Genomic DNA, 144,179 nt, shown 5'->3' with positions numbered 1-144,179 from the left:
TGGTGTGTCTATGATCCGTCCGCTGTAAACTCTGATAGCGCAACACTGGACATATTTGACTTGTTCCTTCATTCTTAAGCTGGGCTGTTGGTAGTAGACTAATGGAAAATAAGAATTACGGTTGCTGCAGCCTCATATACGAGCTTGGACCGCACCGATGAGCATGTTACGAAGTTGAAAGGAATAGGCCTACCAACATGAACTGGTGGGCGAGTTGGTCTGACATATCTAGTGAAGCAGCGCAACGGCACAAGGCCAAGGGAAGAAGAGGACAAACACAGCGCTGAACTGACAACAAATGTTTATTCCGGATGCAATCAGCATATATATACTTCAGCACCTTCGAAAAAAACAACAAAAGAAAGAGAGAGGAGCGGAAGGTTTCATCCCAGTCACTATGAGCATGCAGCTGTATCGCGTGTACATTGATCATATGACATCAGATAGTTGTGCTCTTTCAACGAAATGGCTACGGATGGGGTGCTGATACAATTCTCACCCAGCTTCATGATTTCAGATGCCTCGATTATCTCTCTAGTAAGTTTATCTTTGTGTTTGGTAACTACATGGCTGTTTTTGAATTTCGGATATTCAAAAACAGCCATGTAGTTACCAAACACAAAGATAAACTTACTAGAGAGATAATCGAGGCATCTGAAATCATGAAGCTGGGTGAGAATTGTATCAGCACCCCATCCGTAGCCATTTCGTTGAAAGAGCACAACTATCTGATGTCATATGACCAATGTACACGCGATACAGCTGCATGCGCATAGTGACTGGGATGAAACCTTCCGCTCCTCTATCTTTCTTTTGTTGTTTTTTTTTTCGAAGGTGCTGTAGTATATATATGCTGATTGCATCCGGAATACACATTTGTTGTCAGTTCAGCGCTGTGTTTGTCCTCTTCTTTCCTTGGCCTTGTGCCGTTGCGCTGCTTCAGACATCAACATCACTGTGGGTGAAGGTCATTCTTGTTGGCAATATGCACCGCGAGCACAGAAGGAGCTACTACCGTATGCTTCGGCCCAGTCAAAAACTGTGAAACGCGCCATTGCCAAGCTTTGCCTGGAATCGGCTCTCATGAAATCGTGTTGTCATTCCATGCAAGCGAGCTATGACAAGCAGGTGGAAAGATTACGTTCGGCAGATTTCCGGGCACAATCATCACAGCGGTTGCTGAAGCCCTGTTGAAAAAGATGAAAGCCGTCAAGATGCAGCAGCCATGTTACAACAGGAAAGCGGCTGTGAAACCTGAAGTAGTGCCATATGTGCACAAGGTAGCCCACCACTTGAAAAAAGTGGCCAACAAACATGGCGTACCGGTTGTTTTCTCGGCCCCACGCAAGCTGTCACAGCTCTGCGCGCGCATCGCGAGCAAAGACAAGAGTGGGTGCCGCATCAGACATGCAAAGAAGTTCGTGAATTGCTGCATCGGGGTGGTGTACGAAATACCGCTGTCATGCGGGAAGGCCTATGTGGGCCAAACAGGGCGGTGCATTAATGAAAGGGCAGGTGAGCACGCCCGGTCAGTGAAAGACGTAAGTGGTGCACACCTTTCTCAGCACTGCGCTGAGTGTTATGAATGCCCTCGAGCGGCAGAACATCTGCCACAGGCAAGATGCAAGTACTGCAGAAAGTGCCAACCACGGTTTCATGAGATAAAGATTTTAGGTAAAAGCAAAGACACAAGGGCGAGGGAACTATTGGAAGCATATCATATAAGGAAGAGAGGTGTATCGTGTGTTAGCGATACGTCAGTGAACCTCTACAAATCGGAGATGGCGTATCTTGAACGGTTCAGTAGATAGTGTGGTGTGGAAACTGGTATCTGTCGGCACGTATCCTGGTTTTTCCTTATATTTGCTGCGCTGTTAGTGAATAAAGTTAGATGAAGTTTAGCGCTAGTCCTGTGTGGTCCTCTCTTGTGTTCGTCTTGATTGCGCTACTGTTCTTTTTCTTACAACATGCACCATCTAGCCCAACAAAAAGTTCTTCTAAACCACTAGATAGGCCTACCAAGACTTCAAAAAAAAAAAAAGATCAGTGTTCAGCTGTCATTCACCCCATTATATGGTCTAATTACAATAGGTCTCGCACAGCCTTCCGAGAGCGTCATATTACTGAAAGTGCACACGACAGCACCAGGCGGTGCTCGCTTGGTTCGCACAGGTGCCCAACTGCGGTTTGCACTAGCGACGGGGATGTGATCAACTGATACTGTAAGATCTTGCCTTTACCGATATTCGGTGCTTCGTTCTACCACGAACCTTTCCACCGAGTGGCCATGGTCCTACTGTGTTATAATTTGGGATCGTCCTGGACCCAGTTTTGCAGGTTTTTCCATGTTACCCGTATTTTGTTAATTTCCTGATCTTCTTAGTCTTCATTTCTTGTTTTTCAAGAGAGAATCACAGTGCCTAAAACGAAAGCCAGTCTAATTACAAGAGGACGCAGGACAAACGTTATATTACTTGTCCAGCGTCCTCTCAACATTTCTCCCGTTTTCACTTTGTGGGCTATGATTTAGTTTTGAAAATGTATCACCAAGTCGTTCAAACTTGTCTCCCCTTTTTATCCTTTCCATCTGCTTTGCATAGGCAAAACTACCATCACATTATGTTCAGAGATTATTCCTTCTGTTCCTCTATATAAGGGCAAGCGTGTAACGAGAACGAAAGGACATATTTATGGCACGGACTCGAGGAATATTTACTTTCAGAGGGTGACATTCTGGAGCATAGAATAAAGGCGCCGTTTAGGCATTGAATTGTAACGAATGGCGGAAACGAAAAATTCTACGTCGTGAAAGAAAGTACGTAAACCTCTAAGGCATACATTCTTGCATAAATGCAAAGTTTGTGGAGTTTCTGGTGTTTAACGTCCCAAAGCGGCTCAGGCTATGAGGTAGGCTCCGCGTAATTTCCACCACCAGGGGTTCATTAAGGTGTACTGATATTGCTGGGTGCACGGGCATCTCGCATTTCACCTCCATCGAAATGCGACCGCCGCGGCCGGGATCGAAACAACATCTTTCGAGTCAGCAGCCGGGTACGATAGCCACTGAGCCACCGCGACGTCATCTTGCATAAATGCATTACATCGCGAATTGAAGTTGTTTCTTGAAGGAATGTTGCCGAAGGCAAGGAATGTTGCCGAAGGCAGCTAAAGCGAGCTTTCGCCTGTTCCCGCGAGCTGGAAAAAAGCAGCAGCCGAGGCGCCAGTTGACGTACGATTAGCTCACCTGTCGTAGAACTTAACTGATCAGCTGATGCCTGGTCTGTACCTTTCGTTACGCTGCACGGTGTTGCTGAGAAGCCTTGCGTACTTAAGGCAAGCACAAGGCAAATGGCCTTTGGGACAATACGAAATACCAAAAAACAACTTGCAACAAAATTTGGATTGCCACATTTTTCGCGCGAAAGGTTAGCGTTCTCCGTCGGTGTCGCAAGAAAAGAAGCCGTTACAGCGAACGCCACCTGTACGGAGAGCAACGAAGACAATAATGTGCGAGCGAATTCGAGAAGAAGGTGCCGACGGCTGCGCATGCTGTTGAACAATTACTCCTGAACATTCCTTGCAGAGAAGAAAAAAAAAATAAAAGTAAATCAAAGTACGTCGACTAGGAGTTGTGACGTCGGGCATTATTCTGATTTTTTATTGTTGCGATAGCAGTCATGCGTCTTTTTCAGGCTTTATTTTTCCTTCTCTGTGGAACAGTTCACAAAAGTTTCCAGACGTCTAGCAACGCCACTTCATGGTTGAATTTGTCGCCGAATTCTTCGGAGAAAACAATGTAGCTTCGAAAGAAACAAAAAGGGCATATATCATATCCTAGCTGTTCTATGCAGCTGACTTTGCGTTGTGGGTTTTCCTTCGCACTTAGCAGAAGAAAGTGGCCTTCGTAGCCACGACTGTGGACAACCGTTGTGATGCAATCTGGTTTATCGGCTCTTAGTGCACCCCTTTTCGCTACACTGTTCGTCCTTCATGGTAAGAAGCTTCAAACCTGCAGTGGTTTACTGTGTTGTGTTCTAGCGCGCAGATTTAGCGCACAAAACTTGTATGCTGGGAAGTGGCCCTCGAAGTGCATGAAACTACACCAAATGTCAAGCGCTCCTTTGGAAGCTGCTCGCTTTCAGTGTAATATCAATTCCTATTTAGAGATTACTGAAAGTTAGCGCATGCTACTTCATTGGTACCAGCTCGTGGCGATCTTCCCTACAAGGGCCCAAAAGGATCGCGCAGCGTTGCTCATCGTAATGCATTGTTCTCGACCATCATAAAAGAGCTGATCGCCTGCTGCAACGCCCTCTCACAACGTATACGGAGAGCGACAGCTCTCTTTTATAGACATTAAACTATGGAATACCCTTCCTAGCACATCCATTAAATATGCTCAAAATTTTGCTCCTACAGCAAAAAACTATTTCAGCTCCGCATGAATACTCTTAGTTAAGCTTATTATATACCTACTGTGTGCGTGCGATTCTACAGTAAAACTTAGCATGTATGAACTTTCTTGAATTTATGCAATTGTTTCTGGTGATGTTGATTTCTTTTACACTTGTGTAGATGTATGCCTCTCCCCGCTCTTCCAAGTTAACATCGTGTATATGTCCCATAATTACCCCCAGTGCAGTGTTTGCACGATTGTATTTGACTTTTGGACCCATTATCATAGGCTACAGCTATGGGTCGAGACAGTGTTGAACAAATCTTTACGGGGGTTTCAAGATTACATAAATAATTAAAATTTTGAAGTTAAGTATTCTGCAGTCACGGCAGAGGCAATAGCAGTTGTGCAGAAATGTTGCGCTACATGAATTTTTCAGCTGAATACTTAGTCAGAGTCTGCAACTGTATAAGACATTAGTGTAAGAAGTTGGCTTGTGTTAGATGGCCTCAGCTAAGCAAATTTAATTTTACCTCAGTGTTCTATTTTATTTTTTCGAACTGAACTAAAACAGGTTCATAATGCATGTATGCTACTGCTTTTATCTGCCGGCCTGAGAGACTAATGGCTCACAAGGGCTCGGTGTCGTTTCCAGTTCACGCTGTACCGCTGTTATAGTTTATTTTTCATTTCGCCCCGATCAAAATGGGGCCTGCTATTGATCCTACAAACTCACGCTTGATAGCACAGAGCAATAGCTGCTAATCTAACTTGGGTGGTTTGGCATTTTTTCCAGTGCAGACGTTCCCAAAGCTCTCTTGCTTTAAACTGCCTGCTAAAAAATTGTCTTTATATCGTGTACGTAAGAAATAACACATAAGAGATGATCTACATATAAACTGCATGAGAAAAACGTGGAAACAAAATATCTCTTTCGTTTACAGTCGCGTTTAACCCTGTCAGTGGCATCTGATTACAGTCGCGTCTAACACTGTCAGCGGTAATCACTTCACATGGCCATTTTCAACAAGTTTCAAGATGCTCGTATCATGTTATCCCGCCATGCTCGTTCATGGCCTTTACCCCTCGTACCTTTGTTAGGCATCAATCCGCTTGCTCTAGTTTATGTTTTTGGACTTTGCCGAGCGCACCCTCGAGTTCCCTCATCACAGCTATCACTACACATCTACCATTTGAAATCTCTCGCTCTCTCCTGTCTTTCTTTGTCTCTGTTGTTTAGTATCCTAGTATCTCTGAACAGAGAAAGGTTAATCGACAGACTCGCGTCCGAGGCCTTTGGCCGCGATGGTGGTGGTTGTTATGAACGTCACTTCCACCGTGGTGGGCACCTCTTTGGTAGCCAGAGTTCGATGGTGCGAGTGGTGCGCGCCATCAATTGTGGGATGGACAATTGGGCTAGCCGGTAAAGGTTGGCGTCTGTGTGTTCCTTGTTTCTTTTCTGTCTTTCGTCCGTTTGCGCTGTTCCACTCAAAAAGAACTAGTTGTTGGCATCGCAGACTAGCTCGCCAACGAGTGAAGTTTTGACGGGAGTAGAGCCGCGCATTGAACATGGTGCATGTTGCCAACTCTAGGGCAAGGCTAATATTAGTGTCCGGTGTTGGGATACGCTGAGCTGTGCATACTTGACAGTGTTTGGATGGCGCTGTTGCGTGTCACGTGCGTGCTTCTTAGAAACTTGCGATATGTTGTGTTGTGTTGGGTACTCTGTTTTTGAGCGATACTATTGTCAGGGAAACGGTATCGGATTATGGGATAGAAACTGTGGTAACGCGCTGCGTCGTGGTAGAGCACCCGCTTCGGCTTCGGGAGGTGGCGGGTCCGACTCCCACCGCCGGCCGGGTACCCACCGGTTTTCTCAAAATGGGTTCAAGCTATGGCCCGGCCTGGTGCTCGGCTTCCTAGGGTTGCTGCATAGCTTGGGAAAGGAGCCGGCGCCTTCAAATCCCGTCACTGTGGGCTTGAAGTCGAGAGAGACTTCCAAAAACCCCTTTGGATGTCTCTCTCTGTTTTTTCTTGTCTGTCTTTTGACCCCCTTTTTTTTTCTAATCAAAATTTTTCAGCTCTCTGCCTGAACATTTTGCTGGCACATGGACACAGTGATGCGGTAACCGCAGAAACGACCGCTAACGCAACCGCTTCAGGAAGTTCACGAGTCACCGATGCACCCTGTACTACTTCTTCAGTTGATGTCGGTGCTAATGTAAGCTCAAGTATTTTTTTCCCCCTTTCGAACACAAGGCCTTACCCGGGAATCGGTAACATATTAGTGTGCGGCCGACCTGAAGGCGAAGATGGAAAAATGCGAAGAAGAACAAGAAATAAGACCTCTTGATGTGTTCTGCTAATGGTTAGGTCGTGGAATAATAATCAATAATTCTGCCAATAATCAAAGCTGAAATCGATAACACCAGGCCGCAGAACTTGTGCCGAGAGTATGCATCGACACCGTTTGGCGGGCTAAACAGCAATTTGGTAGACGGGACCAAGAAGAGAGAACACACAGACACAGCGCTTGTGTCTGTGTGTTCTCTCTTCTTGGTCCCGTCTAATGCGCTGTTTTTACGCAAAGAATGTACCAACTAGCCCGGCTTATTCCTCTCTTGGACTAAACAGCAAGACGCTTCTAGTTTAAACATTTGTAACAAACTCTGCTCACTCTATGAAGGGACTTAGTTCTTAATATTTCGTTCCTTGATTTCTTGGCAGAGGGTGCCCTAACAATTCTTAATTTTATTTTTTCTGGTTTCTGTTCTAGCACTATAAGTACTGGCACGGAAGTGACTCATAGAAAGGCCTATAGTACTTTACATTAATTCTGTTACTGCTTAAACTAACGACGCATATTTTCGATGAAGAGTTGACTGTGGTCTGCCGTGGTTGGACAGAATGAATACTATCGATGGTGAAAAAAAAAAAAAAAGCCGATTGCCATTTACAGCTCACCACAGACAAAGACAGAAGAACATGATATGAGCCATGTGTCCCTTTCTCTCGTCCGTGCTCGCGGTACGCCTAAAAGGAACTGCGTTACGAGCAGCCTAAACATACAGCTTGTCGGAGAAAATGTATGGTTTGGATTGTCGTGGATGCAAGCGCTCCTCCCCTTACGCGTCTTTGCTTAGACACACTGCCGCCGTGTCATGTGCGGCAGCCGAGATATTTCAGACAGTTACGGCGTCATTTCCTTTCCTTAATAACCAATTTTCATTTTCATGCTCGGTGGATCGTTTGAACGCGCTTGCATTGTCTGTTGGTGTAGATTTTGTTATAGCTCCGCCTTAAGGGTATTACACGATAGCTTCATTGGGTTAACGCCCAATAATGCGGAATTTGCCGTCCACAGATCCCTGGGAGTCCTCATACCACTCCTGGCTCAGTGGTGCAGCGGTTAAGCGATGCGCCACTTATCCTGCGCCGCTTAACAAGTTAACAGGTTAACTTGTAAGCCTGTTTGGTTGCAGTTTCAAACACTGCCACGGATGGGGCTTGTGAGACCCAGGTTTCTCTTCTCGTGTAGCCTCTTGCAACCAATCATTAATTTCACTGTCACCTGCCACGATGGGCAGTTTGCTCACAATCCGGTGGCGAATATCGAGCGCGAGCTTCATGGAGCCTTCATCATATAAACTGCAGAATTTTAGGTTGTGACGACGTCATAAGGTCACGTGCCACGCGTGACGCCGGTCGCTATTTTCGCTTGCATAAATCCAAATTATGCTAACGGATTAATAAGTCCCTTACAATATTTGATGTGGCAAGTTCATTTGCAACCTCCTACACAACGTGCACGCCGAATAATTGGATATAAAGCCACGACTCTTACAGAAGCCAGATAGAAAACTTTTCTGCCGGCTGGGACTATGCGCTATCTACTTGTTTTTCTACCCAAGATCATGTGACACAAAAATCGCTGTCCCCATCAGTTGAGGAGTTCCTAATAACGACTAAACATCTCATTTGAATATTTGTTTCTGGAGAGTGTTGCCCTGAGGCTGAGTCATCGTGCCACTAGGAAGAAGTAAGCAGGTTGATTGAAACCACGTTTATTCCACATTAGAATGCGCCGAAGGCGCTACGGTGGAAGGGGAGGGGGTACAGGAGAACGCAGGAGAAGGGGTAAGGCGGCCTCCGTTTTAATAAAACTTCCTGGAGGCAGCTAAGTGGTGGCTGCGTGCCTCTCGTGAATGTTGCGGAGCCGATCGCCGACCAGGGAAGAAGTGAGCAGGGAAGATTTCCTCAAGTCAGTCCTTGTAAAACTGAAAGTACGCAGCAGGTTTTCATATAACTCTTCTGCTGCTTTTGTCTTTATTGTTTGGCCTTTTGTTCAGTATGTCATCTTGTTGCTTATTGATGACAGGAAGCAGTAAGCCTGTTGTTTAGTGGACGAGAGCAACATTCTTTCATTTTTTCAGTCAAGAAGCGTGGTACGTCTTATTGGCGGCCCAATATTGATAGCAGGACTACACTGTACACGAATTGTATAGTCCTACACCTGAAAGTTACTCCTAGAATTTACAGCATTTATTTTTCTGGTTGTTTTGCCCAAACGAATCTGACCTCATACAGAACCACCTTCAGAGTAAAAAAAAAAACGTAAATGAAAATACTTTCCAAGTCACATTCGGCTCTGCCGAGTTTTGAACGCCTGTCGTAATCTCCGCTACTGCTGTCTTTACAAGGTGCTTATCAAGTTACACCGCATTCCTTCCCCTTCCTTGCCTCCTTTTTTTTGCCCAAAAGCTGTCGGTGGTGGACAAGTGTACCTGCCAAGAAGACATGACTGATTATGACGCCGAACCCTTCATAGTCTACACCGCCAATGGTAACGTATAACATGAACATTAGCCTTGAATAACGCACGCGGAGCCAACATGTAGCCCGCTAAACATTCCCGCAGGTTCCGGCTTCTTCGAGAGCCAGCCAACGCCCGGTAACTCCAGGAATAGGAGATCATGGGTGAACGACGGAACATTGTGCCGGGTAAGGATACCGAGATGCTTGAAAAACTAAAAAGTTTGAAGTTATCTGGCGGGCTAAGCATGTTATATAAAAAAATAGAGCCTCTGTCCGTACCGCCTTGAAGAAATAGCAAATGAAGTTACCAGATGTGCAACTAATTAGCTGTAGGGAAGTATATGTCTAGGAGCCTGACATTGAGCACATAAGTGTTGTTGCAATTGCGCTTTGAACGAAGGGCTGTATACACTGTAGGCACATAAATATGCACAGTTGTCTTCAGCGTTTGTCTCAGGATTGTACTGTTGCTCCTTTTTTGTTACACTTATCTAACTAGAACACCATAGGATCGGCGCGGACATTTAGCATTTTTAAGTCTGTATTCTGATGACGCCCTTTATTAACAGATCCTAATTCGAGCAGAAAACCATCTATGACGTCAACGTATTAATTCATTAATTAATTTACTTACTAAATAATTCTAAAAGTTCTTGCTCGCATTACATAGTGAGAGGAAGATGTCTAAGTAATGCAAGTAGTGAACAAAACAGTGATGGAAAATTAAATTAGAAAAATGAAAGTACTAGGATTGCCTTTACAGATTTCTCCAGTCTTCGCAAAAGTACCTTTGCCCAGCGTAGCCAACAGATGCGTCACAGCAGATACGATAAAGGTATCGGTATCACACCGTTGACGCCATTGATGCCGTAGCAACAAGTTTATACAACGATATGTTTATGTCCCGTGTCCTGTTGGCACTCCTGAAAATGCGATGGAGGTGTGAATAAATTTGATAACTTTAGAATACTAACATAATTTGTAATAATGACTCAATTTATAAGGCTACTGGGTTAATATGTTACTAGCACTTCGGGCAAAGAGCAAACTATGGCGATTACGTCCGTATAGTAATCATTGGTCTCATGACTACCCAGATTTCAGAGAGAGCAAGCACTGGCGGCAGAGATATAGAGGTGGGCGTCTGTCGAAGCGGAAACTGCACCAAAGAGAACAAAACCACTTACCACGTGACAACTACGCCTCCGCGTGGTAAGAGTTAAACGATATCAAATCTCGTTTCACCTTTCGCCGAACAATGAACAGGGCCCGTATGTTGTAATAATTCATTTTGTTTTCACTTTATCTGGTCGCAATGTGAGTCGTGAAGAAGCAACATGAGGTGGGAAAGCAAGCGACGAATCATATGCTCATATAGTCTGGGGGCCGAACCTGCTCTAGACACCTTTTGTGGCCGCCGTATCCAGTTCCTACATGTAACAAGGACCACGCTACATCAGTCCGCGTTTTTCACTCACGAGTTGTGGCGCCCTCTGGGGAGTGTGCGAAAATTTGTCTGTTACCCAGAAATCTTCACCATCACGGGTATCGTGAGTGTATATCTGCATCGACGAACTTGATCTATATTTCTCACGTCCAACGCCGCCGGGAGCAGCAACCAATCAGGGAGCACGAAATGAACCGACATCGAGATAAAACGTTACAACGTACGGCCGCGGGACTCCTAAAACACAGCTACGCATTTTTCTCCGCCTGGGAACTAAAGTGGGAACGAGACGGATAATTCAGGGTATTGCAATGCGCAGCCTGGCCAAGATATATTGCTATCAAAGAGGAGCAGTTTGAAGCGATGTGTTCTCATTGACTTGTTTGAACCCTCTTTATTTCTTCAGAACCTTGCCTGCAATATAACATCCCCTACGGCTGTCTTGAAGTGAATTAAATGTAGCGAGGTAATAAAGCTTGTGAAAACGGAAATTTCTATACAACAAAGTTACGGGCTTAGACACAATACTGAGCGCTGAGACTATTGCAAATTTTTTCTCTCTTTTTTTGTGGATTTCATCGCAAAGACATATACATGACTTGTAGTTCGGATAAGTTTCGAGAGGCGTCTTGTGCTGAATAATCGAAAGCACGAGCTGAGAGCAGTTCGACGAAGCACTTACATCACTCTTCGGCATTCTCTTTATAGCCTACGATCCATATCAATACCACTGCAAGGTACCCGTGTCGGCATTGAACAGCAAGGTAATCGATTTCTTGTCTCTGTGTCGGCTCAGCACTTGCATGCTGTGTCTCTTGCTCGAAAAACGATGCTGATTCTCGCGTGGGAGAAGATGAAAGCTTGCAATGAATTTTGAAAAACTGATTTTCGAAGGAACTATAGCCTGCTTGTGAGAGTAGCTCGAAACAAAACCTACTCGCTGATATACGATCTATAGGCACTGTTGACTCCAATAAAAAGAAAAGAAAGGTATCCAATCCGACGCGATGAAAAAAGGAAATCGCTTCCATAGCTTCGTATATTAACAGAGATCTACACATAAGTTTTTCAAAATATTTTTTCTGTGGGCAGTTTCTTCTGGCCGCAGCAGAAGTAAAGCACCGTTCTTAAGCAAATAAAAATTAGAATGTTATATGTTCTAGTAAGAGGCTATGAGTCTCAGAAACACAGATGTGCGTTTTCAATTAAACATTGATTTGAAATAAATCGCACGTTGATTGAGACAATGAAAGAAAAGAGGAATTGACCAAGTGCTTTTTTCTTGCTTCTTAGCTCCAGGTAGCAAGTCAATGCGCTGGGCGCTGCTTTGACTCGAAAAAGAGGACCTGGGTTGAAGCAAAACTGAACGACGGAAGGTTATGCATCGTAAGTGTCTGCCCGGCCGGATATTGCGGCTTCATTGACATAAGTACCATCTGGCACTCACATCCCGCGTGATTTCGTTCCCAGCTCGTGAAAGGAAGCGGTGATGGCCAGTACCTCAAGAGATCTGGAGTATGTCGCAATGGCAGTTGCGTCACTGCAGGTATGGGAAAAAACTGTACTTGAAGCGTATGTTGAGGAGTGAACTTTTTACAATACGTAATCCTTGCTTTTTAATGCTATAGAATTTAGATTCTCCTCACGCAGTTCCTGGTTTCTCCTTAATCAAATTACCTGATTGATTGAGAGTGGTCACGTGACTTTATGGCGTCATCACAACCTCTGTGGCACGTGGTAACCTGGCCACTAGATTGTCAGCAACCTGCCCACAATGGCCGGTGGACGCTCAAAATTAGGAAGTTGGCGCACCCCCTTAAGTTGGCTCACCTCCTAAAGTTGCCCCCCCCCCCCCCCCTAAAGTTGGTCCACCCCTTGAAGCTGGTCCACCCCCTTAAGTTGGCCCACCTCCAAAAAGTGGGGTATTAAAGTTAGAAAGAGGCTTTTGAACTCACACGCACACGTAGGAGAACGCTGAGGGGAGGCGAAATTGGATAATAGCGAGACATTACGCCAACTGAAGCTGTGATGACGCGGTGTGTAAGTAGATCCGCTTGTGATGCTAGATTTCTCGCAGGGAGACCGAGCTTTAGCTTGCCGCGAGGCGAAAACTGACTCTGCGAACTACTTTCCTTCTGTAGCTTCCACATTGCCGCACTCGCTCTCGCGTAGAAGCTACCAGCGGCACCTCCACGCCCCTCAGGACCGCCGCTAATACGAGATTCGCGCATGTGTCCGCCAAATACGCTCCTAAGAACAACTCGCGTTGTAATAAAAACAATCTTTGGGCTTTCCTTCCCAGTGTTTTTTCCCGTTCAAACTACTAAACCTTTTGTACTCTGATCGGATGGTGAACTAAATACAGACAACGTTTTCTCTTTCATGAACATGCTGTGGCTGTTGCGAAAGCAATCAACAAGAATTATGTACTGTTTTTTATTGGACCACACGAAGTAATCAATGTGATATTTGGCCTTTCAGATTGGAGACCATGGCGTCATCGTTGCAAGATAAGTTACGTGAGAAGGAATGGCCTCGTAAGTAGCACAGCGTAGATACGAGTTCCGACCCACGACAAGGCAGTTCTAGCGTAATTATATTTTAACTCATGGAGGACAATTACGTTGAGAACTAAGCCCTGCGTACTGCGTAAAGATGACGCTAGAAAGAGGCTTTCGACCTACAAAGTACAAGGAAAGCGGCTCCGAAATTTGTTTCTCTACCAACTACTCACCAGATCTGCACTAGAGCCACACGCGTGTCCGTCTCCGTTATTAACGAGACGCCCCTCACATTACCCACAGATTTCGCTGACCGCCATATTTGCAAATAACGGAGGTTGTAGCTCTGGTTGCAATGCGAAAACGTTCGCTCCCACAGTATGCCTGCAAATGCTGACTGCATTCGATGTGCTTGGATTTCTATTACAGACCTTGGCGGAAAAGTGCAGAATTCAATGCGAGAACCGCAAGAAAGCAAATGTTCGGGACGGTACACGATGCTGGGTAAGAAGTCAAGCGTTAATATACAAACTCTAATATACCCAAAAGCGTTAATATACCCGGACAAACGTTGATATGCCCAAAAGGAGCCAGATAATCAATTTTTGATGAGAACGACAGGTGGATAGAGTTTTCCTCAGTGTACTATCGGGGACAAGTTTGCGGGACGCGAGTTCTTGGAAAAATGTTTATTGTAGCCCTGCCCAGTCGCCGGATATTGTTACCAGAGGAAGGAGCATCTAGGCCTTTAATACCTACACACAATATCAGGCTACTGGGTGGTGAGGTGGAGGTAGAATAGCCGTTTTTCCAAGAACTCACTTCCAACACAACTTTCGTTCCCGATAGCACCTTTAATGGTGTAGTGGCGTATTTATGAGCGAATCTTGGAGAAATGGGCAATTCTGATGTGTGCAATGCATTTTCTAGAACTCTGTTTCGCAGTAAAAAGTGGAATAAGAGTGTTTCTACAAAAGCGTATTCCCCGCTTGGGAAAGTGTGTGCGTGTGCGGGGGGGGGGGGGGGGGGGGGGGGCAGCTTTTCTTAAATCCACCGGTCATGTTATTTGAGGCTACTTGAGAGCATGGATACTCTACTAGAAAGGACGTCAGCGTGACCACGTAATGAAGCGCAGAACGGCTGACTCTAGCCAGTTTTGTATTGGTTTAACCTGTTAGTTATTTCTCGATTACGCCATTTTTCACAAATTCATCTGCATCTTTCGGGCTTATCTAATCCTGTTTCTTGCGAATGCCGCTTGTAGCTCAAATATGAGAGGAGAGTAAGTGCCCGTGGTGTTGACGACATCATTGTAGATGGCATTTGCAAGCACGGACATTGCATCATAACCCGTGAGTAAACGCTTTTTTCTGGTTGCTGGAATATTTAGTCTTGTATATTTAATGAGAATGGGCTGATAGCCATTGTTCTGTTTCTTCGTGTCTTCCTTGCTGCAGTAATGCCCTTGCTTGACAGATAGTGTTCCTGAGCATCGTTCTTAACCTTTAATTATACTAATCAAATGTGTGTTGAAAGCCACCGCAAAGTATGCCCTACATTTAGTTTCTGCGTTTCGAGGAAACCACAGCGAAGAACTTATATCAGCTTAGTGGAGCACCATCATTGCCCCCTGAAACTACTCCAGACTTACCAACCCAGAGCGAGAATCTTGTCTTGTGCTCTTGTCTTGGGCTCTGAGCTTACCCGAGTTACTCGGGTAAGCTCGGGCTAGTTCGGAGGAGCGTCGCGCAAGCTCGGGTAAGCTCGGAAGAGCATCGCGCAAGCTGCAGCCAATGAAGGCAGGAGAAAGGGGGCAGTTAAATAATGATTGGTCGCGAGAGGCTACTCCAGAGCAGGAACATGGTTCGCACAATTCCTACCGGTGGCTGTGACAGAAGCAGTCCAGTGCAGTGGCGCATCGCTCAACCGCTGCCCCACAGCGCTGGTAGTAATATGACGACTCGCCGCAATCTATGAATGTTAAGTAGAGAATGACCAATGCTGCGTATATGCGCGTTAACTCACTAAAGCTATCACGTCATACCATTAAACTGGAGCTTAAGTGTCCGCTCCAATTAAAGAATGAACGCATGCTTTCGCACCTCTACTCAGTTTAATTACCTAAAACCGCTACCGCTTTTTTTTGCAACACAATTTTCGGTATTATTGTTTGTATTCTCGTTATTCTTAATAAAGGTGTACACTATTTTAAACTTTCGGTGTTCGAAATAATTTAAGAATTTTGCCAGAAAAGGTTCTTTTACACCTGAGCAGTGCGACGCTAAAGAAAGCGCACTGAAATGCGATGGAGTGACAAGGTTGGTCCAAAGGGCGGCGATTTTAGGTTTTGATTTCATGCTGTGTCGTCCTTAACTAACTTCAGCTTTAAGTTAAGTGTAATGTTGTTTATGCGAACCTTGCAGTATAATTGCTTTACTTTCTACTCTTCATAAAGCTCCCACCATTCCAATACTGACAGTGCAAGTTCCTGAAGAAGGGTGCAACCACTTTTTGGCGTCAATAAACTATACGGTAAGTATTGAGTTCACTAAGAAGTTCACCTGTGTAATTTTTAGAAGGCAAATTACAGTGGGGTTAATCAGGTGTTTGTGTAACTAAAGGTGGATTTGGCGAATAATGTTTTTTTGCGACAGCTGCATGCGTTGTACGTTGTGATCAAAATATACAGTTTTCAGCGCCTTGTCCATGTCCTATTTTTTGCTTTGTCGGAGGCACATAACTGCATAACAGAATTTTGAGTCTAATCTTTTGCATAGCAAAAGAGCTCAAGTACATTTCTAGTATCTTGCTTACAGTTTTAGGAGCTCTGAGTGCTCGAAGTTGAGTCGAAATAAGTGGAGGTACGCCGAAAGGAAATATTCAAAAATAATGTTGCCCACAAAAGCACATGCTTAAACTCTGTCAGATAAATTTTATAATGAGGGGTTAAATCAGATTTTGTTTCCATTAGTAATTTTCTGAATAGAAAACAATGTTTAAACAATATTTCAACCCTAATCTATATTCTCTGCCCAATCTATATTCATGCCATGGAGTATCATTGGTTCATAATCTAAATGTTCAAGAAGAAATAAAACACGAAATACATATTTGCTCCTTTATTTCATTGGATGTTCAGTTGTGCAACTTAAAGTTCACTGCCTATCGTGGAAAGATTCGGCCACAACGCAGTTATTGATTCCAGTAATGTGCCATTAGAAGTAGGTTAAGGACAGGAATGAACATTGTCACCGACAAGCTGCTGAGCGTTTAATGAAGAGCTTCATTAGGCACGACAGCCTCAGAGAACAGGCTCTCGAGGGGGAAAAGATGAAGCGGCCCAGCCTACCTGCATATCGAAGCCGGACATGGGTCGGTTAACCAGTAGGACCGCATGACGGCGCCAGTAGAGCGGCTAGCAGTGTGACGACACGCATACTTGCCCACATGTTCCTTGCACAATCATGCAACTGCTTGACATGGAATAGAATTTTACTGTATTTCCAAATGACTTGCCCAATTAGTGTTTGCCACTCCTGCCAAATTTACTACTTTAAAATATTTAGATGCCATAGCCGACACCAGTTTTTGAGCCCCTACCCACTGACAGGTTTTGTTTTAAGGAAACAGAAGGTAATTATTTTGCCGTTGAGTACCTACGCTGATCAACTTAAACACACTGTTGCAGTGATTACTACAAGGCTAGTGAGCACGATCCTAAACAAGTTCCAGCCATGCATGGTTTATATAAGTTTTCGGAGACATCTGAAAGACAATCAGTTGACTTGTTGCTGCTTTCAGTAAGAGGCTATGATATTATATCTCGTTCGTCCTTTGAAGTTTTTGTCCATCGCGCTCCCCTCTGTTCATGGATGCATTGACTTCGCGTCTGCATATCGTAGCGACCAATATTTTACATATGTGCTTAAGCAGCCGTGTAACTGCTCCGGACACAAGCACTGGTGAACGACTTAGGACTTCCTGACGTGAGCATTTCTAACGTGCGTTTTCCTTTTTGTTCCAGCACAAAGTCGAGTCGACCTGCAATGCATTTTGCACTGGCCCTGAGCGATACAAACCCCTTCAGCCTGGAACATCATGTGCGGTGAGTTCGGAGGAAGATAACAACAAGGCTTGTCTTTCAAGAAAAATGGCTGCTTTGTGGCAAAAGTAATTGGATGGCTTAGAAACCTCCACTGAAGATTGCATTTTAGACATTGACTTTAAAATTTAGTGCTTTATAGTGGCTTTGCACGATAGTGTCTTACAAAAACTATTGGTGTACCGTAATGAAGACGTCAGCCTGTGAATGACACGCTCTCCATCAGTTGTCGCACCGCCCCTACGTGCCCTTTAACAGAATGAGTAGGTGCAGGTAGCGCGAAATGTGAACGCTTTTCTCGCTTATTGTTGCGAAAGCAACACTACGCTAGTGGCCGCGCCATTTCGAAGAGCTGAGGAAAGGCCATACTGCGCATGCGCGAGGAGAAGTGACGTCACACGGCGCACAGCTGGCGCGCCGCCGCCGTCGCTGCGCGGGTGACTCAGAGGTGCCGCCGCCGCGCTCGCCAGTTGCGCACGCGCAGTAGCGGCGCATAGCTAACGTGCCAGGGCCGCCGCCGCTGCCACGCGCTCTCCATCGCCTCTCTCTCCTCGTTGCTTTAGCAATCTTCCAGTTTTTTTTTTGTATTTTTCTGTCACTTTAACAAACCTCTTGACGCCATCGCACGCACATGCCGGAGTATATGTGTATCCCCTCCTGGGCCATATTTACCGCAGTCGAGCGTCTATATGGCGTCTGTACATGCCTGAGAACTTCAAAGTAGACTCAGGAAACTGCGATAAACACCTTTGCAGCCACTGGAAATGCTTGGGGGCAGCATAATAGCATTGTGTGGACGCTATCCGCTGCATTATTGCAAGTGGTTGCTATCGAATTCTGTCATCTCCTAGATGCCTAGGAGTGCTTTTTTTAAAATACGTAATCTGCGCGTACAAGTAGTGTAACGCTGCGGTGTTTTGATGCGGATTTCTTTCTCTTACAGCTGAAAACTACCGGGCAGTGGCAAAAAGTAACAGAAGTCGGTGAATGCGTACGAGGGAGTTGCGTACCGAAAAGTACGTGAGTCTGAATTGTTAACGCACAGAAATAAATAGCTGAGACCTTGGGCTTGATAACTGAAGAAAAAACTGACGTCTTACTGAGGCGTCGGAGTACCGACTGTGGATAAAACAAGTAAAAGTAAAAGAAGTTAATAAAATATTTGCACAAAAAAAAACAAGCCAAGGATGAAAGACAAAAAGAAATGCCGAACGTAAGAGCCGCCGCGATGGCTCTGTGGTTATAGCGCTCGGCTACTGACCCGAAAGACACGGGTTCTATCTCGGCCACGCCGGTCGAATTTCGATAGAGGCAAAATTCTAGAGGCCCGTGTACTGTGCGATGTCAGTGCAGGTTAAAGAACCCCAGGTGGTCGAAATTTCCGGAGACCTTCACTACGGCGTCTCTCGTCGCCTGAGTCGCTTTGGGACGTTAAACCCCATAAACCATGAACCGCAGAACGTAAGAAAGAATAAAATGAAGAAAGGAAATAGTGAGAAAAGGCATAGTAGACAAAGAGGAAGTTAAAAAAGCGAAGAGAAATCCAGTACACCTTGATTTAACGTTAAATTTGTCAATGCGACAGCACCAGGCGGCTTCAAAACATATAAACCAATGTCGGTAACCACAATGCAGCACAGTTACACAATTTAGACAGCCAAACGTCTTTCTCGGATAGGCGATGCGATGGCGCTCTCCTATGCGATGTGAGTGTGCGATGTGTGTATGCTAGCGATGTGTGTCTTTATGCTATGTGCTGTCTCTGGGTTGTGTAAATATCCCAGTCAATTAATTATACCGCAGCGCTGAAGGTAGCTTGGCAGAGCTCGCCGTCACCGATGTACCGCTTTGTCTCTTCCTGTTAGATGATTTATATGTATATGCATCTCATTATCTCTGCGCAGATCCGATGGAAACTCCACCGCCGCATCAACAGGTAGATCGTACGTTGCAGAACTGCCGAGATAAAAACTTGGTGACCGTGCAGTCAAAACGGGTATGTGCAACATGCAATGGCTCTCGAGCATGTCTCACCGTAAACTATGCTAAAATCTTACTCGCCGAAAAATGGCACTTTGACCATTAATTGAGAACGGGGGGGGGGGGGGGGGGGGCTATGATGGTTGGTGGAGGGCACGTGATATGCACTTTTTTTTTTCTTTTCCTTAAAATTCCTGGCTATGAGGCAGTATACATAAGATGGACGGGACAGTTACAGGACGATGGCCTGGATCGCGTCCTTAAAGTGAATGGGTTTTATATGTTGTACGGCATCTAGCGGTAGATCCTTCAAGTCTGGAGATGAAAAATGGCCGGGGATGAGCGGTAGCTTTGCAGTGGGGACGTAGACGCGGTTGTGGTGGCTTATATGGCTGAAAAGATGTGATATGACTGATGCTCCTAAAGATGATTTATAACATTTACCAAGAGGCAGAATCGAAGAATTTTCCTCGCGTTTCTAGGACAGGTTGATTGGCGTTAGATTTTAAAGCAGAATATATAAAGTGTGTTGCATGATTTGGAATTTTTTTAACGCCAAAGAGAGGTTAAACTGGTTAGGGTTCCATACCGCTGACGTTCATTCTAATTTAGGAAAAACGAATGTTACGTATGCTAATCTTTTGATGGATCGTGCAGCAAATCATACATTGCTACATAAAAACCAAGGGTGCCGTAAGCGTCATTGGCAATGTTAATGACCTGGGTTGAACATGCTAGATTCTGTGTTAGAATAATGACCAAGTACTTACAGGAGGAATGACACTCCAGAACAAAAAAAAAAATATTCGGAAGAAATGCGCGACTGTCTGGGATAAAAAGCAATAAAACAAGTTTTAGTAACATAAACAGACATTAACCATAGTTTGCATCAAGTTTCTACTTCCGTAAGAGCGGGCTGAAGGATGTCTTCGTCAGCACTGTTAGCGTTATTGCCTTGTTACAATAACTGCAAAGATGTCTTTCTTGTTGCATTGATTTCCGAGACGGTGTGGACGGATGCTGCATCGTTTAGCCGTAAAACATAGCAAAGATGCATTCATTCCTGCTCAATTTTGCAGACAGGAGTTGAGAGAGAAGGGTTGAGAGATGCTATCGAAGGTGAGGGGTGACAGGTTAATCTTGTTATAAACTCGGCCTACTGTGGTAGTATAACTTAACTATGAATTGTGATGGGTGAATTTTGAAGGTGGACAATTATTATTTTTTCACACCTTTTCTCTCCACTGTTGATTCTTTGCGAACTTAGTGTAACTACTATTTCTTACCGACGAAGACATTCTTTCAGCTTCGTTCTCTTTACCCCGTTCAAAAGCCTGCGCCCAGTTTCTGAAGTATTTCTACAGTGCAGACACTAACAAAAGCCTCCAAAGTGACAATTAGATTTGCTAGCCCTAGACACGTTAACGTCTCTAGGGCTAGCAAATCTAATTGTCACTTTGGAGGCATTTGTTAGTGCCTGCGCTGTATAAATACCTCAGTCTCTAGGGCTAGCAAATCTAATTGTCACTTTGGAGGCTTTTGTTAGCGTCTGCACTGCAGAAAAACCTCAGAAGGCTGAAACCAGACGAAACTAAATTTGTGTACTCAACAGCACATCATGTACGGCATTAACAACGAAGCGCTGTTGCAGTGATCACGTCACTGTACATGACGGTTGTGCATGAGGCAGTTTCTCAATACTTGAGAGCGGCGAGAAATATTGACGCAGCTTGTTCAAAAACCGTTTCAGCTCGTCGTGGCAGCATCCTGCCAGGTTGAGTGTAGCTTCGGCAGGTTCGAGAAACGCAAGGATGGAGTCAGTTGCTTGGTGAGTGCCATGTTTTAATGCCTTGTTCTTTTCTGGGAAACATCTGCATGGCTATTTGCGAACGTCGATGGAACTGGTCAAGACTTCCGTATGTTTCACGACAAAACCGAAGAAGATGTGAGCGAAGACAAGTAAGTAAAAGGATAGCGAAAAATTCTGCTCACTTTGCTTTATTCGGACCAGTTTGATATATAGCTCTGCAGTAACGGATGCAAACATAATCGAGAGAAAAAAGAAGAGTAAAAATTTAGAGTACGATAACGCTGTGGTACACAACCATATTTTTTAATAAGGGAGTAATTACTCATTGAAATCCACCCAAGCGCAGCCATACGGCTACAAAGGAAAGCTATACAGCTTTCTCAGAAACTTCGCAGTTAAAGAAAAACTCGTCCTGGTCCGGGGTTCGAATCCGGGACCACCGCTTCACCGGAGCAGTCGCTCTACCAATCGAGCTAACCAGGACGGCAAGCTTATGCGCAGTTTCGTAGAGTTCTTTCAGGTTGGGCCACCGCTGTAGGCAGAAACTGCCATTGGCTGCCCGCCTTACATTGACGGGTGTTAGCAGGGTGCATTTATGCAGTCTTGCCCAATATTGAAATGGAAGCTTAGCTTGCTCTCAGAAAAACTTTATTTTATTACATACATTCTTTGAACCTTTCAAGGTAAAGCCAAGCTGATTCGTTGACGATACAACTACTTTGAAAACGACAAGTGGCGTGGCTCAGGTTCTCACTGATACACTAAGCGTTCGCTAGCGCTAACGCTAGAAGTAAATGTATATACATTCAAGAGAATTCTTCGAACATTTTTGCACAAATGGTTCCACAACATCTGTTCGTGACACCTGAGCACTGTGACTCCCTGAAGAGCTTAACCAAAACATGGCCATCAAAGCACATTTCTTGACCAAGGGTTAGTTACGCTGTGTTCCACACGTAGGCAGAAGATTGAAATAGTAATGTAATAAGCTGTTCTATACCACTTCTCTTAATTATTGCCCACTGGGCGTAGTTACACAAAGAGTCATTAACTAGCCCTCTAGGGTAATCAAGAGGGCGATAGAGATGCGTTTTAAAAAAACAAACTTCAGTACTGTTCTAGCTGATATTAACTGAAGTAAGCCCAATTTACAAATTTGTTTTTGCACGGGAGCCACCCCATATCTTGAGCCATAGATTTTCGCGATTACGGATGCTGTCAAGATTACATTGCACACTTGGCTCAGTCGAGGTTATTCTGATGATATAAGCATCGAAATGGTGCTATGAACAGTTTTTACATTACTATTTCTTTTCCAGCTGGAGTACAGCCATATGAAAACAGGAGAAAAGACTTACTCGGTAGGCGTGTGCAAAGCTGGCCACTGCACCCTCGGAAGACATCCGCGGAACATCACAACGCAGGACTGAAAAGGGTTGCGTGAGGAGAAAGAGAGGGAAGGAAAGAAAAAAAAAAGTGAAATGAATGATTGAAAAACTTTTTTGTAGTGAAAGGATTTCTTCCGGCGTAGGTAGGGCCCTCAGTCCAAGGCCCCAGTGACTGCCGTCTGGCGAGCTGTGTCGATCAGCTTGAGCTGTTCTTCAGGCTTCTATCAAGACAGAGCAACCTACCACGGCTCCAACGTACCAACAGCGGAGTAATAGGAGGCTGCGCTTTCAAATGCCTCTCATATGTTTTAGAGTGCAGATTTTGGGCATCCGTTTCTGCGTTTCGTGGCGTCGCCGTCGTCCCTCGTAACCAGCTGCGCAGCCGGTGCAGCGCGCTGCTCTAGCTGCGCGCGCTCCTGGCGCCATCTATCCCGCAAGCCCAAGCCAAAACGCATAGCCGCCGCCGTTCGCGTAAAAATTGAGGGCACTTACAACTGTTTACGTGCCGCGAAGGAGAAAGCATTGATGGGTCATCGTGAGTCTTCGACCTCGACGCAGGCTGCGCACTGAGAAATGAAACGTAGATGCGCCTTCGAACACTGATTCCACAAACATAGAATCCATGCACACGCCTCCAATTATTAAATAAACCCCAGGGAACTAAGAAGGGAGATCTTAGGGTATCTGTTGTTTCAGCCAACTTCTTCGCTTCGGCGGCCGCGGCTGTTGCGACGCGCGTCTCGGTCCCTGACGGGCTGATCCAAACATACCTGTGTCCCTTCTAAATAATTGTTTTCACCACCACCACCACCACTACCACCACCACCACCACCACCACCACCACCACCACCACCACCACCACCCACTCTTTCTTCTTATCTTTAAACTCTCCTCTATCTGCACGTGGCAGCGGTGGTAGCTCGGCTTGAGCCAGTCGGCAGGCCCGTGCACTTTCCTTTTCATCCTTCTCTCAGTCGCAACAACACTACAGAAGAAGCAGAAGAAATAGTCTAGCGCTTGCGCTCGGCAGCTCCGGTGAGTGATTCGAAAACAGCACTCCTAAATTATGCTAGGGGTAGGGTCCATCCTTCCACCTACCGACTACTGACCCAGAACCCACCCTCTTTCTGCAGCACTGAGCTCATGTGGGGGCCCGCGCACTCTGGAAACCCTGGCAATGGGACCGCCGATTCTTTAGCCCGATGGTCTAGAAACCGGGCACAGGCGGACCTAACGTGGATTTCTCAAAGAAGCGTGCATGTACCTTCGCTAACTCATTGCGAATGCTCATACCGAACGGCAAATATATCCCCCCCCCCCCCCCCCCCCCCCCCCCCCCCGCACTCTTCCCTCACTACCACGGGGCAACACCTATGGCGCCGTCTGCAAACGCCGGCCATACCTACCCCCTCTCTGCTATCTCACTACCGACCTATCCCATCTTCCTGCCCTCTTTGCAATGCACATAAGGAAAACCTCACTCGTATCCTCCTGGCCTGACCGGCTTCGTGGAGCCGGTGCCACTCCAAACATGGGAGGACTGGGAGATCTCACTACGCTCCACGGATCCGACAAGACAGAAGATCGTCACCAGCCGCGCTTCCAGCGCCATGGACATTTTAGGCATGAACATTTGAGCGTGGTGGGGTCGTTCGGAGACCCAGCGGTCCGAGGAGGCCCGCATTCCTCTGAAATGCAAAGTTTCTCTCTTTCTCTTACCACAAAGGTCCGAGTGAAACACTGGGGCACTCGGTTGGAATAGCTGTCGTGAGCTAGCCTCAAACCTGGCTAAAAGACGTATGGTATATGCAACGAGAAATCGTAAGACACCACCCGCAACGGTGTGCGAGGAACGGCTGCGTCACAATTTTATACGAAAATTGGTTTTTGAGGTAAGTAAATGGTACAGTAACTCTCACACATCTCGGTGGACACCTCACCCTTGCCTTAAGGGAAGAGGTAAAGAGTCCGGGAAGGCATACAATTGAAGGCGCATATGTTGTCACTTCGCCCCTGTTGTGAGCTAGCCTCCAACATGATTAGCACATGTAAGCTATATTAGCGACGAGAACCCTGAACGCTGTACGACAACGGTTGCTCACAGTTTGGCACAAATGTAGTAGGGAAAACGCCCGCATTAAGGTCGGCCAGGCGGGAGTATATAGGCGGAAGAACTTATATGCATGATCGATTGAAATAGCGGTGCTCAGCTTGCTGTGCACGTTTTACGGCCGCTTGATGACGTCACCTTATTTTTCTTGTCATCATCGGGATTTTCTGTTCCATCTTCGAGTACACACACACTAACAAACACATGCTGCCGGCTTTTCTCTGAACGGGGCTAATAAGATTTTCACCTTAAAACCTATTAAGGGACACAGCGGCGGCCAAAGCTTGGCTGAAGATTTTTCTTTGGACTTCTGGGTCTGGGTTGTGCATCAGAGCCTCCCATGAGTCTGGTGTGCGTGTGTTGTCTTTATAACGTGGGCATGTCCATATAATGTGTACCACAGTCGCACATTCGTCACAGAGCTTACATCTGGCATTGAATTGCCCTGGATATAGCACTGGATTGCCCTGGAGCATTGAATTGCTGCCGAATCTCAAGGGGTTACGGCTGACGCCTAGCGGGGCGGAAGAGGACAAAGTCCTGCGGTCCTCCGATTCACTCTGAAATGAAGTTTTTCCATCCACCCATCTCAACGGACAGGACAGGAAAGAAGTAGGCAGGACCAGCGTAGGCTCTGGGAAGGACGAGCGCGGACTAGCAACTATTAATTGGAGCAACGTCTCCTTAATTATTTACACATCAACAACAGTGCGCATTCTCGCCAAGCAGTCACGGCCTTATCAACCAAAGAAACGTGAGTTCATTTTGGTACAAGTGAACCGAAGCCTGGTTGGCACACTTTTCAGGGCTTATCTTTCAATGAGCCAGACCTCGAAAATTTAACGCGCCTTTTCGTTTTTCGCACTACTGATTATCTTAGTGTACTTGAAAATCAGTGGGCATTTTTTGTCACAGGATCGACAGTGTTTTGACAAATGCTGCGCTCACTGCGAACTCAGAGTTGCTGGGCTCTTGCAGACGCTTATTAATGCTGAGTCCCGTTTGTCTCACATAAACAATTTTTCTTATGATCTGCGGGGGACACGCTCACAAAAACGGGTGGTACCGGTGAAAAAATTTATTAGGAAGGGACAGGAGGTATGCTTGGATCAGCCCGTAAGGAACCAATCCTTACAGGCACAAGATGGTGGTCCCTTGTTTGGGACCCCAGTGGCGGTGGCCGCCGCCCTGGCGCGCCTGACTAAAACTTGTGGGGCCTGTTAAGTCGTGGCAGCCGAGCAGAATCGCCTCCCAGTCCTCCCAGGTTGGGTTGGGGATGGGGGGAATAGCCCAGTTTCAGGGGCAGGCCCACACCAGGTGATAGGTGTCCGAAGACACCTCTCTACAATGCGGGCAGCTGCCGCTATAAAGCAGCGGTCAAAATGTTTTAGTGCTGCCGGGCACAGCAATGCATTGGTGAGAAGACGGAGAAGGAGCCGCTCATCCGCCTTCTTCAGGCCTTTACAGGGGCTAGGGTAAAGGCGATGACTATCTTGATAATAGGTTGTAATATCTTTGAACGTATAGACCGGATTAAAATCGGTTTCCTGATCGGGTGGGGAGGAGAAAATAGCCCGGTGAGAGAGCGCGCGGACTGCTGCGTCTGCTGCCTCGTTTCCTGCCAACCCCTGATGAGTAGGGGTCCATATAAGGTAACGGTGTAAACCGCATCCCGTATGCAATTTTGGTAGATTCGACAGGCTAGGAAGGGAGCCTTGTTCAACGTTCTACAAAAACTGCCGAGTTCGTTCTCGGCCGCCGGGGGCATCCGAAACACGCGCTCCAAGTTTCATGTAGACATGGCATGAGTCATTTCCTCCTTACTTAGCCAGCTTCCAGCTTTTTAACGGCGAATTCGGTTACAATGACTTCAACGTCGCCACTCCGATTTCTCTGTTTCACAGTCATGTTCACAATGCGCATTCACCTTCTTATGGTCGGTCTTTGCCTTGCACTGACAGCACAGCTAGCTCGAACAATGCGCGCTGTGCGCTCGACTACAGCGGTAATTTTTTTTTCTAATGCAGAAATGCACTTTTGCGTCAGCACTGTAGTCTTACGGACGTCAGCTGAATAAGAATGCAGGTACAAGCTCCCGTGGGCAACAATAAAGAGAATCGGTGACTTCATGAGCGCGCACTGGATACATATATTCACTTATGTCGTACACTGCATAAGTGCCTGCGTAGGTAGCAGAATATGTTGCGCATGCTATTCAGTTGAGCTTGCCCGGAGGCGATGAAAAGGAAGAAGGTATAGCACAAAAAGAACAAAATAGCCTCGATAGAAGGCACGAAATTTTATGAGTAGCCGGTTAGAATAAATTTCTGCTCAAGTTGCACGCAGCGTTCAGCCTGTGTATGCGTAATTAATAGTGCGAAAACGCTACTCCAGACGTATTAACCGCGAGCATGAATTTTGTCTTGTTTTGTTCCGTGCTCCGAACTAACCCGAGCTTGCCCGATTTACTCGGGTAAGCTCGGGTTAGTTCGGAGAAGCATCACACAAGCTGCAGCCAATGGGAGGAAGCTCGGGTAAGTACGGAGGGGCGTCGCGCCACTTGTACCCAATGAAAGGCAGGGGGCAGTTAAAATGATGATTGGTCGGGAAAGGTCACTCGGGAAAAGCAACACGGGTCGCACAACCACTACTGGTGGCTGTGAGAGAAACAGCCACCTACCAGTGCAGTGGCGGATCTCAACCGCTGTGGTATAAGGAATCGCTGTGATCTGTGAATTTTGAGTAGAGGATGACCAATTCTGCACATATGGGCATTAACCAACTAAAGATTTCACGTCATACAATTAAGACGGAGATTAAGTGTTCCTCCAATTGAACAATGAACACATGCTTTCGCACGTCTACCCGGTTTAACTACGTTCAACCCCTTCCACTTCTTTTTTCATTTGGCGTCTACGCCCTCGTAGTGATGCTACACTTTTAGTGGATGTGGTCCTGAGCCACGAGGAATATTCCTGACATTAAAAAGCGCACATTGTGGGCATGGCCTGAAAGTTGCTTCAGTTTTCGTTCCGGAACGGTAAATAACATTTCGTTTTTTACGACGAGAGCCCTTCCCTTGGTCGTCGTGTAACTGAAGATCGTTGTAGTTGCATGCTTGGCTTGAATTGGCGCCAATCAAATGAAGAGGCAAGTCAGGCCGAATAGAACAGAGAAGAAAGAAGACGAGAAAAAAGAAGAGAGAGAATGGAGGGATGCTGTAATGGAGAGAGGATTGGGCATGCCGGTCCTCTTCGAATGTTTTAACTAAAGCCTAATAGTTTAGCCAGTTTCTATTTTTTAAGGAGACAAACCTAAAGTGACTGAGAGATTAAGGCAGTGAGATAAAAGGTAACGAGGAACCTGTAGTGGTGTACGGGATGGCGAAATTATTTGACTCATGTCTGAATAACGAAGCTATTCTTGGAAACTCGACGGCTAAAAGCTATGTTTTTAACAAGACATCTCTGCCAGATTAGTGGTAAATGCAAAAAAAAGAAATGTTTTTGATGGACTCAGATGAGCAGTTGCAGGCTGTAACAGGCACGTGTTTACTGCCGCGATGTGTCAGCAATATATAGACTTCGTATACGGGTTTGAATTCCGTTGCCAGATGTCATCAGAAAAGTCTACAATGCTTTGGGCGAACAACAAAAATAGTAAGTACAGGACGGCCCACGACGCTGGTTAAGAAAGAAGTCCTCTCTATTAATTTAATTTTGCAACTGCGAAAAATAATGCAAACTAAATAAAGTGAAAATGCTCCCCGTTATTCGGGTGAAAATCCGTACTTAGATACAAAGTAAAAGATATTCGAAATTCTTTCGGGTCAGTAGCCAGCCATCATAACCACTGAGCCACCGCGGCGGCTGGGAAAAGCAAGCTGTGTGCAAGGAAGCCGTAGCGCTATTTTGACACTGAGGATAATAAATCTTGTGACACTGGAGTGTGATCGGCGAGCTATTGTAGCGACAGCTACACTACGCCAGCTCTTCGAGCCGTCAGCGTGGCACCCCTTGAGCTCCGTGGCGGCGCCATTGGTCACGCCGTTGGTCACGTGGGTAGGTCACGTGGTGCGGAGCAGCTGCTGCTGCTGGCGGCGCGGCGCGCTGGCGAAACCGAGCTGCAACAGCTGTGTCCATGCACCCTGGCGAGTGTGTGGGGGAGGGGGGAGAGGGAAGCGGAGAGTGAGAGAGAGAACCACTCCAGCTCTCGCGTTACTCCAGGTTTAACCAGGGCTAAACCACAGCCATTTTTTCAGCTATGTTTCATGACCAAGCGGTTTGCCGTCAAACCATTCTCTGCATCAAGCTTGACGAGCATGTCCGTCATCAATAATCAGGACACAACGCAGCTCTTGCTCCCGTTTCGCTTGGATTTAGAACACCATTACATCCGCTAACTTCAACCTTCTTGCAGCGGTACCTTGCAGAGCTGTTCCGTGAGTGTCTTAAAAACATCGCGCTTTTTTAGTCCTTCGCCTCACTTCTTCCTTCGCCCCCCTACCTCCTCTCGGCAACGAGTGCTATGGACGAGTCCGTTTCTGACGCAACCTTTCTCTTTGTTGCGGACGTTTCGCTAAGCCTGAAAGGCACGTAGCAAGACATGAAGTCTCGTTGCAAAGCGCAACAAATGGCAGCGACGGCCTATGACTGTTTCGTTTCTCTCATTGGTGGGTTGAACTGAGGTTGTTAACTTTAGCCCTTAATGCCTTCCTCATGCCTGACCTTATTGTCATGACATTTTGCGAGATATGAAACAGATGTCGAAGCGAGTTCTCAGATCTCAGCTGTACAACACAATGTAGCAGATATCAAGTAAGGGCGTCCTACAAGCCTAACACGCAGAACCTTTATGAAACTAGAACTGGAAGCTTGTTTCTAACGAGGCCTCCTAAAGCCGGTTGCAAAGGCTGGTTGATAACCGCCAGATACAACACCCGGTTTTCTACCTCTAATACAAAATCGGGAAGATAATAGGGAGGTAGAATATTTTCATGATTTCGGTGAGTCCGCTTTGTGTTAATTAAAGCTGAAAACTAACCTAACAAATTGCTGCAGTTTGTTTATTCAAGCACCTTCTAAAGTACTTAGTAGCATGATGATACACAGATAAATGAGGGGGCATGGAAATGTGATTAAAACAAAAACGCGGTTATTTTCTTTCCTGCTTTAATAAAGAGCTAAGGGTTTCACTTCTTCCACTGATACTAATAGAGGAAAATATAAACCGCTCTCCTCTTGCGATCTTCAAAGAGGAACAATGTGGCAGGCCTTTCTCAAGTTTGCGAGAAAACAGCACTGTGGAACCTGTAGAAATTATGTCATCACACCATTGTACAGCTTGGAATATATTCAACAATGCAGTTGTTCAACAATTGTACGAAGAGAACTGCTCCAGTCAGTTTTTCTTTTCGTTGTTGAGGTGGTAACTTTAGCAGGCTGCGTTCTGCCGGCGAGACGTCGAATTATTGTGTTCAGAAGTTGTTTTTCGTATCTTGCTGTATACGCAGCAACCAAGCCAAACAACACTCACACACAACGTTCGACACTGCCTTTTTAAGTTTATCTTATTGAGAGCATTTTTTTTAACATCTTTATTTTGGTTTGCATAAAAAAACCGAGGGAGAGCAGGCAAAATGCGTATCAACACCTGACGAAGGCCTATCCACCCTGTAAAGAGACTATTTACAAAATAAATGCAAAAAGCATTGCATGATGATATACAATATAAAATATGCAAAACAATATGCAAGGTACACAACATGAAATGTGCGCAAAATATACAATGGAAAGCAGGTTATGTATAATACATATCTTAGGGAAATATAATGTACGCGACATAAGAACATATTACTCTGAGAAAAAATAAAATACACGAACGGATACTTATATGAATACAAGGCATCATTAAGAAAATATTACTCTCAGAAAAAAAGAATAAAATGCATAGAACGAACACTTATCTGAATACAAGGCATTGAAGGGACGAAGGTCTGTTTTGTTTTTTTTTTCTTTTTTAAAGGCAATTTGTCTTAAAAGAGTTTAATACACACCTTTCGGTGTGCCCGAGGGTTTAATGCAGGGGAGCAGCTAAGGAGTCGAAAAGAGTGACAGATGAAAGAAGTGAAGCTGACCGCTGAAAAAAAAAAAACAACGTTGCTACCCATATTCTCGGACGCTTAATCTGCACAGTCATTTCTATAGTTGGCACAACATGTTGAAGTACCGCGCTGCTTTCACAAGTATTGCTTGGAATTATCTTGCACGCAAAAAATCGGCTTAGTATTGTGTACTTGAAGAAATATAGAGGCACAATTTTGCTTAGGCCCTAAGTCTTGCTGCATTTCCTGATTCCATCGGATTTAGCCAGTGTTGGGCTGAACTACACTCCATAGAGCATGGTTTCGGTTTGGAGGAGAATTGGCTGACTTGTACACATAAGAAATTATAAAACATCGAAAGTTCAGCAAAACCGCATTATAAAGGACAGCAGCGAGCTCGTGATCAATTTTCTGCCTACGGCGCTCGGCTGCTGACCCGAAAGACGCGGGTTCAATCCCGGACGCGGCGGCTGAATTTCGATGAAGGCGAAATTCTAGAGGCCCGTGTACTGTGCGATGTCAATGCACGTTAAAGAACCCCAGGTGGTCGAAATTTCCGGAGCCCTTCACTACGGCGTCTCTCATAGCCTGAGTTGCTTTGGTACGTAAAAACCCCAATAAACCAACCAACCAATTTTCTGCCGTGCATGTTGTTTCTCATCTGTGAAAAGGAACGCGCCGCCTTTGTTAAAAGTAACCAGGCTTCATGGTTTGCTTCTAGCTTGTATAGTGGGAGCCCTTGTGGTTTTCCTAAAGAGCTAAAGGTATTGGAAGGTAAGAAGACCCCAGTCCTTACCTTTAACGACCATTTGAGCTTCAGGTAAGCTGTAAGGGCTCTACTGTACGAGCTGGAAGCAAACCATGAAGCCTGGATACTTTTGACGAAGACGGTACCTTACGAAGGGAGCTCGGTATATTGTAAGCCTAACATACAAGCAAGAACTATACCATGAAGACAATATCCTATTTAGGGAATTCTCCGGCACATCAGACCAAGACAATATCATTTTTCAACTGAGCACTCTCCGGACTCCCTTTTCCCCCAGTACCAACGCACCATGTTATCTGATATCTTTGATAATAACACTTTTTATGCCTCTCTGAAAGAAATGCTTTCCGAACTCCTTGAACTCACCATAATAATCATAATAAAAGCTGTGTCTTCGAAGGTGCTTCTTGAACCTCCGGAACAGGCAGAATATACAGAAGTAAAATTTCGCGAAAACGGCTGCTTGCTTGGAAAGTTCGAACACACAATTTCTCGCAACCTCATGTGCAGCGTAGAATACGCTGTGGGAAGAAAATAAATGATTGGCTGGCATTCGATGTAATCATGTTTGTTATTGATACGTTAAAATTAGAAGGGCCTGTGCAAGCGATAATGGGAACCGCCGACTCTCAGTAGCCAGTGGAAAGAAGGTTGCACACAAACTGCCACGGCACCGTGGTAGGTAGTAGTATGCTACCTCGAGGTGGCGTGCTGCCGCCTCGGATGAAACGACCTTTCGTGTGTTAACTTAGGATATATCGAACTTTAGTGTATTAACATCGGATGTACCAAACCTAAGTGTAGTACCTCGGATATTACTAACTTTTGTGTCAGGACCTCGGATATAACGAACTCTCGTGTCTGGACCTCGGATATAGCGAACTCTCGTGTCTGGACCTCGGATATAACGAATTTTAGTGCCTGGACCTCGGATATAACCGCAGCCGTGGCCTAGTGGTCTGGGCGTCCGCTTCGGCTGCGGGAGGTGGTTGGTTCGAAACCCACCGCCGGACACCCACCGGTAAATATGGGTACAAGCCACCCCCTGCCCGGCGCCCGGCTTCTTCAGGGGTGTGCATTGGAAGAGGCTCCGCTAACCCCGCTGCGCCCTTTCGGGGGCAAAGCAAGTTTCGAACACACAGTGGAGAGTTGACAGGTTCAACGGAGTGTCGGGAGCTCGACGAAGTGAGTTCGCTCTAACGTGTGAGCTCAGTGTCACTGCTCCACAGCAAAGGCCGAACCTCCACACAGAAAACACACACATCACCTCCCGCCTCGGCTTCGGGAGGTGATGGGTTCGACTCCCGCCGCCGGCCGGGTACCCACCGGTTTTCTCAAAATGGGTACAAGCTATGGCCCGGCCTGGTGCTCGGCTTCTTAGGGCTGCATTGCTTGGGAAAGGAGCCTGCGCTTTCAAATCCCGTCACTGTGGGCAGAGAGTCGTGTGGACAAAGCGAAATGCACCAATTTTTGTAAATGCACCAGGCACCGCGTGCCCGCGGATCACCAGGAGCACCTGTCGCCATCCCCCACGACTTAACCGGGGGTGCTCCGTGATGAACCGACACACGCAGTTAGCACCGGGATGGAGCAGAGTTAGCGAGCTTCCCCAAGCGTTGACTCCCACGGGGGGGGGGGGGGGGGGGGGGGGGACGCTCGTACCCATTTCCACAAGGCCGGTGGGTACCCGGGGCGGGGATCGAACCCCCATCCTCCCGAAGCAGGGCACAGCGATCAAGCCACTACGCCACGACTGCGGTGTGGCGGTTTTTTTTTTGCACCGAAGCGTGGCCTTGTGGTAGAGCATCCGCCTCGCATTCGGGAGGTGCTGGGTTCGATCCCCAGTGCCGCCGGGTACCCACCGGTTTCTTTAATGGGTACAAGATTTCCCCTGGCCTGGTGCTCGGCTCTTCTAGGCTGAGATGCTTGGGAAAAGGGTCTTAGACCAAACAGTTGCCTTGACGGATGAGTGATAAGTTCCCCTGCCAAGCAACCATAAGTCCGCCTCGTGCGGCATAAGCCCAATTTGTGGCCCTTTTTTTTTTTCACTTCTCCCAAACGTACACCCCTAAAGGAAGCCGAGCGCCAGGCCGGGGGACGCTTGTACCCTTTTGACCGGTGGGTGCCCGGCGGTGGGTTGGTTTCGAACCACCCACCTCCCGCAGCCGAGACGGGCGCTCAAACCACTAGGCCACGACTGCGGTGTATGGACGGTGTAACTTTCGTGTATGGACCTCGAATATAAGGAAATTTCTTGTCTGGACCTCGGATATAACAAAATTTTGTGTCTTTACCTCGGATATAACGAACCTAACTTCACCAGCTCGAATGTGACCAACATTTGGCTGTTAACGCATTAAAACGATCCACTCAGGATCGTTTCTGTGAAGAGTTTTTTATAGCATGTCCATTTTTTAAATATCTGTGTATTTTGGCAATAAATAATTATTCGCAATTTGATAAAAACTTGTTTCCCTCATATTTGCCGTCAGTGTTCGCTTCGAGCCCTCGTGCTGTGCTGCGGTTGCCTTGATTATGCCAGAGAGGACGTCGTAACTCGATAGAAAAACTTTACCTTTCTCGAGGCCGCTCAGCCCATTTCTACCGAACTGGTTAGCTCTAAGAAATACTGTTCCGATATCAAAATCGTGCCAAGTAGTCGCTGCTGCACTTCCGAGCCACATTGAGTTGTGCCAGGTGGCTGGAGGTCCTTTCTGTCAGAAGCTTAATATGTGCACATTTTTAATTAAGTACGTAACTGTTAGAACTCTTCCTCTTATAATGAGGCTACATGAAGGCGCGCAGGAAAAAAGCTGCGGCACAACTTTCCATCGCCGTCTTCAACATAGGCGCTGCCGCACTGGACGGAACTTAGGTCCTCGTGCTGATAACACTACATCTTGCCAGTTGGGATCATTATAACCGACAATGTGTCATAATATAGCTGGAAAGATTCCTCTGAGCCGCCACAATATAGCACAGCTGTTAAATCATGCGTTTATTGCCACTCAAAGCTTGTTTTTCTGTTCTGTGAAAAGCATAACGAAATATTTATTCTGCAGAGGTGGCTTAGCTGTATTCGCAAAATGAAGGTCTAAGAAATTGTCCGAAACGCGTGCTAGCGTCTTTTATAACAGCAGCTCGTTCAACGGCCCTACATTGCTGGCCCTTCTTCGTTGTCTGGATGGATGGATGGATGGATGGATAGGAGCGCCCCCTTTGAAACGGGGTGGTGGCAAATGCCACCATGCTCAGCTTTTCTTTCTTTATTATTTTTTTTGTTTACTGTGTTGGTAATTCTCATTAAGATTCTCCATCACCTTTGCCTACGGTTTCCTACAAATCTAACCTTATGCCACATCTCTGCTTTTCAGCCACCAATCCTCCAATCGCTTTTTGCTGACTTCCACTGCAGACTCCACTCCTGACTCCCCGCTGCGCCCCTAGCGGTCCTCTCTGTCCCCACATCAAACTTCCGCGGATCCAGTTTTGTGACCATTAAAAAGGTGTTGTATTACTCTGCGACAGCTGCAGTTGCCCCTTTCTAAATTCTCAGAAGAGGAGAAGTGAGCATTTTGTTTATGCATTGGGCTTTCACATTGAAGTTTCTCGCTTTTTTTTTTTGTCTTCGAGGAAACATCTGACCACGCTGGAAAAGAAAGGACAGCCTTGCTTTCTTGGAAAACAGCAGGAGAAGCTGCGAAAATAAAGCCATGCCTTATTCAATGATGTATGAGGTGAAATCATAGTTTGTTGACCCCTGCTCCAAACGAAAATTGTCTACCACGGCGTTTCGGCGAAGATTAAGTGGTTGCAGCGTTAAAGCAGAGTTTTTACGTGAAAACCTGGGTCTTTTGCTTTCTAAGAGCACAGATGGTGGCTGGAAACTGACAATGTCTGAGACAATAAGAATACTGTTTCTTTAAAGGTCATATGTGCCGCAGCATTGTTTTCGCAGGCAGGTATTGTCCTCCTATTTTCAGAGTTACAGAATCCCTTTTCGAATTCAAACGGATGCTACTCGGACAAGGTTCGGAAAGTACATTCACCTTTCGTGCGCCCTTGAAGCTAGTAGTTAACCAACTAGACATTATTACTAAAACGATTTGGGGACGAGAGCGCAATGTGTGTGTAAATGAATCCCCACTGCCTGTAAGTACTAGACACGTGCACACTGAAGACAAACTAACGGGGAGCCCTAACGCGTGTGGGTCGTTTGTCACTAGAGGTATAAAATTCGCGGCAATTTTGAACTGCACAAAAAACAAGGAAGGGAACAAGGAAGGAATCATTGAAAAAATATTCCAAACAAAATATGCGCACGATTTATTTCCAGGTACGCCTGGATATATTTTTACGAATTATTACGGACCTACATTCTATACTCATTGTGCTTTGGCTTTCCAAAGACTGCTGTTTGCTGAATAACCGTTAATCAGTTGATCTGCTGAGTTAGAACAAGGCGGTGTTCCAAGGATTTAATCTGACTACAGCCGCATTCGGAGCCAATCTAATGAATTAAGAACCGGGTGTATGTTGTGGAAAGCTGACAGCACGAATGATAAGAAGGAAACTGGCAAACAGTTAAGACGCTCTGTATACTTTTATGGGCTCATCTGTCGTACGATTAGCACCAGAGAACAAGTTTGACAAGGCCCTACCACAAGCAATGTACTACACCAGTGGGTCAAGTTTGTTGTTTGGAAACGATGTCAGCTTGAAGCCTTCTAGATTCGAATGCTTTCATTTGTGCAGCCATCAAGGCATTGGCTAGTTTGGCGACTCCTGAAGGTTTAATATGGCAGGATGACGAGGGAGGCAGAAAACAAACTGAGCTCATTGGGTGTATATATGTTTTACTGACCACCTGCCGCTGGACCAGCGTTGTTTGACAGCTTGGCAGTGAGAAAGAGTTGGCTATTATAATATTGTCACGTAGTGGTGACTGAAGTCCAGCGAACAGGAAAACAGCGAGAATGTCTTCGAAACGAAACTCTTTATTCGGGCTGACTTGCGCCCGCAAAGAACTGAATCACTCGGCGGCGGCTTAGCAACAAGCGTGCTCGGCGGTGGTCGAACAGAATGCCCGCCGCTGTCGGCCGTGCTCTTTTTAAAACCGATAGCGAATCTTCGAGATAAAGCTTTAGAAGTTACTAGAATATTCTGGCACAAAATAGAGTCGGCTCCGCTCGGATGCGATCCATCGAGATAATTCTAGGCGTGTCTTGCGTCACAAACGAAGCGATAAAGCGGCGTGCCGGCAACCTTGAAGCATGAACAAATAAACACAACAAACAAACGCTACAAAGACTCGCGGCAATATAGTTATACGCAATCCGTGCAACTTGAAAGCTACATGTGGGCGATCACACGTCGAAACGCTGGGTTGCTGTGATCACGCACATAACGTGTCTTTGTCTTAAATAAATTATGCTAACGATGCTACAAGAAGTTAAGAAGAATGGCGAACTGGGATAGTCGATATAGATTCAGATCGAAGAAAAACCAGCGGACAAAATGGGAAGAAGAAGAGGAGCGACACACAAAGCGCTGAACTATGTTAAGAAGTGGAAGAATAGTGTTAAGAAGAAGTTAAAAAGTCGAAATGTGCGATCAGGTACAATGAAAAACTCACGTAATTCTTCTGCATACTTTGAAATGTAGGGGAGTGGTCTGACAGAATTGATCTTTTTCTCTCTGTCAACGATGCGCTCGGCCGTTAGCGGTCATGAATTTTTCCAAAAGTGAAAACCAGGAATTCTCCAATGATTCCAGGGCCAGAAAGAACACGAAGTTTTTTTTCTGACGCAAATATTTTTCATGCATAGATGAGCAGTCACGAGGGAAGTGCTGCTGATTAAGAAACCATTTTTAAAATTTAGCGAAGTGCAGAGGCGTTCTCGTGCAGAACAGAACCTTGCAAAATTTGTAGCATTGTGTTGAGTTCTTATTGGTTGGAGCGGAAAGTAAAAGGCACAAGACGAGAACACAGCCAGCTAATACTTCGTGCCGTAGACATCAAGCAATTTTAATGAATCGGAAAGCAATCACGATGTTGTGGCTAAACCCTTAATTATTTTGCAGCTTAATCATAATATTAAACGAAGCGCACTTTTTCGTTTTTGTCTTTTCTGACACAGCCAGGCATCGCACTTTCAGTGTTGAGCAGTGTCATTGCTTATTATGTTTTTTAGAGGATACTAATTATTTCCTGCTTTTCTTCTTTTCACGTGATCGGGGGAAAAAGCAGAAAAACGATTTTTTTCCAATGTTTCATGTTTTTTTCAAGCACTTCTATCACCACTTGCCGCACGCTGTTTATTCTACGTGACAAAAAGATGTCGTCTAGTCTTCAAGAAACACTGACAGTCTTTGCACCTGCGTGCAAACTAAAGGTCAGTGGAAGAAACCCAGCGCACTTGCTGTGGGTTTCAGCGTTGAAATGATACTGCGCTTAGCGAGAGACGCGTGTATATTTTAAAATATAGCACTATACATTTAACCACTGCTGTATCCAGCGCTGTAAAGGCAGAGTTACTTGTCAGGTTGATTCCGCTTAGTTGAACCAAATCACTGGTACGGTGTGTAGCCCCAGAGTCACACGCAAGGTACTTTACGCACTGGTCAAACGGCGATATGCATTATATACCACCTGCTCGAAATGACTGATTCATGCTGGCGGCTAGGCCGAACTAAGCGAAATTTTGCTAAATAACTTCCTAGAAATTCTGTATTACGTATGTAATATAACGCATCGACCAACATCTGCCCTTTCAGTAAGTGTGTGTTATCGTCTACAAGCGCCTAATTCCGCTGGCCGCCTGCATGTACCGTTATTAACTCCCCCAGCAGGAATGTATGCAGTGTCCAGCCTTTGGAATGCGGCAAAGAATGGACACAAGCACTTGCAGGCTGTACGCGACGATCCACGAACTAGGGTATGCTTGGTCACTGTGTCTGCTAACTTGCCTTTTGCTTTATTTTCTTACAAGCATGTTTCTCACAATGCTGTTTTGGTGCCAGTTCTGGTTGAGATGGTTATAACTCTCCCTAGCCTGGGATTCTCTACGACCTCAATCTCGTCGTGTGCCGGATTTTACTCGTCGCACGCATGCTAGACAGCTTGCAACTGTGCTGGCGGACATGAGGCTTCAGATATATTCTAAACGACACATAGCTTTTTATCTGAACACTGGGATATAATGGCTCCCACCTCTAAAATTCCATCAGAGGTGTTTGGTTTCTTAACCAAAGCAAACGCACCAGAGCTGACTGGGGACCATCTTACTACCTTTGACAGGAAAGACTGCTGAGGCAATTGCTGGGAGTGTCAACGGCATCACTTCAAGACGGAGTGCTACTGCAAAAAGCACGAAGCCTGCACGCCGGAAATGAATGCTGACCTCTCACCTATTCCCGGGCCATAAATAAACGATGCTAGCTGCACAGCCGGTGGTGTACAGAAATTCAAAGAGCAAGTTGAGCGTATTCCTCTCTACGAGAACCATGCGACTCGTGCACAGAAAGTCGTGAAAAGTGGCTCCTAAGTGAATGCGAATCCTTTGCGGAAGCGGTAAGAAAACGTGACTTCTTATCACTTCGATATTTGTGTTTCATACTAAGGGTTTAAAAAGGCATGGTACGATTCCTTGGAAGCCCCCGCTGACCTGAGAAGAGCTCTACAGAACCACTGTCTATGTTGAAGTTAGACTTTTCACGGCTACCGCACGAGCGAAATTGCCCTGCCTTGCGGTATAAGCCATTCAGCGTAGCTGCTTTGTTGGTGTGGACCTGTCACGGCAGCCAGATCGCAGAGCAGGCCTTGGTATATCCGAGGTGATTCTTGAATGTTGCACAATTCGTAGCGATCTGGGTGTGGCATGCAGTCAACAGGTATGCTGCGTTTCGTGCCTTCCGAAGCGAGCACATGCCTTCGTTGAAGTTGCGAAAACCGATGTCATTTAAAGCCTTCGGTACTTAACCATAATCTTAGAGGGGAGCATAAAAAGTTGCCGTGATTTGCATACGTTCTTTGCTTGTTAGCGATGCGCCCATATTTTAACTCAGAGTAGTATCCTTGGTGATCGGACTCCGACGCAGAGGCCGCAGCTGAAGAGAAAGAAGGATAGGTGAATGGGTGAAAACTGTCAGTGGGCATGCCTTAAAGGCAAAGTGTAGGCTTCTTAGGTATATTACTGTGCCGACAGTATAAGTGCTCAAAAAGTCAAGGACGACAGAAAAAGAGAGACATACAAAGCGCTTCAAAGAGCATACAAAGCCCGCTCACTTCCATTATTCAAGTATATTACTGAAACCGGAAGATTTTCGCGTTAACGCTTTTTTTCTTTACTTTTCTCTCGAAATTAGTTTTTTTCTTTCATATGTGTCCTATCACCTGAAAATATTTAAAAATTCATTACTCAGCTTTCCTGATTTCTCCATCTTTATTTAAAAACCGTTGGAGCTAATTTTTCTTGGGTCTGCACCGAACTCTGGCCAATCCCTCACAGTTGGTATGTGCCATTCGTTCAGCGACAACAACAGCAGCAACAACAACGCTTAGAGACTCATGCATTTGTTGAGAAGGATATCGCCCTCATTTCAAAATACATGGGTGCTCTTCTGATATCCGTGTGAGCTGAGACCTGTGTTGGCGAGGTGAGCTCTCACTGAGGCCTCATGTATTACGCCGCTAGCCGCATCTGAGACGTTGGCCCGTTTTACGATTGTTGCAGCTCCCACATGTGCCCCTGCGCAAAGGATAAGCGCAGGTGCAGAACAGGGGCATGCTGACCGTCGAAGAGGTGCGCGTGCGCGCCTGATTGGATGGAGAGACGAAAATCAGCGAACATGGTAGAGCGGACAGCAGGGGATCGGACACGTGGAAGTCTATTTGTAACTGTGTAATCCGTTTCATGGTTAAAAGAAACAGACAAACATATAGGCGATGAGGAGAATGCATTTTTCTGTAATGAACAATAAAAGCAGCATGTTTCGCGTCATGATAAATCGAATAGTCTGCTAAAGTATTATGTATCGTTGATATAGTACGTTAAAAAAGGAGCTTTGGCTAGTTGGCAATCCAATGAGTAGCAAGAGCGTGAAGTGAGACTAGGACGAAAGAAAACACAAGACCGAGCCTCAATTCGCACTGTTTCTACTTAATATAGCGCGTTCCCTTAAATGATTTTGACCTCCACATCGGCGTTCTTTCAGTATGTGAAACTGTAGCGACTAACTACGTTCTTTCCTGTGCCAAGAAGTGCGGAGATAAAATAACACGTTAACAGATAAATCGGCGCCTCTCGGACACGGAATGCAACGGCGAAGCCTCTAAGAATGATGCTCATTGCAAAAGGGAACTGCCAGTTAAGTACGCTTGGCGAAGAAAGAACACATGTACTGGAAGGTTCTTTGAACGACATTTCGAAACTTTAGCTGTAAAGGGCTACCAGTCCAAGCTCCCAATGGAGTCATCATGGCCATCGTAAGATATTGTAAATGAAATTCATCCGCTTTGCATTACGAATAACATTCTGATAGGCCACGGACTGACAGCTTGCAAGAATTTTCCAACTGTAGTCTTGCACAGAGTAGTTAGTCTGCGTAGTTATAACTCCATGGTTTCACTCGTAAGCCATTTGTCCAATGACGGCAAAGGAATTTCCCCTAGATTCAATTGCAGCCAGAAGATTATAATGGAGAGGTAACACTGGTGCGACCAAAGCCATCCATGAATGAAGGATTCAAAACAGTACACCATGTACTATTTTTTTTTAAATGTGAAAGGTGACTTCGTCTTTAGGTTTCCTCCTTCAATATGCAGTGTGTATGATCAATGCTGCTCCCAGAGTCGAGACTGTTGTTGGACATTTTATGCCTACTGCAGTCCCGAGTGAGATGGTCAGGAGCTGCTTACCAGCGCTCAATCTTGTAAAAGTTGATATTTAATTTGGCACGCCAAAAGGGGATGAATATGTGCTTGGAAAGATGTTGACAGCTTTTAGCGGTGCTGTCTGTTCAACGACAACATTTCAAACACAGTTTTCTTCCTGTTTTAACTTTTAGGCTCTGATAGTGGACACAAAGAGTGATCACTGAATACCACGAAATTCATTAGTATGGGTCATACGTCAAGACAGACTAGTTCTCACTTCTTGAAGCATGACGTACTTTCGCGATGAAAAGTTTACGGGTCGCAGGTTCTCGAAAAAAAAAAGTTTATTGCAGCTTAACTTTGCGAACCAGTCGCATAGCATTGTTGCTATGCGGCTGAATTACGTGACTGGACCGAAATAATTTTTTTTTCTCAGAAAATCGCGCCTCGTAAGGGGTTAACGTCCCAAAGCGACGGAGGCTATGATTGGGTGGTTTACGGGGTTTAACGTCCCAAAGCGACTAAGGCTATGAGAGGGGGTTATGAGGGGCGCCGTAGTGAAGGGCTCCGGAAATTTCGACCACCTGGTGCTTTTTACGGTGCAATGACATCGCGCAGTACACGGGCCTTTAGAATATGGCCTCCACCGAAGTTCGACCGCCGCGTCCGGGATCGAACCCGCGTTTTTCGGATCAGCGGCCGAGCGCCGTAGCCACGGAGCCACCTTACTTTTAATGTGACGTCACAGTGTCATAAAATTTTATAGTTCACAACAGAAGTAATATGTAAAAGATAACGCATTCACAGCTTACCATATATTGCTTGATGGATATCAAAATTTAGAAGTCGAAGGACAGTAGTCTCAATAAAGAAACAGAATTCACACCAGATTTAATTACGCGCACATTACACACTTCAGTAACTAAAAAAAAAGCATGCACCTAATCTTTTTATTTCATTTTCACATGGATTACGGAAAGTGGCTTAACATTTCCAATGGTTCAGAAGTAAGTTTGGTTTAGTTTGGGAATCATTTTCTACAATACACTTATTTTGTGGTGTTCATCTCATTTACAGTTTTCAAATTATCACTGATGCAAACATGGCAAGCAGTTGTAAATGTCAATTTTCTTCTTTAGTTATGGTTACTCAGTAAGAAGGATTACATTATGTCAGCCTAAGATTTTTAGCTAGACGCGTCAAAGATTGATTACAGGCTTTATGATTTTTCTTGACTGAACTTCACTCAACGTCACTATTCCCAAGTACACTGACCTTAATAACTGAGATCTACAGCCCCGAACTGGGCTTCTAGATTTAAGTACAGTCGACTGCTGGATGCGCACATGCACTACGAAGCTTAGAAGTTCCTGGCAGCATGGTGACGGTAAGAAGTTAAAACCTCTCCACTCACTGTGCGTTCAAGGGAACACAGTTCAAGATAGCGCCCCACAGCAGTCATAACGATAACGGTACCGGTATGCACTAACAATTGCTGAGACATCCTGAAATCTGCTTAGCGTGAAATTTATCTATTTTGTCTTCGATTGTTCGATTAGGTCATCGAGTATTGGCGCTGTACTGTTTGAGCCCTAAATACTTGAAAATTGACCACCTTACCGAGGGTGTTTGACTCATGCTATTTCTCGATGCAAATTTCGTTCTTTGCGTTTTTGAGATGTAATGAGTTTTCAAAGTAGATTATTTCCCTCCTAAGCAGATGGCGTCTGATCTCGAAAGTGTGCGCGTGATACATGCCGCACTTTTGCGATGATGCATTCACAAATTCAATCTTCTCAAGCTTCCTTATCTCATCCGCCCCCTAAACTTTCCGCTGTAATGCTCCCCATCTTTTGGAATCCAGTCCCTTTAAAGGCCATCGGTTACCTTGGTTTCGAACAAGGTTATTGGATAAAAACAGCTTCAAGACTACAGCAATAGAGCAGAATAGCAATGCGTAAACAAAACAAAGGAAAAAAAAGTGACCAATGAATGATGCTATTTCAAACAATGCTCGCACGTATTATATTGGTTGGTGTAAGGAAATTTATTTAATATAATGTATGCTATTATGTCTAGAAAACAACTCGAAAACACCGTGGCACTCAGACGCGTGAATTAATGGCAAACTGCAGGGCTATGGATATGTAAGAAGCTGTATTAATTATGCAATCGGTGTAAAATTTGCGGAGTGGCTACTGAGGTTCCGCAAGAAAAACTAGAGGACATATCTTCAAAGTATACTGCACACACAAAAACAACGACGGGAAGGTACACACAACAAGCGCAGTGTTTTTTTTTATGTGTTCCTTTCACTAACTATGCGCCTGAAGAGCTTGTCATCTTTGTGAGTTTTCATAGTAAAATAACAATTCTAAACTATCGCGCTTACTGCTATTAACAGCTCTCGACAGCTTTTCCAATCCAAGGTCCTTACAGAGCTCAAAGGATTGGGTCTTTACTTTGGATACCTTCACCTTCTTCGGAATAAAGTTGTTATCGACTGCTTGAGCGGTTTTTTCCCCAAACATCCTGGAAGGCAGGACGACGAATCATCCTTTCTTATCAGCTTGTAGAAGGGCCAGGTTGTTGTCCTTGAAGAAGGACACAATTGCTTTCACTGATGTTTTCAGGCTGGCAGCTCCCGTGCTCACGGTACTCCGTAGAAGGCTGTCAACACCGTCGAGCAGACACCGCTCCTTGTCCTCGTCTGAAGCCTTACGTGCCACTTGCCGTGCGCAGGCACTCTGGGTGGTGGGGGAAAACATTTCTTTAGGGCTATTTACTGGAGAGAGTGGGGACTGGCCTTAAGGGCCAGCCCCTTACAAATTCTAGGAGAGGTCCCTAGTCTGAGACCCCTGTGGCTTCCGCTGCAGCTTGGGCCCTAGCGACGAGAGCTTTTTGGCTCTGTAACGTAGAGCAGCCGAGCAGGGCAGCCTCCCGGCTCTCTCGGGTAGGTGAGGGGAAAGGGGGGTAAGCAGGGTTAAAGGGGCATGCCCACATCATGTGGTACACGTCCGAGAACGCGAATCCACAATGCAGGCACGCCCCGTTAAGAGCCCGATTAAAATACTGTAGCACTGCCGGGCACAGTACCGTGTTGGTATACAAGCGAAGAAGCCAACGCTCTTCGCTTTTGGTCAGATCTTTCGCACGGGGATGAAAGCGTCTATGCTGTGTTTCATAAAACTGAATAATTTGTTTGTAGGAGATAGCCGGATTAGGTTCTGGTACCTCAGGCGGCGAGTGTAGAGACGATGCCTGGTGGTTGAGCGCGCGGGCTGAGGCTTCTGCAGCGTCGTTTCCCTCTAGTCCCGCATGTGCTGGGGTCCAGATGACAACACGTGTGTTCGGGTGATCCCGGTACTCGCATCTATGTAAATTTTGGGCGGCGCGTTGAGATATGCGTCCTGGTAGATTTTGACAGGCTTGCCGGGAGTCGGTAATGATAACCCGGGTATCTAGTTCTGCAGCGGCCAGTGCTATGGCGACCTCCTCCATGCTGTCACCTTTCCTTCACGTTCGTTGCCTTCACGGCCTTGTTTTTGTGCGCGCAGTATACTTTGAAGATATGTCTGACCGACTCGCCCAACAACGCACTCTTTTAGGCTAGAGGACTAGCGCTGGTGCCTATATCTATTTCCATAGCACCAGAGAGAATGACCTTCGAGATATTTTGTTTTTGTTTTTGAAGCAATATACTCTAAACGAAAAGAAGCAAATAAAAGGGAGTAAGCTGTCCTCTAGTGAACACCCTTTTATAAGAGGGTGCGGGCTAGAGGGCAGTTTATTCTCTTTTTACTCTCATATAGGCGTATTCGTGTTTAAAGTGTTGGAAAGGAAACAAGGGGGTTGGAATACTTTGCCGGCGTTGCCATCACTCTCAAGGCAGTTGTTTACACTTCGATCTTGAAAAGTTCCTCTCAAATGTCCCTACGTTGTCTCCTGTCGTGCGATGTGTCATCTGGGCGACATAGTGACTTGTGCGTGCTTGAGCCGCAGGTGTGAGCAGTTACCGCAGGTGCGCAGCTTTTCCACCACCCATTACAAGAGCGAGTGAGATGCGTGAACGCTTGGAAGCGTTTGCCACATGACACAGACGGCTGGAAGGCTTCAATACGCCCTCGTGAGTTATCGGCCAACTTCTCTAATGTCAAATGTGAATAGTACGGTATAGCGGAGCGATCTTTTGCAACGCTTCGTGCCCAAGAATGGTTCGGTATTGAGATGGCTTATAGTTATAAGTTATAACCTAGGGCACACGCTTTATGGATTGAAACCCCGAGATCCTGGTGTGACATAAATTTTTAAAGTGTTGTTATTCTGCGTTTCACCTTACTATTCACGCTCAGACTTGCATTACGTGACCTCTACACTTGGGTGGAAGTGGGAATGCGATGGAATTTCCTGTGAGGCCCAAACATACCGTTCGCTGCTGGAATAAGGCCAAACAGCGCTTGGTCCGGAGCGCTGGAGAGCTGGCGCCCATACCGACCCCACCGTAGTCGTAGTATTGGGCTGAGTGCTGCAGGAGGAGCAACCGAACTGTCCCTAGAATAGGGTACCTGGGTGGGCAAAGATCTGCGTTGTAGGTAGTGTGGTGACTTTGTGGCACGTGGGCAAGTCCAATATGTGTGCGGGTTGTCAGGGTAGGCGCCACATACCACCTGACAGCGGGGTGGCCAAAGCGCTTTGGTGTGTCGCGGTTGTACGGGTCACATGGTAAAAAATCTGTTCGCGCTTCTGTTATGAAATGAGTGAGATGTCACTGTGCCCTGTCACTGAGAAGGGCACTGTTGTTTAGCTCGAAACAAAAAGTATCAAAGTAACCTTTCTTGTGCCTGCATCAAATGTCAACGCGAGCAGAAACTTTGCCGTCAATAGGCAGTACACTGACTGTACTGCCAAAATGAACTACGAATCTAAACTATACAGCCAAAAGGCGGGGTGAAGCCTTGCATCGTTTTGACCCGCTCGTCTGGGGCCTCGGGAGCGGCTCATCGACGCATTTATGACACAATAAGAACAGTGTTTCCATTAGTGTATGCGCCCAAAATTATAGGGGAAAATTTTATATAAACTAGCTCTTTAGAAATGGCTGCAAAAGGAAACAATTAAAGCGTAGATGACACAAAAACCGTCGCCTAACGCGGCCTTTGTCATATCGGGCACTGCTCACTCAACCAATTATGAATCATGCACTGCAACTACCTCGTTGATATTATGACGTGTGCATTCGTAGCTGTTCCGCGAGTGAACAGTGACGATAACGTTGTTCAGAAACTGCAGTGATGATTATTACCAATGGCGAGAAAGAGCAGAATACGAAGCCACGGACACGGGCACCTGTGAAGAAAATACAGGTGGAAAACCACTTAATTAGCACGTGCTGCAACGAGACGTGTCTTGTCGCTTTAAATAGAGCTGCGCCATTAACCCTTCAAAGCCAACGAGGTTATTAACGTAAAGCTTAGCAATTAACTAACTCACGTGCAGCACCGGTATTTCAGATGGCATTTAACCGAACATCACTCGAATCAAATGCCGGTCTTGGGCTACTGCACGAGGTATTTCGAAGGCGTTCGTTTCAAATGCCATTCGAGTCGGCGGGAGGGAGGATGTGGGAAAGGAAGACGTTCGAGAGTTTCAAATGTCTTGGAAACATGAACACGTGTACCATCGTTGCTCTGTGCCTGGAAGCCGTCATTTGGGAAACAAAAATTAGGTATGAACAAGTACTTTTATATTGAGGGATATTAACATAAATGACGAGACAGATTACTTTATTTCTTTACTGCGGCCTATGAAGCTACACAACACGTCGGCTGCGGTGGTCAGATTTGTTCCCGTTTATTTTGATTGCTAAGTTTCGGAGTCAAAATGAAAGTGGAAGTCAAAGTTTCGGATTCAGTAGCAGCCGTCCTCAAAGGAAACTGAAAGCTTTCTTTGCGACGACTGTTTAACACTTGTTATATTCGTAAGCAGCAGATGTGATACACGCAAAAAGCAAACGAACAGTGGCAAAAAGCAGTGTTGGCCCGGAAAAGAAATGAAAGATAGGCCGCCGTAAAAAAAAAAAGAAAAGCTCAAAGAGCAAGACTTTGAACCGCAACTCGCGAGTAGTAATAAAAATAAACGCCAAATGGCATTCATAACACTTCTTTTTTATCGTTGACAATATTCTTCTCGGCGCCCAATTATATGCATAAAAGATTAAGCTGAAGTTATTGAAACTAAACTTGACGTAGAACAGCGCCACTGCAATACGGCGAGCGAATGTTGAAGCATCCGACTGCATTTGGAAATCGTTTTGGAGCACCGCCGAACTGGTAGAGTCCGAATGAAATTCGATTCAAACGGCTTTCGAAAGGGTCTGCGTAGCGCAGGTGTCATACAGATATTATTGTGCGCCGTAGCGAAGTTCCACAGGAAGAGTTGCTTTGAAAGGAATTTCTGAAAAAAAAAGGAAACTTCCACAGCCTGAAAGATATAGTGTGCAAATCGTTGTGGATGGCGACGAATATTTTGAAGAAATGTCGCATGGTATGGCATTTTATGACTACTTTCAGATCCAGACAAGAACAGAACGGTGCAGGCGGCAGGCCAGGCCGATCGGGACGGAACAAAATGGAACACGCCACAGTCGCAGTGCTTCGTAAGTGATCCATGGGTAGGAGTAGCTGTACTACTTGTCAATACTTCCTCTTTGTAAGAGCGTAACAAAGAAGCAAACAGGATGGAGGAGGAGCAGAAGAGAACAGAGTTGCTGCAGCTGCAGTGTTTCTTCGATTCTGCTTTATGTATCGTTCTGTACGCTTTTTGCAGAGACGAATTATGGACTGCGCCTTTTCTTCATTTGAAACACTGCGTTCTTATGCTACGACTGGTCGCAGAAATTCGACAACTACATCACTCTGCCACCAACAAAGGGCATGACATTATCTACCAATGGCTACCAGGGCACAGCGGCATAGCAGGCAATCACCGCGCGGATGAGGTCGCACGAACTGCTCACCACGATGGCGATTTTGTGTCGATCCCCCTTTCGAGATCAGACGCAGCGGGCAGGCTTCGCGCACTTGCGCGGGACAACACGCTTGCCGCGTGGAATTACGGTTAATTCTGCAATTCACGTCTAAAATCCTTGGACCCAGATCTGAAGCTCCGGCTTCCATCAGGCCTACCACGACGTGAAGAAACTTTACTGTGTCGCCTCTGGCTTGGTGTAGCTTTCACCAACCATTACTCTTTCTTAATTGGTATGGCTGATAGCCCTGCATGTGCCATTTGCGGGTGTGATGAAACTATAACCCACATTCTTCGTGACTGTCCTGCCTAGAGCACCGAAAGGCAATCCCTCAGTCATGCGCTGGACCGCCTAGATCCACGCCCACTGACTGAAATGAAGATTCTGGGCCACTGGCCGCGGCGATCGTCGGCGGTGAAAGCCTCCAAGGCACTGCTAACCTTCTTGTGGACTTCTGGCCTGCATGACAGGCTGTGACTTCACGAATGCTAACTTTGATGTGACTTCAGTTTTCTGTTACTCTCTTTTCTCTTTCATTTTTTTATCCCCTCATCCCCTTCCCCTCGTGTAGGGTAGCAAACCGATAATTCTTCCGGTTAACCTCCCTGCCTTTCCTCTTCTACCTCCTCCTCCTCTGCTATGACACATGATAAACACAAGAATTCCACTAAGTTTGAGCGCAGAGAAGTGTTGAACTGCAATACAAAGCATTTTTACGCAGTGTTCGCAGTCGCTGAGGCATCTTTCCAACCTTGCGGGGTATCACCTGTGAAGATCACAGCTTTGGTAAGCATACGCTTTCCTCACGAAGAAGGCTGTCTAAAGAGAAAGGTCCCGTAGCTGACGAGAGCACTGTCGGTACTCTTCTCGTAAAGTAAAAATTTGCGAGGACACTTTGGCAACTAAAGTGTTGAGAGGCGAAAGCCGAGGACACTCTGCCTTGACGACTTCCGGTGGATGTAACGTCACACCGTTCCCGTGGCTATATGCACACCCAAATTATACATATTTCGGGGATCGTAATTGTTAACTACGGTTAATTAACACATTTTTCCATCTAATTTGACACAAATCCGACGTCTTCCCGACCATTCTGTGACAATTTTCACTATGCCGTGACGACTTCCGGTGAATGTGAAGTCACACCGTTCCCTGGCTATATCGACGTCCGCGTTATTTCGACGCAATTTCGACATTTTTGCCCGCAATTAATTAACCAATTAATCTGCAGTCATAAAACTTGGCTTCTAGGTTAATTTTTTCCCCCTATATTTGAAGAAACCATTGGTTTTCTTCTATCTCTTTTAGTTCCCGAGTTAAACTCGTGTGACCCGCTTTGTTAACGAACGACAGTATGAGCCATTAAACCCTTTCGCCTTAAAACGATCCCAGGCCTCTCTCGCTTCAGGGAAAAGGCATTGACAGCGATATCGGTAATGGCCCCCTACCACTTCATCGCCGATATAGTCAGGGCGCGAACTGCATCGTTCACCAGGGTAAGGTTTTAATTGGCGATAGAGCGAGTTTTTGATGTGGAGTAATGTGCAGAGAGCGACGTCATTTATCTATACTGGAAGTCCATCGTGAACAAGTCGTTCTATGAAAAAAAAACAAACAAAAAATTATAAATTGTCAAAGTCAAAGCGACCGCTGTATTTACCGCATTAGAATTCGAGGCTTTCAATGTGCGCTTTTCCGCTTATGGGGTACTCCATCAAAAAAAAAAAAAAAATTTTTCTTTCATCGGAAAACATGTTTTGTATGTTTAGGACATAGCCTTTCAGTAGGAATAGAAATTCTTGCTGGAAAGAAAAAAATTTCTGCAGTAATATTCCCTTGCCATAGCAACATACAGTTCTTTCGTGACAATAGGCCAGTTCTAAAAACCACAGAAAAATATCTTTTTACGACCGGGAGACCACATATGTTGTGATATTTTGGTCCCGATTGTGTCATATCTCTCGACTGGGTAGGGTATGTTTGTTTTGCATTTCAAAGTACTAATGCCAATTATCAGAAAACTAGTTGACGTAAGAACAAGAAGTTTGTGTTAAAGTCCCACTAATTTTAGCAGTAGGCCTCGGCAACCATGCTAGCAACAAGCGTTCCTTGTGCAGAATGTATGGAGCCTTACATGTATATGTAAGGCTCTATACATGTAAGTTCTCGAGCCAGAATTCGTGATGTGGAAACTTTAGGTATAGACGGTGCATAACCTCTGCGGTTAAGTTCGCGGCGTAGAGTTGAAAACATATTGCAGGAACGTCCGCTCGCTTTGCGTTTCGACACACTCGAAGCGAAAGGACAGCGACGCGGTCTACAGTTTTCATTTTGTCGTCTCCGCCTACGTACCAAGATTTCTGAGAAGAAATCCCTTGCTTTAACCTTTTCGGTGATGACGCACATACTCCCGTCTGCCTTTGTGATTGCTATAACTATTGCTATAACATCTTTGCCTTTTGGAGGCAGGGAAAACTCTGAGAGTTTATGTGTAGTCGGCAAGTATCCTATGTCTCTGACTTTAATGGGCGAAGTACGCTCTTTTTGTTGCAGTAAATGTGGCCATTTATTTCGAGGGTGTTTATTATTATATTTCCACAATTACGCAGGACAATAGCACGTGCATTCCTGAGCACTTCAGAGGAACAATGAACGGCTTCATTTTTGACGAACCAAGCGACACTAAGTGCACGTCGACAGTGGTAAGGCCAGCGCCCAATGAGCATTCGATTCGCATTCTAGTCGTTTTACTGTGGATATGCACGAAAGCTAGTGTGTGTAATGCAGTTGATGGGTACATGCCGTCGACAACGCCATGTGAGCTAGGGGACTAGAAGCGTCCAAAAGCAACAATAAAAACACCATACTTCGGCATAGTAGAATATCAAAAGTAGAATAAAAAGCAAAAAAATATATCGCTGTATACCCTAATACAAGGGCCGTAATTTTTCATTTGGTACTTTGACGGGATGCGGTGCTTGCGCGAAAGAGGCATTTTTTCAATCTCTTTTTATCACTATAGTGGAATCGGGATTACTTGTACAGTGATTGCGCGACGTCCTGTATTTCAAAAGGAATTAGCGCTGGCCTGGTGGACCTTAAGGACAACGCATCGAAAGTCTGGATGGTGCGATGAACGGAGGGTCTGGGCAATAAAACAAGCCAGTATAGCACTTTATTTCCAAGCAGCATGTGAAATCGGCCCAACACTGCAAATGCACGGTTCCAGTCTGCTCCTTTATAGGACCCGCCTCTGCCAATACTTTTTCAATATCAGGTCAATTACCTTATTAATTAATCATTAATTAATTAATTAATTAATTAATTAATTAGACAACGTCACGTCAGCCTAAGTTACTCCGAATAAGAACTAAGGCGAAGGCATGTGCATATAGCGTGGAGGTGTCGGCCCTTGATCGAAATAACGTTTGACCAACGGTTTGGCGAATGTTCGAGATGGCATTTGGCACGTGCGACCCACGGCCTTCGATTCAAGAGGGTTCTCGCATGTCCCGTTTTACCCATCGCCTCGTTACCGAAGAGGCTGCGGACATGATTACTTTCGTTTCAATGTGCGGTTAGTGTGTTGTTCGTAAACAAATAGCAAGATTAGGCCATTAATGATAAGTGGTGGCTTGCTCAAAAACACTTTCTTCTGCTGCCTCGATGCGAAGTACGCTAGGCCTAGCAACAGCGAGCGATCGGCGTGCTACTAGTTCGCGACCGGCTTCCGTATAGCTGTCTTCTGTCAACCTGCGCGCCGGCGGGCAGACCGTGGCTCTACAGAAACATACCGCCAGCGTTTGTGCACCATAAACCTAATTCTTGCGTTGCATAAGAATGTTGTGGTAACGTGAAACTCAACGTGAAACTCAGTTGCTTATTGCCGACTTTCTTCTTGTCAATTATCGGCTGCGGAGTTCGGAGCTCGCACAAGTGTATAGGGTAGTTTACACAGTTACAGCAACATTAGGAAGGAACCTATTACAGAATCAGTACATATGCATTCGGCGTCTAATATTATCTTGTTAATTTTGATCAGGAATCCGAGGAAATGCCACGTAGGCTTCCATTGAATGCAATTATTTACCGTTTGCTTTCACTTCATTTCAAATATTCTGCCAGACTCCTTAGCGCTAACGGCAAAAAAAAATAAATAAAAATAAACCGTGTTTTTTTCGTTTATTGGTTGCTGTCAACGTCACACTTCGTTGTCTGTTTTGGTCGATTGTGCTGTCCGTGTGATCGACTGCACTCCTGGCGCCAACGTATACTTCTTCCGGGGTATGATATGACGTCATGGCATCTCTTTTTCTGAACTCTCGAGCGCCAAGGCCTGATAAAGAAAAAAGAAAAGGTGCCGTTGTATTCACGATTTGAATCGACTTCTTTTTATAAAAGTTGTTGATGGTTTCACAAATGATATTCCAAAAGTTTAAATCACCGCGTGCTTTGATGTGAATTGGACCTTTCAGCTCCGTTCACAATACCCAGGAATTAGAAACATGCAATATATTACACTACACGTCTTATATCTTTCTGCGACGCATTCAATTCTCTCGATAAATTTGCATTACACAGGCATTATAAACGTGGATTGCATTATACTACCCTTGTAATATGAGCCATTCAATAGAACGCACGAGCGCGAGAATGCACGAGAGTATCTCGTGCCATCCTTTTTCTCTTTTAAAGCCACTCGACTTATAAAGCCAAGTGACTCTGAAGGTTTAATGCCACCTTTATACTAGAGTACATTATACACCTAGCCAGGAAAAGGGGCTGCACTCATGCATGTCAACCCGAGATTCAGCACTCTCTTCAGTGGTGCGATACGCTTGAGGAAGGACAGTTTGAAGATGATAATAGTAATAATAATAATAAAAGCCTTATTGTCCGTAATATTTACACATTGCTTTTATGCTACACCTTAGTAACTCGGTGCTTGTGGATGGGTCTTCAGAAGTAGTGATTACCATGCAGCGGGCAGCGCAAGGCTCGAAAATAGTTTAATAAATCAACTTTATTGAGAAAAAATGAAAAAAGAAGCGAAAAAGGGAAAAGAAGAACAAAAGAAACGAACGTCACCATCCTTAAAAAGGGATACCACACTCATGCCGCTGAGTTAAAAAAACAAAAACAAAACGTAGCATTATAAATAAGCACGAAAATGAAACATCACGAAAGTGGTACCAATTTTCACACACAGTTCCGCTGAACAATACATAGTCAAAGAGGAAAAAAAAAAGGAATGTAAATCACCTTAAAATAAACTAATTCCCCTTCTAGTTTAAGTTACCAGACGTTTTTGTCTTTGTTACAGGACGTGGTGACCACTTGCAGATGCCAAAACGGAAACGGCGTGTCGGGTGGGCGGTACTGCGTGGTGAGGCATATCACCCATTAATATTTATTTTCCTTTCTCCTGTTCGCAAGAAAGCCATAGTAAACCATAACACATTGCATTGCTATCGAGAGCATAGCTTCAAGTGGGATGCGCACCTTCTTACATTGTCATGCCTTTTTTCCTTTTCTGTTGCAGCATCACATTAATAGAACAGCAGACGACAACATTGTGAACGTTACGCTCGGACTGTGCGACGTCGGTGCGAGCTGTTATCTGTACGATTTCCGCGCACACTTCGCAGTGGACGTGAGGGACGTGTATGTGGCTTGTAAGCATTTCCTTCAAATATTGGCAGGCTATTGTATACTTTTACTTTGACAGCGCTCGTTTCCTCGTTGCTTACTTTCATAACCAGCGCTGGCTGCGAGCTTTTGTAGTGTACATGACTGCGCGAATGTAAAAACAAAAAGATACAAGTTGAAAAAGCCTGGGTTGCTGCTGTAATTACTTGAAATTGCGCTTACAGACGAATAGTGGCGAATTATTTGAACAACAATGCACGCGCGCCAGACACTGTGATCCACAGCAACAACAGCCTGATAAAAAAAAAATGACTCTGAGGAAGAGGCACAAAACGAGACACTGAGAAAAAAAAAAAAGACGCAACGGTATTGCCGACTTTTACTTGATGTTAGGATATAAATATTAGTTTAAAAAGCACAGAATAATCTTGCTACCCTTCCAGTACAGTCGAGAGAAAAATAAATGAAACCGGGGTCAAATGTCCGTGATATAATGCCTATAATGCCTATATATAAGCCTATAGAATAAGATTTATGAAATAAGAAGAACTACACATGAAGTTTTATGTCAACACTGAATTAGATGCATTCCATAATGGTCTGTTCTGTATTTTTCTAGATCTTCACTTTGGGGAGCTGAGTTAGGTATTGCGTTTTGTTTTCTTTCTGCAGGCGAACATGTACGAAAATAACCTAAAAATAGTTAATATTTGTTTCTTACTTTTTTTATTGATCAACGATTGTCGGCAGTCTAATGCTTTATTTTCCACGGGGTGTAACAGAGCATACCGATAGCACAAAATCACACGCACATCCAAATTGAAACAATTAACTGTTCCAAGTTCAGTGCTTCGACATGGCCATAGAACAGCCCACAGGCAGCTAAATAAACAAAAAAAAAACAAGCAGCGTTTACAAGGTGAAGTAAACCCATGCCTGTTTGTTACTTCTGCTTTTGCGATCGTCTGGCTATCTCATGTCCAGCAATTTCGGACAAACATTTTAAAATTGAAAAATTGTAAGACACTTTTACGGATATATTGAAGATAACTGTCAATTCCTCTAATATGCAGCAATATCTTTCTTTTAAAATGTTTTCATCGATCGCATCAAACAGTTTAAGACTGCCATAGAAAAGCAATCGGAAATGGTTTTTACGATAGCAAAAACCATAATAGAAAACAAAATTCAACACTGCCACCGGGTCATCTGCGGATGTATAGACTGTTGTAGCGAAATCTTACGCTATATGAAAAAATTGCGTTTATCAAAGCTTTCCCATTCAAAAATACTTTTGTCCAGAATTTCGGGGAATGGTAGGTGGCTTTAACAGTGCGAAAACTGTGGCGCAAAACACACTGTTCTCGGGATGACCACATCTGCTCTACTTGCGCAGCAAGGCTTGCCGCTCTTTACGAAAGGCTGAGAGGAAATGTTGCACTACTCCCAATATGTCACAGTTCGCACACTGAGGTGATGAAGGACGCTTGACCTGGCTCAGTTGCTGGTTGGTTTATGGTTGGTTTATGGGGTTTAACGTGGGCTCAGTTGCGTCAACGTGCATGCAGACATGCTGTGTAAAGAGGCCATGCACGGTACCAGATTTTTGTTTTGTTTTGCGAGATTCCCTTTGTAACACAAGGAGATGAGAAGACAGCCAAGAAACCAGAAGTGGAGTGCATGCTTATTTGCGGTGCCGAAACTTTTCGCAGCAGCCGCTGACGCAGACTGAGTTACGTGGCTCTTACTGATTTCCTAGCGACCATTTTTCTTGCCCTCAGATCACCTCAAGGCGTTTCCTAGGCCTTGCATTACTGCCAACATAACGGCCACTTCAGAGGTGAGCTATATGGCTTGAATATCATATTCTTAAAGTTTTTCCCAAAGATATTCTTAAAGAATAATTGACAGGAAAGGTAAAGCAAGACTTAGATGCGCGCAGCCGTTGTTACGCGGAACCTACACTCTAAACACTAATGCACCTATATGGGAGTAAAACAAAAGTTATCTGCCCTCTAGCGCACTCCGTTTCATTAAAAAGGGTCCCCTGGAGGACAACTTACTCCCTTATTACCCCTTTATGTTTAGAGTGTATGTAACAGCAAAGCGCCACCCGCATGCCGGGCCAAGGCTCGGCTCTTGTCTCTAGTTGTCAACTGCTGTCTTTTGAAAACAGGCGTGTCATTCAACACGCAGGATCAGAGAATACAAATTCAGTTTTCATCACCTCTGCTCTTTTTTGCGCAGGCATGAAGGTTCAGGTGGCGCTGCTCTTTCAGTAGCGCTTTGCTGTACTTTCAGATAAAAGAAGATAAAAGAATAAAATTGCATCGAATTCCATTTTGAGACGAATTATTTCTTCGTTCCAGTACGCCGCCAAAAAACAAAAACGTCCAGGAAATAGTAGGAATAGATACCTTCCTTTGGCCTGGAAATTTTAGAAAGTTGAAGGAGAAAGCGGGAGTTTGAAAAAGCGTAAGATGAGAGTGTTCTTGCCAATAGAAGCCAGCAGGTTTAGTCAGGAAAGTTTGTAATTTTTGGTTGAGGAGAGTTTCAGCTACGCACTTGTGAAGGTCTTAACGCGGTTCATCATGTTACTTTCATTGTTTCAGCTGAGCGTTGTCGCCGGCTGCGAGTACTTCTGCTACAAACGGACTAACAAAGACATCAACGATGGTCGAGCCTGCGTCGTGAGTAGCTCGTTAAACGTGCATAACAGCATTGATTACGGAAAAGTAGACAAACACTTGTTCCCTGAGGTTGGTTATCACAACACCTGAAAGTTCTTTCAGTGACTTGTTCAGTTATTGGCACACTGTCCCCCATATGCAAATGGGAGTGCACAATATAACAGAGCCTCGTAGAGACCGTTCTATGCATGATAACAACTGCAACAAGAACGAAGAAGCTGAGTATTAACTGCTAATTAAGTGACCAATTGAATTAAATTTCAACAGTATATAGGTCAGATTGCAGTCAAAAGCCAAAAAATGCCAAAAAATGAACATATTCTAAAGAAGCTAACATTCTGCTCATTGTGGGCACATGGTGGTACCCAGAAAACATAAAAAATGGTCGTAGGCACAAAAAATTTACTTTTCCTCGTATCTGAAATCCAAAAACAACCCCGGCAGCGGCTAACAAATTTGCATTGAAAGCGTCCGGAATGATTTCTCGGTCAGCTACAAGTACGTTTGTGAATGTAAGTAGGTTTGTTTGCCCCAACACATTTGAAAGAAAAAGTTTTTCTTATCACGTAACAGGAGCGGAGGAATTAAAAATATAACTCACTGAGATCCGATTTACACAGAGATGGAAGGGCTTATCTTCACACAGGTCTAACAGAAGCATTCATAAGCACGCGGTCCTTACACGTCAAGCATTTCGAAAACGGTGAAATTTTTATCGGTGAACTTGCCCTATGTGCAAAGCAGCATTCTCGCAAACAGCGATACGACTACTAAGATCTTTTTGTCATCGTTCGCAGTTGGAGTGGTACCCAACGCTCCTTACGAAAGAGCCGGTAGTCACACTGACGGGATCCTGCTGGAACGGCATCTGCAGGCATTCGGGTAACAGTATTAGGATTGTGTTGCGTTCTTATACGAAATCAAGCCCTGAAATCTAAATTACAGAAATCTCTTGCAGGAAACTTCTCGATGCGGACAGTTGACACGTGCCCGGATCGTGAACGTTACATGAATCTTGGTGTAAGAATTTCTTGAACACTTTTACACGCCGCTACCATTTCGTGCTGTGTTTCAAGCGACACCTGAGTAAATTTCAATTCGATGTGTACTGAACCCAAATATAGATTTCATTTAGGAGAAACCAATGCGTTCCGATTGCTCCTAGAAGGGGTAAGTGTGGGCTACCTAGAGTAGCATATCACTTCGGTATGCTACCTAGGGTAGCATCCGAAGCCTAACCGCTGCACCACGGCGCCAGGAGTGGTATAGGAGGGCTTCCACTAGTCTATGAATATAAAGTCAAGAATGAACAATTCCGCAGATATAGGCGTCAACCAACTAAAGCTATCGGGTCATACCCTTCAGGTGGAGCTTCGACATCCCCTCCAATTTTTTGCTTTGGAAAGCTGGCAAACATACGAAAGTGCTAGAGAATACAAAATAGTAGCAACGAATAAACATCACTTCACTGCTTTTTTTCCCCTCAGAAGACGGTTAACGAATGTTCATACAGATGTCTCAACGGAAGACAGCGCAATCGACCTGATGGCCTTACGTGCGTGGTGAGTTCAATGCGCCATAAAGGAATGCTGGGGCATTTTTATTAGTCACCCTAGCAAGCCTACATTCCTCTGTGCCCTTCCTTCCCAGTTAAAAAAGAAGTGGTACGCCAGAGATACGATGGGAGTATGCAACAGAGGCGTTTGTTTGGCTGCTCGTAAGTACCGTAAACTGTACTCTTCATTAGTCATTTACCTGCTGAAAAGTACACAGAAAAAATTTTATTCAAAGATGACAGGCTCTGAACTTATTGGGTCGCATGTGTCGGATGAGAGTAGAAAAAAAAACAAGATGCCTTGCAACAACTGACGGAAAACTTTTACTTATTTGTTCTTATGCGCTGAATTACAGGCGAAGTTGAATGCACGAAGATGAGTCAAAAGGCAAGAACGTCTGCGGCCATTCCCGTGCCGGTTTCTCAATATTCGTTTCCGACTACGCTGTACATCGTACGTATTGTGAACCAATCAGTAAAAAAAAAACGACAAAAAAGGTGCATGTGGTGAGGTTGCAAATGAAAGAAAGTAACTGGTGTTCCCTAGATTAGGAAGAGAATTTTCTCGCTTTATCCTTGCCTTGCTACACTCTATGGATAGATAATTTTTTAAATCCGCTGCAGATAGACACAAAAGGTGTTCAATAAAAAGCGACACTGTCAGTGCAGGTTTATGGACAACTCCTAGAAGGAGTGGTCTGAATGAGCTATGCATTTTTGAATTTTATTAAAAAGAAAAAAGAGGGGAGCGGTTTGTGCGGTTGTTTAATAATAAATGTTCCGCCCACAATGGAAGGGGGAGGCAGCAGCCGCTCCCTTCCCGTTCGTTTCCACTCTTTTTATAAATCCGCCCCCTGATGCTATCTCAGAAGCTACTCCATCAGGCGCAGTTTCCGTGTAGGTAGCATTACTTTGAAAATCTTTGTGTGATCAGAGTAAAATGCGGGAACTTAGAAATTTTCGTAACAGGATCATCTAATTTGAACATTTTGCGACTGGCTTCAATGTTCAAATCAGACTTCCATTTAGGGTTCAGTGTACTCCTTTGCCAAAAGTAACCTAGCAGCAGGATTTCGCTTCTGAACAGTATAACTAAGCCTTTACGGCACCCATAAATGCTGAAAGGTGTCAAAATGAGAGGACAAGGGTTCACCTTACTTTATACAGATTCAAAACATAAGGGCTTTCATAAGTGCTTCGTTACGTGGCTAAGAAAGGAACCAAAGTTGCCCGGTTACTTTTGCAAAGGCTGTACCTAGCGGTACTTGCACTGTAACTTCGGTGAGAACGCCATTTTAGAAACTCTAAATACTGGAGTAGACTGTTAGAAACAGCGCAAAGAAGACGTGGGTGACAAAAATGAACACTTGGAGACAAGACAGCTCCCGTCCTGTCTAAGTGGTCCTTTTCGTCGTCAAGGTATTCTTTGAGCTAATTTTAGCAGTTCAAACATGAACCAATTAGCCCGAACGAGAAACTTTAATTACTGGTATGGATATCGGCAAAGGAGAGCGACCAATCTCATGGTAAATGAGGAGTCTGGCCGCAATAGTTTTATAGTTGACTATCAAAATTATTTAGCTAACTTATTGATCAACACGTCTAAGCTGTTGGTTCGTCGCCACTAGCGGTGACAGTACTGCAGCGAAGAAAACGCTATTTTACTCCAAACAGGTATATTTAGGATGCACTAACAGTCTTAAGTGACACACCCTTCCAAGAAACTCTGGTGCTCACTTATCCTGTGCATAAGCACATCCTGTGACTGCTCATGCTTTTCGGACAGTATGAACCCTTGGGTTTTTAACTGATGCACATGATGCCATCTAAGATGAAGTTTTTCTTCTTTTTTATTTTGTTGCTTTTATAGGTCCCTGTCGCTAAGAGTTGCCAGTGCCGAGCGACACGTGCGATGACCACTCTAGTTAATGATACTCTCTGTGTGGTAAGTCTGGAAGCGGAAATTTGGTCCGATCATGGATAGAGAGACATTTTAATGGTCGCATAATGTAACATGCCAGGTCTGTTGGCGGGAACAAACATGAACTACTCTTCTTTCATTTTTCTTGTTGTTTTAAATTAATAACCTATAGGACTCACAGCGCTTTGATATGAGCCATTTATTATTACTTCTTTAGCTCACAGATTTTAAATGAACTTTAGTGGGAAATTTGTAAATACTTTTTAGTTCGGGCTGAAAACAGTTTTGCGGCTTTTCTGCTTTTCAGCTGTCGCGCTCTTTGGGCGTCACCGGCCGCAAGTTGCAAGAAGTTGGATTGTGCATTGGAGGAGAATGCAAGCGTCGACGTATGTTCATATTTTACGTTTTTTAAGCAACCCTTTTTGCGCCGGTCAAAATATTTAGGCGCATTTAAAAGAGCCTTTAACAAGCATGGACACGATATCAGCACACACTGTATTTAACCTTGCGGTATACTGTACAGCTTTCTCAAAGTGAAAACAAAAAACAAGGGGACGATCAAAACGTTAACAACCTCAAGCGCTGCAGCCAAGTTACCTTCATCCGAAAGAGGTGTTTATGCACTAGGCACCAAAGTAAGAAAAAGTTGCAATAAGCTTTGCTGATAAACTAGTCTTGAGAGTCACTTTACGATCAGATGGGCGGTGTTCTCATTGCAGGACTTCAGTGGCCCGTGCTTCTTCACGAACTTGGCAGATGAGCTTTAGCTGATCTTCCAAGGATACGATAGTCAGTTGCTGGTCGTTAAGGGTATCAGAGTGGGTTCCAAGAGAAGGCAAGCGTAGCAGGGGGTGGCAGGAAGTTAGTTGGGTGTATGAGATTAAGCAGTTCGCTGGAATACGGTGGCCGCAGCTGGCAAAGAACAGGGTTAACGGGAGAGACATGGAAGAGGCCCTTACCCTGCAGTGGGCGTAGTCATCCGGTTGTTGTTGATGATGATGATGACGTCGAAGCTCAAAAATTAACATGCCATAGAGACAGGGTATGTATATCTTATCTTCCCTTTATAAACCACGTCCCGTTTGTTTCTGTTCGAAGAATATGTCTCGTCAACAGACTTCTTCGACGCGTCGAGACTGGTTCTGCGGATTCTGGTTTTGGCCGAAATCCATGCAAGCTGCTATTGTTTCTAATCGCTTCGTTGTTTCAAATCTTAATGGTTCGTCCCATACACTGTGATATGGGATTTTAGCATGAAACAGCAATATAGCATCATCATGAAGAACTTCTTCCTCAGTGATCTTAGTCTTTCGATTTCTACGCCTGCACACAAATAGTATACGCTCATCATTAGCCATGCAAAAGATACAACATTGCTTTTATCGATAAGTCCCTGTTCTGTGGAGACAGCAAAGCCATGGCTGTTGGAAGTCCTGCTATTAGCGCGCTGCAAACCAAATATTCCTTCTCTTACAGATAAGGAGGACATACGAACTTCTATATCTTCTTGCGCAGTCTCAAAACTGCGGCAGCGTGATATCTACTGGTTATGCCTCGCTTGTTAACATCAAAACCTACAATTTGGCTAGCGAAACTATATACTCATGTTAATAAAGAGAATTTAGAAGCACGTCTTTGACAACAGTAATAAGGAAACATGGTTTGCGTCTCAGGTTTTTATTGGAGTCTTTACGGAACTCATAAAGATCAAAAGGTCTTGAGAGTTGAGAACAATGGCTCTCTTTACTTTACACATATTTATAACCTTTAAAAGGTGCCATACGTTCTTCGTTCAGAGCTAAGAAAAAAACCACACAGCCTTGTTACTTTTGGCGAACACGGTACCTCTACTATTTGCAGCAACGAAGAAAAATCTAATGAAGAATAGTGCTGGTCAAGGATTACCCATCTTTTATACTTCCTTCCCTGCAGCACCCGACCGGCCGGCCCCTCACGAGTTTAAAAAAAAGGAGTGCAAAACCTCTGACGTGAAAGTGACATCTGAGGTTCGTTGTTTCCTTTCATACAATATTCAGCATGTAGAATTGAATATTTGGTAAAACGAGATAAGCTACAGAGAACGAACCGACTTCATAATATCTAAGTGTATATGAAAGACAAAGTAGGCAGTGGTGGCCGAAAATCAGATGCACAGAGGAGGTTAGGGAGGTCTGAAACGAAAACCTGGAAGTGGCCGTCTGTCGTTGACCAGCATACAACAGCGCAGAACAAAACTTGCCATACTTATGGGCTCGAGCAGGATTCGAGCCTGTGGCTTCGTGAGCAGGTCAGCCTCACTGGCTGCTACTTTAGACCACTCTGCCATCGACGCAATCATTCAACACGCGTGTTATACCGCCTTAATATCGCGCGGTGCTTTGGCAAGCCTCGTCTTATCAACAGTCATCCGCTTCCAAACGCTAGAGCAGGCGACCATTTGCAGGAAATTTGAACCACTAGTGCCATCTCACGAGCATTGAGCAAGTCACACGGACCGGCAGGAGATGTGAACCACCGCAGCAGGGCAACAAAGGGATGATTTAAGGTCGTCAGTACAAAGCGCTCACGAAATCTTTGCGTAGTAGCGCATTCCGTACGAATCAATCGAACTGATCGCCCGTGATTTTTTTTTTAAGGGAGAGATGGGAAGGTGTGAACGATTACCAGGCTGAAATTTAGAAAAGCTATGACGACTAAAACTCAACAAAACTTCCAGTTCTGGTAATGTGGCCAGTGCCCGAAAACTGAAATACGTTTTAGCTAGACAGAACTGAACTGTTTTGCGGCCAATAGGTTATGGTGGTTTTCGGTTTTGTAGGAGCTCAGGTTATACAGTTAGTGGGAGGTCCAAGAATGCGCATTTATGTTCACGGGCCCGTTCATTAGGGCACAGCAGCAGCTGAATTCTCAGTATGAGTAAACGAAGCTGACACAGGCAGAGTATTAGCAGGAAAGTTCGAATGGGCGAATATTCGAATTTTTCGAATAGTGAATCGAATATCCTTCTATTCGATTCGCAGAACGCTTCAAATATTCTATTTTCAGAATTATATTCGACTTGAACAAAAGTGTTCTCTAGTTACCGAATAGTTTCTGTGTAATTGGCATAAAAACACCGAAGTTTCTTCAACGACTATTTCAATAACAGGGCCCACTCCGACGTCGCACAATATGGTGCCGCTATCAGGATGCGCGGGGCGAAGGGTTCTTTGCCGCGACAGAGACCATTCGTGTGGCGGCGTTCACAATTCTCCTAAATGCCTACAAGGTTGAACTGCGTGAAAAGGTTCAGCCAGGTTTAGCAAACCCTATCGTGATGCCCGATCTCAGAATCCATGGCTCATAGCCCACGCCTGTCTAAGCTGTTGACATATTGACATACTCGCTACTTCATTCGCAGTCACCATCAGTAACAAAAATCAGTTTCCCACTGCGTACGACATGACGGTCTCAGAGTTATAATCACTCAGAGGTGTCTCCCTCTAGTGGGGATCAGTGCTGGTTTTTTTTGACAGCCATAGCTATAACCCCATAAGATATAGCGCCGTACCGCAGCGCTTCGCTGGTTTCACTTCCACACCACAAATAGCGAATGTTTGCGCAAGTATTCGCGCCGTCTTCGATTCGGTTCTTTCACTATACTATTCGTATTCGATCCGATTTTTAGCTACACTCTTGGTATTTGATTCAGCTCTGAAAGAGCACTTTTCGCACAACTCTACAAAAAATACTAACACTATAATAGCAACAGAAGAACAAAGCAGAAGCTGCACGTTTTGCAGTGAACAAGAAACCAGCTACAAGAATTATAAAATCCATTCTTTTACTTACTCTGTATATGTTACGAAACAAAGAAGTCAGACATTACTGTTTTTTTTTTTTTCAAAACTCCTATTCAAGACCATACATTGTTAAGGAAGTTAATATTCGGCTTGTGTTAATCAGTGCATTACCCCTTGCGTAGTCATAGTTTGTCTTCCTGGGTTCGATTGTCCGCTATCCTTCAGTATTGTTATTGTTTCCATCGTATACGCATTTTGTCTTGAGGGCCAAGGTTTTTTCTTTCATTTTTTATTTTCGTTTCTACGTGCATGTTGTTCGCTGTTAGCCGTGTTTGATCACTTCATATGATAACCTCGTCTAGAGCCGATTGTACGTCGTTTGTCCTCAGGTAGGCAAATGAACCACTGTTCTACTAGATTTATATTGGCATGTGTTCTTGCCGCATTGTGAAATTTCCTTGTGTTGTGTGATGTAGTTCTTGCCTCAGTGTTACTGTTGTGTATGCCCACCTGCTAGGGCCCCGTAGAGGAACCTGCAGTATTGAAAATAAATAAATAAAATACAACATTTATGCTCACGAGTTCGCTTCAACATGCACGTTGTGCTTCTGTTCACAGTAATACCGATTGCGGACTTCAGCTAAGAAGGCTTTTTTTTTTCGCCTGCATGAATTATTACGAAAGTAACTTCTAAGAGCCGTAAGACGTCAGAACTGAACCAATTCAGGATAAATTTTTAAGGCGTGAGCCTTAATTGCCGCATTGAGCGAAAACCCCTCTTCGTGTATGTTAACATCGATGACACTCATAAAATATGGCGCCCTCCTGCAACAAGGCAGCGGGCGCTTAAATTCATGATTAGACGCGCGAGTTTGTTCGGGAAGAGCAACCTGTATCGCACAAATCCCACCGGTGACCGTACCTGCCATCGCAGGGCAGTGGCGCACGTACTTAACTGCTGCACCACTGCGCCAGGATTGGTACGAGGACTCCCAGGGAATTACTAATGCAAAGTCGAGAAGGACCCCATGCATACGGTCGGCGCATGCGAATGCAACTTGATGCCATCAGCTGGCGGGGAAGGGAGTGACTGCCTTCACGAAGTTAGCGCGCAGATCAGAACGCCGTTAAAAAAAAAAATTATGCAGTTTTTAGACTGCTCGTAGACTCTCTACAGACAAACCCTAGAGAAGAGTATATAGGCAATAAAAATGCTATATACAGCCTTTAGACAATCTATAGATTTATGGCCAAAGACTTCAAGTAGATTTTTGTCTATAGACAGTCTATGAGCTATGGACCGACAAAAAGAAATAACCATAGGAAGGCAATGCAGTCTACAAGAAGTCTATAGACTGTCTATAGACCATTTTTTTAAGGGCGGGTACGGCGGAGTCGTGGCGGCAGCTACGTAGAGTCATGCAGAGGTAGAATTTGCAGCTGTGTGGCATCGGGTTACAACGAAGTGAGCAGGCGGGCTTACGCCTTCTCACACGTGAGAAGTCTTTAGTGTCTCTGCCGAGTTTTTGTGTTATGTTTTGAAAGTCATTACAATATCAACTTCTGGTTGTATTGCAGCTCATTGTTGCGGCTTCTTGTAAAGCTGTTTGTAGATACTACAAGACCGAACCTCGCCCCAATGGAACATTGTGTCTCGTGAGTGTCAATTTCGTAGTATAGTATATTTATGGCGTCTTTTCCGACGAAAAATGTTGCCTGTTCGACTCACACAGAGTTTACTCAGGCTTAAATTTTTAGAGCATGACTTCAAATTGCGTCTAGTGACATCGCAGATTGTGGGACGCTATTTCCGCGAGTTTTCTCATTCGAAAGCACATGATCGGTGTTTGCTTCTGTTATTTGATAACGATGGAGGTGCTGGACCCGAGGAAAAATCGTGGAAGAAAAATTACGTCCTTAACTTTGCTACTGATAAAAAAAAACAAACACAGTCTAAACGACGTTTATCATTAAAATTGTGGTGAGATGGACAGTAGGGCACGTCTCGATTCATCACTGTAGCTTCGTCGCAATGGGTAAGGCTTGAACAAATTGTTAGTATGTGTGGTTTTCCTAGGAATGGGTAGTTCAACACCGAGGGGATGTTGCAGCGATGCGAAGTAAAATCCGGCAAGTTTCTTTGTATGGTGTGTGTGTGGATTAACGGTCCCGAAGCGGCACATGTGGGCCATGAGGATTCGGTCCTGCGACCTTGGGATCAGTAGCCACCGTGGAAGGTCGGTCGGCAAGTTTTTGTCCGTTTCGCTATACACTCCTTAAAGAAGCATAAAAAACTTTTTGGACGACGAGGTTAGCGCACCATTCTTGACGCTTACACATAAAAATGAAGCAACATTTAGTATGAACACAGAAAAAAAAATCTTAAAAAAGAACCTGAACAACGCGCTCAGGCCGCCCAACTTCAGTGCTTTAACGCAACTGTAGTAATTGCCTAGACTACGGTTGGTTGATTGGTTTATGAGGTTTAACGTCCCAAAGCGACTAAGGCTATGAGAGACGCCGTAGTGGAGGGCTCCGGTAATTTCGACCACCTGGGGTTCTTTAACGTGCACTGACATCGCACAGCACACGGGCCTCTAGAATTTCACCTCCAAAGAAATTCAACCGCCGCGGTCGGGATCGAACCCGCGTCTTTCGGGTCAGCAGCCGAGCACCATAACCACTGAGCCACCGCGGCGGCTGCTTAGATTACGTTTAACTCCATTATTTATGTTACACACAAGGAAACGTGTACATTCAAAGCGAGTTCATGGAAAAAAACTTAATCTTGGCAGCAGTATGCTAGGTGTTGGTGCAGTGTAGAGTATATTTGTGATAACTGACTAATTACTAAATAGCATCCACCCAAGTGCAGGCATACGGCTACAAAGGAAAGCTAAACAGCTTTCACACAGACTTCGCACATGAAGAAAAATTAGTCCTGGTCAGGGGTTCGAACCCGGGACCGCCGCCTACCCAGAACAGTCGGCTTACCATACATCGAACTCTAAATTAACTCTGAACATTTTAATACCATTTCCCATTAGCGCTGTTCATTCGTTAGCCTCCTTTTTGTAGCAAATGCTAAAAGCATTTTGCGGTATTCGGCGTCTCATATGTGCATGCAACTCACCCGTCACAGGTGGAGTACAGACGCGAAAGCAGGCTGATAGGATCTGCCAAAAAGACGTACACCATCGGCGAATGCTTTAAGGGGACATGCGTGCGAACACACTACAGCTGGGATATCAAGTTCTAAGTCTGTCATTTTTGATGCCGAATAAAATGTAACAAATTCAACGAAAGATAAATAAAACGACATAGAGATACAGCTTGTGTCCATGTTGTTTTCTTTATTTGCTTCCGAGTGGCACGCCAAGCGCATCTCATCCGTCCCTGTCCCTTTAATACATGCAGGCGGGCTTCCCTGTTGTTGACCGCAGCTTGATCTTTTGGCTGGAAAATATCGTAAAAGCTTTAATCTGCTGTGTATGCAACGGTGGCAATAGATGAAGAAATGGGAATCCGTTTCTAGGTACATGTAGAGCCATGGTAAAAAGTTTGCGTGATACGGAGCACTGTAGATCGTCAGTTACACGTTCTTGGAAAGCAGATAATGAAGCATGGCGCCGATGTCATAGGGTAAGTCATTCCAGTCTCTAGCTGCTCGAAATGAGAACGAAAGAAAAATTAGCACGCGATGGCGGGAGCGCACTTTGTAGTGGATAAATGGTGCGATGAGATACGTGTGTTGCTGCTGTGGTGTACGGTGCTTGATTAAAAGAAGAATAAAAAAATTGCGAGGACACTTTGGCAGCTAAAGTGTTGAGAGGCGAAAGCCGAGGACACTTTGCCGTGACGACTTCCGGTGGATTTGACGTCACACCGTTCCTGTGGCTATATCAATACCAAAATTATACATCTTTCGGGGATCTTAAGTGTTAATTACGTTTAGACGCATTTTTTCATCTAATTTGACACAAATCCGACGTTTTCCCGACCATTCTGTGATAATTTTCACTATGCCTTGACGATTTCCGGCGGATGTGGCGTCACACCGTTCCCGTGGCTATATCGACGTCCGCGCTATTTCAACGCAATTTCGACATTTTTGGCTATAATTAATTACCTAATTAATCTACAGTCATCAAACTTGGCTTCTAGGTTTATTCTTTCCCCCTCTATTTGAAGCAGCCATTGCTTTGCTTCTATCCTTTTTTGTTCCCGAGTTAAAGGCGTGTGACACGTTTTGTTAACGGTCGACAGCAGGAGCCATTAAAGAAAGGCCTTAAAAAAAAAAAACTTGAGGTAAAGGAGGAGGCTGGCAATGCGGCGACGTAAAGGGAGGGGTGGACGCCCAGATTTTGCTTTCAAAGATGAAACACTGACATCCCGTGAATACGCGGAATGAATTAATCGGGCGCTATGATTTTGTGCAGCTTCCAACAGTGATTAGAAAAGCTTGATGTGGGTTCCAGATGGCAGATGCATGTTCTAATATGCATCAATATGAAAAGGCTGGAGGTGCGCCGACTCCAGCGTTCGCTCGAGTCGGCTGTTGTCAGTGTGACATTTAGGAGCCTGCAAGAAGATATATTTAACCCGCCACTTGCTGTGCACGTGCGTCATTCTAGTACGCGCATTGTGTGATCGCTGCGCGTTTGATACGAGGTCAGCTGTCGAGGAGTAGGGTAACAGACAGACGGGCGAGGTGCTCAGTCATGTGGTGAGCATGATAGAAAACCCATCATAGCGCCACGTGTTTCAAGCATGCGCGCACGCTAAGACTTGCCGGGAGAGTCAGTAGGGGCAGTGCTGATAGCAGCAGCACCCGCTCGTTTCAATGTTCACTAAAGTTGCGAATGTCACATTGTTTATACATGCGCGCCAGCTCTGTAATGAGCACCCGGGGAGCGTTTAATTGCACAGAGTCGAAGGAGCGTAATGCGTTGAGGTGTCGCCAGTCAGGTCTGCATTTATGTTTCGACACTGCAACTGTCCGAGAATTTTCTTTCTTTCTTTCTTTCGTACAGAGGACAGAGGCAATGTGCAATGCGTTTGTGTCGTCTCCTTTTGAAAACCGTTTCGCTTGTTCTTATTTCTTTCTTTTTAACAGCTGCGCACACATCTGCAGTGGCGCTTAACTCTCGCCCTCCCACAGGCAGGCTTTAAATCAGCTGCTGTTCGGCGGCACTTCGCGAACAGGTTGGAAGAGTCGCTCGCGGCCGTGGTGGAGCGGCGGGAACATCAAAAGCGCTTAATCTCACAGTACGAGCCTCTTAAAATGCGGCGCACTGCGAATCGATAATCGGACGGTAAGTGATCAGGCGTCTTGAAGCATTCCGTTCGATCCACTAATAGAAAGGAGACAGCGGTCATAAGCGCTATTGGAGTTTTGAACTCGCTCAAGCATGGATGACTTGGTGGATTCTTTAAAGGCTACTAGACTGTATTTTGATCATGTGTGCATGTCGTAAAGATAATTTAAGACGACGCAAAACAATCTACGCATGCGTAGAAGCTTTCGTTTAATACAGGACGCTGAAATGGAGAATGTCTTCTTCCAGTCCTCTAAGTGGTTGTTGTGGAATGATACATATTGCACGGCAATTTAGTCCTGTTAGCTTGAGTTTGCTAGCTTGACCAGCTAGCTGTCGATGCCGCTGACGGAGCCGTCATTGAGTCAGCCATGCTAAACGAACGCCTTCCATTTCAAGAAATTCATTCATTACTTGGCTGCTTTGGGGTTTACACCAAAGCTTTTTTTTTTTTTTTTTGTGAGTGCGTGCGCCACCAAACAATGAACTTCGTTTCTAAGCTGCGGCAAGGCTTAACAGAAGATTGCTCGGCCATAGCCTGACCATATATAAAGCGGACCTTCGTATGCGGTACCTCACTCATAAGTCAAGCAGCCCCGGAACCGCACACCAAGAAAAGGGCGCGCGCAATGCGCATTTTGAACAGCAAGAAACACGGTCGCTTGTTAGTCCACACTGACTTGTGTTTTTCCGCGGGAAACGGGCACAATGCGCACTTTGTATTGCGTAACCATTCTTCCGCGTTGGCACGAGCTAAAGGAAATATATGACGTGGAGGCCGAGCGTGTTCGCAGAGCTAAAAGTCAAGGTGGGCGCGCACTGTCTCACATTTACGCGAATCTTTGGATGAGTAGAAATTGAACTGGTTTACAAACGCACACTCATCGAAAAAAGATGATCCACCGATAACAAAAAATTGTGATGGATGTTTTTGTTCACTGACACAAAAGCGTGGCTATGAAAATTACCAGCAGCAACAAAAAAAAAGTCAATGCAGGCTTACAGCCTACAGCTCTATGTCTATGCAGCTACAAAATGGACTCAACGAGGATTAAGCCGTGCCTTTGCAGTGTACACCAATTCTCGCAAGTTGTAGCGTATCCTGACACTCTCGCACATTCAAGTTCGACCATTGTAAATCGGCTGCCAGAACCTCAATGTTATAGTATAGCGTTGCCTAATACAATCCGCCAGCATTAATCCAGTAATTGACCTATAGAAGCAACTATTACAAGTCGAATTGGAGGCCAGATCGCCGACTTTTAAATTTTGAGATTGGTGCGTTACTGAATGGGCTTAGAGACCACTAGCAGCGAACCCGCTTTCATGCGCTTATCATGTTGTTGTGCTCAATGATTTATCCTACATGAGCCCACAAGAGTGGCAGTACTTTTTCTTTTACTGCAAACTTAATAAGGATTTTGTGGTATCGGTATTTATCACACCCGATTAGCTCCTTCTCTTTGCCCTATTCGCCTCAGAAAATATCTGAAGGAAAATCAGTATAGGCAGTTCTCTTCTGCTTCCAGAACAGTGGTCGAAATTAAGCTCACGAAGTGCGTTACTGCCCGACACTGTGCTCTAGCCATAACTGTGACCTTCTTCGGCTAACTTTCACTACGCCGTCCCTCATAGCCGGAGTCGCTTTTGGACGTTAAGCCCCAGTAAACCAAACATAAACCTTTTTCTGCTAAAGCCTTGTGTTAGTTTTGAGTACTCCGCAGTCGCATTACTACGCCGAACACCAGAAGATGTTTCATGCTACCCTGATGTTGTATCTAAGACGGAGTTTCGTAAGTACGCAGAAGCTTATCAGATGACATGCGCTTTCCCGGTTCACAAAGTTCAGCCAACATGCGTCCCTGCTCTTCTAGGAACTGCGGAACGAGGAAAAGAAGTATGACGGCATTCCAGGGGCAGAATTGATGTCAGCACTTGTGATGTCAGCCTCCGTACGTCACTGACATGGATGGGTTCATTTAAAGATATTGTGGCTTTGCTGAAGGCTCACTCTGCTTTAAGGTTGTGCGAGGTCGAGGGCAATTAAGCTAAGCGATGAAATAAAAAAGAATGCATGGTATTTCTCATTTGAAACTGAGGGCCGTTAACCACTGAGCGATGACTGCTTAACATTGCTATTGTCATTTCCACCCGCTAGGGATGATTCTTCTCTTTTCTTAAACAATCATACGAGCTCTTCTCTGGGACCTCTCTTAACTAATCCCCCGTGCAGAATAGCTGTTATTTACTTGCTTTTTAACTGATGGCTCCTTAGACGCACTCTACTTCGTCGCCTGATCGACACTGTATGACACGTAATACTGAATCGCAATTTGCTCCGTTTTAATTCGGCCTTGCCACACAGCACAGCTTAAGTAAGTGTCGTTAACTTCGCGAAACTTCCGAGTTTGAAAGTAGTTTTGGCGTGCAGTGTTTCTTTCCTGCTGAATTCTATTTTTGATCCGTCAAGAATAACGAGGTCTCCTTGCAGTCATCAACTCACGCGAACACAAAATCAAAAAGACACCGTTGACCTTTCGTCTATTGAGCAAGGATGTCAACAACAGCGATGAAGCACGATTTATTTTATGCGAAGGCGGATATGTGAGCCTGTAGGCAACGCCGAAGCAGCCGCCAGAGACGAGCATGATCGCGGCGTTCAATGACTTTTGCTCTCGCGCGCATTCGCATCGACCCTAAAACGACAGTGGTGCTCGGAGTCATTGTTTCCGTGACCACTTTTAAAAGTTCACAAAATACAAGACATGTAGGTCACCGCTGCTCTCTTTAGCGTCCGCGATTTGGGAAAGGGACCGGTCAGCGGGCTTACCCATGTAGCCAATGCATGCAGCCGTTGTTACGGATCCTCCAAAAAAGGTAACAATAGCGTTGGCCTTGCTTAGAAAACACCTTGCGCGCTCACCATTGCGATCAGCATACGGATTACGCCTGCTGCAGGTCAATGACCTCTTACATTGTTCTCCAGTTACCTTAGTCCTGCTCCAGCCAGGACAACATCTTTCATCCTTTTCTTAGCTGACAATCTGCCGCCTCTGGATGCGTTTCCTCCTCCCCCCCTAGAGTCGGCTTTGTTATCCTAACACACAATGAAGCACAGCAGCGCACTGGGCAGGAACGTTCGCTAATTATGAGGCGTAAATAAGAGGATTAAATAAGTCCCAGCGTTACGTCGCATTGAGGAACTACGGTTGGAACCTTACGCACACGAGGCTGATAGGCATGACCATCATATTGAACTTCAAGGGACGAGCAGAACAGTAAAAGTAAGGATTTGAAATTCCGGCTTGACTCTAAACCGTTAAAACGACAGAATGACCGTTACCAACCATAAAATGCATCCGATATCTTCCTGTCATAGTTCGAGTCTTTACAGCTTCTTTGGGAAGAAGATCCCTGTACAAGAGTTGAAACACAGAAATGCCTTATTGGCTAAGCTAGCAGCTAAATCCTTAATCACTATAAGCCTGTGCTGAGTACTACCGCGACAAGCGTGAAAGCCGTTTTGCCTCATGCTACCACTGGTAAGGAAAGTTAATTCTATAGTAACATATTCGTTGCGATATGTTCGCGCTCGATTTACTCACTATGAGTGAAGCACTGCTTCGTGCCGTCTCCATCACACCCACCGCAGAGACAACAGCCTTACCCTTGGAGCATGTTACTGGGGACAGCGCCCCGTCGTAATCAGAAACTTCACCCTGTTTCTGGTTATGCGCTTAAGCCTAAAATAATCACGTAGAGCAGTTAGATCGGACAAGGCGCATTACCGCTCTACGCCAGTGCTTTGTATCCTCGAAAGCTGTTATGACGGAACTAAGTGGTCAGGGATACGGTACATGCCTCTGCCTATCGGCCTGAGACACAGGGCTCAGAGGCGTACCGCATCAGAGACATCGGCTCTGTAAGAGACCATAAACTTGCCATATTTATGGCTCCGTGCCGATGTCTGCCAGCCAGCTCAAAACGCTGCAATTAACTGAAATAATGCTTTCATCGATCACGACAAGGATAAAAACGACACTTTTCGGTGCGCTGAGGCTGGTGATTGTGTTTCTACAGCAATTGCGTATATCCCTACAGCATCGGTATTGCCAACTGCTCATGCGCTTGTTATAGCACTGCAAGCATATGAAGTTCAGTGGCAGAGGCTTCGGGACGGAGAGTCAAGTGCTGCATTTCGGGACGATGATGATGATGAGCGAGCTGTATCAAGGGCAAAATGCGTAGAAGGACAAGTGCAGAACTTGTTTGATTTTTCGAGGAAAACAAGGAGTTGCATTTGATCGAACCAAAGGAATCGAGGTCGCCCTCGATGTGGGCGCTGGCACCGTGCCAAACATTGCTTTCGTGGTTTCTGGCTTGAAAACAATTACCTCAAGAGAACCAATTCATTTGGCGACCTGTCATATACTTTTTTAAATAAAGACCCTCACTTCTTCGTTATTTGGCGTCTCTGCGTTCATTACGGAGATGGGAAAGCACTTTAAGTATTTTTGCTTCCTTTGTTATTTTGGCGACATGTTCGTATGAGACGTAATTCCGCTGTTCTGGTTTTTGTTTTCATTGTTTTTGCCCTTGCGGCATGTTTGCACTTTTATTGTTTTGTTTCTTGGAATTGTATACCCTGACATTATCTATTGCGTTGTGAAGCCCATTACTCTGCTGTAATGGCTTGGCTCTGCAGGGTACAGTGTAAATAAATAAAAAATAAATACCATTATTTATCACTTTTCACAGGAGCGGAATCCAACAAGCTGCGGCCCTGGATTACCTTCTCAACGGACTCAACTGCATCCTTATGCTTTCTGCATTCAAGCACACAACGAAGGCTTAAGGTGATCTCCGTAGCACGGCAGGTTCATCTGGAAAAGCGGATGAGGCGGACAGCTCTATTAGCGTTCAGTAAGTGTCTGCAATAGAGGACAGTGCTTTATTAGCTCTCCCTGTATCTTCCCGGTGGATACTAGTGCTTCACTGTGAGGCCCTAGGGTCAGTTTTTCGCTCTGACTCATCTTCGAGACGAAAATGTAACAATGCACTTTGTTCTCCTGTGCAGTGTTTGCGGTGGGTGTGGCAACCTACGTGCATGTGCCATGCGGACAATATCCGACAAAAATTACGTCCTTGGTGAGTTCAGTTTAAAAATTATTGTTCTTGCTTCCACTTGTACTACTCCGGCTCCTGTTGCTATGCTGAGCTCGACGAGTAGGTGAACGCATTCGACATCTAATCTTATTTCATGTCTGTTCAGTATTTTTATTGTTTATATTAACTTTAGCTAAATACGTGGTATGCCTCTAAAGTAGCAAGCTTCGATTCTTCTGTGAATTATGTCCGTTCGCCAGTTATTATTATTATTATTATTATTATTATTATTATTGTTATTATTATTATTATTATTATTATTATTATTATTATTATTATTATTATTATTATTATTATTATTATTATTATTATTATTATCGCAAACAAAGCCTTACCATCACCACATGAACGCATCACTCATTAGAATGTACCTGATTTATAGGATTTAACGTTCCAAAGAGACATCCTGAGCTATGAAAGCTGGGCACGGCTTCTCGTTAGTTTCGTTTAGGTTTGTTTTCGCGCTCAAAGCCATCGCACAGCACGCAGACGGTATTGCATTTCGCCTCCATCGAAACTTAGGCTGCCACAGCAGGGACCGGACTCACACACATGCGCCACGAAGCAGGGCGCAGTCGCAACACAGCCAACGCGGCGAGTCAATCATATGTGTTCAGCGTTATGAGCGATTTGCGGGTTTACTTTCCTGTGCGTCAAATCCTGATTTAGCGTAGGCTTGGAAAGTCCGCGGTTGGCTCTAATTTTCACGCGCAAAGGCTTGGATCGTTGAAAGAATACGCTTAGAGATAGGAGGACGAACGCCTTCGAACACGCGAACTTCTTCAGCTCTGTATCAATGTAAAATGTAACTTGCGAGAATGAAGAGCTCACAGAGGTCATAATCATCATCATCAGCCTGGCTACGCCCACTGCAGGGCAAAGGCCTCTCCCATGTCTCTCCAATTAGCCCTGTTCTTTGCCAGCTGCGGTCACCGTAATCCCGACAAACTTCTTAGTCTCATCCGCCCACCTAACTTTCTGCCACCACCTCTTACGCTTGGCTTCTCTTGGAATCCACTCTGTTACCCTCACAGAGGTGTCATTAAAAGTATTGTGCCATATTACCCTAACAAAAGCCAGAAAATGCCATATGTGGAATAGTATTTTGGCAGTGGTAATAAAGCGCATACTAAATATAAGCAAATAGAAGTAAGGTAAAAATAACTCTTCCACGCACAATATGCCTCGGCCAATACCTTGCCTGGTCGAGTTTACGCTGTTCCCGAAGTGAAGGCATTGAAAAAAAACTATCTGATTAAATGCGAAACAGACAATGGTGTTTGGTAGACTAAGACAGCCAGGGCATGTGAGAAAAGACAGTTATCATACAGAAAGAAGTTTATAGTTTTTGCACAAGGGAAGGAGATCTGGAGACAGGTGCCACAGGAGCAGTGTGGCTGAAGAGAGTGGCTGATCTCAAGGATGAGGAAAAAATGGCTCATTTTTCTTGATATGAAAGACCAATGAGATGTTTGGTTGTTTTCTCAGAGTGCAGATTAACGAGAATATCTTGGTGACGACGCTATAAATGTGTACCAAAACCATATTGGTTACATAACTTGAGTACCTCACAGCATTCCATTGTCTTGCTTTGAGCGAAGAAGAGTTTTGAGCAGCGTTAGTCTTGAAGAAAAAAAAAGTAATAAAAGTCTTGTTAGAGACGGAGATGTACATGCGACTAGGACTGTGGCGTTTATGTAGGTTTTGAGGAAAGGCTAGTGAGAATTAGGGGTACAGGTTCATGCATAGTGCAGTCAGCGCAAAGTTTTCTACGGAAGCACGGAATACGGGCACGCTAGGGCGGCAAAAGTCGAAAAAGAGAAAGGCAAGACAACAAAACAAAATTGAAAACCTCATGCCCAGAAACAATCTCCACGAACGGATCTGCGATGGCGACTGACCTCGGACATTTATTATGTTTTCCGAGCAACGGAAAACAGAGAACGCTGAGGGGAACAATGGCGTTGACAGCAAGGCGCGCCTTACGAATAATCACTTCTCTCCTTGTTTGTTGGCAATGCTCCCATCCATTACTGAAATGGAAGCCACGACCATGCATTGTTGTCATAAACAAAGTTGTCCATAGCAACTGTTACTGATTCGTTGAAGCGGAAAATGGCTAATTCTTGGAGGGAAACTTTAATGTTGTTTTTAGGCGGATTTTGGTTAATTAATTCTGAGATAAAACTCCTGTGATTGTTAATTTGGACGGTATGAATGCCTATGCAACTGCCCTACAAGTACAGTACGGGTTAGTCTGCGGTTTTACGGGTAGTTAAGCCAAAGAAACAAACAGGAACTGACAGAGTTACTGCAAACTTTGATGACGAAGTGATTATATTCGAGTATTAGGAGGCACTCTTCCTTTATAAGTCTGCTATTTTTAGAATGATGTCTGCAAGCCGTGCAAATAAGAGTTTTTTGATTACATCTATACGTAGCTGTCATAACCAGTAGCTGTCATTTGTTGACTGGCGTGACGGCTCCTGTTAACGGGTTCTCCATAGTGCATCCAGAAAGGATGTGGTTTTGTTTTGTGCAAGATTCAGTGCCCAAGAACCCCTGGTGGTCGAAATTTCGGAGCCCTTCACTACGGCGTCCCTCATAGCCTGAATCGCTTTGGGACATTAAATCCCATAAACCAAACCAAACCATTTTGTCCTCAAGTTTTGTTTCTCCGGCATAACCTCAGAAAATAATAGGGAGCCTTTAAACTGGATAGATGCAGCGAGGTCATATTTTATTTATTTATTTATTACAGATACCTGCAGCGCCCGAGGGCATTCTTGCAGGGGGGGGGGGGGGGGGAACTCAATAACTTCTGCTCATTTGGCCGAAAGTACACATAATAGCAGAAATACAATCACACAACTAATAGATGAGGAAAAACATTCACTGAAGGAAGACAACCACGCTCCACAAATAAAATAACACTAATGAAATGAAAAAGACACGCGCAAGACAACTGCGCGCCACGTCACACATCAGATAAAAATGAGCTTTTGTTGCGTCCTACACTCAACCGCTCATGTGGTCTTATCTCGCCTGGAGCTCATGCACGCAATCAGACACTCCGAATATTTAGAAGCCTTGGTTGTACATGACCCACGAGGCGTGTTTGAGTGCCTTATTTTTCGCACGGCACTTAAAGAGCATAAAATACACAAATTGTTGTCGTGGGGATTACATAGCACCCGCAGCTTGTAGTTTAGTGGTGTATGAACGAAGTTAGACGCTCTTTTTAATTCACTTGCTGCTATGTACATAAGCTGCCTGCTTGAAAATGGCACTAGGATTTTGTCCGTGTGTTAGGGAAGCAATAGCAGGGCTTTATGAAGCAACTTACAACTAGGTTCATGCCTTAAATCTGATTTCCAGCTTCAGTTCTTTCATTGCAGCGCAACGTTTGAGGCGTAAAGTTCTTGCGCTGTACAGGGTGTTTCACCTAAAACTTTATACAATTTTTGAAAAGAGACTTTTTGAGTTATAGGAGTGCTTTCTATGGCATAGCATTGTAAGCTGTGCAGTACATCAGAATACAGCTAAAATGTGCTAGCTAGCAGGCTGGTTAACTAATTTGAACAGTTAACTTTTTAACTATATCCCTGTTAGGCTCTTTAGTTATTGAGAGACGTGTAGCCCACAGTAATTAATATTTATGTCAGTTTATAAAATTTCGAAAACGCGATTGGCCTTGCGCTGTGGCCGAAGAAATTCGCTATTTCAACGAGTTACACAGGAGAGGTTGCTTTGCCGGCAAGCTTCCCGAAAGCACGTGTATTTTGGCGCGATGTAACCGAAATTTGTTGGGCCCAGCGCCGAGGGCAACCGCGAATTCTAAAAACTGATATGGATATTACCTACAGTGGGCTACACTCCTCGTAATAATTAAGGAGCCTAAGAGTAATAGTTGGAAAGTTAACTCTTCGATATTAGTTAACCAGCCTCCTAGTTAACACGTCTTAGCTGCATTCTGATGCACTGCACCGCTGAAAATGTTATGCTGAAAAAGCGCTCTTTTAAATCAAAAAACGCATTTAAAAAAAATTGTGTAACGTCTTAGGCGAAGAACCCGGTATAATGACAAAACAGCTACTTTAAATGAATAATCTGTATTTCAACGATGCGACACTCCTAAATACCGGGAAAAACTCAAAGTGATTCTAGCGGCTCCTCATGGAGCAGCGCACGTTTGTATAGATTGACATTGTACGAGTAGAAGAGTTGTACGAGTAGAAGAGAGAGAAGAGAGAGAGAAGAGTTGCAACCTTTGGGGTGTTACTAACTAAGCGAACTGCTCGAGTGCCCTTTGCGATGTCGTAATAGCTGCGGCTTTGCACTTATGACTTCAAGTTTAGCATATTTAGCACAAGTTGCAGCGGCGGCCTCTTTACAATAGAAGAGAAATGGAAAAGCGACCGTGTGGTGAAATCTCATTGCAGGTTAAAGACCGCGCGACGTAGGACTTAATCCCGAACCGTAGACTAACTATGCCGCTCTAAATAGCACACAGTGTTGATTTTACACCTGGGAATCGATGAACGAAATAAATCGATCGTTGACAAGAGGGAGCATTGCACGGATTCATCACGTGACCATCTCGTGAGGTCGACGTGTGAAAGCACGAATTTTGCGCTTTACGAATTGTTGAGTGCGTCGATCAGTCTTTGCTGTTGCTTTAAAACGGGACGAACTAGACGAGCGTTCGTTGCAAGAGTATGAACCACGGCGAAAGAAAAAATAAAGTTGTCAGATGAGAAAAATGAGTGGAAAGCTTCCCCTGCTGGAAAAGTCAACGCCTTCGTGAACGACAAAAGGATCGCTGTCCCACCGTATGCGCGAAGCGAGCTAAAAAGACAACGGGGCCGATTTTTGACCTTTCGTTGACTGTAGGCGTATTTCAGCACTGCGAGCCTAGCGGAGAATCCTAGATGATGTCTGAGAAGAGGATACCGTAATTTTCGGTACGTAGGCCGCGGGATATACATTCCTTAAAGAATGAAATTTCGCGCTTTATAGACTATGTATAGTTTCGTACAATATATATATATTTTCCAATATCGGTGAACGTGACATGAAACGCTCTGCGAGATTCTATATCACGGAGTTTTTTCGGCACTTTCGCCGTGATTCTTGCGCTCCGCTGTGCGTTTTCTTGTCATGTAATCACCAATCGCTTCTCTAAACCTAGCCTCCTGTCGCATTCACCGCGAAGATACCGAACAAAATCACGAGTGTTTTTTTTTTTCTGTTGTACTAACGAGTCATTATATTGGCTCCTACTACCTAGGTCATACTAAATGCACATACAATTTTATTTTCGCATTGAACACTTGGCCCCTGAAAATATAGACCCGGTGCGAACAGTGTAGGCAAAAAAAAAATTAATTTTTTTTTCAGCCGAAATCGAGCAGTGTACACCATGTGCGTGCTGCATACCGGAAACTACGGTATTTGAGGAGCCGGGGCGGGTAGTAAAACGTGCATATTTGACGGAGGGATACTGAACTGTCAAGTACTGCTGTGGTTGTGTGCAAATTAACTTGAGCAGGGTGTGTTGCTGGGCAAGTTGGTTTGACATTTTGAACATGCAGCGCTGACAGACGAGGGAGGCCCTGTTTGTGTCGTCTCTCCTTCGTTACTCGTCTGTCAGCGCTGCGTGTTCAGGGTGCAAATTAACGCGTAATTTGCGCGAAAAACACATTTCTTTCACATTATATGGCACGTGGCACTGAGACTTCCGCTTGTCTAAATAGTCAAAATAAGGCGGACGAAACTAAATACTGGGCAGATTATGTGTCTTAATTGGTTTCGACGCGACTGCTCCTATTTGAGACGTGAGTACTCTGTAAAACAGTAAATGTGCTCTAAAGATCGGAGGACAATGACGTAGCGCATGATAAGCCTGAGGTCACATGACATGACGTGTCTTCTTGTGAAGAACACATTTTTTGTACTCTATAATGGCACAGTTGATGTCCCAAATTATGTGCAGCTTGAAACAAACTTAGCGTTCTGAATACAAGGAGTGTTTAATGATGTGATTAAAGGACCAACACTCATTGGGTACCGCTCGCAGGACAACAGCACGTGTATTCGGGAGCATTTTTCTGGAATTGCTGATGGCGACAACATAACCAGAAATTACGGGAGCAATTGCACGCCGACAGTGGTAAGGCAATTTTCTTAATTCAAAATGTGCTGCGGCTGGGAATGCTTTCTTCAACTGAGCATGGCTCTTTCGCTGGCTGCTCACTGAAATGGCATCACTTAAGCTTGCAAACTTTCTATTTATCGAAGTTCTGATCTATTTTTCTGCACGACTAGTTAGGTTGCTTACTTTTGCAAGCGAGGTACGAAGGATAACATCCAGAATTGTATGCAACCATACGTGGATCTAGCTTTCCGCCCAGGCGCTGTCAAATGTATTGTAGAATTACACGTCGTGAACCACTAACTGCATGCAAAGCAGGAGGTTTAGAAGGAACAGAAATCTGTTGCTGTAAAGAGACAAACCTTTTGCATTGCCCTGCTTGACTTAGGACGCGAATATTAACTGGAGAGTTTGGCTCGTTTGTTGGCTTCGTTACACGCAGCAAGCAGTCTTGACATTGAATATTAACAGGCAGTAAATACAGGAGAAACACTGTTTGCCGCATTGTTACTGGCACTTGAGTTTTGCTGACAATTAATGAGTACTGTTGTTTGGTTTTTTGCAGGACGCTTATACCAGCTGCATCTGCAAAGATGGCAACGGAGTCTCGGGCTATAATTACTGCGTGGTATGGTAAAAATGCATCTCTACAATTCACTTCATAATTTGCGTTCAGAGTGACTAATTAACCTTTGCTACTAAAGTTAACTCCTAAAAAAATTCAAAGCAACATCGCGGTCATCTTCTGTGACGCCGCTTGTCTGCAATGTTCTCATTTGTCTGCACGCGCCCCTTGATTTGGAACCAGTTCTCCATCCTGAATCTTTTCGTAGGTCGCATTCTTCTCTTTCTTCGCAGTATAACACCAGTAGGACGCCAGATGACAACACGGCAAACGTTACACTCGGACTCTGCGGCATTGGCGCGAAGTGCTACACTTCCGACTTCAACGCGACCATGGAAGTGGACCTAAGGGACCCTCAACTTGCATGTGAGGTGTTGTTCCATAGCCGCTTTTTCCCGCAACGTAGAATTATAAACGAACTGCGAGTTACTAAGCACGGATGAGACGCTTTGAACCCTATGTAACATAAGAAGACCGCCACAGCATCGTGAATATTGTTCTGGTTGTTAATGGGATATTCATGGGTACCTGTGGCGGCTACAGGTTCATCCGTAGCAGCGTAGCCTCACGGCACTCGATTCTACTTTGCCAACTTAGGGCTTGTGCTCATTTCTCATCTTTCTGCTGTCTTCTCTAAGGCTCGCAAACACTCATGGGGTCGACCCGAAGCCATGCTAATATCGGCAGTGTCGCGAGGATGTTAGGCCATCAATTAAAACCAGTTTCCAGCGCGCATCTGAAGCCAAATAATTGGCAGTTCCTTCTCACCCGACGACTGTTTTTTCTGCAGAAGTGTGTGAGAAGACGCAGTGACATAAGCTAAGGAAGAAATTCAACTCTACGATATAAATGGCATCACGAAAGAAAAAAAAAACCGAGTTATCGCTTCTATTGCAGCTAATAGTGACCGTAACGAATCCGGAGCCCTCCTTTACGGAGTCTCTCGTAGCAAATGCGTCACTTCGGAACGATCATTAAACCTTATATTACTATATACAGTCTGTTATGTAGCATCTTTGGGGCACAATATGGTCTTTAGACTGAGAAGAGCGTTGCGACATATGCGACTGTGAAGCTATTTTTTTTGTTCGGCTTTACAAGCCGTTCTTATTTTTCATTGTCTTTAAGTCACCTGGTGTCGTGTCCCAATAATAAGTTTTTGCGCAGTATTACTGTTACTTTAATGGCCGCAATAATGTATTGAATATTTCATCATGCATAAGGTGAAGAGGTTAATTCGTCTATTTCTTAAAGGGCTAATCAACAGGAACTCAAGTTGATCTGCATGGATAGATTTCCACGTTATAAGTGAGAAACGGGCAACTGTCACTGAAAACGGAGGTTTTATCAGCCAGACAAAGTCAGAATCGCCACCAGCGGCCGTTTACGCATGTAAACTGCGCTGCGAAAAGACAGTTAATTGCGTGCAGATTACTCAACCTATGCCTCACCTCCATCCACTTCCAAACGGTCGACTGCGGAGTGCCTTTTAGCCTTGACGTCACAAGTTTGAATCTAGTCCAGGAAAATTTTAAAAATAGAATGATCTCAGCCATAAATGCGTGTTTTGCTGCCGGAAGAACGTCAGCATAAGCAGGAACAACCGCAGATTTTTTTTTTACTAAGAACAGAAATTTTATAGAGATGTCCTCAGCGTCCCTTTAATGGGCGAGGTTCCATTTCGGAAGAAGCGCAAAGAATCATGGGAAAATCGTCTGCTAGGTACTTTCGGTTTCAATTTTCTTCCACTGCTCGCCTTTGTTATAGCTGTCACGTACACCGTACATGCTAGCATCATTTATTCACTGATTAATATGTACTGCGATGTCGCTGATTCCACTGCGGCGTCGCAAGATCTGCGCGTGATAAGCATGTGCACGAAGTGCGCGCAGGAAAAAAAGAGACGATTAAAAAATGTAAACGTACGCTGTCATGGTGAAAATTCCGGCGTAGGCTGGCTGTAGCAGATATATGCTGTAACCGGTTTCAGGCGCGTTTAGACAAGTTTAACGCATCACTCATTATATATTCGTCTGCTGCTACACTGCGATGTACTACCATACCTACACAATTGAAGAAACGGTACATGTATCTTCTTCACAGCGTGTAAAGGTTGCCAGGGGGCTTGCAAACGACCTATACATACCACTACGCGCACCGCGGGTCTCAACACGCCTAGTGTCGTGCTTGCAGAGCATAACGTCCTACACCCTAGCCAGAAAGGAGCAACAAGGGAGTAAAGTGTTCTCTACCGCACTCCCTTCTATAAAACGGAGTGTATTTCCTGTGAACACCTCACGAAGCAGAGCAGAGTCGACGTCACGTTGGTCTTGCGATGATGCAGTACAATTAGTGATGTTGCAGCTCGAATAAATTAGTAGAACTAGCGACATAAAACCAGCTACTGTGATGAAACAATGGGGCAGGGGAGAGGGAAGCCGGAACCGGAAGCAGCGGTAGCAGACGAGGTAACAATGACCTATTAAGATGGAGCTAGCTCTTGTTGGAATTCTTGATAATGGTTTAATTATACCCGGTCACTGCATGAGATATTGTATAAATGGCGAATCGCGACGAACGTGGTCATAGAAAAAGGAAGACAAAAATTACGGCGCGCTTTATAAGTACTTTCGTTTGGGCTGTTTCAAACATGGCGCTTGATAGATTTGCTGCTTCCTTAATGTTGCCACCACCTAGCGTTACCTAGAAGTATTAACAGCTGCCAAAACGGTACTGGAGATGCAGGTAATGTAACGGTAAGTCTTTCAGGCCTTCGTAAACTATGAAAGTACGTATATTATGTCTCAAAGGTCAGTGCAGCGTCGTGAGAATTTGAGGACGGGTCAGCTAACAGCTGCGCAATGTACGCAACTGTTTGTGCGTAGCAACAGTTTACGATTAAAAAGAGCACGCGATAAACAATAATTCGGTAACAGATACCATCGCTATGCGATAAGCTAGCTCGAGTTTTACGTTCCACAGACAGCGTGATGTAGAGTTTTAGGCTTTATAATGGTCTCTTTCAGGGCGCCTCAAGACTTACCCTCGGCCTCCCTGCGTTGCTCCGGACTTAGAGGTTGCACCGGGGGTGAGCTGGCATGATCGTTATTTTCGCGCTCAGAAGTATACAACTCCTTTTAATGGAGCTAATATGAAATAGTCTTCATTTTGCATGCAACACGCGTTCTCGTATAACACGTTCTTTTATAAGACCTCTTATAACCAAGGCACACCTAGTCTATACTAAATCGATACTTGAAACGCTGAGTTTAAAAAGCTGCGTGACCTCGAGCAATACCAGACGCGATGACTACGATCCCGCTATGGGCTCTATATATAAAAAAAAAAATGTGACCAGGGGGCACTGGTTAAACGGACAAAGTGGTGTAATGTTGTCAAAGTTGCGGTTCCTACGATTTCACGTGTTTACTGCAACCCCACAGCTTGTATTCTTTTTTATTCGTGAGTTTTGCTCTGAGAAAAGGAACGGCGAAGTAGTTGATATAAACGTGTACCCGGAAGTCTTTTCGCTGAAACCCGGAATACTTTGGTGACGCGCCATTAACGCAATGAATGTAATTATGAGGCTGTTCAAAGTGTGCCACGCCCGGTATATATCGCATGGCAATACCGAGAGGGTCGATTCCGGGAGCACATCGAAAAAAGATGCCAGCGATGCGCCTAGGGTGCCGGGTGTGACCAACGCGAGCACTGGGACGCCATACGTAGCATGACGCGCTGGCGGCCATGTTTTTGTGACTGGTGCAAGGACTAGTAGCAAAGGAATCTTTCATAGTGCGACCCACGGTTACCTGGCGGGAACGCTTAGGAGAGGAGAATAGCAGAGATGTTCCAGTTAACATTCGTTTGAAGTGACGGACAGACTTTTTGAGAAAGTAGCTCAGACGCATGCTCGTACTGTAGCCAAGGAAGTAGGCAAACAGGCTTTGGCGGCTTTGCACCATAAGCAGCTACCTGAAGGTCAGGCGTGCAGATATGATTGAAGCAGAAGCGAAGTGGGCAGCGCAATTTACTGAAAGCTAGTCCATAACCACGTTTACTCTTTCGTTCCGCGATAGCAACCACCCGTGAGACGAGTTCTGTGCGTTTCGCATATGTATCTGAAGGAAGTTTTTGTGGCTTGCTGCAGTGTTACGTAATGTCAGAGAGGAATCTACAGATGCAAGATCATCCTATTTTAGCCGCGTTCTCGATCAGTAAAGTCCAATATGAGTATGTGTACGGAAAGAGGAGCAGAAAATAATTAAGTAGGAAATAATGGTAGATTCTACCAGTCGGCGAGTGTTTGTCGGTTAGACTTAGAAGATTTGTCGGTTAGACTTCCCCACTCTCCGTGCCTTCCTTGAAACGTGCTGGGCGTGCGATTATCCTGTGTTTTTGATGCCCAACAGAGGAGTGAAGTTAACAGAAATTTGTGAGAGCCGTGCAAGACTGAGTGCCCGTTGATTTGGAGGGCGAGTTCAGAAATTTATAATAAAAAAAAATCTTCGGCAGTCTTTCTTTTTTTCCTGCAGTAAGCCGAACTTCCTAAGCGCAGGTATCAGCTGCAGGCTAAGGCGAAATTCACGTGAAGGCTACGGAATATATGCCCGTTATCTCCACGCGGTAGTCGTGAAAAACTATACAGTAGCAGACGCGTCTTCGATCCCTGTCGCGGCGGTCGCATTTCGACAGAGACGAAATGCTAGAGCCCGTATACTGTGCGATGTCAGTGCACTTTAAAGAACCACAGGTGGTAGAAATTACCCGGCTGCCTTCACTACGGCGTCCCTCATAGCCTGAGTCTCTTTGGGATGTTAAACTCCATTAGCCAAATCAAACAAAACAAAACCAATGCAGTAGCCAAAGCACCCACGCAACAAGTTTTCTCTTACTGCATATTGTGTCATATGTACAAAATGCAAAGGGGGTTAGCATCCACTTACATACTGCTATTAAATCAGGCTTGTATTTTGCATTGACGGGGTTCTGGTTAATCTTGCCAGTTGTTGTGCCGAATATTTGCACACTCTGTCCTTTCAGTAAGCATGGCTGCCTTTTTTTCGGTTCAAAATTTCAGATACGAGTTGCGGCTGGTTGCGAGTACTACTGCTACGGGCGTCAAAATAAGGATATCAATGACCAACGAGTATGCGCTGTAAGTAAGACATGAAATAAAAATATTCCCTGTTCGTTTGATATTACCAATGAAAAATATAGCCCAATTCGTTGTTGCAGTGGCATCCGAAGCCATTATATTAAACGCAATTGGACCAATTATGGACTCAGTACCTCTTTATTGACTTTCTAAGTAAACAGCGTAAGCGTTACTAGCGTTCATGAGTCCTGCAGAAGACCGGAACCGTTACGGCTAGCCTCGCCGTTTTTACTAAGTGCCATGCTTTTTGGAAGAGGCCGAGAGAGATTGTTTACCTCCACCTTGCCAAGCGAGATTTCCCAAATGGCCGCCAACTTGGTTGAGCCAGGAACCTGTCGATGAAGCTCGCTTGGCAAGCTAAACGTAAACAACCACTTCCGGCGTCTTCCAAAAAATATGTTATGTATTTATGGGGGAAGTCGAAAGCGATTGTTTCAGCTTGCCAAGCCGTCTTCAACGATTGACCGGCAGTTCACGTTAGGCTAGCTATAGTGGGATACAAGCTGAAATTGCAGGAAAACGACAGCAGCTGAAAATAACAGCCCATAGCCTACAGTGCGCTGTGTTGCTCTGTTAGAAATAGGGTGCTCCTGTGTCCATGCTTTCCTTGTAATTATGAACGTCCAGCAAAATATGTGCAAAACAGCAATTACTTGTTCATACTGGTCGTCCGGAAATGATCCTGGTAACAGGAGCAGCTAAGCTCGCTGCTGACCCGAAAGACGCTGGTTCGATCCCGGCCGCGGCGGTCAAATTTCGATGGAGACGAAATTCTAGAGGCCCGTGTACTGTGCGATGTCAGTGCACGTTAAGGAACCCCAGGTGGTCGAAATTTCCGGAGCCCTTCACTACGGCGTCCCTCATAGCCTGAGTCGCTTTGGGACGTTAAACCCTCCAAATCAAACCAAACCAAACCATTTATTATGCTCAGATCGCACCGCGCGGCCTGCCGCTCTTCCTATCGGCTTGTCGCTCTATAGCTCTAAAGAAAGAGAGGCGTCCATGGCAAGGGTTTGGCAGTACAAAAAATGGTCATGAGAAGAGACGATTACAGAAGGCAACACGCGGGCCAAGCAGCCAAGAAAACTGATATACAACGCCGCAAGTGAGAGAACTGGTTGAGTAGAGCGCTTACGCGCGTATGTTCTTTTGAGCGCGAAGAACTTTATCTATTAGCGCATGGTATTAATACACGTGAATATCTTACAACAGACTCGCATATGTGAGGATGAATACTCGCGAGACATTGTCGGTTGGTTGGCCTCAAATAAAGATGGCGCATACTCCCTACGGGGGAGTGGTCAAGACACAGGCGGTGAATTGCTGGAAATGGGACCGTTTAGAGGGGGAAAAGCAGGAGTAATATTGTATAGGCTGACAGATTGGACGACGCAGCGACAGGGAACCTGTAAACAGGGAGATCGAAGACGGGACAATGGCGTTATTGTACCTCACTCTGCAGTCGAATTTTACCCTTTTAACAACGTATGCGGGCTTGATGAGAATTCATTCTTCCCGCAGAGCTGCAAGCCACGATCAAACTAAGGAGCTAAATTCTAGTAGAACGTTTTGTTTCTTATTCATAGCGTGCATCTATTTGCATTTTTGCAGCTGGAGTGGTATTCGGGCGTCCCATCAGGAGAGCCAATCGTCACACTCACAGGGTCATGTTCCCACGGGATATGCCGGATTTCAGGTGATTTGCCCATGCGTTGGCCTCTTCTCTGGGTACTTGTTTTCATTTCTTGGCTTCAAGCGGACAAGATGGTAAAAAAATTACACTTGCAGGTGTCTACGAGTACCCTGAGAAAGGAACATGCCACGACAGTGACCGCTACCAGCACTATGGGGTGAGATGCTCGTACTATTTATCTAATTATCGGGAAAGGTCGTTTCCGATTCATCTCTTGTTTCTTGAGTGACAGTTCTTTAGCAGATGACACGAAACATTTTTTCGGGTCATATAGCTGGCGGTTAGATGGTTCCCCAAAGGTGTCTAGAGCGGGCGACACGAGCTCTATGGAGCAACAATGAAACGTGCAGTTGCGACTTGCAATCCGCTTACGTCACTTCTGGTCCTGGAGATCTGTGACCCCCCTCTATGAGGCTTCTAATGCTGTCGATTAAACCTTTGTGAAAGGGAGGAATTTGCCGGTACTGATAACAAACCCACCCAGAAAGGGCAGGTAAAAATGTAGGAGGAAGAAAAAAATGATGCAAAAAAATTCGCCAGTGTAGAGGGGGGATGCCTCCGAAACTCTCGAGGTGAGGAGTTAGAGGCGCACGGCAAAGGCTAGGGGTGTACCCCAGGAGTGCATATCCGCATTTATATCGTGCAGTTTTAGAAAGCAGCCTGGGAATCCCGAAGTGCCACTTTTAAGTGACCCGGTAGCAGCCGTGCGCCTGTGTGCTTCGCTGAGCACTGCCCTTTAAGTACACCGTTCATGTTGCAGGAGTCTACACAGTGTAAGGACAAAATGTGGTGGCTACTGGAACGTTAGACATTCGACAGTTGGTGAGATTTACGCCTAATCGTTAGCAGAGTTATGTACTCCTTGCCCTACCACGCAACAACAAAGGCGGAGCGAGAGCAAGCCGACTGTATTCTCAGGAAGGCATACAAGATTGCTCTACACCTGCCCAGAAACGCATCAAACGAGAAGCTACTCCAACTCGGAATCAGCAATACTTTCGATGAGCTTGCCGAGGCTCAATTGGGGGCACAACTCATCAGACTCAGAGGCTCCTCTACGAGAAGGGCGCTCCTGAGAAGGTTGGGTCGGAACACGTGCGGATCCATAGACAGATACGCGGACGTACCGGACGACCTTAGAAAGACCTTTAATGTAGGACCCCTGCCTAAAAACATGGATCCTAACCTACACGAGGACAGACGAAAAGCAAGGGCCGAGCAGATAGAAAGGAGGCTAGGCCGATCAGAGAACACAGTCTATACGGACGCCTCCATGTACGTACATGCAGGGAAGCGCTTAGCCGCTACGGTGGTAGTTAATAGCACAGGAGACATGGCCACATGCGCCTCAGTGGAGGTCGTGGGCATAACGGAGGCCGAGGAAATTGCCGTCGCGCTGGCGGTAGCAGAAGGCTATAGGAAAGGCCGATCCCTAAACATCTTAACAGACTAGAAAGACACGTGTAAAAACTATACGAAGGGCAGAATTAGCGGCATGGCCCTCAGGATAATCAGTGGGGCAGCAGCCTCTGCTGAGAAGACACCCATACAACACATAATCTGGGTCCCAGGCCACGCAGGCGTAGCGGGGAACGAAACAGCAGACAGCCTAGCTCGAGGGCTTACATACCGAGCAGGCATGTCAGATGTTCTGGAGCTTCAGCTACTAGCATGCGAGGGGGGATACACAGAGACATTACAACTATACAGAGGGACTAGATTCAAGCACCCACCACCACACAAAGCCCTCACGAGGGAGGAAGCAGTCGGCTGGCGTAGGCTACAAACAAACTCCTTCCCCAACTTGTACATCTATAACAAGATGTCACCAACACAATACAGAGCAAACTGCCCCTGGTGCGGCGACACACCCACACTATACCACATCACATGGGAGTGCGAACGAAATAAAGCATTCCACCAACACGAATTCCCGAGTGCGGAGCAATGGGAGAGCCGGCTCACCAGCAGCGAGCTCGCGGCCCAAAGGGCCTTAGTGCGGCACGCTACTGATGCAGCGCGACTCAGTGGAGCCCTGGACTAGGGGCCCAACCTTGCTGCAGAGAAGCCTCAAGTCGCCGGCGCCACGAAAGACGACGGAGGCTTCGACTCCGCGAATCTCTTAAAAGATCTAAATAAAAGTTTTCTACTACTACTACTACGTTAAGCCTCCCTAAATATTGCTACGGCTTATCAAAACATCACTATAGCATTGCCTTTCTCATGTTACCGAAGAGAATGTTTACTTGATGACATGAAACAAGTATATCCCTTAGAACGTCCTTTGATATGAACATCCCGGAATATGTGGCTACCTTGCCAGAGTTATTATTATTACTCATCGAGTGGTAGCATTCTGTAATAACAAGTATTTCTCACAAGATAAACGGGCCGAACAATCACTATAGTATTAAACAAAATTAGATAAGGTGCCTGTTAGATTTAGTTACTAGCGCAGTCATTAGCTCAATCTCAACGTTGGCAGCGAATGAAAAGAAACGCCTGCTGGTACTCATATAACTCGGCCGTAAGAAAATGAACACTCGACTAGTTCTGAACGGAATCACCGCTCGTTTAGACCAAACGTTTCCAGCGGACAACAGCAGTCAGTGCAGCGAACACCTCAGGAAATAAAGGCCTTGCGCAAAAAATGAAAAAAGGGCAAGCACGCTTGAACCACTGCTCTCGTGATTAATCAGCGCGGCAAGCTGAATGAGCAATCAGATCACATGGTAAGCATGGACTGGCTGCCGTGCTGTGCTTTTATAATTTTCTTAACGTGCATGAGCACGTTACGGCGCTCCAGGAAGTCTGATTTCAAGATCGCGTTTTTTCTACATGGATTTTCGCTGCTCAACTGATCTGAGACCGTGATCTCGTTCTTTACATTGGGTAATGGCAAGAATTTCCAGAATCCTGCCTTCGCTAATAGAATACGAAAGGGCAAGGTCTCGCTCGTATAGTGAAGGGCGCACGCACGAATGTTACGGTTATTCGTGATGAACGAGTTTGACTTGCTTACTACGTCTCTAACTACTAGCATACTTTATTAAAAGGGATTTATAATGAGTGAAATTTTTTTCCTATTGTGTAGTAGAGATGCTGGGCTGACAATTTTGTCATAGGAAGATTTGCCAGCAGTAGTTACCATTTCTGTTGAACAGAAATTTCTGGACTCGTTTCATTGAAACAATTGCGTTTTTTTTTCAATACCGAGCATAATTTTGAGCACTTAGAATATTGTCCGCGGTTAGTCTTAATCTTCACTGGGGAAAAATTCTTTCCTTTTTTTTTCGTTTTCACGTCGAGTAATACAAAAGAGAGAGACACATGCGGCACAGCTTGTTAAATTGTTGAATCAATTTGCCGCGAGGAATTTACAAAGTTCTAGCTGACTCATTGATTAGCTATTTTAACAATAGGCTAGGTTCGCGCGGGGGCCACTCGGAGCGCTGTGTCACGCGTGATGAAACGCTATGATAGGCTGTTGAATTCGCAGTCTTGCACGTGGAAGGATACCGCACTTCCCAACCTGCAGACTATAATGTACCTAAGGCAGGCACCAGTCCATCTCTTCTTTACCTCAAAGTTGAGGCTTTCCTTCAGGTGGTGACATTTCGCCTGATCTAATCCGTTGCGAGTCTATTTTGTCCCGCTTCCAATACAACACATGCATATTGAAAGCTCTGGTTTCGTGAAGGAGTGTCTGAGTTAACTGATTTTTGGATAACTGATAACTATAAACACTTTGATAGTTCTCCCCAAGCGAAAAAAAAACTGACATAAAAACCAATCAAAGTTATATTCAAAATTGTGCGAGAAATCAGGGGCCAAGTGTTATTCATAGCCAATATTCTTCGCTTCTGTTTTTGCAGAAGCTGGTGGACAGGTGCACGTATAAGTGCCCAAATGGACCAGAAAGGCTACGCCCTGATGGACTGATGTGCCGGGTAAGTTATCAGCTGTGCGAAGTAAATTCTGTTGTAAATGCCGGCTGTCCTCAGGAAAGATATGCTCAGTTATACATGCCTACTTTTCCAGGTTCGCAAGAGATGGTACAGAGACGTGGTTGGAATATGCCAACAGGGCGTTTGCTCGGAGATTCGTAAGTACAATCCGAACAACGTTTTATCATTTCAACGCAGCAAACCTGAAAGCTCGAGGACTGACTGATGCAACTACAGTACTCGCCGTTGCAGATTGTCTTTAATGTATAGTTGGCAGAATTCGTCTCGGGGCATAGAGTTCCTTAAGGTTACTTGAAATTGAGAATAAGCGAGGTATAAAGCGGCATCGTTTATGCAAGTTTCTTAACGAGCACGTCATTTATCGCGGGAACGCCGCGAAAGGGTGGCTTCGTATTTCACTAGGCTAGTTTTGTACCGAAAACATTGATTCCGGCATGAAATTATAGCTGTGGCTTAATATGGCGGCTACACTTAGCCATCGTAGCCGCGACGTTCTCACCTCTATGCAGATGAAACTGTTTTCGTAGAGAATTGGTCAATCCTTACGCAAATTGAACCCAGGCGAATGTTTGGTATTAGGCTCGTATAGAAACTAGCAAAGCATTTAATTGCGATTTGCTTCGATAAAATTCGTATTGTTGCATTTAAATTAACATGTTTCGCCCAATTCTGGCCGAAGCAAACTCGAAGCCTACACTTCCTAACCTCCTCTCCCTGGATGGATGAAGTGCCTTGACGCCACCTTTCCCACTAGTAAGGCTGAGGAAATGCACTAGAAAGGGTAACTGCTTCGCGGACGAAATACTGAGCGTGCAGACTGTAATACCAAGCGGGCGTACTGTTTTCGTGCAATGGAGTTAGGGGCGAAGTGAACCACATTGCAGGTAGAGCAGCAGACAAAATCAGATCTTGCTAAGGAAAATTGGCTGTTTGCTGTGTTATCCTGCCATTTTGCCAGTTGCCTGAAGTCGAGTTAAGGAGAATGGAGTAAGATACTCAAAGGAAGATGATTGAGGAAATGTGACGTTGGTTTAGTTTGGTTTATTGGGGTTTAACGTCCCAAAACAACTCAGGCTATGAGAGAAGCCGTAGTGAAGGTCTCCGGAAATTTCGACCACCTGGGGTTCTTTAACGTGCACTGACATTGCACAGCACACGGGCCTCTAGAATTTCACCTCTATCGAAATTCGACCGCCGCGGCCGGGATCGAACCCGCGTCTTTCGGGTCAGCAGACGAGCGCCATAACCACTGTGCCACCGCGGCGGGGCGAAACGTGAAGTGATGGAAAGAGAGCGGCATCAATTACAAAACGAACTAAATTTAGAGGTGTCCCAGCGGAAATGAATCAGAAAAATAGACTGGCGGGCCATGAAATGCAGAGGAATGAAAACGATAGTTAACTTGCTCGGAATAGCAGACCACTGTTCCTGTAGGACAGCAGTGTGTGGGGATCAGTCGAGACGCTCTTATCCTACAATAGATCTAACCTGTCATATAATGATGTACAATAGCATTAAGAGTATGAATATGTGTAGTGTCTAAACGAAGCTATCTGAAACTATCTGGCATGAGTGGCACAACTAAAATGGCTTGGTAACTTTCTTTGAGTTTTTAAACCTTGTCGCCTGCTTTTCCAACAGATGAGGAAAGCGCATGCGCAGTGAAGCCTCATCATGACTGGAACAGGCATCCGGTAAGGCATCCTACTGAATATACGCGCTTCAACACTGCGTCCAGAACTTGCCGGAATATTTTTTTTTAAAGTTTATTAGCATAAATTTGATTTCTTTAGTGGGGGTGTTGCTCTCTCTATCATTTCTGAGCCCTATGTATACTTTACTTCAATTCCAGCCACGATGAAACAAAGGGCACTGCACTGATGAACTTCACTTCAACTAGCATTTTTTCAATTTTCTATATGAAAGCAATAAAATTATACTAATTCTTATTGACATATGAGTGGTATCCCAACACGTAGACAAAAGTTTGATTGTTTACCCTTTGTTTTGTCTGATATAATTCTTTGAAGTGATTACCTCGTAATTGCTTGCATAAAGTTTGGAAATAATTTCGTTCACGCGTTATGTTCTTCTAGGTCAAAGTTGCCAAAAAGTGTGCATGTCATCACAAAGCTATACAGAACGGCACGCTGTGTGCGGTAAGTTTGATCATGGAAATCGATTGAGTATTTATCGTTATCGACAGCTCGTTTGGTATCGTGATAATGATTTCCTTACCCCATTTAGACAGATTGTTGTCACCCTAGATTTCGTATTTTTTATTGTGTGGCGCAGTTTAGTGATATAGTATAGTATTATATAGCGTAGTATATTATATTACAGTGTAGTACATTGTAGTGTAGTATAGTGTAGTATAGTATAGTATAGTATAGTATAGTATAGTATAGTATAGTATAGTATAGTATAGTATAGTATAGTATAGTATAGTATAGTATAGTATAGTTGTTGTGTTCGACGTGCCCAACGCGCAACTCATGCAGTTGGCGACAGGAGGCCGGATTAGTTCGTGTGCACGCGAGCTTGTGCCCGCTGCATCGTTGAGAGAAGCTGCAGTCTGCCCTAGTTCGGAGGCACGGCGGCTTGGATTAAAGGAAACGCGGTTGTGCAACCGAGAAGTGGCGGCGTATTTTGACGTTTCTTCTACCTTTTGTCTCTTTTTTCAGTTATCCTACAAATTAGGCTTCCTTTTAAGTGAAGTCGGAGTATGCTTGGGAGGTGTATGCAAACGTCGCCGTGAGTATTCTTTAATTGGAAGTGAAATGTTTTTTTTTTTTTTGCTGGCAAAGTATAGATAAGACTCGTTAATATGCTTAACCCTATCGCAGGAAATGGTCTTTAACTTTTATTTGCAGCTTCGTAGAGCAAAATAGTCGCTACTAACAATAGATTATAATAACAATAGATTATGAAAATTTGTCTCTGCATACTTGCGAATGAACGTACGGCGTAACGCTATTTGTAACTGATCGTTTTATGTCCATACTTCGAATCTTATGAGTTGTCCTCTAGGATTGCTTAGTTAAGGGAGTACAAGCATCACAAAAATAGACCGCCATGTTCAGTTCCAGAAGTGAACATAAATTCGGCCACACTGATTACTTATGCTCCTCGAAAAATGATCCCGATTACCTCTAACTACGTCTAAACTTAATGTAAACGTAATGTGACTGACATCATTTTATAATTGAGCTCGACCTGATGTTAGCTATTTCCACGCAAAGCCGAGACAAAAAAAAATAATTGATTTTTAGATTTTGACTAGGGCTCCAACGTTAATTGCTATAGAAAAAAGCACATGGTTGGATTTCTGTTGTGAAGCCTACGGTGGTGCAGATGACAGAAATTATGTTTCTCTATATAATAATCTTTATGTGGTTATTTCACGAGTGCGTTAGGAACTTGGTTCAATACAAATATTCGAAGAAATATAAGCAAATACAGTGTGCCTGATTGCATTTGTTATAATTTCTTATATTAGAAATTTCCTCGGCGTAATCGGGCTCTGCTGTTTCTGTCTCATTCACATTGTTTCAGCGCCAGACAAGCCGGCGCAGCACACATTTAAGAAGAAAGAATGCCGGGTTATGGACGTGGAAGTTACTCCCGAGGTGAGTATGTGAATTATTTGCATTTTTCTAATCACAAATTCGCTCGAACTGGTCCAGCGTAGATGTCAAAGAATAGATGTCAAAGATGTAGATGTCAGCGTAAATGTCAAAGAAATAGCCCTAATTTTGTTTTATACAGTATATCCTAGCTTGCCACAGCTTCTTCGCTGTAAAACGTAATCCTAGAAACAGATTTGTTGCGTTGCTCGGTTTCGCAGAAGTATTAAACGGGCACAAAAGCACTGGAAACAAATATTGACGCAGGTAATATTTACTTTTGTAGATCAGAGTAGATGAAGTAAAACAGCTTTTTCATCGCGTGAGTTCGGGTGATGCAGTTATGTTGACTAAAGCCACTAGAATATTGTCACTGGTTTGTCAAAATTTAAGAAATACAGTAAAATAGAATATCGTTTTTCGAGAGGTACAGGTGTTACACGAGCCCGCGGAAGTGTGGTGCCCTTGTGGGCAGGGTGTACATAGTTGTCCGGTGCAGTGATTTACAGCATATCTCTTGATGGAGGACGGCGACGGACAGTGACGCGTTCTCAATAAATGCAGAAGTAGAATCAAAGAAAACGCCCAGAACCAGACCATTAAAAATAATGAACTTGGAGAGGTACACAAAAAACTATAAACATTGGTGAGCAGCATAAGCAGAGAGAAGAAAAAGAATACGACAGCTGCATACAGCGCACATGCGAACTCACTGAGAGACATGAACAGGGCAGACAAAAAATCAGGAGAAAGTGCAGGAAGTGGAAGGCCGAAACATAACACTACTAACAACCAGCAACGTTCAGTCGTGTAGTTAACGTCATTTCGGGGGTGGAAGTAAATAGTAACAATATGATAAGTGCCCAATTGAGTACAGAGAAAGTCCAAATCGAGTAATTTCATCTTTTTTTTCCTGACTTGAAAAGGAGGAGGGCAGGCCATAATTGTATGCAACGCGAGTGTTTAGTAAGCAGCGCAGTAAGCAATACAAAGGTCAGGCAAGAATGAAAAACGCGACACAGTCGCAGTGAATAGAATACAGAGGCAGATGTAATCCACATGAAATGAAGGCACTCAGAACGATACACGACCTCTTTACGGCGAATACTGACGGGCTCATTGGGTATATAGGATGCAGTGGTAAAACGAAACACTAGCATACAGAAAATTAGGAGTACAATATCTGTGCATGTAGGGAAGCAAATAAAGCACACTAGATACGGATTTATAAATGCTCGGAAAATGATGTGGTCATATTAACCTGAATACTTAGTACGTATATGCACAGTCAATTCATATCACCAAAAAAAAAGGAAAAAGACAAGAAGGAACAACGGCACAATAGCTGCGAAAATTTCTACTTGCGAAGTATAATAAGGTGAAACATTACTGAGGTAACACGAACCAAAGGCTAAAATAGTTGACGCGAAAAGACGTGAAAATAAAATAATTAACCCCTGCGATTAAATACGCATCAATTAATTCTTTATGTTGACTGCTTGACAGAAACGAGACTCGGGATATGAGAAGGTAGTTGATTAAAATAAAATGGAATATAAAAGTCTCGGCAGTTCGTGTATATCTTGAGAAGTGCTTAGGGCGGCACTCACCTGAGCACCCGAAGTTTCGTCTCAGGTTTTTTGAACGCAGGGAAAAAAAGTTCATATTTAGATTCGCGGAGACGAAGATATCTTGAAGTTAGAGGATTTCAGCAGTTGTCTTCTTTGTGTGGTTCTTTGATTTCTCCAAGCCGATGCCATGTAATATGTGAGCGGAAAATTGGTATAAAATTTCGCCCACAAGATGTATTTGGATTACGAGCAAGAACGAATAAGTGTGATAAGAAACAAATGAAAAAAAAATTAGAAAGATGAAACGCGTATGATAAGAGGGTAACTGCCTTTCCCTGAGAAAAAAAGAGCGACTAAAGCATTTTCGTCCATGTGCAATCAATTTTGGCGTAATACTTTGTCGTATGACGCTTGTAGTCATAACAAGATTTCACTGAGGCGGAATAGCTATTTTATCAGACATTTTAATCATATGTCAGGAAGCATCGGCAATGTTCGATGTGAATTGCAAATCGAGGCATATGAATAAGTTTTACGCATTCACTGCTGAAACTCCGACGGTGACAGCACTTCGGTACTGACGTTCCGTACTTAAAGCGTTTGATATATTGGCATTTTAAAACTTTTACTGCCACTGAGAGGAGCCCAGGTGGGACTGCGTAAAGCTAGCTAGTTCGTTCATTTCTGCACGTCGACTGGATTTTTTAAAGTCGAAATTTTATTTCAGCTGATTGTGGCCGCAGCTTGCTCGGCTACGTGCCGGCGCTACGAGATCGAAGCACGCCCCAACGGAACATTATGCCTCGTAAGTATGTCCAACAAAATTACGCTTACCCAACAACAACAGCCTTTAGTGCTGTTTTAGCATCTTTGTAGCGAAAACAGAAGTTCAGCAAAACTTCGCTCGATTACTACGTTTTGACTAGAGAAGAATAATTAAGAAGTACTGTCGCAAGGTACAAAAAATTTGTAGAGCTAAGGCTCCCGGCTTAGCGCATTAAGCAGCGAAAACTCTTATAGATTTGTATGAGTCGTTTAGCCCTGCATTTGACCGTGGAATCTTCATCGGCAGCCGTAAGAGAAATCTTGGCCGTGCTCATGCGAATCCACGCAGCCTGATCCTGCCATCCGTCGCCTCCCCACCTTCTATCTCTCTTCCCTCGTGCACTTGCCCTCTCCCTCACCTCCAATGAACGTAGAAAGGGGATGCATTAATGCGAGGGAGGTGACAGCCATGAAATTAAATTAAATTAAAATAATTATGTTGAAATACTTTGTTCCACGAAGTAATTACGGTCTTACGGCTGGCGCTGTAGATTCCACGATAGAATGCAGGGTATATGGTTAAACCAAAACTCTAACAGCCTTCGCCGCAAGAGGGCAGTGTTATTCACCGAGCAAGGGAATTAGATGCGCGTGAGCGGAACAATACGGAACAACCCTGTACATTTTCTGTTTGCTGTTTGCAATTCTATTTGCACATTAATATTAGCAGAGAATGTTTGTGATAGGTTCCTAACGGGTTTTCTCTTTCTGAGTGGTACTGCATACCAGATTCTTCTCGCGAGGTCTTTGCAAATAGAGATTTCGAATCAAATTCTCCTCTTCTTTTTAGTCAGTATGCGTTCTTATTTGATTAGTATTTCGATGTATGATTTTTTTATCGATCACTTTTAACATTAAAACCTACGGTGTAATAAGCGACGCTGCGGAGTTCATAAACATCAAGATTCCATTGTTTAAAACTCTTAAGATTCTCTCAGTTGTATATTCGGAGGAGCACTCAGAGGTGGTGTGCCGGAGAAAAATTTCCTCGGTGTTGTATGGGATCTATTGATAATATAACGCAAAGGCATATTTAGAAAAGGGGGATGAAAATATGTACTGAGTGACACAACCGAAGAGGCGAACAGCAAGAAACAATCAGTCCCCATCAGCAGCACATCACTTCCTCCACTTCGTGTTCCACGCACGAGCACTGTGCTTCTTCGTAATCGCTTGACACGCCTACGGCGGTGACACAACTCCCGGCGGCACTACCACCGTCCCGGTGCTAAGTGGAGGACGTAGCAGGCGCGTTGACGGTATGAGGCGAACGACGTTCATTGCAGCAGGGCGGGCTTACGACTCAAGAGGGGGGGGGGGGGGGGGGGGGAATTTCGTAAGTCACGTCGTTCACCTGCCGAAGTACGCGGTAAGGGCTTGCGTACGGGAACAGAAGCTTTCCAGAGAGTCTGACGCGGCGAGTGGTACCTCACAGGACGAGGAGCCCAAGAGAGAATTGGATGTGACGACGTCGGCGGCCATAACGAAACTTCTCATAGATTTTGGGTGCAGAGGCGGGCGCTGGCAACTTGGCGCGCCGTGTCTGCTGGTGCGATGGCATCCTGGGCGTGCTGAGTGGTCGAGGAGAGAGCGCGTGGCAACCACAGGTCCAAGTGCAAATGGAGGTGTCGGCCGATCAAGAAATAGCGAGGGGAAAATCCGGTGGTGCCGGGGCGTGTGAACAATTGTTGGACAATGTTACATAAGGGAGTGCAACGTTCTGTTACGACGATCGGCAGAAACATACATAGAAAGCGTGTCTGTCAATGTGCGGTTGAAACGTTCGGTAAGGCCATTAGTCTACCCGTGGTGGGCTGTAGTAAGCTTGTGTTGAGTGCAGCAAGTGCGGACAGTGTCGTCGACGGTTCTTAATAAGGGGTCGTCGTGGAGCACCGTGGCGTACTCGTTGGCCAATGACGTGTGATTCCGTATAATGCTGCATAGTCAATGACAATGGTACTCCATTTTTTTGTCACTTATTGTAATTGGTCGCAGAAGGTCGAAGCCAGTGAGACAGCATCATTGTTTCTTAGAATGATCTAAACAGAATTTCGTATGTTTGCTTGTCTTGTCATGATATATTGCTTGATTTCGTTACAGCTCCAGTACAGGAGAGACACATACAACCTTGTACGAAAGACGCAAACGCTTCACATCGGCGAATGCTGGAATGGTAAATGCAAATTCTCCGATAACAGCTTTCATATAAGAATTTGATGTTTCAAGATCAACGCTACACAAATAACTGAACAAAATAAAACAGACCTCTATATTTTTTTCGGCTCTCTACCTGGACTGACTTTTATTTCTCGAAGCACAGCCTGACGGCAGCGTGGATATCTGTCTGCGCTCCGAAAGATCCAGGCTGTGTAGTGAAGATCTGATTTGATTTATATCTGAGGCGTTAAACAAATGAAAGCCTCGCAGTGTGATAGGAGAAAAAGAGATGCAGTCTACTCTGCAGTCCACATAAGAAACAAGCACACAGCTCTGTGAGATCAACATGTATCATTCACCACCTCGATGATCCACTACACGTTGCTGGTTATCTTGGCTGTCTTTGGGAACATGGCGTATATCTGCGGCAAATCGCACTGAGTATAGAGACATACACTCATAACATGCTACACCACAACGCCTGTAATAAAGCAGACTATGGCCGGTTACACTCAAACTGAGCGAAAATGGAACATCTAGAACAGCAGCTTCATCATTAGCTGACAAGTTGCGAATCCGTGAAGAACTGAGCGTGTATCAAATGAATCAAGTGCGAAGAAGCGCCTCCCTATCGATATTTTTTATACTCCAGCAAGAATAAAACGAGGGAACTCTGTTGTGATGCATAACGCTATAGTGACATTTTACTGCTAACATACGGCCCTTGCAAGAGCTAACCAGGCCGAATGGTTTGCTTCTAATTCGTACAATGGAGTCTTTATGGCCTCTCCAGAAATCGAAAGGGTTTGAAAAGTGAGTTCAATGGTTCTCCTTATCTTACTGAGATCTGGAGCTTAATGTATGGCGTAAGGAGATGGTAATGATGGATTTTTATAGCGCAATGCCGGCTTAGCCAAAGAGTGCCATAGCACTAGGTATTTTGTTTTACACAATGCGGGATCAAATGCTCACTAAGTATTTCACCCCTGATAAACCGAGGACCTGGCCAGCGGAAAGTTTGTACCCACTATATCACCGGTGGGTACCAGGCGACACTGGGAATCGTGCCCCGCGCCTCCCGCCTGCGAGGTGAATGTTGAAAACACTATGCCACAGCTCGGGTGCTATAAAGGCTCCACTTACGACTGAACAGCAAAACCGTGAAGCCTGGTTTCCTAAATACGATCCGCGTATGAGTAATCTTGACGGCAAGCTGACAATGAAGAATTTTAGAAATGCTAAGTGATTAACGCGACTTTCGTGCTACTGAAAATTTGATAATTTTAATTCTGACTTAGCAGGAGTGCGTGATTTTCTGCGGTTTTGAAATACTTAGAAACCGGCACAATGCTACCCGTGTGGAAAGACTGTCGAGTTATGACTAACCACGAAAGCAGCGATACAAACACTTCTTTCCAGCAAACTTTACAATGATTTATGCGTCAACTTGGGCCATAATTCATGATTTTTCCCTCCCACATGGCCATAGATGTGGTAATTTTATATTGATCTAGGCCGTTCGATCTGGTCTCAGGCTCTAAGCTCCTCTGTACACATGTCAGAATTATCGGTACCAACAGCATAACTAATTGATTAATTGACTATTTTTCGTACTTTGAACAGTATATACTCGTGGATGGTCATCCTTGTAATATCCCTGCCACGTGAGCAGTTTGAATGCCCTTTGAGTCAATGAACATTGAACTCAAGGGGATCGGCTGGTATCATGCGGCGGTTTTCGATTGCCGTTGAATTTGATGGGGATTAACTTAAGACGATGAAGATCGTTATGATTCAATTATAAAAAAAAAAGTCTGAGGTGACACTTAAGCTCCGCTTTAAGGACATGACTCTACAGTGTTAATGGGTTAATGCCCAGGTATGCGAAATTGGTCATTCTCTACTTGAGATTCATAGATCACTGGGAGTCCTCCTAACACTCCTTGCGCAGTGGCGCAGTGTTTAAGCGATGCGCCACTGCCCTGCGATGGCAGGTGCTGCCACCGGTGGGGCTTGAGAGACCCAGGTTGCTCTTTCCGAGAAATCAATCGCGACCAAGCATTAATTTCACTACAACCTGCCTCGGTGGGCATCACCTTCCGTCAGCAGGTTGTGAGGACGCCACAAGGTCACGCCACCTTTGCGGCCTTCCTGCCCACTAGGTCGCTTCTGTCGGGATTTTTCGCGACGCCTGTTTTTCTGCAATACGAGCTCCATAATGCTGTCGCGTTAAAATTTAATTCTACATTAACCAGCTTATAAACTAAATTTTATTCGCCAGTCAAAGTGACAGCCCTGCAGGCTGTCAGATGTGAGAAAATCGACGCTGTTCTTGCGCAACGTGCCGCTATGTATCTCCCCCTTTCTCTTAGCGCGCTTTGCGACGACCGAGACCCTGAAGGGGCCCACAACTGCTTCACGACAGTGGCTACGAACGCGACGAATACGCTTACTGATTTCTGGCAGCTTCGCTGGCCAAAAGGGAACACTCGAAATGCGCGTCGTTGCCCATCGTTGCCGAAATATTGCTGTATCTGGTTTGTGCCGAACTAAGAATTTAAGTGGATTTTTGCAAAGAAACTTTCAGTTAAATAAAGCGCATACTTCAGTATTCGCCTAATTTTGTCACTGCTTCACTTCGCGTTTATAGTTATTTTTGCTACTACTAGCGCCATCTGTTGGATCGCGTGCTTATTACTCAAAGATAATTCAAAGCGGCCATGCGGCAGCACCGCATCTCGATGACGATCGAAAATTTCAATGACCATTGTCTCAATGGGGCATTGGGATTGCCCAGTTTACATGGACATAAATTACACAGGTGTCTGTTCCTGATAAGGCGGTTCTAGTTCCAATTCTCTTCTCATTATTTATTTAAGATATTTCGCACAATGCTGCCGCTGCAGTGCGTATGTTTGCAGTCGACAGCATAATTTATAATGCAGTTATTTCCCCGAGGACCAATAAGCTCTAGAAGATGTACTTGCGCAGATATCAGCATGGTGCGAGAAGCGGAAGATGATTATTAACCTGGAAAAAACCGTGTGCTCGGCTCTGACTAGGAAAAAAAAGCACCTCTAACTTTTCACTATGACCTCCAGAATTTTAATATTAGGAAGGTTAACTAATTAATATACGCTGGCAAGTTTACAACTCAAGACTTGAAATGGGAGAAACACGTGTCGTATGTTACTCTAGCAAGGCCCTCCGCACCCTTTACTCTTTGAGGCCGTAGCGGTGGCTCAGTGGTTATGGTGCTCGGCTGCTGACCCGAAAGACGCGGGTTCGATCCCGGCCGCGGCGGTCGAATATCGGTGGAGGCGAAGTGCTAGAGGCCCGTGTACTGTGCGATGTCAGTGCACGTTAAAGAACCCCAGGTGGTCGAAATTTCCGGAGCCCTTCACTACGGTGTCTCTCATAGCCTCAGTCGCTTTGGGACGTTATACCCCTTAAAACCAAACGTTTACTCTTTGAAACTGAAAATAAAAACAGCCGCTACATGACCCAAACCTCCTTACATATAGCTGGCTAGTTCGACGGGTGCTCGAATATGGCCTGACATGTTGGTTTCCACACACAAATGCAGGCATCACAAAATTTGCAACAAATTTACAAGACAAAACAATTTACAACAAATAAGACTGCTACACTTTACGTTCAAAACTCCTGGCTACGCTGGTCGACCTTGATATAGTAAGTGCCTGAAGCTGTTACGGAAATATTTTACTAGATCTTAAATGACCTGTTGAGAATCGATAGTAGAAGATATGTACTGGTAACTAGGCTAAGAACTGTCATAAACACTACAAACGCCTACAAGGATATCGATTTCACTGTGACACTTTTCGTTTCATTTCTTTTTTCATATGCAACCGGTGAGTTAAGCCTATTATCTCAGAATTTTGTTGACTCATGTATAACCACATTCTCAGCGAATCTTTCTACGTTTGTTTTTGGAACAGAGTCATGAGTTGTTTTGTCTACGCTTCCAAGTGGATTTATTCAGTGTGCCAGGGAGGCGCAGTTCTGTGAGCATGCTTTTTTCAAGTGGGTATTTGTGTACTTGCATGTTTACCAAGTCCTGACACAGCGAAAATGCCTAGCCCCAGAGGCAGCAGCAAAGCGAGTTAAGCGGCAGGACTCCTCGGTGCAGGTTGCAGAAGCAGAAGCAAAGGTTCATAGGAGCGAGGACCCTGCGATTCAAGCCATAACCAAGGTTGGTTTGCTATGCTCTCACACCGATTATGAGGCCGTCATAGCTACATTTAAACAAATGTGGCCCTAAAAACTTTACACATCTATGAAAACCTATTTTCTTTCACACCACCTCTAACGATACAACATTCGCGTTACGCAGTCTTAACTAAGATCTTACCTAGTCTCTAAGCAACGTCTTGTGATAATTTCTCACGTGTTGTCCTTACGTAATGGGCACCAAATGATGGCAGCCACTATAGCAACCAGAGAAGGAGATAGTCTACGATTACGCCAGAGGTTAACGTTGCGTTGCGTTAACGTGCATACGTCTTCGGTGCCGCTCACCGACTTGCAGCTGGGCTTTCAAGTGCAACCCAGCACTGAAAGTTACAGCAATGAAGCAAGGTGCTGCTCGTTCCTGTCTTTCAGTGGAAGCGAAAAAATGAGCCTATAAAAGTGCAATACCGGCACTCATCAGGTCTAAACGTCCTTGTGGGCGTGTCTATATTGGCGAATTCTATGCAACGACGGCTGCTGCCTAAGTCTTCAACCGCACGGGATGAAGATGCTTTGACTGTCTGTCATTAATTGCTTAGGCCGAAGGGAAGCCTCCGAGAGAACGTGGCCGAACACGCGCGTCCTTAATTGAAGCCCTTCGGTCCACACACTAATACACGCGTACGCAGACACACGAGGAGTGGACTTTCGCAATCGCATAAAGGAAGCCCCGAGGGCCGGTACCAGAAAGCTGTCCATTTCCTCCATCATGAACTGCGACACAAGTGGGATAGTTAAAAGGCGGTTTTTTGTTCCATTGTCTTCGAGATGAATGAAGAAGGGTAGCCACCGCTTCTAAGTAAAGACGCATGGAAACTGAAGACGACGGGAGCAGAAAACAAGAAAAAAATCTTAGAGGGGGATGACGCGAAGGTAGCGTTTCTGTTGCGCACTTTTCCTACACGAATGCCAAACAAAACACCTCGCGGTGGGCCCTTCGCGTCTGAGTTACGTTTTCCTGCTATTTTCTCGTGTTTTTTTTTTTCTACTGTCATTTTCTTCCTTTTCGTAGACGTCTCCTCTCGCCCGCGTGACGCATCGCAGTCGACACGTAAGGCAGGGACACTCGTGGCCGCGTCACCCTATCAAGGTCGGCCGAGTGTGCACCTCTCTCTTCCCCCCCCCCCCCCTCCTTTTCTGCCTTGGAGGAAATTCCCGCCCTTATTTAAGCCTTCCCTCCCCCTATTCTCCTCGCTTCTCGCGTGTATATTACTATTTTCCAACTTACTTTATTGAGACACTAGTGCTTACGCCAGCAAGGTAGGGGTTAGGCGCACATATATATGTCAGCTTTAAGGCCGAGCTTTAGACAAGGCGAGATTACTCGCAGATAAAACCACAGCTCCTCGTGCTGGCCTTCCTTCGAGGTATAAGAGCTCCCGGCTGCATCAACGAGACGTACAAGATCCAAAGAACAGAGAACATGAAGGCGTCAATAGGCTGTGTCGCCGTGCTGGTTGTTTTGGGTGAGTCTTCATACTCATCATGCATGATCACACTCATAGTCATCGTGCATCATACCGCATCATGCATGCGTGATGCGATGTGAATATTACAGAATGTTGTAATGTTTATGTGCTGGACCAGAACGATGTTCATGTATCTGACAAGCAAGCTTTGAGCATCAAAATCAATGGACAGAGACGTTAATTTAAAGACGCTTCACTATTCAACCCTCACGCGATAGAGGAATTACTCTTCGTAAAATGTAACATATTTTTTTTTTCGAGGGGAGGGGGGGGGGGGGGGGGCGTAGGATTGGAAGTTCACACTAATAAATGGATGTAGGTGTAGATGACCCTGTGGTTAATACTATTGCGGGGGTTGTTATTAGCAGCAGGCGCGACAGGCCGCAGTCAGAAGGCACACCAAAACCAAGTTGTTGTTGTTGTTGTTAGCCTTTGAAAAGATGGCACATACCCACACCGGGGGATCGGCCAAGAATCGGGAGGTATAGGTTGCTATTCGCCTGTACATACTAAAGGCAAAAGAAAAGCACATGTAAGAGCAACACCGGGGGAGTCTACCACAAGGAGGGCAGGTAGTGAAAAAAGGTAGCAGTCACCCAAGCACTAGCTGCAGCGTCCCCGTGGTCATCAAGCGCACACCGACAGAACAACGCCCTCTTCGCCTCGCGACTGTGCACCGTAAAAATATTATTTATATTGCAGCATCATGCAAACGCGCAGCTTTAGAAACTTATGCTCCTCAAATTCCACTACTAAAATATGGACCTTCCACAGTGCATCTTTCGGTTAATAGGTTGAATTCACAAAGTTTATTCTACTTAAATAGAACCTGTGATTGCTGTCTAGTTCTTCGGCCAGTTATAACTGGCGGAGCAATAGTAAAGAGATTGACCAACCCCGAACAAATCTTGATTGCGATATGCCTAACGAATAATCTTGGTGCGAAGTTCACGGTCGTCCTGGTTATGTAAAATAACAGACTTGAACGCTTTTCGTGATTGTATTGAATTCCTCGCCATAACGATTTTCCCTTGTCATAATTTACGGAGCGATACAAATTTTCTTAGGTAAAAAGGTGAAAATGTAAAAGTTAGCGGAGCTTACATTACACGATTGAATTAGCTGTGGTAAAAGTTGGCGCTTCGATACTAATGAGCGACGGCTCAGAGTTTTCTTTCGAGAAGGCGGTATGTTTGCCCTATTCTTAAGTTCCTGGTTTAACAAATGTTGTGCAGGATCTTTGATCAGGCTGAGCGAGGCCGTGATGACGGCAGATCCAGAGTGCCACAGATTGCGAACGAAAGTGGTAAGTGCTATCAAGCGGCCCTGCAATATGCTCGCACTGTAGCCAGTCCTTTGAAAAGACCCCAGTCTCTTTTCCCATGGCTGTAAATCTAGGTATCTATCTTACTAGAGCTCGTCACTTGACACTGTGTTCCCATAACAGCCTTTTCTCTAAGTACTCGATTGTAGTTCCGGGAAACGCCTAGTATTCTACAAATTGATTATTGCAAATTATCTTTTACAGTTTTGGTTACGTTTCGAAACTTGTAGTATTATTTTAAAGCACAAAATGAGGGCTGATGATGAACTGCTGCTAAAACTCTTTTTGCTTGCGCACTTGATGCCAACGTTAACACTACGAAATAAAGGCGACTATTGCTACAGGTCATTTGAAGAAAAACCGTGTTCTGTTCATTTTCATAAACCTTCATGATAGCGATGAACGAACGCAACAATAACGGCAGCGGTGAAAATGACTGACGATGCACTTACAAACTGAAATATCCACTGTTTTTGCGCTATTTTATTGTGCATTGCGTATTTCTGTACGTTTTTAGTACTACGCTTGCCACTATTGCTTATTGGCCTTTAGAAGTATTAAAGCTCCTCATATAAACATATAAATGCCATCCTGAGCAACTAGCATCAGTGCAAATTGTTCTCAACAACACGCAAATCAAGTCTTGCCTAGACTACCGTGCCCACTGTGCATGGTGTTCCAGCATGAGTCCACTTTAATGGGCACATAAGACAGGCAAACAACTTCATTGTGACGCAGCACTGAGAGCCGAGGACATGTTGTAATTCACGTTGCTCTCAAGAACGCAAGATGCTCGGTGGAGTGTTTCGCAAAGCGCATCGTAAATCCTATATCCGAGGTGCAAGAAGTCATGCGCATCACGCAGTTTCCTTAGAATTACGCACATCAGTCACGCGATACCTCTTACACCTGCAACAGCCGGCTTGATTAACACGAGACACGAACATTTTTCTTGGACGTCACCGTCCGGCCAGTTGCTTGCATTAACGCAGATGTTACTGCGGGCCCGCTACATAGTATATGCATGTAGTCACGGAAGTCATAAGACCACGCACTGTAGGGGCGCTGTGACATATGGCGTGTTCACACAACGCGGCTTACTTTCGTCCTCACCCGCTTCTTTCTTCCTTCCTCCTTGCGCCACGCCTCTCTCTCTCTCCCCCCCCCTCCCCCCCCCCCCCCCGTTCTCCTATTTCTCGCCATGTAGCATTATTAGTACGCAGCTTCGTATAGTGTTGGAGTTCGAAGAGTTTTCCGGCAACGGTTTCCACCTCCTAGTTATGGAGAGCTTTCTTCTCCTGGATATTACCTCAAGGTTTGCGGAAGCCATTTGCCTAGATTCACAATGCAGCTATGACACGAGAAGCCCATTGTTTCTTTGCATTCATGCAGGACAAAATTCGCAGTCACTGCGTATACCTTTGTCACATGCCCGAAGGATACATACAGATGGGCGTGGAGGAAGACGGCACCCCCTGCAGGGTAAGTGAGACCGGAACGGTTTTCCTGTCTTTGTAATGAAGTCAGGAAATATGGGACAAAGCCTACGCCGAATTTGATGACGCATAGCTGTACGTGTTTTGTACAGTACATACGATTAGCAAATACGTAGGAAATGAGGGGAACCGCTCAGTACCGTCTAGTTACAGAGCTTGCGTGGGCCTTGAGCTGATCGAAGGGAACGCACCTTTGATGAAGAATTTTGCAATACGTTTGAACTTTATTGCCGCTTGCTTTATGGTTCATTGAAATGGTTCAAGCTTGCTCTGCATACAGGGAATACATCATATATGTGTTAGTGTAAATGGAAGGAGTGCTTTTGTAAAAACGGATCAGAGCCAAACTTCCGATATTGCACTCTTAGTTTGAGTTTAGGTATACCTTTATTCGCACTGTTATCTTCGAATTACAGCATACAGTTTTCTTTTTTAGTTGTTCCAGAGCAATAAATCTGTGTGATGCAAGCGGGGATGCAGCGAGAAACATGCAAAAACGCTCACACTAGTGCAGTACCGCGCTGTTGTGCGTTTATTTGATGCGTCTCGCTTCGTCGCCGTTTTCATAGCGCAGTTTCATTGTTGTGCATAAATGTTCTAACTATCCCGACCGAATGTCCCGCCTCATAGCTGTCCACTGCCAGCCATGTCGCAACCTCATATCGCGTTGACATATAATGAGAGCAGAATGAATGGGCAGTTGATTATTTCTTGGTTTGAACGAATTTAAAGCGCTTCCTAAAGCAGTTCATCGTTATAAACTCCTGACAGCATTTTAGCAGCTAAACAGCACAAATAACGAAGCAACTAAGGCAATGCCGAGTGCATACATTTTATTTTAGGTGAAGTTGTTTATTGGTAGCCTTTATCTCGAAGAATAAGCACTAATAATAACACTGAGCCTACAAGAAGATACATAGTTTCTATGAGGAGGCTATTCACATAGCGAAAATGTTTAAAGTTTACCATAAGGATACTGCGCACCTTGAGGGAGTTGAGGAGAGTACAATCCTCTTTGTTGTGTTGGTTTGGAAGCGAATATTTGAGTAAAGGTTTCTAACTATGCATTGACTCAAGACCACCCACATCAGCTTCACAGGCTGATGAAATAAATGTTTATCATCCTCCTGAAAATGCAATATACCCTATCAAGCTTCGTGCTCATTATGCTTAAATGTACTCCGTTCTCTGGTGCGGTTTATGACATGCTTCAACTTGCCATAAATGGCCTGGAATTGTTAAGACAGTGCTGATTTAAGCACGTTGTCTTGATAATGGTTTACTGCTGTTAGAGTCTTTAAAATGCAATTGTCTTGCTTCAGAAAGCAATCCTTGATTATAATCGGGCGTCGGCGTGTTTTCTACAATATATTTTGCTAAGGAACATTAAATTTAAGTTTGATTGATTGAATTTAAGGATGATAGATTTACACTTTAGTTGAGGTACGCGACAACCACTGTGGATTTTCATTAGGATTAGTCGGTTTTGAGGAGAATACACCGATCACAAAACTATTTCCTAAAACCGTTTTTCTGTCTGGGTTGTCCTCGTCAAAGCAGACGAAAGCGAATTAGGAGACATCTTGTTCACAGTGTCATCACTTGTCATTGAGAAACTTCTAAATATAGGCTAACACTTAGCAGTGTTCCATAAATCTATCGGTGCCGAGGAGTGAGCAACAAACTTTACCCTCTCGTCTGCAGTTGACAAATGGCTCGCGTGGCTTGGCAGTATCGAATCTCTGGCATGACGTCTTCGAGGAGCTTTTTTCACTCTGGAGTTTCTTGAACCACTTCATTTTTCTTCCGCAGTTCTTCGTGCACGAGGGCGTGTGTCAGCGGGGCCTGTGCCTCCTGGAAAAACTCATAAAGGAGGTTCCAGCTAAAGACGACGGCGACACGGAGAAGAAGGAAGGCGCTGCACCGCCCAAGGCCGACGAGAAGCCGTAGTGACTCAAGCGTCAACGTTAGCGCCACGCGTGCGCTCGCTCCTTCAAAGAACACACATCTTACACTCCATTAACGATGCCCTCCGTGCGCTATACGCCAGCGGCGAGACGGCTACGTTTATTTGTTGCGTTGATGAATGTCTGTGATAATTGAATGCTTGGAATAAAAAACTTGTGAAGTTACAATGTGGCTATTTATGTTAACTGCCGCTGCAGAGATGAGCTCTTACCACTCGCTGCCGTGCAAGTAGAAAAGAAAAAAAAATTAATATGTGCGTCCTTGCTGGAAAACAAGGTTGCTGAACTAAAGTTCATTTAAGAAACTGCATGTAAGAAATGCAGTGGTTCTTTGAGTTCTTGCCTTTCGCACGCCCGTGCGAAAGGTGTGGGGAGGGGGGGGGGGGGGGCTAACTTTGTGTTTAAGAATCAAGATGCGCAGGCAATAATGAAGCCGGCTATAATTTTGTAACATGGTGCTGCCTTCTCTGCTTTTTTTTTTTGTCATAGGGGTTTAAGTTTTATCTAAGGCCCTTTTAACGAGTACAGCAAATAAACATGAGCCACACTAAAATGCCACTGTGTTTGAATTTCTTTGGAAATTTAGCAGTTACACTCCGTCTTGCAAAGGTGCTTCCACAGTGCTCAACCAGAGCAATATGCAGGAAACGAAGCCTGCTTGTAGGAAGGAAAAGTTTGGCTTTAGCATGGCGGTCAGGTCAGCAGCCACTGCAAAGATACCGCCGTTGACGCCAGCTCTTCGTTTTCTCCTTCGCACCGCCTAACGCGCGACTGTTTGTTCATTTGAAAGACGGGAGTTTCTTCCTGTGCTAGGCTTCAAGTATGACGTCTTGTCAAGTGCCAGAGTCAAGTTTTAGGTCACTACTGCCGCAGTACACTACCTCGCAGTTCTCCTTTTTCTCACGAGACTGCACTGTGCGGTTGCAAAATGTGGCTTGTCAGGAGGCGCCACCTACATTGCACCCTTAGCAAAACAACGGGCGTTGTTTGAAGAGAGGAGGGCCAGAGGGCGGCACGATCTCTACGGTTGTAAAGCTTTATACGGTTGCAGGCGCTTACGAGGGAAGATTCAAATGGATGCCCCAGGCGGTGAAATCACATTTACGCTCAGTGATAAGTTGATAACTATTTCTGCAAAAGAAGACACCAAAAAAATTGAATGTGTGCGAGACAACAGGGAGGCAGAGGCATACCTGTAATGTTCGACGAGTAGAACTTTAAAACTGAGACGTTTGCGTTCTTCTGAACATTTGTAGCGTCTAAATAGAACCTCCATACACCACTAAATTTATATAACAATGAACAGCCACGTTATAAATCACAGCCTGGAAGGGAAAGCGGCCGCGTTGATTTGTACAGAGTGTCGCAGCTATTGTGAGCCAAGGGTTTAGGGAGATGTTGTACAGGTTGTGGAAGAAAAAATGCTTCATTGCTGGCAGTCGGCTAAAGCAAATGTGGCGTTCGTGCGACTTCTTATTTTGCGAAACAATTCCGTTTAAATTACTTTCAACTGCAGAAGCTATTGGAACGCTTCAGTTCGTGAATTGTAGAGGGTATGAAGCAACCCTAAATAGCAAAATTTGTGCAAAAATATTCTTATTACGAACCGGCTTATTGAGTTGAAAGCGCGCGAAGCTTTTGAGATGCGGGCTTGCATATATTAATTTTTTTTTCGAATATGAAATTGAGTATTATCCAGAACGATTCGCCGAAGGGATCAAATATTGCATGTTCAAAATTATTCTAAATGAATTGAATTTGTTCTCATGTTTCCTGATACCTTTCGAATAACCGCGGTAAGAAGTTCTAATAACGACCACCGTAGTTTTATTCGACGGCTGCTTCAAAATGCACGGCCTACAATGACGCCTCACAGTACGCTGTCGCTTAGAGGGTTCAGCGCCGCTACGAGATCCATTCGAGTCGCTGGTTTCATGTATACAGTCGAGCCCACTTATAACGAACCTGGTGGTCGCACTGGTTGCCTTCTTTGTATCAGCTGTTCGTAGTAAGCGGACTTTTCCCGTCACAGCTAAAAATGCAATATCGGACAGTGCAAGTCTTTTATCCGCGTCTCATTATTTAAACTAGACCCTAACACGGCGCTTTCCAAGCTCTCCAGCGCAGTCACATGATCCTCGACGATACCTTTGCTACCAGTAGCAAGCGTGTTTAGGAACGCGATATAGCTAATTGCGGTGGTAGCGCCCACGGTAGTAGGTGTTAGGTCAGCCTCCTCGTCATCGTCCTCATAAGATGCCTTGCAATGGAAGAGTTCTCTCACTTCGCGATGTCAGCGCACGTTAAAAAAGCCCAGGTGGTCGAAATTTCCGGAGTCCTTCACTGCGGCGTCCCTCATAGTCTGAGTCGCTTTGGGACGTTGAACCTGCATAAAGGTTTGGTTTGGTTTATGGGGTTTAACGTCCCAAAGCGACTAAGGCTATGAGAGACGCCGTAGTGGAGGGCTCCGGAAATTTCGACCACCTGGGGTTCTTTAACGTGCACTGACATCGCACAGTACACGGGCCTCGAATTTCTCCTCCAAAGAAATTCAACCGCCGCGGCCGGGATCGAACATACCGTAAACCTTTAAACCCACAGGCACACTCGTCGAATGATAAAAAATGTGACGCATACTTCAGGCCTTTGTGCCGTACATATAGGGTACGAGAACGTAGTTTCAAGAGCACGGTGCCTTGTCAGTATTCCTGATGCCAAAGTCAACCAGCGGTCACCACCATTCATGACTGTGGACAGAAAGCTATCGCGAAGCTAAGCGTCACCTTTCATGGCATGCATTTTCGACAGGCGCATCTGGTAAAAAGTTTTGTCGGCTCTCCATACACTTCGTATGTCGTATTTGTTTATTTTTGCTGTTATTGCTCGATGAGTTATTTTCGTAGGAAGGCACAGAAGTTAGAAGGCGCTTGAAACTATTTGCTCGAGCAAGAACCGGTGGTGTTCGACTGCGGGGCCGAGTTCGCTGTAACAAATTCGTGTTGCCACATGTGTTAGTTGTATCGGAGACGCAATGAAATTACCCTAATACATTTTTTGACGGTAGCACCGCCCTCGTTCGCAATAAGCGAGCTTTCGTCATAACTGCGGCCGTTATAAGTTGGCTGGACTGTGCACCTCATGCATGGCCTGCAATGGTGAATGACGCGGCATGCTTCAGGTAAGTTCACCAAACGTACTTTGATGCCCTCACTCTCGCTACTCTCGTCGACTGAAGCTTGACGTTATAGTTCATTAACTGAAGTTATCAGAAGCGAGACGTAATCTTCTGACACGTATAGCATGGCGGCCATGGAGTTAATTATCTGACTCCGTTTTGCGTTCCCCTGATAGAGATCGGTGTTTTGTCATCTGACCGTTTTAGCTATAACTACGTAAGCTATAGCGGTGTATCGCAGAGCCTCTGCTAGCACATCACTGTTTCACACGATTATTCGTATGCACCAATGTTTTGAAGAATACCGCATGTTAGTAAATATATTTGATTCGGTTTAATTGATATTCGATTCGTGTGCTATCATGTCTTTAGCTGCACTGTTCGTATTCGATTCAGTAGCGAAGCGATACGCTATTCGTACTCGATCCAGTTTTGAAAAAAGTATTACTCGTGCCTAGCTATCTGGAACAGAACAAGAGTGCAACAGTGCACGCCCGCTGCAGCTCCTGCAGCTGCGATAATTTGAGCGCACGCTTTAGCACTGAAGCGCTCCCAGAGGAGGGGTGTCTAAAACGCGTTCGCTCACCGTGTCTGCTTCAAATTTTGCGTCCTTTTTTCGTAGTACCAAAACTGTTTTCTCAGAAGAGGCACCTCAACAAACGCTGCACATTTTTTTAGAGCGAGTTTGTACTCCGCGGGTTACAACTTCCGATTTTGATGTGGACAATGCCTCACAAGGTCAAACAACTGCGCAGTGGTATGGCCCGAGCTATTGTAGTATCACTGCGCAATCATTATACTAGGACCACTGGGTTTCTGACTTTGACCTCTGACCTTCACCCTTGACCTTGATATTTGATTTGAGACAGTGGTGACCGTGCTTAACAGAGCTTTCGCTCGTATAACTAGGTTCAAGACACGTTGAATCCCATCCATTTTTTTTGTCCTGACGCTCTGTAGACTTCTATTTAAATCTGTTATCATAGCTTCAGCGATTTAGACATTGAATAAATGTTCGGAAGTAATTGTGTCCATTAACGAAGATTAAAAAAAATTCCGCCGCGCTCTAAGCGACGGCCAATACTGCTGATGTTCGAGAGTTTTTTCCTGCACTTGTTTCACGTTAGCCAAGAAATGCCATATACAATATGAAAAATTAACTTTTAAAATAACTAGAACACGGTAATAAAATCATCGCACCTGCCGCTGTAGAACAACGGCAGACCAGAGTTTAGTTTTGTTCTTTTAATTTATGTCCGTAGTTTCAGACCACTTTCAATCCATGACTTTCGAGCTCTCCGTAGGGCTTAATACTATCCACTCAGAATCCTATCCAGGGAGTTTATGTAAGAAGAAGAATAACTTTATTCGAAAACGCTCCTCAATGAGGCAGTGTGGGTCGCTGCGGACATCTTTCGTCAAGTCCATGCCCCCACGAAGGAGCATTGTTAAATAAAAATATACACATGTATATTTTCACTATTTTCGATGCCGTCACCACCCTTTGACCGCTAGCTTTCCATAAAAGTCGAAAGACGAGCACCTTACGGTGGCTACCCAGTGCTGTCGGGTACCCAACGGTGATACAATTGGTACAAGCTTTCCCCTGATTTTGTGCTCGGCTTATCTTGGAGCTGATCCATAAATATTATATTTTGTAGCCTATAAATAGCAAGAAGCTAGAATAATTAAAAGTATACCGTGCCGGGTTCGTAAAATAAAATTGAGCGTGGTCCTTGTGGTCTCCGTTTGAAGGCACATGATTAAGCTCATCAAGACTCTAAACGAGCTCTTTATTGCTGTCACTTACGATGAACATCACGGGCGGGTGATCAAACCTGACTTTGTGCACTGTGTGGCATGCGGCCAGTGAAGCGAGGTTGAAGGAAAACAGATAAATGAACTCACCCTGGAAACGGCGCCACGTTTCAAGGATAAAGTATGGGCAATCTATTTTGAGACGGAAAACTCTGAAGCTCACGCAATAAATGACGTCCCTGACGCCACGTGGAAATAGCTTTCAGGGCCGTGTTTCTTATCTTGTTGTGGCTGCGTGTCTCTGAGCGCGTGCACTTGCTAGGATGACCCTTTATTATTATATTATTATGTCGATAGTATCAGCCTTCAGGTGTTATTGACATACTTCAAAACGGCAGCTGCACGCAGGAATTTGTCGTGCTATGTCGTAACCAAAGACTTCTGAGTTTACCTCTTGTCCAGTTACAGTGTTGCCGACGAAGGCAAGAGCTACTCGATAATGGTAATGACGCTGTCGACCGCGCCCTCCTCATCGCCTTCTTCATACAGGGACACTGAGAACGAATAGACGTAGGCCTGCTTCGATAAGATACCGCGTTCTAATTGCAAAGAGACTCCACTCACTGAAACGGAGCTTGCAAAAGTTAGAACAGACAAAAGAAAAGCGAAATATACGCGTTGACATCACCGGTCGATTTTGCAAGTAAAGTGAGAGCGTCGACACTGACTTTTGGGAACGGATCGCAGGGGCTAGGCTGCACAGCCATTCAATTCAAATCGGTGATCACAGAAGCTTTGCCGGTAAGTACTCGTCTTGTACCACTTTGGATGCAGCAGTGATTATAGTCGGAAATAGACGGAGCGGGCACGCTTACGCGAGTAATTCCAGGTTTGTGCGATACGTCCACATAGCCGCTTTCAGCGTCCGTCGTGTGCGGGACGTACGTGTACCTAAAAGCGTTACAGACGGCATGAGCGTGGTGCACGTAGTGCTCTCACGTCTGCGCGCATGAAGTCTATCACAGGACCTAATACTGGGTGCTTTCAGTACGGGTGTTATACCCCTGTCAAGCGGGCAAGTTAAGTGCACTTACGGAGAGTGGAACTTCGTTTTCTCCATACGTGGTTCGCATTCGACACAGTTATCATATGCTTGCACACATTAGCATTTATCTTCGCTTTCAATCCTCCCTCGTCATACCCGTACTTCCTTCCATCCCTCCTGAAATGCAGAGTAGCAGGCTGGACAATCATCGCCCAGGCCAACCTCTCTGCTCTTCTTGCCAAATAAACCTCTCACCCAACCGACACTGCCGATGCAAGCTCCTTACCGATTACTTTAGTCTGGATTTACTTGCAATGCCACCTTTACTACCTTCAGGGGGTTGTATATAAAATGTACGATCGTTTTCGCATTAGCAGCAAGGCAATGACGTGTGTAGAGGTGGAAGGGGCTAATGTGTCGCCTAACAGTAACGTAACACTAACACTAACGTGAGAGGGAATGAAATGGAAAAGGTAGTGTAATAAAAACTGCGAGTTTCTTTTGAAAGAAATGATGCAAAATGCAAGAAAACAGGGCAAAAAGAAATGTGAATTAGCGCAATACCCTAATAAGAACTGCCCATAAGGGTAGGGGCAACAACAGCTTACCGATTGGTTAACGCAGACTATAAAGTGGAATATGCCGTTCGTAAATACTTTGATTTTGCACGCGTGTGGTCTGATTTGACATTTTTCGAACGCATTTCTCGAACGTGAGTCCAGAATCCTCGTGCATCACTGTCGATGTAGCGGGCACACGGAAAATCGTGCACACACTTCGGGTCTCCTGCAAACGACTTCGAAGAAGATAACTCTCGTTGGCACTTCTTCGAATGGGGGAGGGGGTCCTGCTGATGCTTGCTTGGAGAGTTTTGGTGGTTTTAAATGAAGAATTTTAAGATGGTAAGCATGCACAGTCATAGGGTGCAAAAAATACGTTTGCATCAAATTACCTCAACTGTGACACTCATGCTTTCGCGCAGCCAAGAGCATTTGAAGGGCAGGTATTCTCGCTCTCTTATCTTCACAACTCGCGTGGTGTGTGCAATGTTTCTTTTTTGAAAAAGTGTGCTAGCGTATTCGTCACCCTGTTCATCGATTTTTCTGCCTGGCGCGTAGACTTTCCCCTTCTAGTACGGTGCAATGGCGCATGCGTTGTTCAGAATGCTTCACGTGGGCAATGTTGCAGAGCTGAGATTCCCCGTGTTTTTCTCCGAGCTGTTGCAAACTCACCGAGTAAGTGAGCCTTGCGAAGCCTGTCGAATCTGTGCGTCTAGCTAGAACGAGCGTCTACCTGCTTGCTTGCTTCAAAAACACTCTTCAGCTTCGCGCAAGCTAGGCGCTCTTCTCTGAAGCGAAAGTCTGCGCTCCGGCAGCAACATTTTCACCTCGTAGTCTGCGAACCGTGACCGAATCACGTCTCGCACAACGTTCCCGGCTGAAGAAGAATTCTGAGTGCTCGATTAATATTCGATCAACCACGGCAGGCACGAGCGGTGCGAAGGTTTGCGCGAAGCACTGTGCGACATTCCCGCCAGGTGAGGCAATCGCCGCCAACGGCGCCGTTCTGATGCCACGGTTGACGGGGCATCATGCATAATGCGTGAACGAAACCCGGCGCTCAAAAGATCCGCGTTTCGGTGACGCCCGATATGTACTGGGCGCGGGGCAGGTGAAGCTTTATTTCGTCGTGTTAGTTCGGTGCAGTCCGCTGCGCGTGTGAATCTCCTCATCATCCGCTGGCGTGCAAGCCTGCCGTCCCGAATGTAGGGTGCAATATGAAGGGGGCCCTAGACAAGTTGCGGCTACTTGGAATACAAATGTTCGAGCCCAGTTCTCCTCGACGCAGCAAACTCGGAGACATGATCAAGAAATTATCGCCCACAAAGCGCAAACATACACAAGGATCCAAGACATTCGCCGAGTATCCGGACTGCACTGTACTACACTAGCTCATTCTGAACTGCACGCACACTCAACACTCGGTTTGCAATTTGATTAGAATGCAAACAGCATTCAAAACCTAAACGCGCCTGAGAAATTGTAAATGCGAGCGATTTATATAAAATGCCGTGGAATTTCTTTCAAGGCGTTAAACGATAAGAGTCAAGATCCTCATGACACTTTTTTGCGGTCACTAACGTCGAGGCAGTCGGTAGGCACCCAAAACCGTACACAGGTAGCATACATGAGAACGAACAAAAATAGCACAAAAGGGCAAACTGCAGGATGGCTGTATGCAGGGTTGCAATTAGGTGGTATTAAGCGTATTAAAGCTCAGGCTTCGACCACACTCAAACGGCGAAAGTCAAAATGACGTCATGTAATTGTGTTCGGGTGGTTGAATGCCGATTTAGTTCTCACTGTACGCTTAGTTACCTTCGTTGCTTATATGTGCCGCGCGCACTTCGAGCATAGTTCGCTGCGGCTTAATTTTTGACCGCCGTGCAAAGTTTAAGTTATTAATTCACTGGGTGCTCCTTCTAAGTCAATCCATGAAACAGAGAGAAAAATGAGATATTTACCGAGGCGTCTCATTTGAAAGCACGTGAGTAGCCCATGCAGGAAAGTTCCAATTTCTAAATGCATTCAGCCGGTCGTTTTTTTTTTTGCACTATCTGGAAACAAATTAATGGAAACAGTTCGCTGCTTCAGAATCTTCCTCCGTACTATGGCGCTGTATTTTGTTGACTCAAAATTACAGACAAACACAATAGCTAAAGCCCCGAGAACTTTTTTGAAGCGAAAGATTAAAACAATTTGAAAAATAATTTCGTGGGAACTGTCATAACTAGAATACTACTAACATATCTTGCAGGGTCCGAAACGTGCCTGGACATGACCACGTGGCATAGTTTTGCTTTCTAGTTCGAGGAAACGATGGTGTAAAGAATTAGTCTAAACAGCCACAGGCAAAACAATAATAACCAGTCACATCGATCGCCTATATCGCAAACTTTCTTGACTTATCTTTGTGTATTATTTCACCCCACAGAGGCACACGCTTCCCATCTCCGAACGAGTTTTGATCGACATAAGACATGAAGAACAAGTTACAAAACGTCGTGGTGGACGCATCGCAGAGCAGGAAGAGGGGGAAGAAAACAGCACGCATCGACAGTCACGGTGTCAATCCTTGAAATTGGGTTTCCCCCAGAGGAATGAATGAACGCACACATATCTGATGGAAGTACTTTCTCTCGTATGTCTTTTTTTGTATTGCTGCTTGAAAGGACTGTACACAGGGTGCACGTTGGTCTTTCCGACTAAGGTATTCATGAGGTGCTCGTTTGTATAAACGTACTTCAAATCCTTCAAGACAGAAGCGATTTTGAACAGCAGGCTAATAAACACATATTATTGCTTCACACGAAGCAACGCAGCATAATCAAAACAGGCACGATAGATTCGAAGAACAAAGTGGAACGCAATTCCGTTTCACGAGTTGTTGACACTGTGTTGAAGCTAGAGTTGGTGTCAATGAACTATCGGACGGATTTGGAAGGCTTTTCACGGGGCTAGAAGGGTGCATGATTGGTCAGCAATTTTATTGCCGTAAGCAAGGGTATAAGGAGGTTTGTTATGAGAACCATATATGGCTGTTATCAAAACAAAATTACACAAAAGCAGCAGTGGAGCCTGTGTTCTGCACAGATACTCTGGCAGTGGCAGAGTTTTTTTGGGTTCTTTTTCTCTAGGCTGGATAGCGTACGTATATTTAACATATTCACTTGTTCTCAAATTATGATATCCGGAACATTGAAGGTTCTCTATCCCTCGTTCCCTCTTTTCGTGTTTGACAGAAAGTTAGGCGGATACGAGGCGGGAACTCAGTAGTATCATACGCTGCTGGAAATCTATAAAGTAAAGGGCTCACGTTTTATTTCCTCAAGAGCATAAAAAAAACAGAAAAATATTATGAATAGAATGGCTTCAAGTTTTGTATTTACCCACACTACAACGAAAAATATATATCGCCTTCCTTTGACAATTAGCAGATGAAAACCAATTATTGGTAACGCGGAAGATGTGCTATGCGAACTTATAATGAGCTCTGTAGTAAGCTGGAAAAAGTCCATGAACAATAGGATGCCGGCGTTGCTCACTCTTTTCAGGCAAAGAACCTGCGCGCCTACCTTTCACAGCTTCAGAAGCTCATTAAGAGATCCTCTCTGGCCTAGATGAGGTAGCGTTCACAATAACGGCGTTCATTCTTCACACCATGCTGAACATGTGTATAACCTCCTGCGCGTGCTACCCTACATTTGCAGCCCTAATCAGAGCGTAACTTGCTCGTACTGATTCACAGAGGCTGCGGTCCTCAATGCATTCCGCGGTAATTCATGTCGTGCATGTTCTAATGAATGCGAGCTTGCACGTTCTCTGGTCCCAAGATGCTAATTTGCGCAACACGGCAGATCCTGCTGTTCATTTTCTGAGAAGCTAATTAATTGCCCGCTGCGACGTTTCACAAGGAGGAAACAAATATGCAGGCAATAAGGAAGGCGATTTTTTTTTTCGGAAAACCATTCAGTCTCAGACCTTGTGCATACAATTGTCCCGGCCGCCATAAGGAAAAAGAGACGTAGTCACCAAACGTTTGGTCTGTAAGGACCCTGTATTATCGGCCAGACTCCATATCACTGCGTCGTTGACTATCGTTAACGTTTTCCCAGCATGGGAGTCGACAATTGAAACGACACTGCTACATGACAGAAGCTATGGGCATATGGGTGTCGCAGAAGCTTAATGGCTTTCGCCCAGGATTTTTTATTACAGGTTGGTCGACAAGGGCGAAAGTTCTCGGACCAAAGGTGTGTTTGCAAGGCTTTCCGGAAACCCCCTAAAGCAGAATGTTTACGCAGAAAAAAAATTCTAGATTATTAGGTACCATGTATTGGAGGGAAGGACATCAATTGACCAACATAGGGCACGTTATTTCTGCAATATGCGCGAATATATTTGTGCACGAGAAGTTTTGAATCTCGCGTTCATCGAAATGCGACGCCGTCGAAATGCGAACGAGATAAGACATTTTAGCTAGGTAGTATAAAGGCGAGATTCAGATACCTAGGCATAAGTTTTGAAGCACTGTAAAACGTAAGCGGAAACAGGCAGCCACACTCAACAGCGAAGAGATGAACTGACGTAGAAGGGACACTGGCCGGTTTCGCAATGTTCAACGTCCGCATAGGTGCACTGCAATATTTTGGAAATCAGGCCAATGTTTTCAAAAAGTTTATTCAAACATCCTGAGATACTTAAGGGCAAGTACTAAAAGTCCTAAAGATGCTTGTCGAGGTCCGTTCGCCTAAAAGGCATACAGTAGAAAACGCGGAATGTTTGAAATAAAACGAGTGAATTACCAGATAACGCAGCTGCTTACAAAGCAGAAAGACGTACAAAATAAAAACAAAACAAAAATGACGATAACAAAAGGCAAACAAACTTGGTTTTACCCCACCGACGTACTTCGAAGTCACAGCGTCACATAACCCGATAAGGAGGCTCGTTAACTGCTCACGCATGTTTCAGCGAGCGTTGAAACTCACAGCAGTTTTGATAATCGTCTGATGATATTTTATACGACACAACAGAAAAGCTGCTTCACTGCTGTTTCTCTCGACCTAGGCATAGCATCTCCTCTCATAACTCCAATTACCCGATAAAGTTGGGTTGTTCTCCGACCAGCGTCGCTTCTTCTCGCCTGGGAAACGAGAAAAGCCCGAGAGATTTGTTTTTCTTTTTTCTGTTTTGTTTTTAAGAAGATGCGTTCTCCGCCAAGAACACGTGCGTGACCTAGTGTTTGAAAGCCGGTTAGGTAAACAGCTTCCTCACGGCGGGATGCGGCATAAACATCCTTCCGAATTTGTTTCGTAAACGCTTCCGTGAGATTCTCTCGTAAAATGCTGCTCGAGACTTGTTGACTATGCGATGCACGTGTTGCATTAGTATCGTCGGCGGCATCATATGTGGTTACTGGGACAAGCGTCCGCCCTGCAAAGAAGCAAGCTCGGCTAGTGCTGTTGCGGCTGATGATGCTCATGAAAACTATCGACAACTTCTTTTTTTTCTTTCCAGTTGTTTAATGTTACATTTCACATCGAAACTACTTTCCAAAGTAAGTTACATTGCTATTTGTGGGATTTAACCTTTCTAAGTGACACATGGGCTAAGATGGACGCAGTAGTGTAGGGCTCCAGATATTGCGTTCTATTGCTTAAGAAAATTCTTAATCCTGTGCCGAATCAAAAACAATTAAGGCACACGCCTTGATGGCCCCGGCATATTCAGGGCCAATGACATGCAAAATTGACAGAAGCTGGAAGGCTCGCAGCGACCCTATTGCACACACACAACAAAAGGTTTCTTTAGAATCTAGTCTTTCGCGTAGCGACATATCGCAGCCTGGTGCCGAGCTCAGAGACTGCATCGGGCAATAACTGCTGAAGCGGCGTCACATGTGTCGTGCGGGTTTCTATTTATGCTCCAGACAAAACTTCACGTTCTCACATCGTCTACACACCTAGCAACAACTGAAAAGAATCAAAACTGGCTCCTAAGAATTAAAAAAAAAAGACTGGGCTCTTTCGGAGCGTGTTAGCGAGAAAAACTTCGGAGCTTTGAAATAAGTATTGGTTTGGTTTGGTTTATGGGGTTTAACGTCCCAAAGCGACTAAGGCTATGAGAGACGCCGTAGTGGAGGGTTCCGGAAATTTCGACCACCTGGGGTTCTCACGGAAATCACACGGTGAATGGGCAATGGCGTGGTCAGCGCAAATCAGTGTCGTTAATAGTCGGAGAGGAAGTTATGTTTGGTTAGGCTAGACTTTTCCTGACGGCGCAAACAAAATAATCTTCAGCGCGGTAGCACACATGTGTAATATGTATTAGGAGCAATAAGTAAACACATATCCAAGTAAGCGGGTGGAGCCTAGATTTTGGTCATATTATTGAACGTGGCGCGATGGATAACAACCTTTATGTAAAGGAAACTTCACGAATCGAGTATTTCGCCGGCAGACACTGCACAAAGTACAGCGGCTGTTTCATTGATCCTGCAAATAAAAGGCCGCTAATAAAACGGCACGCGATCCGACTCGGAGTTTGCGCCTTTTTCGTACGATAAATGCAAAATCAGGAACACTGGTCTGCTTCAGGGTAGGTTTCTCAGTGTTATGTTACCGATTGAGAATAATGATGCCTTGTTCTGCTTCCCGTTAGCAGAAACTTCTCACAGCGTATTTTTCCAGCTTTCGCACTGATACTTTCTTCCGTCATCTAGGTTGGCTCGGCACATACAGCCAGCTTTGGGACCGCGTGGTGTGCTGCAAACGGCGCTTGAGTACTGAAAAATTGAAAATTGGTTTTTGAGAGCGGAAATGACGCAGTATCTGTCACATCTCGGTGGACGCCTGAAGCGCGCTGTACGGGGAGGGATAAAGGAGGTACAGGGAATGAGCGAAGAAAGGAAGAAAGAGGTGCCGTAGTGAAGGGCTCCGGAATAATTTCGACCACATGGGGATTTTAAGAGCACTGACATCGCACAGCACACAGACGCCTTCTGCGTTTCGCCTCCATCGAAACGCGGCCGCTTCAAAACCTGGTACTCCGGATCAGTAGCCGAGGGCCCGAACCAATAAGCCACCGCGGCGGGTTGCCGAGTTTTTCGCCTATATAGTTTGTGTGGCTCGACACGTTCGTTTCCTTCTTAACGGGACTTTGAGGCAACTATATCCAATTATCGCTCTAAACCAGATTGATTCTCTGGAAATTTTTGTACACGCTGACGTTTATCCGGTAGCAAGAGACTCATTTATTGCAAAAAAAAAAACATTGGGTTAAAAAATTTCCCGCCAGTCGATACAAATTGGTGACGTTCATAGGTGAATGACGGTGTAGAGTAGACTCCGGGATCCGCTACAAAAATTGATATCGACGCACACAGTTTAGTTGCGAAATCGGCCCGTGATTGCGACACCTGAATACCGTTTTTTGACCTTTTCTATCTTATGAAAGCTCAGTTTTCGGTGCGACTGGTCTCTCTAAAATTTAAACGCAGTATTCCATCAATACAGGCAAACTGGTATTTGTCCTGAATGTTCCTTTTAGGCTGTGTACATATTTGCTTCTTCAAGACAGAATTTTTAGCTCATCAAGCGCGTGAATATAAAAGTAAGCCTGTGAATAAAAGATCTTTCAATGTGCGAATATGAATGAAGCATGTGGTTATGAGATACGAGCTGTAAGTGAATTGGTAAACGGCACTGATAAACAATGCTCACACAGCGACTGGTAGAAGTCAGAAACGTATTGCCCATGTCGCCAGAATCAGGTACACTTGCTAATGCTGATCTGAAAAGAGCGAATAGTTGGCAGAGACGCACCATCTGATTTTAACATTTTGCGTCAAAGCGGCTTCACAAGGAGGAAATGCATATAAACAGTGGAACTCATTGCGCTTCCTTACATCCACAGGCCCGCCAGTGCAAAACAAGATAAAAGTGAAAATAAAGAGACAGCCGCTGAATTTTTTACTAACCGCGTACAAATGACAACTTAAAATTCCCTGTAATATCAATGGCACCTCAAACAACACGCCAACAATTGAAAAAATGCTCAGAGCGTGAATTGTGTAAGACGAATAGGTCGCCGCTCGCCTATTGAGAAAGGTTTAGTCAGCTTGCAGAGCTATCAGCCACCTTAACAAATAATATTCTAAATGACACTTTTTGCTCAAAAAAATAACGAAGTAATGCATACAGGGACCCAGCCACTAACAAAACAGATAAAGTATGCGTAAAGAAAGACGAAACAATCCATCCAGGGACCCAAAAACTAACAAGAACGATAAAGTATGCGCGAACATATGCGCCCAATCACGTAGTCAAACAGGAGGAAAAATCTCATAAGTAAAAGGACTAAAATCTGAAGTCACACAAAATGGACGACACGAAACAACAAAATGGACATTCAGTGTCAAGTAGAGTTTGCTACCCATAGCACTTGAAGAGGCTGCGCTGAACAACACGACTGGCAGTTAGAAGACGCGACATTGTCAAAACGCAGCCTCGGAAACGCGGACACCAATGGCTGATTGCCCACTGGCCCGTTAGCAGGGACAATCATAGTTCTCCCACTGGCACTCGAAGGCCTTGGAGAAGAGGGCCGAGTACCGCGTCCCGTAGGAGCAATGCAGAGCCGCTTGGGCGTCTCCGCAGCCAGCCTGGCAGAAACGGCGGAAGAAGAGCTGGTCCCTGGACTGGGCCACGGTGGCCTCTTCTGGCGAAATGGGCGATCTCATTCGCGCTGCGATCAGGGCCAGGTCCAGCGCCCACGGCAAGAAGAGCATCCAGCGCAGCTCATCTTCAGGCAGGCTCTCAATTGGTAGCTGGCTGCTGCTCTGGTTTCTCAGGATCTCAACCAGATGGGAGCTCACCGACGGGTTCTGAAAAGCGCGCGTGGTTCGATCGTAGTTTGAGTTGAATACTGCGTTCTACTTGAGGGCAGCACAGAGAGCGATGGAAAGAAAAATTATACGTGTAACGTTGACAGGAAGCTAGATGGAAGAGTGGGTTAGGGATCAAATGCGGGTTAATGACATCCTACTCGAAACCAAGAGGAAGGAACGGGCTCGAGCCGAGCATGTAATGCGGTGACAGGATAACCGATGGTCCTTAAGCGTAACAGACCGGGTTCCAAGGGAAGGAAAGCGTAACAGGGCCACCAGAAAGTTAGGTGGCCGGATGAGATTATGAAGTTTGCAGGGATACAGTGGCGGCATCTGGCCCAGAACAGGGTTCAATGGGGACATATGGGGGACGCCTATGTCCTGCAATGGGCATAGGCGGGCTGATGATGATGATGACTGGGTTGCAGTGGCTGTGTGCCTCATGCAATTGAGGAGTGCAAAGGGGACTGCAGAGACTACATCAAAGCGACTCAGTGCATTTATCGACACCTTGCTCATTATCCGGGCACCATGGGCCCAGTTTATATAACCTCAGCTGTCCATAGAATTGAGAGAGGGAGGGGGTTTATACGTCCAGGTTCAATGCCATTGAAGGACATACTGGTAGTGCGAGTTGCTGGTCATTAAAAGTTGTCTCGGGGAAGTTATGCTTTAAAATAATGTTCGGGTCCGGTAAACAACACAAAAAAAGAGAAAAAGAACATGAAGTCACGTTTTTGTCGCAGTGAACGGCGTTGTGTATTTAGTCTGATCATAAGTCCTGACAAATTAGCCCTTGAAAGCTCATAAAATCAATATTGTCAAGTCTAATGTCGCTAAATTTTAACAGTAGTACCACGTCAGTGAGATTAAACTTAGGGTTTTAGTAGACTAAAACGTAACAACGCGCAGCGCTAAGTCAGTAAGTCCTAACTTTCCCTTAAAAAGAAAATGGTAGGGGTTTATTGTAGCTAAACCGAGTAGCCGTCATAAAGCAGGTGTTCATACCTCAAATGCACCACGCGAGAGCTTTAGTCGGTTATTGCCCATATATACAGAAATGGCCATTCACTACTTAACATTCATAGATTCCTGGGAGCCCTCATAGTACTACTAGCGCACTGGCAGAGTGGGGCAGTGGTTAAGCGATGCGCCACTGGAATGGCGGGTGGCTGTTCCTGTAACAGCCTCCATTAGGGGTTGTGCGACCCATGTTGCCGAGCAACTTCTTGCGCATATGACATGACATGAGAAGATGACAAGAGTCTTGCTTGGCGTTGGTACGAGTGGAGTTAGTGCATTCGCACTAAAAAAGCCATCTTGCTGAAAGGAAGCAGCATCCTTGACCTATGTGCTGACCACCGCAGCTAACCTCCACTTCTCGGCAAGTTTAGCGTCACGTGATGCGTAGTCAAAGGCCCGCAATGAGGGAAATAACTTTTCTGTAAGAAATAACATTGCGAAGTTTTGTACAGCGCCTGAACACCACGCTCACAACGGTAGCTAAGCGGTGCTGTCGTACCTGGCTCAGTATAGTGTTGGCCCACTCTATGAGAACCCGAACGCCGACGGTGGAGTAGTCCAGCATGGGATCGTTTGCCTCGGCGTGAAACAGGTCGCCGGTGAGTTGCAATGTGGGTATGATCATAGTCTCGCCGTCGAGCACCGCAGGATCACCGGTCAGCTGGTGCCGCGAAAGTTGCACCCAGACCCTTTCGTCTTCATAGAGCACCTGGCCGCTGAGCGCGATCATGTTGCGCAGGAAGTTGTCGCGATCCATCGGCGGCACTGCTCTCGGTGGCGCTTCATGGGGCATAACTGCAAGGAAGGTGGTGCATCTGATTGTGCGCAGTCTGCTGAGGCACGTTTTCGAATAGTGCGGGTATGATGCGATAGCACAAGAGCCTCATCGCCGCTGGTGTCGTCCGCTGGCGCTTTCACAACTGTGAAAGATACTGAAGGAATAAAGAATTTCGTATCCGGGGGAGTAGGATTCGAACCTGCGGCGGCGCGAGCAGTTTAGTTTCTGGCCGGTGCTTCAGACCACTACACTATTGTCGCAGTGCAACATCGCGGGTGTCAAACTGCCAGTCTCTCGGGCTATGCTTGGAATGCCGTCTTCCATTCATCCATGCAAGTGGAAGTGTCATCAGACGAGGATGCAGCAATTCATGCTAAATGCCGGGGTTTAGAAGCAATGAAATGCAATTAAATGACCCATTTCTTTTTCAATTTCATCGGGTGAATGTCATTAGGAGACCTGCATTTTTTTTAAATGTAAGGTTACTTCTTTCTGCGAAATTTGCTTAGCCGAAATCAAGGGTACCTTTAGTTTCTTAATGGGCGCAAACGACAAGATTGCATAGGGGAAAAAAAGTGGTACAGCCGAATGGTGAACATAGTACTGGTACGAGACAGCCAAGGGCGTCCGCAGAATTTTTTGCAGGGGGGGGCCCCATTGGTTGTTGGCGCCGGAGGGGGGGGGGGGTATGTTCGTAGCAAAAAGGCACTATTTGCGGAGTAAATTTATTTATTTATATACAAATAAAATAAATAAGTAAAATACACACATGAAAGAAAAATTACAAACAGCAAATTAAAGCGAGGCTAGGAGAGATACATTGGAGTTTATCAACGAAGAAACAATTAAAATTAATAAAAATGCAAAAAGATACTATCACTTCGTGGAGAAGAGTGCTCAGTCTTGCTGCATACGGGTTCTCGACACACCCGGATTGATGACCAGCACACAGCACAATATGTTCACAAACACGCAACGACAGTCACTCAGTCAGTCTTCCTTGAACAGAAACTGTAGACGCCTCGGATTTTTCTGGGCGAATTGCGTGATGACACTGGTGATAAATTCATTTCTGTGCTTCATTACACGCTCTCGGTGCACACTCATCATACAAAGGCCGTCCAGTCTGTCGTTTGTCATCGTTGAGCGTAGCCACGTTTTCACTCTCCTCATTGTACTGAAGGAGCGTTCGACCGTACAGGTAGTAACTGGCAAAGCCAGAGCCACCTCAATGGCTTTTGCAACACCAGGGAAGAATGTCTTGGCCTGATGTAGAAGCTCGCAGTAAGTTCTTTCTGATGGGTCCCCAGTTTTGTTGCACCACATCTCGTACCAAGAGATGGCCTCTTCCTTGAAGTTGTCGATGCCGTAAAAGCACTGGAGTTCTTCGGCGAGAACAGCGAACTCAACACGGCTCAAGTGCTTCATTTTTGATGGATGCAGCTGGAGAAGTTTGAAGCTCCTCTCATTGCTTTCAGAAAAGCGCCGAGCTAAAGAAGCAGTGAGGGAGTCCAAGTACGGCACATATATTGCCACACGGTAGTATTCCTCCGGCGACTGAATCCCGTAGTTGTCTCGGTGGGCCTGACGAGAGACTTGTCTTGGTACAGATATCACCACATTTAAGTGATTGGCTGCCTCCCTTGCTGCATTCATGATGTTAGAGAACTCCTCTACAGCGTTTGTCCGGTGGCCGCGAAAAATACGTTGTAGCTCAGTGATGTGGCCATGCACAGAATGGAAGTCCATGGATACACCTTGCAGAATGTTCGTAGCTGGTTCGAGCCGAGCGCTGTACTTCGCTACAATATGCAAGCAGACGATGAAAGATGAGCTTGTTGTTGCGCAGTAGAGGATGTGAGCTCGTTGTCTAGTTGCAGCGTTCGAGCATGATTCCGTGGACGCGAGCTGCTCGAGTGCTTCGACTATGGCCACGTAATGCTGAGAGAAGATCCTAATAGACTTGTACTTTGCAGACCATCTTGTCTCACACAGCATCGGAATGTTGGGCACCAATTTTCTCCGGAGCACGCTCTCGCGGAAGAAGTTTATGGTTTGTTTGATTATCCCAATTGTGTTTCGAATTTCAGAGACGTCGTTCAAATCGTTGATGACGAGATTTAGTTTGTGACTTGCACAGTGGAAAAATAGTGCCTTCGGGAACTGTTTTTGTATAATTTTGTTCACTCCAGCTTCTTTTCCAGCCATTGTAGAGCATCCATCGTACCCCTGTCCAACGAGGTTCGAAAGAATCAGTCCGACATTCGTCAAAAGCTTCAAGATTGCCGCGGCGATGCAAGCGGAGTTTAATTGCTCCAGCTCTACAAATCCCAAAAACTGCTCTCGAACGCACACTTCGACTTCCGCCTTGTCAATAAAGCGAACGCCTATAGACATCTGCTCTTTTCCTGAAATATCTGCAGTTTCGTCAGCAAGAACGGAAAAAGCAAACGCTTTGTTAGTTTCGGTAACTATCTGCTCTCTCAGGATGTCGCCACAGATTGTGATGATCTCGTTCTGGACGCGGACAGAAGTGTACTTGGCATTGCCAGCAGAAGAAGCGAAGTGCTCCTGAAGTAGAGTATCTCCAGCTTCTACACGAAAGTCAAGCAGATCATTGAAGACTCCACTATCGGACTGCTTGCCGCGAATCGGCAAGTCATGCGTCGCGCAAAAGACAATGGTGGAAACTATTGGAAATAGTTTCTCACGGTTCCTTTCAACTTGCGCGTGCAGTGCTCTGTTCAGCTGCTGTACAACGGGTAGCTGCTTGCCTTTCATCACATCCATAAAGTTCTGTGAGGCCGTCATTGCCTCCTGGTGCCATTGGGATTTTACGTGATCCCTGCACGCCTCGTGCATTTTTCTGTAGTTACTGAAAGCGCGCACGATAAAACTACCTTGAGTACCCCGGTGAACACGCGGAGGAAAAATGACGCAAAAACGACAAAAGGCGCCTTTCGCTGTCGCTGAGTACGCAAGCCAGGGGGCGTAATCTCCCAGCCACTGATGTCGAAAAGGCCTCTTTCCAGGTGTTACATCCTTCTTAAAATCATATGTGACATTTGGCGACCATGGCTTAGTAAGAAGACGTAACTTCAAAAAGTCCGGTATGCCAGTGAGTTTAGCTTTGCCTAGAAACTCTCCTAAGTCATATTCTTGAGGCAAGTTATTTGTTTTCTTGATGTTGTCTCCGGACTTCGATCCCAAGCAAGGAGAAAGGGAATCGTTTCGGCTTACTGCGTGACCGGAGCTCGCTGGTGGAGTTCCTTCCATGGAGACGACGACGCCGGCTACTGTCCGGTGATGAAAGGTTGCATCGCTCTGGTCAAATCCGGACTTGAATCCCAAGAAAGGAGAAATGGAATCATCTCGGCCTGCTGCATCACCTGAACTCACTGTTGACAGAGTCCCTTCCATGGAGTCGACGACATCAGCTACTGTCCGGTGATAAAAGCTTGCATCACTCTGTTCAAATGCTACACCGTTGTCACATGTCACACCAGAATCTGCAGGGGCGCATTTGGATAATGCTTCGTCAGACAACCGCTGACGCTTGAAGAAGCGTCGAATATCCATCATTCGGGACCGCGCGAGACAAAGCTGGCTATGGAGTTCCTCGGGCTTGGTAGTGTTAAAAATATATACACATTGATTGGAAAAACGGTTGAATGCGTACGTTGAAAACAAAAAATGACTATGTATGCAGCGAAAACTTATTTACAAGATAAATGCACGCTCGCAGCTTCATACACCTCGCTCCATCTTGCTCGCGCAACCGCACAGTCGAGTATTTGCACACACACTACTCGCCGCTCGTCGTTTTCTCGTCCGCTGTCTTGGTTGTTCTCAGCTTCGTTGACAACCGGCCACTAAAAACACCGAAGCACAAACAAAGAGGCGCGCACACGCAAGGAACGCCGCGCGACTTCCGAGGGGAAGGGACACTCGCCACTACGGTCGGAAAATTTGTTTTGTGTGTTTTTATGAGGTTCAGAGCCCCAAAACGACTCAGGCTATGAGGGACGGACGGTCTCTTTACCATGCACTGACATCGCACAGTACATGGGCGCTGTTGGGATTTGAGGCCCAGCCAGAGGTGACAGGCGAGCCAGGCAGGCGCCATCGGGCTGCCTTGACCAAAGGCGCTGGTTTCCGGAGAAGACGCAAAAAACGCTGGTGTGGGGGCGCCTCTGGAGACTGCGTCGCCGTGAACAAAAGCAGCTAATCCCCTTTGCCGAAAATTCTGAAAGCGGCGCTTGTACCGAACTGCGCTCTCCCGTGGATCGGAGGAGACAGCGAGCGGCGGCGGCGCCAACTCATCGCCCGCTTGCCCCTGAGCAGTCCGACAAAGCGGGGATGGACACGGCTGATTTGTCCCTCCCTCCTGAAGAATTCATCGGTGGCCGGGGTGTGCACTGTCTGCCTCCGTGTCGCTATCTCTCTAGAGTTCAAAGAAACAGGCACACATCTCAAGACGGCTCGAAACACATGCTCGCCGGTGCCGCTGTATGTCTGCAACGACGCGTCCCCGGACGCGGCACTTTGCAGATGTGACCCAAAGCGTGGAAGCAGGGCCGCTTTTACTCTTTTGGCTGAGCGCACCGCCGCCCCTGACGTGCGGCCATCACTCACGGTTCGAGTGAGTGATTTTCCAGGGGGGTGCAGCCGCCCCCCCTTGCCCCCCCCTCCGGACGCCCATGGAGACAGCTCAAATAATTTCGCGTTCTGAAGGCATTGGAGATCAGCGAGAACATTCGTTATTCCTATTATTCGCCATAAAAATCACAAGCAGGTGCTATGGAATAAATAATGCATATTATGAATAGGAGCAGTGGCGCCTACCGAAGTCAAGGACACAGAAGGAAGACAGGAGGGCAAGTTTGTTTTGGATTCTGTCTCCATTCTTTTCATTGCTTTGTGCAACTACTCTTATTCCTGACGGACGTACAAATCAACAAGTCCTGCAACACGCACTACTCAAATAGTGCAGACCTGCTGTCTTTATACAACTCTGTGTACGTTCAGCATGTAGATGACGACTACGCATACCTTTCAAGCCGCTTAAATTCTGGCTAGAAGCGAGAATAGCGGCCCTAAAACAATGTTCCCCTATATCGGTGGGATGCGCTTAGTTTGTGATGGCATCCATATGTATATTGACCTGGTTGGAATAGAACAGACGGCGGTAGATAAATAACGACTAGAGGACAAATGTCCGATATTGCGATGTTGGTTCGAATAATGAAACACTTATTACGGTAATACCCCGCCGCGGTGGCTCAGCGGTTACGGCGCTCGGCTGCTGACCCGAAAGACGCGGGTTCGATCCCGGCCGCGGCGGCTGAATTTCTTGAAGGCGAAATTCTAGAGGCCCGTGTACTGTGCGATGTCAGAGCACGTTAAAGAACCCCAGGTGGTAGAAATTTCCGGAGGCCTTCACTACGGCGTCTCTCATAGCCTCAGTTGCTTTGGGACGTTAAACCCCAATAAACCAAACCAACCATTACGGTAATAATGTTGCGAGTCCTTCACAGCCTTGCTGAAAAATCCCTGCCATGCATGCTGAGAAATAAAAAAACTACTGCTTACACGTTGTCTTCGTCTGCAGGTCGTCGATGTCACTGGCATTGAAAGCGTGGCCCTTCACATGGGTAGGAAGTTCTTTGATGACGTGCCCAAGCGTGGTTAGCATCGAACCAAAATAGCCGCGGGCCTCTGAAGTCTCCATCGCTTGCGTTATCCACACTGTCAACTCCATCGGAAAGTGCTCTGCCGTCTCTCTAAGACACAAACTGGTCGGGTCCAAGTGGTTCCTCCCGCTTCCACCGACTCTGAAGGTGCCGAATGCGCCACCGTAATTCATGACCTGCGCTATGGGCAACATGAGGCTGTAGATGCTCGCCAGGTTCACTTCGACGGAGCTGAGGATCCCGATGAGGCCCCTAATCTCGGTCAGGCCGCTAGCGCTCACCACTGTGTCCCGATTGACGCTCATCTTGTTATTGAGCCCGCGGTTCAGACCTTGCACCCAGGCCAGAACCAAGGCCCGGGTGGGCAATTGGTGGACAGCGATGGAATTGAATTCCGTCGGCGGCGGAGGCAAAGCCGAGGCTCGATGCAGTTGTGAGTCCAGATTTACGAGTGCCGGTACCAGAGCCGGGTTCCGTGGAACCTGCAGTTCAGACGCTGCTGCTTCGATGATGGACGCCAGCCGGTCGGTCTGGTTTGGCAGGAAATGGGCCAAGGTATTGCCTAGGTCGATGTATACTCGTTGGTCCCGCAACTTGACGCTGATAACGGACGTAAGACCCGTGCGCAGGCATTCGGCCACGATAACGGAGAACAAATCCTGGAACGAACTGGACTTCAGCCACGCTTGGAAGTCGATTCCCGACAGGTGGAGAGCTTCTCTGAAGCCAATCTTCTGCTGTTCCGCCGCGAATCGCCGACAGCTGGCGTAGAAGAGGGCCATGTGGTGGATATTGGTGTTGGCTGACCTGGTCCTATTTGCCACTCGTTCCAGGATTAGCCCCGCCCGAAAGAAGAAGTTTTTGCGGTTCTCCGTGGCGTATACGGGCCTCTCGCCGTCTGCGCGACGCCATCGACCACAAACGTGGCGGTGGAAGGTGTTGCAAGGCTGAACGTTCGGGTTTTGCCACTTGTTGAGCAGTGCGACAACCATTTCGCAGGCGGTGTTGAAGCAGCCTGCCTTGTCAGGGACCGGTTCACGCTCGAGTTGAAGGAGGCGGTCGCACTCCTCCACCTTGACGGCGAGCATCACTACCACGAGGAGGAGGATCACCATCAGGATAGCGACGGTCAGTGCGCAGATGATGAGGGCGCTGTCCAACTTCCTGTTGCGCGGGGAGGACGCCCTCTCGACTGGACTGTCAGGAATACCGTTAGCTGAAACGTGAAAGAAACACAGAGATAACGTCACTTACGACAACCTCATTCCTTTACTTACAGTAATAAAAGAACGTAACCGTACCAGAACTGCCGCCGCGGCTTCACTAAGGAGCGCCTTCACCGAGTACTATAGTAGGATACAACTTAAAAAAAAAAACAGCAGTTGCTAACATTGGGCCATGGTCCGCGGCGTCTTGTATTACTCCGCTGCCCAATCGCAACAGTAAATGAAATCAGCTTTTTAATGTTTGGCTATATGAAACAATCCACGTATGAAAATTCTAGCGCTCAATTTTTTGCTTGTTATAAGCTTCTTGTCTAGGTAACAAGAAACGTTAAAGCAACTGACTACTTTTTCGTCGTGGAGGAATTCTGAGCGCGGAGGCTGAATGTGGGCGGAGCTTCACTACAGACTTAAGTTGTATCCGACTGTAGTGTAGAGATCTTTAGCATACCATGTACCGTATTACCCTTACCGCAGTGCCGAGAGCCCGCTCATCGCCAGTGCGCTCGCGCTGATTGGTCCCGATGCGGCAGGCGTACGCACAGCTGCCGGGTACCTGGCGCCATCTGGCGCCCGCAAGGCAATATGCGCATGCGCACTGGCGGCGTGCGGGCTCCCGGTACTCCGGTAACGATGACAACATGGTACACAGTATGTTAAAGGTGTCCCATGTTCCTTCGAGTTCGTAATCACAAACATCAAAATATAATTCTAGTCGCTGTTAGTGGGTGAGGGAGAGTATCGGATGCTGAGGCAGTTGTGCGGGGTGTAAGTGGCGGTGAAGTGCAGACTTTAAAGTGATGCAACCAACTCAACGATTGTTGCTCCTGGTGGGGTTCAAAGAGTGCCGTGCAGTTCGAGATATGAGTGTCTGCTTAGCGCTATTCTGGTCGAAAACTATTTTAACTTGCACGCAAATGGAATATTTCATTAGAGCCCAGACTTATACGTAAGATAAACCCTTAATTTTTTTTATGGCTGTAAAATATAACAGTGCAGACTATGTATAACGTATGTCGCGGAGGCCGCGAGAATCCGCACTATAAGTAGTACCGCAATACAACAAAAACATCCATGTCTTTCCTACAGTGCGAAACTCAGAATCCATCACTCTTACATAGCTCTCGCCCAACCCATCCACTAAGATTTCGGCGCTTGTTTGTTCGATTACTTAACGGCAATGTAACAGTAACAAACGGTAACTGATCCTACAGGCTTCACATCACGCTCATAGACTGAACAGTTTAGTTTAGTTTATGGGGTTTAACGTCCCAAAGCGACTAAGGCTATGAGAGACGCCGTAGTGGAGGGCTCCGGAAATTTCGACCACCTGGGGTTCTTTAACGTGCACTGACATCGCACAGTACACGGGCCTCGAATTTCTCCTCCAAAGAAATTCAACCGCCACGGCCGGGATCGAAACCGCGTCTTTCGGGACAGCAGCCGAGCACCATAGCCACTGAGCCACCGCGGCGGCCATATAGACTGAACACATTCACTCGGTGCTGCGTACCTCCTAGTGGAGACCCCTTTTGCGTTTTTTGGCAGCTATAGCTATAAATCCATATGATATAGCACCCTACCGCATATCCGTCTTCAGCGCTTAGTTGTTTTGAATGGCTATTCGTTTTGCGCGATTTGTTTTGCGCAAGAAGCGAATGCATGCAAAAACTTACGGTTCGTGTTCGTTTCATTTCTATGACTTCGATTCGTACTCAATTCAGTTATGTAACTATTCATTTGGTATTGAGCTCAGTTTCTAGCTAGGCTGTTCCTGTTCGAATCGGCACAAAGCTACACTGTTCGTATTCGATTCTGATTTGGAAAAGTACTATTCTCACGTTTACATTACGAAGACAATCGTTGGATAAAAAATTATCCGCTGTACCTGTACTTCTAGTTTGTTCGAGGCTTTCGAGTTAGTGTTTCACACAACTGTGACTAGCTGCACGAAATGGACCAAATTCTCAATGTGGCAAATGGGCGACATACGAATCTATCAAATTTTAGCGGGAGTAAAAAAATTTTCGATCTTGACTGCTCAATTTGGGCACATTAGTGTACCATAATGTAGAGGCGATACTTTATTTCATTCTTTCACAATATAGGTATTAAAGGATTAGCCCTACAATTCCCTATTTAGGTGGCCGCTCTGAAGTTGCATAAATGCTAAGAATTTAAAAATTTACTTTTGGAACATCAACAAGCTGTCAGTGTTTTTATAGAGTGTAGTTCTTAACTGATCCTCATAGACTTTTGCTGTGGAATTGGAGCGATGTTGTAACCAGAGGGTGGTTCCCTTGAACGAAGGGTGGCTGCTACATAAAGACGACACAAGAGGGCAGCACAATATATTCAGCCAGTTATTTCACGAGGCAGCCACAGCTGCTAAACGCGCAGCGAGAAATGCAGCGCTGTAAATCCTAATTTCATCCTTCCTCCCCGGAGTGAAGACCCTAAACCCCGCCAATGATGAACGCTTTGCCCAGAGGAGGACAAGTCTAGTCGAAACGTTGGCAAGTACCTTGAGGTTTTCCCTTCCTTTGTTTACTTCGGCATTTTCAAAAACCATCTATCCACGCTCTCTCTACCATTGTTTCATTAGGGATAAACGACCGCGGTATTTGTTTTTTTTTGATGGTCAGTAATTTGTGATGAAGTGTTGAGAGCGAAGAAGCGTACAGTGCATCTTGTACGATTCCGAGTTGCCTCCGGTGTTCGGAAAGAAGGAGCTCGTGACCATGTCCTTAATCTCGGCCACTCGGGGCCTGGTAGTCTGCGTGCAGCTTCCCGTGACTTTCTCGCGGCTGGCCACCGAGTCGATGAGGAGCACGTCTCGGCTCGGGCGGTTGATTCCTCCCAGAGAGTCCGGATCGTCGCCCGTGTGGAAGTCGGTCGACTGGACCGATCCTGTGATGGACGGTCGTAGGACGCGCGTCTCCTTGGAGGTCGGTGAGTTGCTGATCGTATCCGTCGCCCCTGCCGTTGAAGTAAAGGTCGGGACCTCGACGCTCATGTCCTTGGAGGCCCGCTCCTGCATCGGCAACAGTGGACGATCAGTCAGGGTAGCAGCAAAAACCATGGACTAAGACACACAGGAGCAACGACTCGCAGGCGCCGTACTGCTTTCCACCGATACCGCCGCTCCAACATCATGAACTAAAGTTCCCCCGTGCTCTTCCCCTCCGCTCTCCTCCACTCGCCGACCCGCCTTTGTGTTCTGTTTCTTCCTTTCAGCATCCTCTTTGGATATACGACTGGGTGAGGACAACTCCGATATCTGCTATACGGCGGTCGCCATTCCCGCCACCACCTCTCCAGGGCAGTGCGGCTCGCTTGTCGCTGGCGACGGACACGTTAGCAAAATAAGGAAAGCTTTGCAGCACATTTATTTTAGCACGAACAAATGAATGATATACGTTCTTCGCACAAGCCTTTTCCTGGAAAAACGACAAAAGAGGCAATGGTCTGTGGCAACGAAAGCCTACCGAGAAAGCGCGTATCCATGTCACGCATCATCGATGCCAGCGACGCTGTCCGCGTGACCTCAGGAAAGCAAAGTGGTCCCGATAGTTCGAGATTCAGTGTGACGAACCTACACAGATTGTTGCATTGTAAGGGCAGCCCACCCCTACACAACGGGTAGTTTTTATTTCGTTGCATCGAGTCCTATAGAAAGAAAGCAGCGAAAAAGGACAACTGAAAGTGACCGGCTGCACAAGGTCGACGACAACTAATTCACCATGAAGAGCTCCGTAAATAAGTTGCGTTACGTGTGAAGGAAAGCTGACTTTTAGGGGGCACTTAATTTCAGAGGGCTAATTTTTGAAGACGGCAGCTGTTGGTATCCTGACAGCTCTACGAACTCTTCAGGGTTTTTGCAAGACACCCGGTGTTCTTCGGCCCACATACTTCGGGCTGATGTCTCTTCCTCGGCGCAAACAAAGAGCTGGAAAACAGCGATAATTCACTCATTGCGCTAGAGATTTTCGTCTGCTCCACCCTTCATTTTAGGCTTATAATTCTGCCAGTTTGATTGACCATTCGCGTTCCTTATGGAGAGAAATTGAACTGTGCCAGATATGTCGGGAATGCATGCACTTGGGCGAGGTTAGCATCTAAAAAAAATCTTTAATGTATGTCCCAATAAAGGGCAATGTATTTATCTGGCAGAAAAGGGATCGAGCTGACGCCCTTTGAAAGCTGCTGCATGCTTTGCGCCGGTGCGCGCGCATGCTCGAGTGTGTGGGAACTTCCGCGTATATGCAAAGATGCGTGTGCGCGTGCGCGTGCGTGTGCATGCATGTGCGTGTGAGTGTGTGTGCGCAGAGCAGGTTGACTGCTCTTTATTTTGGACTCGGGACCTTGAAAAAGGAAGCTGTAAATTTTGCTTGTGTAAGGCTTCTGTAAATTGTTTAGGGTGGTGCATTAATATGATATTTAATGTTGACAATGTTGGCTGTGCGTGTGAGTGGTATTTAGAAACTTTTTGCCAATGCTGAACGTTTTTTAGATTTTGTTGATGACATTTATGTTCTCAGGTTGATTGCTGCACTTGAATCATATATGTAACTGGAGCTGTTAAAACTTCTCTTCTTTGTTGTTTGTTTTTCTCTGATGAATTTTTGACGCTTTCTGTATACGTAATTAGCTTCTGTGTTCGTCCTCGTCTTTTCACGATGCTTCTGCTAGCCATTCAAAAACACCAACAAACCCAAACCACTACTCTAGTATAATTACGCCCCCCCCCCCTCTCATGCAGTAATGCCCTACGGGCCGCTATAGGTTCCTTTAAAAATTAATAAATTGTGGGTTTAAGGTCCCGAAAGGAAACATTGACTGTGAGAGATGACGTAACGTAATGGAGGTACCCGGATTAATTGAGACCATCTGACGTCAATAGAGTACAGTGACATCGCACAGCACACGGCCGTTTCTTTATTTAATTTCCAATGAAATCCGGCCTCCGCAGCCCAGATTCGATCCTGCGACGTTGGAATTTGTAGCCGAACACTAAAACTATGCAGCACTGCAGACAAAACTATGTACACAAAAATATGCAGCACTGTAATATACAAAAGACACCTTGCATCTACAGGTAAAAGTCAGCTTACTTCATTACCGACTTAGACGCCACAACGCCAGTGGAAGCAGACACCTGACTATTTTGACACATTGAGTGACCAAAATGGTAAACCTAAGAGTTTCTGGTCATAGTTGAGAAAGAACATCGCGAGCACCTGTTGCGTTTACAATGAAGGTGGTTCCTCATGCAAAAGTCGCTCTAAAAAGGCAAAGAAGTTACGGGCGCCGAATGCTGTCTTCAAATTAAAATGGTCGGAAGGAGACCGAGATAAAGATGGGGAGTGCATACTTTTTATTTGGTAAACGTTAGTGCAACATAAAACTATCACGTGAAGGGAAGACAGGAAGTGATTGTTTCATTTTTCGCTAGCGTTTGCCCAATAATATGCACCAATTCGGCCAGAAACAAATTCTACTTGGGTACTTTTTAAGAACGGAAAGCTAGACGAGTTGGTTAACATGCATGGTATAAAATAGCGCGTAAACACATGAACAGAGGCGAGCAACCACAAGGGCAAGCGCTAACTTTTATTCCCTCAGGTACACCTATTAAAATATTAATATATTTACTTTAGAGAATAAAACTTTTAGTTTATAGTTATCAAAAGCTGCTGTGTGGTTCGTTTTTACGCACTGTTTTCTACCATGAGCACTTTCTGACGATCAAATTCCCCTCCGCATGAGGCACCGCTCTTGTGGCCGCCGGGATAAAACGTTCTGCGTCGAAGTTTAGTGTCAAACACGATGCATGCTTTATGCTCGCAGTGCATCGACTCTCACCTGTAGACTCTTCTCGGGATTGTGTTCCGTAGGCTGCGTGGAGACGTCAGACTGTTTGCTGCTTTTAGAGCGGCTGCGGCTTGCCCCCAGCGACTTTTTGTGGTGGTGCCGCTTCTTCCTCTTCTTCCGCTCGCTCTTCCCAAGGACCGGGCCTTCGTGTCCGTGGTATTCCTCGGTGTCCGCACTCTGCACGTACAGGAGCATGCCATTTTCGCAATATGACGTTATCATTCTCTGTGGCTACTGAGCGTGACCTATGCGTCGCTCCTTGGTGAAAGCTAGAGAAAAAATAAATTCAGGAGGGCACTTCGTTGACCTAAAGTGTCATGAGGCGAAAACCTTTGCGTTTGGGAGGCATCCGTCTGATTCGACGACTTTGTGCAAACACTCTCCAGCGTCCTAGGCAAGGAGAACTACATATGCGTTGGCAGGAAGTAGCGTAGCCATTATCACGCTCGGCTGCGGAACGGTAGGATGGTGGTTGGAATCCCATCGGGCACAAAGTCTTTTTTTTCTGGTCTGACTAGAAAAGCGTGACACTTCTGCTGACAACCTTCTGTCGATAACCTTCTCTCGACAGCGATGAGACATTAAAGGCTTTCACCTCAAAAACTGAAAAACAAAAAAACATTTGTTTTCAATGGAACGGAAGGGCTTCAGTGTAGAATGAGCATTATGAGCCTGTGTCTCACCCCCTGCATAAATGCGAGCAAATCATATTTATTTACTTTTTAAACAACTGTTGCACTGGTTTGAAAGAAGCCAACAGCCACAGAAACCAAGGGGCACAGGGGATTTTTTATTTTTATTTATTTTTTTGATTGATTTATTTTGTGGTGTTGATCAATTTAGAATATTACTGAAAATGTTATCGCTTAAAGCTAATTGATTAGAAAAGCAGAAGAAAAAACAACCACGTGCCGCCGGTGGGATCCGAACCCACGACCTCCGAATTACGCGTCCGGTGCTCTACCTCTGAGCTACGGCGACAGCTGTCAAATCTTCTGTTTTCGGGGGTATTTATGTTTACAAGTAACCTAACCTTGAGAGTGTTCATCAGCGCCACCCACGTTCATAAGCGGCGGACGTAGAACGTCCTGAGTTACCGCAGGTGTGACGTAGAACGTCATTGAACGGAGAGGGTGGAAGCTGCGTGAGAACCCTTTTATGCTTCCTATGGCGTCAAGGCTGCCAGAACCGAGGCCCTCGCTAAGCAATTAAGCAAACAAGGGAAGGGGTATGAGGAGCTCGTTATAAACTAGTTTGCACTGGTTTGCACGAACAAGGACGTGAAAACGAATCCCAGTTCAGCAGTGTCGTGCATTACTGGACCGAACTGTGTGAACCGGATAGACTATGCCACGTTTCCTTACCTTACATTAAATTCAATTATGTAAACAGATAGGCCTGAGATGCTCCCGAAACCGGGTTGAAAAAACAATTCACGCCATTGGATTAGCATGCGTTTCCATGGTTACCATCCACCCACAGTGGAACTCTAACTTAGGCACTTGTTCTCTCGCGTTATCTTCGCAATGTCTTAAAGTGTTCCAGAACGCAACAAAGCAACATGAATTAGCGTATTTTAGGCATACTGTTTCCACGAGGGCCACGCACGCAGGAAAGCAACTGCCGAAATGCCGAAAATGTTGATTTTATGGAGTGAAACAGCGAAGACGTTCTTCTATATTGCGTACTAAATCAGTAGTAGTGTAAGTCTAAGAATAGAAAATTCTTTTGTTACCAAGAAGACACTGTCATCGATACACTAGCGCATGCTCTCCCTTCTGCTCCATCTCTGCATGCGGCGAAATAGAGCGATAGAGTTATCAAGACGCGTAGGGTGAAAGACAAATCACGGACACACATTATGAGAAAAATCCTATTCCGGGTCCTCAAGTGTCCTGAGCTGTTCGCGTTTACAGCTTCTCAAACTGATCGAAGCCTGGAAGTGTTACAATAGAAGTGGCCCATATATAAAGTCTACCGAACGCCTTGCAAGGGCCTTGAAGAAGTACTGAAGTTGGTCTGTACGGATACATTACCTCGTTGTAAGGAAAGAGTTGCCTTTCTTTCCCTCAAAAACAGCCTTTTACCGCGCTCGAAAAAGTCAAACAACAAAATACAGGTATCAACGCCACCGACTGTTTTTACAAGAAAACTGCGATGACATCAAAACGGCTTTTCACGCGGACCTCTGACGCCAAGCTACACCGCCATTCCCTTTTAAACCAGGATCGTGGAGTTGGACATATACGTTGGGCATATACAACGTATTTGCCCCATTTTTAAACCAAACTGTCCCAGCAATAATTGCGTCTATGTTGCAGGATAAACATCAACACTGTTATAGTTAGCCACGCTATAGATTAGAGCAGTCTTCAGTGAACTTTTATGATGCATCTATGACCCTGAGAGTATCTCTGAAGCAAGATAGAGAAACTTACCGGAGCTTGCCGTGGTCCGTCGATGTCCAGGGTGCCCACCGAAGAGGACGTGGCCTTGGAGGACACCTTCGAACCTTGAGGAAGTTTGTCGCTGCTCTTGTTTCCGTCCGCATCGGCCGGCGTCTTTACCTCGTTGTTTGTCAGCTCGGGGCTCTCGGTCACCGGGCTGCTGTCGGTGTCCGCGCCCGGCTCCAGATCCAGGAGCGGTGTTTCGCTCACTCTGCCGCCTGCAGCGCTCATGTGTACCGCGACAAGGGCAGCTGCTGTGGACTCCGCGGAGGTATTTAACCTGAGTTATGGCACCGAAGTCGGGGAGCGAGCTGTACGTCCAACTACCGCCAGTGCAACCCTCTTCTTCGTCTTCGTGGGGTTCTCACGCGCATGCGCGAGGAAGAAGCTTTCAGCTTCGTCTTCGTAACTCCAGCGCACAACGGGTTAAATGGTATGACGGGGGTCATGATAAGAGGCTCACCTTGCTGACCTTGAGAGTGCACGATCTTCATGGCGCTAAGACATCGTGAAACGAATAAGGGAGCGACGGGATTGCGGATGGAAATGGGTGGCATCCGTGGAAGCACTTCTTTTCATAAAAAGATCAGGGTATTTGACTAGAGTTTCTTAATTCTGTTTTGCAGAATATATGCCAGTTCTGCCTTACCTTTTAATTTCCGGTTGTCAAAGTTTTCAGTAAAGTGGTTACCAAAGTGGATAAAAATGGGTTTGGAATGACAAAGGAGAAAACAAGAAATTCAATTAACGTAAGGATCCTACTAGGTTTTCTTGTACCAACCAGTTCGTCTTGAAAATAAGCATTGAATTGTATTTAACAACTCGCTTCAGCCTGAACGAAAATAGCAGTAAACATTTGCTTTCCTAATCATTAAAGCTCCGTTATGCAATCACCACGTTGCTTAAGAACGTGACAGTGTATATAAACGATAGAAAATTTTGTTAACTACTGAGATAAAATTTAGGAAAAAACTATGAAAACTATCGAATTGTTCTTTCCCGACGTACTTCAACTAGGAT

General features: G+C 45.4%; 4 protein-coding genes and 1 long non-coding RNA gene across 5 annotated transcripts; all 5 read left to right on the top strand.

Moving 5' to 3' along the window:
• Positions 1-3,853: 3,853 nt before the first annotated feature.
• On the top strand, positions 3,854-9,239 carry LOC149364428 (uncharacterized). The gene is made up of 3 exons (XR_016288618.1): positions 3,854-3,993; positions 6,478-6,617; positions 9,158-9,239. It is a non-coding gene; the product is annotated as an uncharacterized LOC149364428 (long non-coding RNA).
• Positions 9,240-10,469: 1,230 nt separating this feature from the next.
• LOC149364427 (uncharacterized) lies at positions 10,470-22,481 on the top strand. Its single transcript, XM_089568697.1, has 13 exons — positions 10,470-10,482; positions 11,367-11,422; positions 11,958-12,044; positions 12,129-12,204; positions 13,140-13,195; positions 13,589-13,663; positions 14,424-14,511; positions 15,615-15,691; positions 17,184-17,264; positions 18,205-18,277; positions 19,166-19,257; positions 20,971-21,069; positions 22,371-22,481. Exons 1-13 carry the CDS (start codon positions 10,470-10,472, stop codon positions 22,479-22,481), a joined length of 984 nt encoding a protein of 327 aa, XP_089424823.1.
• Positions 22,482-45,311: 22,830 nt separating this feature from the next.
• On the top strand, positions 45,312-67,181 carry LOC149364426 (uncharacterized). Its single transcript, XM_089568696.1, has 18 exons — positions 45,312-45,424; positions 47,868-47,953; positions 49,047-49,111; positions 50,935-51,027; positions 53,649-53,711; positions 53,868-54,000; positions 55,756-55,814; positions 56,587-56,664; positions 57,462-57,546; positions 57,623-57,684; positions 58,152-58,226; positions 58,315-58,381; positions 58,576-58,673; positions 60,090-60,164; positions 60,448-60,526; positions 62,073-62,146; positions 65,501-65,578; positions 67,065-67,181. The coding sequence occupies exons 2-18, from the start codon at positions 47,926-47,928 to the stop codon at positions 67,179-67,181; spliced, it is 1,329 nt and encodes a 442-aa protein (XP_089424822.1). The 5' UTR covers positions 45,312-45,424; positions 47,868-47,925.
• Positions 67,182-67,622: 441 nt separating this feature from the next.
• On the top strand, positions 67,623-100,243 carry LOC149364425 (uncharacterized). The gene is made up of 16 exons (XM_089568695.1): positions 67,623-67,668; positions 74,318-74,388; positions 81,126-81,188; positions 81,419-81,551; positions 84,212-84,273; positions 86,266-86,343; positions 87,955-88,039; positions 88,132-88,193; positions 91,912-91,986; positions 92,078-92,141; positions 93,646-93,698; positions 94,101-94,163; positions 94,689-94,758; positions 95,560-95,633; positions 97,929-98,006; positions 100,127-100,243. The coding sequence occupies exons 1-16, from the start codon at positions 67,623-67,625 to the stop codon at positions 100,241-100,243; spliced, it is 1,194 nt and encodes a 397-aa protein (XP_089424821.1).
• A 5,431-nt stretch (positions 100,244-105,674) lies between these two features.
• Positions 105,675-110,861, top strand: LOC149364424 (uncharacterized). Its single transcript, XM_089570112.1, has 4 exons — positions 105,675-105,903; positions 107,142-107,212; positions 108,623-108,712; positions 110,539-110,861. The coding sequence occupies exons 1-4, from the start codon at positions 105,861-105,863 to the stop codon at positions 110,674-110,676; spliced, it is 342 nt and encodes a 113-aa protein (XP_089426238.1). The 5' UTR covers positions 105,675-105,860; the 3' UTR covers positions 110,677-110,861.
• Positions 110,862-144,179: the final 33,318 nt, after the last annotated feature.

Source organism: Amblyomma mixtum, chromosome 2, assembly GCF_055824585.1.
Source record: "Amblyomma mixtum isolate Tamu chromosome 2, ASM5582458v1, whole genome shotgun sequence".
Lineage (NCBI taxonomy): Eukaryota > Metazoa > Arthropoda > Arachnida > Ixodida > Ixodidae > Amblyomma > Amblyomma mixtum.
Note: the sequence above shows the minus strand (reverse complement) of the source record. Positions and strands in the feature narration are given on the sequence as shown.

What these genes read in the sequence shown, in the direction of transcription:
- LOC149364427 (XM_089568697.1), top strand. An exon ending in GGGACGGTACACGATGCTGG is followed by an intron (nt 13,664 to 14,423) that starts GTAAGAAGTCAA and finishes TGCCGCTTGTAG; the next exon opens with CTCAAATATGAGAGGAGAGT. An exon ending in AGCCTGGAACATCATGTGCG is followed by an intron (nt 17,265 to 18,204) that starts GTGAGTTCGGAG and finishes TTTCTCTTACAG; the next exon opens with CTGAAAACTACCGGGCAGTG.
- LOC149364424 (XM_089570112.1), top strand. Translation starts at nt 105,861, where the DNA reads ATGAAGGCGTCAATAGGCTGTGTCGCCGTGCTGGTTGTTTTGG. An exon ending in ACAGATTGCGAACGAAAGTG is followed by an intron (nt 107,213 to 108,622) that starts GTAAGTGCTATC and finishes GCATTCATGCAG; the next exon opens with GACAAAATTCGCAGTCACTG. An exon ending in AAGACGGCACCCCCTGCAGG is followed by an intron (nt 108,713 to 110,538) that starts GTAAGTGAGACC and finishes TTTCTTCCGCAG; the next exon opens with TTCTTCGTGCACGAGGGCGT.
- LOC149364426 (XM_089568696.1), top strand. Translation starts at nt 47,926, where the DNA reads ATGGAACACGCCACAGTCGCAGTGCTTC. An exon ending in AGGCGTTTGTTTGGCTGCTC is followed by an intron (nt 58,382 to 58,575) that starts GTAAGTACCGTA and finishes GCTGAATTACAG; the next exon opens with GCGAAGTTGAATGCACGAAG. An exon ending in ACGTGAAAGTGACATCTGAG is followed by an intron (nt 62,147 to 65,500) that starts GTTCGTTGTTTC and finishes GTTGTATTGCAG; the next exon opens with CTCATTGTTGCGGCTTCTTG.
- LOC149364425 (XM_089568695.1), top strand. Translation starts at nt 67,623, where the DNA reads ATGGCGGGAGCGCACTTTGTAGTGGATAAATGGTGCGATGAGATAC. An exon ending in CGGGATATGCCGGATTTCAG is followed by an intron (nt 88,040 to 88,131) that starts GTGATTTGCCCA and finishes TTACACTTGCAG; the next exon opens with GTGTCTACGAGTACCCTGAG. An exon ending in ACCGCTACCAGCACTATGGG is followed by an intron (nt 88,194 to 91,911) that starts GTGAGATGCTCG and finishes CTGTTTTTGCAG; the next exon opens with AAGCTGGTGGACAGGTGCAC.